This window comes from Astatotilapia calliptera, chromosome 1 (assembly GCF_964374335.1).
Source record: "Astatotilapia calliptera chromosome 1, fAstCal68.1, whole genome shotgun sequence".
NCBI classification, from domain to species: domain Eukaryota; kingdom Metazoa; phylum Chordata; class Actinopteri; order Cichliformes; family Cichlidae; genus Astatotilapia; species Astatotilapia calliptera.
In genome coordinates, this window is record NC_137422.1 from 6,831,543 (window position 1) to 6,975,721 (window position 144,179).

Consider the following 144,179-nt stretch of genomic DNA (forward strand, 5'->3'; position numbering starts at 1 on the left):
ATTACTTGAGCTAAAATCCTTGTGAAACTATCTCACTAAGGTAAACACAGGCACTAGCTTTGTTGTTGTTGCTGTGGATGTCATCGGGTGGGCGACTGGAGCTACTGCTGTGGTCGACTGAAGATGCCTCCTGCTCAGGCTGACTGGCACCGAGGGGCTGCTCACTTCCTGCGGCGTGATGCGGCTCCCTTCTTGCTGCTGCAAGGTGCAAAGTACAAAAAAATCCCCAAGAATCAGATCTGTTCAGTAGGCCTTTATGAATATCACACACATCATGCTAATGTGAAGTTACTGTATGAATACCTGAACAAAGACTATTTTATAAGCAGAGGTTTATTCAAGGGCTACATACAGCCCTATTTGCTAAATGTTTCAGACAAGTAAAACCATTTCCTGATAACCTTTTATTGTACTCCATGTTTTCCCCCTTTCTTTTAGTGTGAAGAGGTAAGAGTATATTCTAAAAATAAAAGGTATTACTGTACAGTATTTACCTTATAAATAAAGTGCCTTGAGGTGACTCTTTTTGTGACTGAAAAATTTTGTGAAACTTAATTGAATTGAAATTTCAAATTCAAAAACACACCATGAACAACAGTCGTCTTGCACTAAATTGAATTTATAATATGCAGAGGGTTAGAAAAAATGACAATAAAATTTCATTTCTTTGTAATTCAAACAGTTTGTTGGGATCTAAAACTGTTGTGCGGCTTCTGCCCATGAATTAAACATGCTTAACACGACTGAAAAGCTTTAAGTCAACAGCGCCCTCTGTTGCTAAAACATGTTTTATGACTACTTTCAAAAAGTAACCAGAAGGCATATGGTTGCATGGATGTAGAAAAGTCTATGGGATGAAGTATATCCTATAAATGTCCTTACAGATGCTGCAGACTTTAAATTTACAGACAAAACCAAATGATGTTGCAAAAGGAACAAGGACGAAGCATAATAAAGCAAAATATAGAGAAAGCGCCTGGCTTGCTATATTAGTTAAATCTGCAAACACATGGTGCACAGGCAGAAACGTATTCTTTTGTCAATTAAGAAAGCTCCATGTCCTTTGAGAGGACAAAATAATAAACTTACTTTATTTAGCATAAAATGAAATGAACTACTTTGTGAGTGTTTTTAATAGATTGAGTCAGGAAAAGGTCAAATCAGTGCAACATTACTACAAAAACAGATTTCTGTCCTTGTATGTCTCAATCACTCTCCTAAGAAGAGGGAATTTAGTAGTATTTAGTTTTGCTGCCTGATGTGGTCTGTTTATGTTCATAACTTACTGTTTCTGCAGTTCATCAATACGGTTCCTGAGAGAAACAACCTGAAAGACATCATCATTAGATACTTAGAAAACCTGTATGTTTGAACACTGAAATGCTACTTGTTGTTGTTGTGGTAGCACAAGTGACACCAGACAGGAAATGATGAGAATGATCTCAAAAGAGGTATTAATCGGATGTGAAAATATCTGACCCTACCTTCAGGTGAAAAAGACAAACCAGGACATTTGGCAACCAATACATATATTTCTTTACCAACCTCATATCTTTGCCTCTTAAGCTTCTCACAGTGGTCGTATTTTATTGCCTCAAGGTTGTGCAGCCATTCCCACAGCTCTTTTGCCTTTTCCCTAGCAAACACAAACCAAGGATTCAGTCTTATGGCTAAAGCAATAAAAAAAAAAAAAGCAGTTTTCATCTTTACCAAACAGAGTAAGAATTTTTCACTTAGCTTTTTTGTCAATACTAAAGAAGTGCCACGTGAAAATTCACCACAAGCTGCTCTATTTTTGACATAATGGTAAAGAAAAACTATTCTGAATTTAAAAAAAAAATTGAATCCATCTTCTTTTGTTTGTTTTTTTCAAGCATTTTAAACATTCAAATACTGCATCCTCAGTAAGAGGCTGCGAGAACAGCAGGGGGACTCAACTGAACGATGACATAAAAAGACACATAAGGAAAAGGGGAAGTGGGATGGAAGTGGGTTGCAAAGTTGCTTGCAGTGCTAAACAACTGTGGGCAGACTAGAAAAGCCTAAATAGCAAGGCCTGTATGCAGGGCTCTATAGTGCGACCAATTTGGTTGCAAATGCGACCACATTTTTCAATGGTGCAACTAAAATAAGTCTTAGGTCACACTGGTGTGACCAACTGTTCAGTAAAAAAAAAAAAAGTCTCCGCAACTCTGAAAGTCTCCGTGTGGTCAACAACAGACACACATTATGCCCCTATCGTGGTCTAAACCAATCAGAGATAGCCAAGGGCGGGACCTCTCTGATTGGCCGTGGTCCAGATAGTCTTGTAGTCTTTCGCGTGTACGTTTGAAAGTGCAGGGCAGGCGGATAGAAAGAGGTGAGTAGCTTGAATAAAGTGATATCGATTCAATCCTGAATCGACTTCTAAATATAAATATATTTTGGGGCTAAAAGCTGACAGCTCACTGATTCTGAAGCGTTCGTGGGTCCGCGCTTTGTGTTTACTCTTTTTTGTGCTAGATTCTGAGCTGCAGGTTTTGTCTCTCTCCAACCAAAATTCACTAAACCAGCAGCAAAAAAAGATCCAAACTATGCTTCACATTTGATAAATGTTCCCTCTGACTTTCGCTGTTTGCTTCGACCACGCTTCCAATCACACTTCAAGCACAGCTCTCTCTCTCTCTCTCTCTCTCTCTTTCTCTCTCTCAGTGTACTTTAAGAACAGTTTCCCATCTAAAAATCTGTCTTCTGCATTATTCATTTGCTTATTACCCACCAGTCTACCATTGTTTACAGCGCTGTTGGCCGCTGTCTTTTTTTTTTTTTTTTTACTTAAATGTCCTCAGACAAGAAAGCCTAATTTCTGAATATTGCAGAATATTTTTAAGGTTATCTGCTATAAAAAGCCAGGCCAGGAAAATTGCCTTCATGTTTTTCTGTGTTTTATTCTCAGTTACTTTGACACAAAGGCATCTGCTGTGATGTTCACAATTCTGATGAAGTCTCACATGTATCAGTACTGATAAATGACCAGAATTATAATATTTCTGACTGTCTGAAGCAAAATTGATTCGAATCAAATTGGGACCTTGTGAATCGGAATTGAATGGATTATAGAAATCAGTGATGATACCCAGCCCTAGTGAGTACCCTTGGCCCGACAGAAGTGGATGTAGTGGATGAAAAATTTGGGTGCGTCTAACTTTTGAGCTGATACGCCTAAGAAAAGAAGTTAGGCACACCAGTGCAACCGTGGCAAAAAGTTAGTCTAGAGCACTGCCTGCATGAGATTTGGATGTCCAGAAGCCTTTGTGGGTGGGCACTGTGATCTGATTGAGTTTTGGCTGAGCTTGACTTTGTGTGTGTCACAGCAAGGCAGTGACTATTTTTAGAACCATGTTCATTTACCATTTTGGGTTGAGTTTCTGGGAGAATTTTAAGATAATCTTTTGACAAGTTATTGCTTTTAACAGTGCCTGATTGCATTGTATGTATGATTGTAAAGATACGATACTGTTTTTATAAAACTTCTCTGAAAGTCAAGAAAACATGAGAATTGTAAGACATTTGCCTTAATTTTTGAATATAAATCTTTACTCAAAATGTGCACTTGTTATATAGCATATAAAGAGCTCAGTTAGTTGTAATCTGTGAAATATTTCATGGTAATCATTCATAACAATAATGGATTGGATTTATATAGCGCTTTTCATGGCACCCAAAGCGCTTTACAATGCCACTATTCATTCACACACTGGTGGAGGCAAGCTACGGTTGTAGCCACAGCTGCCCTGGAGCAGACTGACAGAAGCAAGGCCATCACCAGTAGGGTAAAGTGTCTTGCCCAAGGACACAACGACCAGGACAGAGAGGCCGGGGAATGAACCGGCGACCTTCCGGTTACAGATGCGCTTCCCAACCCCCCTGAGCCACGGTCGCCTCACATTCATCTTCTTCATGTTGAGTCAGCTGCTGTTCCAATCTATCTGTTGCTAATACATTTTAAAAGAACAAATTATTGTAGGATCTACTGTTGTTGTGATGTGGAGCTATATCAAAGAAATTGAATTGAATTGAAAAGAACAGTGAAAATGAAATCAAATATCTTCTGTGGGTTTCCTTCATTTGTTCCCCTTTTTGTTACCTCAGCTTGTCATCACTGAGATTATCGACTTTCAGGGGTTTGCATCTCTCTGCAAGAACCTTCTTCTTCTTTTCTCTTTCAGTCTGCTTCTTGCCTCTTCTCTGTTCAATCTAGAGAAACATCACACACAATTAAAACTGTAAGTCTGCACAATTATTTAGCTGGCTGCTTTGTGTGAAGCTGTAGCAAAGATCTGAAACTTAATAAGTGAAACACATGGTACCCTCTGCAGGTGGCTGCTTAAGCCCGATCCCATGTTTGTCAGTGCTATCTTCTTCTTGGCATCATCATCAGCCTTTCTCTGAGCGTCGGCCTCCTCCTTTCTCATCCGCTCAGCCTGCAGAATGAATTTTAAAATTTGATTATTACAGAGCAAAAGGGAAAAAAAACAGCTTTTCTGTTCATACTGAGTTTGTCCAAAGGATTTTTGAAATTCCTGAATGAAATTACGGCTGCAGTGAGATATGCAGCATATTTGAAAATCTGAATAAGTAGCAATCAGTGTGTCACTACTCTTTTTTTCATCTGTATCCTTGCCTGCTGCTGAAGATTAACCAAACTACTGGAATCATTAATTACTTGAGAGAGTGACCAAACTGTTAAAAGAGATTTGTATTTTGTTCTGATTCACACCAGATCAAAAAGAGACAGTTTTATGCGTACCTCCCGCCTGGCCTGCCGCTCTTTATCTTGCTCAGCGCGAATCCTCTGCTGCTCAGCTCGCTCAGCACGACGCTTCTCCTGAAAACACAAATCAAGATACTTGATGGTCCTGCAATGCTTATTGACAGAAAAATACCATTACATATTCTGGGTTCATTCTGTAATAAATAATTGGGATGCAATCTCACAATTCTCTCCTTGAGAGCTATGAGTTCCTCTTCTTCCTTCTTCCTGCACTCAAAGTGAGCATCGATCAGTGACTGCAGCTCTACAAGATCTTTGTTTTGACGTTTCTTTTGGATATCCTGTAAGACAAGAACGGCATGAGGCTGCCTTCATAAACATGTACTAGCTGTGATCATACATGACACAGCTGATTGCTAGCCCAACACTATTAGAGAACCGTAAGTTAGTAGCAACAGACCCTTATAAATTCAAATTATATACATGGCAGATTACACTGTGTAATAATTGGAAGGTTGCTGGCCAATTGCTGGCTGCTCCAGTCTGCATCTAATACATTCATCAGATATTGAGCACGCGCTATGAGGTTAGATAGAAAAGAAAAAAAGGAAAACAGTGAGTGAATGGGTATGAATAAGTGAATGAGACATGTTGTATGAAGCGCTTAAATAGAGTAGAAAAGCGCGATATAAGAACCAGTACATCTACTCAAATTGTGGGGGATGGCCCATTGGTCACACACAGAGTCACTGCAGGTGGAGCAAGGCCCATGGGAAAAAATATGGACTCAAACCTGAGTAATTATAATTTTTGTTTATATTAAAAAAATAAAACTCTACTTGAGCTATTAAACTGACTTTTACTTTAGAAAAAACAAACCTGGTTCTTTAAAATGGATTCTTCTTTTTGTACAATGATCAAAAGTGTTGAGGTCTGGTTTTTAGTTTTGAAGTGAGACAAGGACTTAAGTTCAGCTTTATGTATAATCCTTTTCTGGCTTCATTTTAACATTTTAACAAGTCAGCTTACATCAAAATCCACTTTCTCGCCATCTGGGATCTTCGGAGCAGTGGGCCTGTAAAATAAAGTATGAGAGGTATAAACAAATAAGGTAATTTATAGTATATAAATGTACAGATGCTAGCTATGCAAAAGCCTCAGGTTCAAACAATAGTGCATACTTACTTAAACTTTGGCTTCTCTTCTGGGTTTTTGGCACAGAAAGAAAAACAAAAACACAACAGGGACAGGAGAGAGATTGAAATATTAGACATATAAATGTAGAGAGAGTGTAGTGTCTAAAGTGCTGGTTAATTAGGGAAGAAGATCCAAGTGGACAAGCTGAGTTATTTCTGAGGCTGCAGGTTGTTTCACACCTCCAGTAGATCATTGTATAAGAGTGAGTTTTAATTGTCCAATACTTTCCATTAACAGTGACCCAATTACTGTGCATTAGCTTCTGATTTAAGTAGCCTAATGTAATTACACAGCATGAATTGTGGGAAATTTACACAGTGAGTTCATATGTAGCTGTTAAGAGTAAAGGCTAGAAAATTACTCTGTGCATGAAGAGATATTCAATAACAAATAAATTACAATTTTGTCATTTATGCATTATGTAAGATTATGTAAGAAAGAATTAGGATTAGTAGTAAAATATTTTACAGTCCCCTTATATTTCTGAGGTTTTTATAGAGGAAAAAAAAGTAAGAATCTACAATATGATCAAATCTGTATTGCTTATATGACACCATTATTTATTTTTAAAAGTATGACAGAGCGTCACAGGTTATATTACATTCCACAGGCCTAAACTAAGAAACAAGAATGTTGATTTGATGTAGCATTTGCTGGTAAGCCCATCGGTGCACAGGAACGAGGCCACTGTAGTGTGTTACCTTACTTTTCTGTTATTTTTTTGTGCATTAGTGTGTAAATCAAAACAATATGATTTAAAAAGTGCAAATCAGGATCAGTATGCGGTGTCATAAATCAACACATAGAAACCTTTTATAGTTACATTTACTGAACATACAGTACATCAGTGCACACTTGTCACAACGAGGGACTTTGTATTTGTAACTGTTACTGTTAATCTTTTTTGTGGTAAAGACATAACTGGGATTGGGATGTGTGTGATTAGCATTTTATTTTCTTGCAGGAACCTACTATAAAAAAATTAAATAGAGACGGACAACATGGGGAGGGAAAAAACAGGCAAAGCAACATGGACTCAGCAGGAAATGCAAACTACCATCTTGATCTCCCTCCTCCCCTGGCAGGACACAATCATGCAAAAAAGAGAAGAAGCACAGATGAGTGGTGCAGCCCGTAACCATGACTCAGTATTAATGAATCCTTCAACCCGTTCCTCCAGGTCACATTGGTCACCTGATGCACAGACTAAACCGAATTGATTAATTCTGCCTTTCTCTTCAAGAAAGATCAGAAAAACAATTATACATGTGTGAAAGGTCCCCAGCCAACAGGAAAACAAAGAACAGGTTCAATGAGAAGAACAGAGAAGAATTCAATTCTACATACCTTCTTCTTCATAGGCCTCTGCATGCAGCAAGCATCCAAAGCAAGAGCAGAACAGAAACCATTAGTGATTGGACTGGGCAGCCTGTTCCTGTCCTCTTCATGGTGCGCAGCTTATAAAGCACATTTACAATATTGGGGTGTTTATATTCATACTGTAGGCAGCAGCAGCCACTGCATAAGTCCCATATCATGGCATGCATTCATTCTAGATTAACGTCGCAAGCACCTGTTGTTTTAAGTTTTATTTTGATAGGCAGCTGACTCCATATCAAATCTTGGATATCGAATGTTCATGTTAACTGAGTTTTAAGAAAAGCTTTCAACACTAAAGAAATAAATCGTTATTATTTGAAAACCTTTGTAAATCTGTCTGAGAATGATTGCAGTCAGTTATGCAGACACTAAGAAAGTTGCATATTCAATCTATGGATTACCAGAAGGATGATGCAACTACTTGAAAATGGTTAAATTGAAAGTTGCCATACTATTTTTACTCAACTGTGCCTGGGCCATGAAGCTGAACAAAAAATTATTAAATTGAAGCAGTACAGCAAGAGTTCATTAGTTCAACAATAGTACACCAAAGCAAGGGACTTCTGCAGTGACTCTGTAATGAAAGATTCTAAATTTATTCGAGGGCTTGACAATATGTTTTTGCACCATAATACCCCAATGTAAATGCTACAGAGCAATTTGCTGGTCTCACTCCACATATACACACAGAAAAAAAGAAAGCTGGACTGAAGAAAGGAAAAGAAATTGCAAATTGCTTTTACAGGCTAAAATTTCCCATCATCCTTTATGATTTGGTCTTACAGAGTGACACGAGTTTGCCAAAATGCAAAATACTGGAGAAGGTTATAAAAACAAAATGAGACACTAAATGGATAGAAGACCATAGATGACCAAGGGAAACCAATTCATGTAAAAGCAGTGAATGTTCTTGTCCTCTCTTTCAAGATTTATATGCACAGCTCATATTCCAAACACACAGCAATATTGCTTAACCAGGACAATGAAAAATGGTTTTACTGTGTCTCTTCTAACACTGATGATGATGCAATTATAACTAGACATTTTAGAGAGCAAAATCTACATGTTTTCTGCAGTGCACTCCCAAAAGCGGTATCTACAACAAAAGGCCCTTTAGCATATGTCACTAGAAAAAGACTAAAGTGGAAAATGTATTGATATGTAAATGACAGCATTCATAAACTCAAGATTTTTCAGTATGCCAGTGCAACTTTTGTTGTTCTGTTTTTGAATGATAACATTTTGTAAAGTACATGACTGTGACCAGTATCCCATAGTGATATGTTACCTAGATTATAAGAAATCGTATAATCTAAGGATAGCACCAGAAAAGCACCAGTAAACTACACCTAAATTTGAATTGCTGATACTGCCTGGGAACCTTCCAAGAACTAAAACATATTCTGACCCTTTGTGTTTTCACCTAAGTCTAAACCCTGCAAACATGTTTAAATGTATACATATGGTTATATTTAAGAAAACAAAAGAGTCAAACACATCTCACATTTGGAGGAGATATACTGTTACTAGCTATGTTGTGGCTAATTTGACAATGGGTAACTAGACAATGGATAAACTTGGGTAAGCTAATTCTGGTTTTCGAAAGATTTAAAAACCTGTTCTGCATTAAAAACATCCATTAATTTGATCTACGTATCTTCAGACCCTCTTATTTTCAAACAGGGCAGTTATGAAGAGAAGGCAACACCAGTGGAAAGGGCTAAATGGAAGCTAAAGTGGAACTAGATTAGTCAACTGCCAAAATATCGAACCCAACAAGGCACCTGAGTCTTTTATCATCTGATTAAAGGTGAAGTGTGGTTTGTTAGTCTTGTCTTGACATAACTGAGATCAGTGCTCCAGAGTATGTAAAAATCACATATGTAGTCTGGAGATGAGATATTATCAGTTTGTTCTGAAGGAATTTGAAATGTCTGTGTGAATGGAAAGTAAAAAAACAAAAAAACTTTAGGATGATTGGTGTTTCTGTTTTTTCACCGTTACAGTGTAAAAATAAACTGCATATTTACTTTGAAAATAATGAGTTAAGAACAACTTACTGAGCATTCAGAATTCATACCACAAAATCTAGCTGGTGCATAATAATCCACAAGTGGATTTTTTTTTTGGACATTTTAGTTATTTGTTATGTGTTTCATCCTGTCTTCCTCCCATCACATCTGGTCATGTCCCTAGGCCTGGTTGTGTTTGAGGTTTCTTCCTATTAAAAGGGAGTTTTTCTTTCCCACAGTCGCCAAGTGGCGTTGTTTGATTGATGGGGTTTGCTCTGTATTGTTCAGTCAATAAAAATGAACTGAATATTTCCAAATATAAAATCAAAAACTTTAGTCATAGTGTTTGTCCTTTTGACTTGTCAGGTAGGATATTATTTGCAGTGTGTGGATGGTTACAGGACTGACTGTCCTATGGTTTAAAGTGCTGGATGTCCTGCAGAAAAAAGGTGACGGGACTGCCCATGCCACATACCTTCCTCCTCATGAACCACCTGCTGCACCACCTCTGGCTCTGGTTCTGGTTCAGGCTCTACCTCTGCTTCTGCTTCTACCTGGGCCTCCGCCTCAGGGGCTACTTCTACTTCTACTACCTCCTCCTGGGCTACGGGCACACAGCATGCACCAAACCACCGGGGAGAGGGAGGATGTCGGAAAAGGCCGTTAATGAAGACCATAGACATGACAGAGCCATTAGAAACCAAAAGTGAGAGAGTACTTTAGTTACAGAGAGGATAGTTGAGCGAACAAGGAACAGTGCTGCTGGAGAACAAAGAGAGAGAGAAACAGATGATGATGAAAAATAGTCAGTTGACCTTTCACACAGAAGCCATATCGAACTGTTGATGTATAACTGAATGTATAACTGAAGAACAAACATTCTGGCTCACAAAGATCATTTTAGGTTATCGATGTAAAAACCTATAGGCTATCAGATGATAACTGAGCTCATGTTTAGAACACCATGTTTTGCAATCTAATATTGACAAAATGTTAGATATTAATGAATTATTACTATTCTGACATTTCTGAAATATTTTAAAAGACACTGTCATGGCATTTTCAAAAAAAAGAAAAACTGGTGTTTTACACTTGTTTTACATTATAGTTCCAATACTGTAGATTATCATGACATTATCAGTGTTAATGATAACACCCCTTTAGTTTTATTCAGGAACAATTTAAGCTTGTCTACACATGCTAATATACCTGAGCATGATAAACCCTAGGAACATGTTTACTGCCTACAAAATGTTTCACAAATGTATTGTAGGGAAACTATGATCAATGAAAATAATGTTAGCATAACTTAATAAAATGTTTATTAAGTTAAGGTAACATTGCTAAACTAGTTTTTAGCTCTATCTTGTTAGTTAGCTAGAAACTAACCCGTCCAAAAGATTTTCACAGATATCATAACATCCTATTATTAAATATCCCTTTGAGCACCACCCGATTTGCTTGTGATATTTGGATGAATAACTAAGCATTATGGTTTTCATCCAAGCAGTTTGCTACATCAGCTGTTCAAAAAATAGCTGTTGTGTGAATTAGGTCAATGACGGAGGTACTGACATTAACAGATGACCATGTAAACAAGTCACATGTCGAGAAAAATGTAGATAGCCGGATGCTAAAAAACATTTTTTCTTCCATGTGAGTAAAAACTTCACTCCGCCAGAGAAGTCACCCTTAACTTGGAAGTATTTGATTGAGAGCTAGATGTTAGTTATGCTGCAGTAACAAAATAAAGATAAATAAATATGGATTAATGAATGAATAAATAAATTAATAAATCAATAATATGCTGTATTTTTATTCCAAGTACTCCCAGATTATGAGTTTCTTTTTTTCTTCTACACTGTACATACATGAGAGAAGGTTCAGATGTAATAGCATTGTCACCCCAAATATTTCTAATATAACTAGAATAAAAAGTGGAAGGTTAATTTTGCAGATCCTAAATCCTGTTGGAATCCTAATTTCATCTATACATATGTTAGTATATAGTAATTTGGTGCCAACATCAAACACTTCAAATTAAGGGTAAAACAAACACTCAACAATTAGTACAGTGGATAAAGGTTGTGATGTCTGGCCGATCAGTTGTCTTTACCTTCCTCTTCTTCAGTTATTGAAAAAAAAAAAATATGGTGGGACAAACAAACAACATTGTGTCATTTCATAATCACATTTAAATTTGAATTTGATCAAGAATCAGTCATAGGGGAAATGTTTAATTTGTATTTTAAATGGCAAAATGCAATATAATAAAGGCTTATGACATTATTCCCAGTGTAGCTTGGGACAAAAGGAAAGCAAGTGTCTCTGTGAAATCTATTTTCACTTTCAAGTTCAGTATATGTGTGGCAGGTGAAAAATAAAAGTAGCATATTCTATTAATGTTGTAACTGAAATATTTTGCTGTTTTCTATAAAATGTATTTATTCAATGTGTACAGTATACCAATGGATATAACAGAGGAATGTACACAATCAAGCATTGAGGCTCTAAAATGAGATTTTACCTCATCCGAAAGACTTCAAACAAAACAGTGCACTTACATGGGTAGCACACCTGCTAAGTTTGAAGTAGATCAGATGATCACTTAAGTAAAGTAAGTGAAGAACAGACAAACACACCGGCAGACGAACAGAGACTCCATGATTTATTAGCTAGATGAAAATGAACCAAACTGTGTGGTTGTCACTTACCCTCGATATTGTCCCTGAAACATGAAAAACACATCTTTCAAATATCAAACAAAAAATGTTTTTTTTTTTTTTTGATAAAGAGTGAGTTTAAAAAAGAAGAAGCATGCGTCATTATTGGTGGGCACTTACACTTCCTCAGTGTCAGACATAGTGACAGCAGACTTTACACCTGAGGAGAAAGACAAAGAGTGAGGTACAGCAGTGGGATTGTGCCAGTACAACAAAGTAAACCTGGGATTCAATTCATGGGAACATGAGAAAACAAGCCAAAATGTATATTTTACTTTCCAGGTAAATTTTGTTCGTATTCAGGAACTATGGAAAAACATCTCTGCATTTGCAGTGACATAGAGGCTTTGTCCACACTAGCCTGGATAGATTTGAAAACGGCGTTTTCATCTGAAAACGCTCCGCGTCCACACTAGCGTCTTCAGTCGTTTTCACAGAGTTGTGCGTCGTCATTGAAACAGCCGAAAATGCTTGGGTTCTAGTACTGTGCATGCATGAAACGCAAGAAGATTCGACCTGCCTTATTTCTGTCTGCTGCTTATTTACTTTCCGGCTCTTTGAAACGTTGCAGCGAGTTTGTTAAATGGACTAACAACAAGGTGGAGTTGTTGCTCCACCTTGTACAAAGTTGCAAGTACAAAGTTGCAAAAGCGAGTGAAAGTTAAAGAATTTGAAGAAAAGCTATCTGGAGCATGTACAGACTGATATTAATCTTCAATAGGGCTGTCAAATTTGAGAGCAAACAAAACAACTGCTGTATAATTCCCTCCGCTATCTTAGTTTAATTGGTCACATGACGGCATCATATGACTAACATGCATCATCGTTTTATAAAGTCTCCGTTTTCACTGTCCACACTGCGACGCGAAAGCACCGTTTTCAAATGTATGTGTTTTTGAGAGCCTTTTCAAAACGTTGTGTTTTCCATGAGCGTCTCAGTGTGGATGGGAGGCCAAAATGGAGAGCAAAGGATGCGTTTTCAAACAGAAATACATTAGGACGTAGCCTCAGTTTGAGAATAACTGAGGTTATTCACTATTTTTGGAATTCTTCTATCTAATCTGTGACAGTTGTTCCTGTGCCTGCTTATAAGGTGAGAAAGCAGTCACATAGTGTATCTGTCCTTACTGTAGCATTTCCACACCTAATCCAGGGCTGTTTACTCAGCTGTTTGGAAGGTGTTATCCTCTTTGCAAGTTTGTGTTGATGTGTGAGAATTCAGTCCGCAAACACAGAAGATTGTCATCAGCACTTATCATATAAGCCAACCAAGCCATGGGGTAGGGTGTTGGAACTCCAAGCCAGTGTATTCCTAGTGTCTGTCCCAAGTCTGGATAAATTGCTGCCAGAGGGTTGCATCTGGAAGGGTATCCAGCCTAAAATGTTGGCCAAATCAAATCCATGGATCATGAAAAATGAGATCTCCATGCTGGAATTGGTTTCCAGGTAAACAATGACCGCCTGTGGTGCTATTGGGAAACAGGGTGCCAGTGGAAAGTTTGCTACTGTTGGCTGAAGACAAAAGAAGAGGAAATGGAGGAGTTATGCTTGGAAGCATCAAGAGAGAAGAAAAAGCAGGAGCGGCAAGGTGAGAGGGACTTCAAACGTAGACTATGGCTGGTAAAGGGAGAGAGGTGCCTGATATGATGGTGAGAAGTAAGCTAGATATATTGTGTGTGCAAGGAAGGGAAGTAAGGGCAAGAGCAATCAAAGGGCTCTTCTGCTATGGTTTAAATAGGAAGTGAAATGAAGCAGAAGACGAGTTTAAGCATTGCAGAGAGGAAAAGTACGGTGGCCCCTAGAAATAAAGCACGTACAAAGTCCAAAACACATGCAAACTCCGAAGCACATACAAACTGCAAAGCACGTACAAATTCCGAAGCACGTGCAAACTCCAAAACACATGCAAACTCCAAAACACAACGGAACTGCTCTTGGACGCTAGGGGCAGTGCTGAGCTCGATTTGCAAAATAAATGGCAAGTTTGTTGCAAACACATGGAGTTGGATACCAGCGGAAAACACCTGCAAGGATAGAACAACCACACTCATATATATTCAAATAATTTAAAAAAAAAAAAAAAGTTCATTTACCTGTTACTACCACACACCAAATCCGGTCGTTGGTACTTCCTGGCTTGCGTAGCCACTAGGTACGAAAAACTCAACACTGCCTCTAGTGTCCTGGAGCACTTCCGTTATGTTTTGGAGTTTTCGGAATTTGCACGTGTTTTGGAGTTTGTACATGCTTTAGAATTTGTACGTGCTTTGGAATTTGTAAGTATTTTGGAGTTCGCATGTGTTTTGGAGTTTGTAAGTGTTTTGGAGTTTTGTAGGTGTTTTGGAGTTTGTACGTGCTTTGGAAATTGTACGTGCTTTGGAATTTTTAAGTGTTTTGGAATTTGTAAGCGTTTTGGAGTTTGTATGTGCCACCGTAGAAAAGCATCAGACAAGATCACAAATTTGAAGGTGAAAATCGAAGGCATGACATGGAATATAAATGTGCGTATACACCACACATTGGATGTCAATTAATTAAAAGAGAAAGAGGAATTTGAAATGAGTTGAAATAAGTGGTATCTGTGCAGGACATGTATGAGGATCGAGACAGAGTAGTGAGGTTTGTGGTAGGAGTGACACCAGAGCTCTGGTCTCAGCCCCTTTTTGGGACCAGGTTTAAGAGAGTCTGGAGAGAAGAGAAATGAAAGATACAAGATAGAATACATGTGTGTGAATGAGAGAGAGCGAGATGGGCAGAAAGGTGAAAATGCAAGGAGCAGAGATAATGAAGGTAGATGATACCTGGGGTCAAGATTAGAAATCAGTACATCAGAGGTACAACTCAAGTTGATGGTTTGTAGATCTCTAATCTCCTGCAAGGCAGGACAAAAAGAGGAACGCCTCAGATAAAATTTATGGATGCAGTTTAAGACCACATGCAGAGTGTCGGTGTGACAGAAGAGGATGAAAAGTAGGCAGTACTGTACCGACCCCTAAAAGAAGTAGCCAAAAGAGGAAGAAGATGCTTGTAATATGAGCCATCTTTAGCTTAAAGATCATTAAAGGCTTGTTTTGACCTGTCTAGGATGTACGACACCTCTCACCCTATGACAGCTGGGATAGGCTTCAGCTCCCTCATGAGCCTACTGCAATATACTAGACACTACACATTAGCTCACTAAAAAGAGAGCAGTAAATCATCACTGTTTCACTTCACTTTTGAAGCCCCATTTTTGGATTGTTTTTAAAACAAGCAGTAACCCGACTTAGTTGATTTTACATTATAACAATCTGAAACTCTAAAATGGCAAAGGGTGTATGTGCATCTTAAACCAATCCACTTAAATCCACAGGCTAGATATTTATTTTATTCTCCTGATCTGTGAGGACATAAAAAAATTAACTTCACCTCCTCTGCAGAGATAGAGCAGAGGCAGAAATCCTTTAGCAGCTGGACAAATTGAATAAAAGTGAGTGCATCATAGTGAAAATGAAAAGTATGACAAATCAGTCAAATCAGATGCTAAAAAAATGGGCTAAACAACTTCAAGCAAATGTCTTCAACAAATATGTTTATGTGCTTTAAGAGTTCGAAAAGCATGACAAACAAAATCTAATGAACCCCACTGTGAAAACCTTCTTTTAGTCCCTTTTGCAATGCTGAGTTCCAAACAACTTCCCCATGGTTAAACGTACAAGGATAAGCTCTGTTGGAGGACTGCTACCTCTCTACATAGTCTATATTCAACTATATCATATTTGATATATAAAAAGTGTCTTTGGATGACTCTTTCACACTTAGTGTGGGCACAGCTGCAGAGGACCCAGAGGATTAGCTCTGGATCCTATTTCTACCCATCAGCTGAGGAACAGTGTCCAAATAGCTTCTTTAATCCCTCGACTCCGTCCAGCGGGAGGATCCTTTCCAGTTAAACAGCCAATCTCCAGCCACCTCCGACAAATGAGCTCTTTGATCGACTTACAGCTGACAGCAGTCTCACCTCTGTGTGTCCAGCATTCATACAGCACATACCTACATTTCAGCGCTCTGTATATTTAGTGGATGGCGACTTCATTTCTTCAGTATGAGAACACTGAATGCTGAGAAGTCTTTCTGAGTCTTTCTGAAACTAAAACTTGGCGCTGAAACTGAAAGACTGACATAACAGGTGAGACGGCGGAGGAAAGTCGCATCCTGAGCCAATCATACTCAGATTTAGATTGAAATACCAACTTGATAGGAATATATAGACACATCACATCAGTCTGGGTGAGAGAAGATAGGTAGGTAGAAGATCAAACCTCTGTGTCTCCAAGATGAAACACCTGTTTGCAGTGCTTCTAAGAGTACAAAGGATATGGCATAATGACAATGATCTAAGATTAAAGAGCTACCAAGGCAAAATGCTTGATTAAATGCAGAAATCTAACAATAAGCATCTTCTCATCTACAACCTGAAACACAATGCTAAACTGGTGTACATGTGAGCATCTCTTCAAAAATCTTAATGTGTACATATTTGTGTGAATTTGTAAGTGGAATCAATGAAAATAAAAATAAATACCTGCTTGATGTTATGAGGCTCAGAGAATCTGCATATCTTTGTGGTTAGACCCCCTGATAAGCTCTAGGCTTATGTCCATTGCTCATTTGAAAGCCTCTCCAAACCACCATCACAGTATTATCCTGGAGTTACATTCATATCAGACATTTCAGAAGGACTAACTTCACATCTGAAGCCATGCTTCATCTCGATTGCAGCAGGTATGTTATTTGGGAATGACTGTAAATGTAACATAGATTAGATACTTAAAGTTGGAGTATCAAGTCCCTTCGCGTCTTCACAGTATGCAGTTTCTTGTACAACAAGCTGCTTAAACGTACTAAGTACAGCTGTCAGATTGCTTGAATGCATTTCTCCTTCATTGCAAATGATGATCAGCTTTAGAAAGCACATACATTTTGTTTCCAGCTTTCATCTTACATAGAAAATTTTTTAAGTGAACTTCCCAATCAAATTAGCCCAAGAAATTGGACTCCAGCTCTTGATATGGACTATAAACCATCCAACACATAAAGTACACATGCAGTGAACATGTCTATGTCCAAATGCTACTTTGCAGTGTTTGAGGACAAACTGTTATCTGGTGTTTATGACCCTGAGACTTCCTTCTCCGCAAATGTAACAAAACCAAAACCTCCAAAGCAGATATAAAAGAGCAAACAAAATCTCAGAAACCATCTTCAAATGTGAATCAGAAACCATCTTCAAATGTGAATCCAGGCTCTCGAGTGTCTCTTGTCATCTTACCTCAGAGATGAAGAGAAACTCCTCAGACGATGGAGATGAAGGTCTGTAAGGAACTGCAGGCTCCGCTCAGAGAATAAGTCCTTGTGTTATAGTATGTGATACTTGAGCCCATCAGGCCCTTATTGGCTGTGGGATGAGAACGAGGTGTGTGTGTAGCATATATGTTTATGTGTGGAGAAGGTGGGGAGGGTGTGGGGGGCCTGCAGCTATGACCCTGGAGAAGGAGATGGGTGAAATACTATGGATGGAAGAGGAGGGCTCAGGTTTTGGAAAGGAGCAGCTGAGAAGCTTCTGTTGCTAAATTTACAGTGATAGAAGGCTGAGTGTGGGGCTTACACATAAGCTTGGCATCCAGACAATGGAGAGAAAGTGTGTGTGTATGTGAGTGTATGCGTCAGCCGCTTCATCAGCCAGTCAGTAAAACAGTCAGTCAGAGTGAAAGAACAATAATAGAAGCGGGCTGCACACTGAATGCCCGCTGACAATCTGTCAGTTTTCTGTGATTTAAGGAACAATAAAAAAGACAATACTATGTCCTGCAGAACAAGCCTTTAATAAAACGAATAAACCTTTGAAAAACAGTTCATCAAATAGATTCAACAGACAAGATTTAAGGCTTTGTTGCCTGTTTTTGATAGTCATGGTAGTGTTGTTACTCCAGTTGTATAAACAAATACATACCATTGCATAAGGGTGGTTTTCTGTGGGGGCGTGGTGAACCATGGATGTATAAAGAGAACTGGATAGTGTGCCATTGCACTGTGCTTTGCAGCCAATGTTTCCAACAGCTCAATGGTGCTATAACAGTAAAGAAAAACCCCAACAACTATTAACTCTAAGTCTTTTATTTTCATCCATCCATGTTCTTAAACTTGTCCAATTCAGGGTCACAGGGGGGGTGGAGCCTATACCACCTGTCACAGGGCTGTACCTCATCAGTCTAACACACAGAGACAGACAACCATTCATGGCCTATTTGAAATTCACTAAGTAACCGAACATGCATGTCTTTGGACTGTGGGAGGAAGCCAGAGTACTCAGAGAGAATTCATGCAGACACGGGGAGAGCATTTGCAAACCCCACACAGAAAAGTCTCAGGCGGCTGGTGGATTCAAACCCGGGCCCCTTTGAGGTGACAGTGCTATCCTGCATCACTACTGTGCCTCTCCTCTCTCTGGCTTTCTACTCTTCATATTGTAATTATTTTTTCCAAGCTGGACTATGTGTGTAAGAACTTTATTTGCCACTCAGGCTGAATAAATTATACAAAATGTACTTAATTTTGACTATTTGAATTTTACTTTTACTCTATCAGTCATCTGTACTGTACTTTGCCAGTATGCTTGTTTCACTGAAAAATATGGACATGATTTTTTTTCAGTTGGTATCCCCAAAACTGTTAATGTCTATTTTCGACTCTAGATCCAGTCTGACACAGACACTCTCAGACCACCTCCTCAGGCTCTTGTGTGGGGACATTCCAAAGCCAGATATGCTCATAATGTCAGCATGTCCTGGGTCTTTCCGGACCAGTTGAACAAGCTCAAAACATATCACCTAGGAACCATCCTAGTAGAATGCCGGATACCCTTAGCTAATCATCACTAATTGACCATGAGAGTGATAAACAGGTACATTGTGGAGTAACTAAAAAGCAGTAGGGGCATTATTTATGCTTGAATGATTCATAGGATCATTCAAGCACAAATGTTTGTTTCATAAAGTGCTTAAGCGGTTTATGAAACAAACAAACAAATCAAGGAGTGGACTGAAAATGAATAAACAACCAGCTGATGTCCAAAGAAAACTTTGAAAGAAATTCAAAAAGCCTGAAAAATTACTTTATAAAAATAGAAATAGGAAAGAAAAAAAACATGGTTTAAATGGACTCATGAATTTATCTTACCACTTATCCTGTACACAGTGTGCTGCCCGATTAGCTGCTTCTCAAGATATTAATAAATTCTGTTAGGATTCATTAAGGCCTCCAAGGAAGAAAGCCCTAATCCACACTGACAAATATAAATACATGAGTACCAGCAGAGTAATGAAGAGAAGTCTCACCATACCATACCATACCACCTTTATTTATAAAGCACTTTAAAATAAAACCAGGGTTCACAAAGTGCTGTACATATATAAACAGAAAATAACATCAAATATGTTAAAAACAGGGGATTATAAAAAATAGAAATAATCTCTTAAAAAGTGCCAAAGACCTCAGCAAATAAATATGTTTTAAGAAGAGTTTCAAACTCACACAATAAAGTGTGTTAGATTAATCCAGCTGAGATGTAACAAAGGCATGGATTACCGTCTCAAAAAGTTATTTTGGCTAACTGCCTCAAATGAAAAAAGCTAGTTCTTACAACAGTTCTGACCTGGCTTTCAAGTTTAGGATCTGCATCTATTTTAACTCCCAGATTAGCAGTGACCAGTTTAACATAATGTGCCAAGGAACCAAATCCACCAAAAACCATCACTTCTGTTTTTTGCTCATTAAAATGTAAAAAGTTCAGCGTAAAACCATGACCTAAGCTCTTCTGAATCATTATGGTCGAGCTGCATTAGTGAATAAATGACTGGATTTAACTGGTCAGCTGAAAGTCAGAAGTAGCCATGAACATGCTATTGATTATTAAGCATGGCTAAATGATGACAAATGCTGATAATTCAGCAGACTTCAGTGCTTTGCTTGAGCAAATACCGTTGCAGGAGATATAAGTCTTTAACCTCTCCCTGAGGCAGTCACGTCCCTCAAAACATCCACCATCATTCCCATTCCTAAGAAATAAGTGGTCTCCTGTCTGAATGACTACAATCTTGTTGCACTGACATCCGTCATCATGAAGTGCCTCGAGCGGCTAGTCAAAGGTCACATCTGCTCCTCCCTCCCCGACACAATTCAATTCAATTCAATTCAATTCAATTTTATTTATATAGCGCCAAATCACAACAAAGGTCGCATCATGGCGCTTCATAGATACAGAGAAAAACCCAACAATCATATGACCCCCTATGAGCAAGCACTTTGGCGACAGTGGGAAGGAAAAACTCCCTTTTAACAGGAAGAAACCATCTGCTGTGACCGGTTGGGGTGAGAGAAGGAAGACAGGATAAAGACATGCTGTGGAAGAGAGACAGAGGTTAATAACAGATATGATTCAATGCAGAGAGGTCTGTTAACACACATAGTGAGTGAGAAAGGTGACTGGAAAGGAAAAACGCATCATGGGAATCCCTGGCAGCCCACGTCTATTGCAGCATAACTTAGGGTGGATTCAGGGTCACCTGGTCCAGCCCTAACTATATGCTTTAGCAAAAGGAAAGTTTGAAACCTAATCTTAAAAGTAGAGATAGTGTCTGTCTCCCGAATCCAAACTGGAAGCTGGTTCCACAGAAGAGGGGCCTGAAAACTGAAGGCTCTGCTTCTAGGAACAACAAGTAGGCCTGCAGTGCGAGAGCGAAGTGCTCTAATAGGGTGATATGGTACTACAAGGTCATTAAGATAAGATGGGGCCTGATTATTTAAGACCTTGTATGTGAGGAGCAGGATTTTGAATTCAATTCTGGATTTAACAGGAAGCCAATGAAGGGAAGCCAAAACAGGAGAAATCTGCTCTCTCTTTCTAGTCCCTGTCAGGACTCTTGCTGCAGCATTTTGGATTAGCTGAAGGCTTTTCAGTGAGTTTTTTGGACATCCTGATAATAATGAATTACAGTAGTCCAGCCTGGAAGTAATAAATGCATGAGCTAGTTTTTCAGCGTCACTCTGAGACAGGATACTTCTAACTTTAGAGATGTTGCACAAATGGAAGAAAGCAGTCTTACATATTTGTTTAATATGTGCGTTGAAGGACATATCCTGGTCAAAAATGACTCCAAGGTTCCTCACAGTGTTACTGGAGGCCAAGGTAATACCATCCAGAGTAAAAATCTGCTTAGATACCATATTTCTAGGCTTTTCAGGGCCGAGTACAATAACCTCAGTTTTATCTGAATTAAGAAGCAGACAGTTAGCGGCCATCCAAGTCTTTATGTCTTTAAGACATTCCTGCAATTTAACTAATTGGTGTGTGTTATCTGGCTTCATGGACAGCTAGAGCTGGGTGTCATCTGCATTGCAGTGAACATTTATGCTATGTCTTCTAATGATGCTGCCTAGGGGAAGCATGTATAGTGTAAACAGAATTGGTCCTAGCACTGAACCCTGTGGAACTCCATAATTAACCTCAGTGTGTGAAGAGGACTCTCCATTTACATGAACAAACTGGAGTCTATTAGATAGATATGATACAAACCACTGCAGTGCAGTACCTGTAATACCTACAGCATGTTCTAATCGCTCTAATAGGATATTATGGTCGACAGTATCAAGCGCTGCACTGAGGTCTAGCAGGACAAGCACAGAGATGAGTCCACTGTCAGAAGCCATAAGAAGATCATTTGTAACCTTTATTAAAGCTGTTTCTGTGCTGTGATGAGCTCTGAAACCGACTGAAACTCTTCAAATAAGCCATTCCTCTGCAGATGACCTGTTAGCTGTTTGACAACTACTCTTTCAAGGATTTTTGATATGAAAGGAAGGTTGGAGATTGGCCTATAATTAGCTAAGACTGCTGGGTCTAGAGATGGCTTTTTGAGTAAAGGCTTAACTACAGCCAGCTTGAAGGCCTGTGGTACATAGCCGATTATTAGAGATAGGTTGATCATATTTAAGATCGAAGAATTAATTAATGGCAGGACTTCTTTGAGCAGTTTTGTAGGAATGGGGTCTTAAAGACACGTTGATGGTTTGGAGGAAGTAATTATTGAAGTTAACTCAGAAAGATCAATTGGAGAAAAAGAGTCTAACTTAACATCAATGGTACTAAGAGTAGCTGTAGATAATATTACATCTGTAGGATGATTATTGGTAATTTTTTCTCTAATGATAAAAATTTTATTTGTGAAGAAGTTCATGAAGTCATTACTAGTTAACGTTAAAGGGATGGTTGGCTCGATAGAGCTCTGACTGTTTGTCAGCCTGGCTACAGTGCTGAAGAGAAACCTGAGGTTGTTCTTATTTTCTTCAATCAGTGACGAATAGTAAGATGTTTGGCTTTGCGGAGGGCTTTCTTATAAAGCAGCAAACTATTTCTCCAGGCTAAATGATGATCCTCTAAATTTGTGACACGCCATTTCCTCTCCAGCTTATGAGTCATCTGCTTTAGGCTACGTGTTTGAGAATTATACCACGGAGTCAGGTACTTCTGATTTGAGACCTTAGTTTTCACAGGAGCTACAGTATCCAGAGTTGTACGTAGTGAGGAGGTAAAATTATTAACAAGATAATCGACCTCTGTTGGGGTAGCGTTCAGAGCTGCTCTGCTCTATGTTGGTACAGGTCATTGAAGATGATAACAGTGGGTGGATTATATTCCTAAACTTAGTTACAGCACTTTCAGAAAGACATCTACTTTGATAAAGTCTACTCTCCACTGCTGTGTAATCAATTATTGTAAATGTAAATGTTATCAGGAAATGATCAGACAGGAGAGGGTTTTCAGAAAACACTGTTAAATGTTCAGTTTCTATGCCATATGTTAAAACAAGATCTAGAGTGTGATTAAAGTGGTGGGTGGGTTCTTTTACATTTTGAGAGAAGCCAATTGAGTCTAATAACAGATTAAATGCCATGTTGAGGCTGTCATTTTTAGCATCTACATGGATGTTAAAATCACCCACAATAATTATTTTATCTGAGCTGAGCACTAAATTAGATATAAAGTCTGAGAAATCAGACAGAAACTCTGTGTAAGGCCCAGGTGATAGATGATAACAAGTAAGACTGGTTTCTGAGTTTTACAGCTGGGGTGGACAATGTTAAGCATCAGGCTTTCAAATGAATTAAAAGTCTGTCTTGGTCTTTCGTTAATTAATAGGCTGGTGTGAAAAATTGCTGCCACACCGCCCCCTCGGCCTGTGCGTCGAGATTTCTGGTAGTTAGAATGACTCGGGGTGTTGATTCATTTAAACGAACATAATCATCCTGCTGCAACCAGGTTTCTGTAAGGCAGAGTAAATCGATTTGTTGATCAATTATTAAGTCATGTACTAACAGAGACTTGGAGGAGAGAGAACTAATATTTAATAATCCACATTTCACTGTTTTACTCTTTGGTTCAGATGTGGATACTGTATTGTTCTTTCTTTGTGATCGTTTATGTTTAAGTTGTTTATTAAACCAAGGGTGATAGAGCTTTTGCTACTGTGGCCGCCAGACTGTGGAATTCTCTTCCTCAGAACTTAAGATCTGCAGACTCAGTGATTACTTTTAAAAAACAGCTAAAAACACATCTTTTTAAAATTGCGTTTTGTTAACTTTTGACTGTTTTTTTTTTATACCTTGTGAAGCACTTTGTGATCTTTTATCTAGAAATGTGCTATATAAATAAAATTTTACTTACTTACTTACTTATTGCTGGTTTTTAGTTTGTTTTTCGTCTTTTTGGGAGCTCCTGCTACCCCCCCAAAAACCCATCTCCATAGAGATGGGTTTTTGGGGGGGTAGCAGGAGGAGAGAAACTGCAGAGAGGCTTGTAAGACTGCAACTCTGCTTCCTGGTCCCAACTCGGGATAGTCATATTTTGGGGGGTTTAATAAATTTGTCCATATTTCTAGAAATGAGAGCTGGCAATGCACAGCACCCTCACTCACCTGGAAAAAGGGAATACATATGCAAGAATGCTCTTCATCGACTACAGCTCGGCATTTAACACTATAATCCCCTCAAAACTTGCCATGAAGCTCGTCGACCTTGGGCTAGGAACACACCAATCTGCAGATGGATTCTAAACTTCCTCACAAACAGGCCCCAGGTGGTGAGAGTTGGTAAGCACACCTCCTCATCACTCATCCTAAACACAGGAACACCACACGGTTGAGGAAGTTTGGCAACACTAACATCGCCTCAAATTTCTACAGGTGTGCAGTTGAGAGCTTGCTGATGAGCTGCATTACAGTTTGGTATGGAAGCTGCTCTGCTAGCAGCCGTAAATCACTACAGGGGTGGTGAAGGCAGCAGAGCACATCACTGGCACGAGACTTCCTGCCATTCAGGACATTTATCTTCAATGATGCCTCCGCAAAGCACACAGCATCATCAAGGACCACAGCCACTCAGCATATAAGCTCTTCTCCTTGTTACCATCTGGCAGACGTTACAAGAGTCTGTCTGCTTGGACTACAAGACTTAAAAACAGTTTCTACCATCAAGCCATACAACACCTCAACCACAACACTTAAACACACACAACACACTCCACAGAATGCACTCAGACGCTACCCTGCAGCTTTACAAGTAAACTGTAAAATCTGCACTGGTCACTTCACTTTATTGGTATTTATATTAGGAAAAAAATGTGCAATACTGTACTAACTGCCACTAAAGAAAATTGTACTGTTCAGTCTGTACTGCTGCTCATTCCTGCCACTGTGCAATATTCCATGTGCCCCCCCACCCCCCACATTCCTATTTAAGATTTTCTTTATTTAATCACTAGTGTGTACATATATTTATATATACATACAGTGGGGCAAAAAAGTATTTAGTCAGCCACCGATTGTGCAAGTTCCCCCACTTAAAATGATGACAGAGGTCAGTAATTTGCACCAGAGGTACACTTCAACTGTGAGAGACAGAATGTGAAAAAAAAAATCCATGAATCCACATGGTAGGATTTGTAAAGAATTTATTCGTAAATTAGGGTGGAAAATAAGTATTTGGTCACCTCAAACAAGGAAAATCTCTGGCTCTCACAGACCTGTAACGTCTTCTGTAAGAAGCTTTTCTGTCCCCCACTCGTTACCTGTATGAATGGCACCTGTTTGAACTCATCATCTGTATAAAAGACACCTGTCCACAGCCTCAAACAGTCAGACTCCAAACTCCGCCATGGCCAAGACCAAAGAGCTTTCGAAGGACACCAGGAAAAGTATTGTAGACCTGCACCAGACTGGGAAGAGTGAATCTACAATAGGCAAGCAGCTTGGTGTGAAAAAATCAACTGTGGGAGCAATCATCAGAAAATGGAAGACACACTGATAATCTCCCTCGATCTGGGGCTCCACGCAAGATCTCATCCCGTGGGGTCAAAATGATCATGAGAACGGTGAGCAAAGATCCCAGAACCACACGGGGGGACCTGGTGAATGACCTGCAGAGAGCTGGGACCAAAGTAACAAAGGTCACCATCAGTAACACACTACAACGGCAGGGAATCAAATCCCGCAGTGCCAGACGTGTTCCGCTGCTGAAGCCAGTGCATGTCCAGGCCCGTCTGAAGTTTGCCAGAGAGCACATGGATGATACAGCAGAGGATTGGGAGAATGTCATGTGGTCAGATGAAACCAAAGTAGAACTTTTTGGTATAAACTCAACTCGTCGTGTTTGGAGGAAGAAGAATACTGAGTTGCATCCCAAGAACACCATACCTACTGTGAAGCATGGGGGTGGAAACATCATGCTATGGGGCTGTTTTTCTGCCAAGGGGACAGGACGACTGATCCGTGTTAAGGACAGAATGAATGGGGCCATGTATCGTGAGATTTTGAGCCAAAACCTCCTTCCATCAGTGAGAACTTTGAAGATGAAACGAGGCTGGGTCTTCCAACATGACAATGATCCAAAACACACCGCCACACGGCAACAAAGGAGTGGCTCCGTAAGAAGCATTTGAAAGTCCTGGAGTGGCCTAGCCAGTCTCCAGACCTCAACCCCATAGAAAATCTGTGGCGGGAGTTGAAAGTCCATGTTGCTCGGCGACAGCCCCAAAACATCACTGCTCTCGAGAAGATCTGCATGGAGGAATGGGCCAAAATACCAGCTACTGTGTGTGCAAACCTGGTAAAGACCTATAGTAAATGTTTGACCTCTGTTATTGCCAACAAAGGTTATGTTACAAAGTATTGAGTTGTATTTTTGTTATTGACCAAATACTTATTTTCCACCCTGATTTACGAATAAATTCTTTACAAATCCTACCATGTGGATTCATGGATTTTTTTTTCACATTCTGTCTCTCACAGTTGAAGTGTACCTCTGGTGCAAATTACTGACCTCTGTCATCATTTTAAGTGGGGGAACTTGCACAATCGGTGGCTGACTAAATACTTTTTTGCCCCACTGTATATAGCTGCTTCCACCAGTGTGTGAATGTGAGAGTGAATGAATAGTGGCATTGTAAAGCGCTTTCGGTGCCTTGAAAAGCGCTATATAAATCCAATCCATTATTATTATTATTATTATTAGGGGTGCAACGATACTCGTATCGATATTGAACCGTTCGATACAGTGCTTTCGGTTCGGTACGCATATGTATCGAACAATATAAAATTTGTAATTTATTTGATCAACTTTCCTTCTGACGATGCTGTCTGTGTTGAGCGCTCAGTGAATCTGCGTTCGACTACTCCGCCTAGGCTGCACTGTCAAGGGCAGATCCACTGAGCGTTCAACACAGACAGCATTGTCAGAAGGAAGAGCACAGGGCAAGCTAGCGAGACAGAAGTTAAGCTCTCCTTGCAACATGGACCTCCCCCCCAATTATTTTGGTTTTCATGTGACGTATGACCCTGAAGGTAAGCGTGTCATGGACTAAAGTAAAACAGTATGTTCAATTACATGGGTGGGAACTAGTGTGTTAGCGCAGTTAGCTCGTTAACGTGTTGGCCGTCTAGCCCCATGCACGGGGCGATCAGGGGTAGCTCGTTAACGGAGATTTGCCGTGTTGTGGCGTTAACGTCATTTCAATGAGATTAACGCTGACAGCACTAGTGGGAACACAACGAATATGACTGCACATTTACGCCGACATCATCCTAGTGCAAAGACAAGTGGAAGCAGACAAAAACAACAAGCATGCATGCTACAGACTTTACCCGAGTCGTTTAGACAGCCGTTAGCACATGATTCTCCTTATGGGGACCTGATATGTTTAATATTGTGGCAAGCTCAGACAAGGAGGAGACGGAGGTGTCGTTTGGTCTTGCTTCCCGTGAGATAGCCAGGGAGCACAGCCGTTTATTAACATCTGCAGAAGAACACTGCCGCTAGCTAACTGCTCAGCGCCGCAACCGCACAGCAGCAACAACAACAACAACAACACACAGGGCGCCCTCTGACCCCGGAAGGACACACCGTCGCAGCGAGAGGGCGTCACCCGTCACTATGGCAACATAAACAAAACATAACTGTACAAACAGAACCCCAAAAAGCCCTGAACCGCTACAATATGCTGCTTAGAATATAGCCCAGAAGAAGCGTATAGTATTTCTTTTATTTTGGAAAGAGCCATTTCTCTGTAATAAACTCTCTTTTCCAAAGATGAGTGATTCCTCAATCAGATACAGGGCTCGCAAAATCGCTAGCCCGACGTCCCGGGGCTAGCGATTTTTCCAGTTGGGCTATCAAAATCTATCTTTGCCCTGCCCGTCGGGCTATTGTAGGAAGGAAAAATATATGTCAATGCTTTTGTATTCTTTCGGAAATGTAGCTGGGTAATTACAGTATGTCATTGGCATCGGTGAGCCACTGTCAATATGTGACATATTGAAATCGCGTTTGAATTTACGCTTGTTTTTTGCTTTCACTTTGCAATCGCGCGAACTGTGTATAGAGAGCGACAGTACTGATTGGTGAGTGATGATAATTTGCGCACCATTTCCTCTGACATCGTCTTATCAATCGTTAGCTTACTATGCAAACATGACAAGTGAAATCTCCCGCAGCTTAAACATATGAGAGATTGATCGCGCAGAGAATCGCTGACCGTTATGTGTGTGTGTGTAAAAGCAGCAGGATATATATTTTAGTTCTGCTGAGCCAAATGAGACAGGTCAGGGTGAAGAAGTGACAGCCAAAGAAAAGCTTACCACAAAACGGAAAAGTTATGACAAATCAGACTATAAGGCAAAAAGAAAGTGCAGCTTTATGCTTTCATGGACAAAAGAATTTCTGTGGCTGCAATATGACGAGCTATATAACCGGGGCTGCACATAAGTGGTCCGCAGGTGCGCATTCGCTGTCAAAATAAAAAAAAACGCGCACAAGATATGAAGTTGCAACGCGTGTTTGCATACATACGATTTTCTGGAGGAGGACAGACATTTGTTTAGAACTCTTAAAGATGTCGAAGAAGCAAGCTCCTTTAAGCAATTACTTTGGTGTTCCTCCACCTCCAAACAAATGTCAGAAGGAGTCCGAACCACAAAAGAAGCACGTATTCTCGGAAAAGTGGTTGCAGGAGGTGAGCTGGCTTCAAACAAATGATGAACGCACAGAGATGTGGTGCAGAATGTGCCGTGAAAATCCCGCTCTAGCAGACAAAAACAGTGCTTTTTATATGGACGCAAATGTGCGTTGCAACTTCTTATCTGGTGCGCGTCTTTTATTTTGACAGCGAATGCGCACATGCGGACCACTTATGTGCACCCGTGTAAATAACATAATGTTCTGCCGGGTGTGTTGTTGGTTTTCTCTCGATTTCTGAGTCGACAAGCGCCTTTGTTACTGGGACCAGTCATTTTAAGAAAGGCCCCCATTAGAACCCATGAGAAATGCAAGAAATGCATTATTGCTCAGTCTGCAATATCTTTCCCAGAACAAACACCAATTGCAAATAACATACTAAAAATAAACCTGAAAAATCTGTTTAGAACAGCATACTATGTTGCAAATAGTGGCAAAATTTAGCAGTCTTTGCAAACTTCAAAAAGCAAATGGCCTAGATCTTGGTTCCACTTGTCTCTTACCCGTGACTTCAGTGGAAATTTCAAATTCAGGATCTGACACAGACTGATTCATGTCCTACACAGTTCTTACAAGTTCATAGAAATTTCTGTTCAATTAGAACCAAGTATTTGAGTTGATGATTGTAATTTTTATACAATGTTGTAATTTGTTTTTCAACAATTTTTTAATTAATGTTTTGTTTCCTTTACAATATTATACTTTAATGTATAATATTGTAAAGGAAACAAAACTTCAATCAAAAAATTGCTCTCTTTTTTATTCGGGCTAATTACATTTATTTTGGGCTACCAAAAACTGAAGAGTCCCTGCCAGAAGGGCTACCAGGGATTTTGAAATTTTGAGAGCCCTGAGATATATATATATATATATATATTTTAATTAGTTTTGTTTCAGCAACATTAAATTTAAAAACTGTACTTTTGAGTTAACATATATATTTATAATTTTAATAAAAGACAAATTAAAAAGGCATGAACATTTTTTTTGTATCGAAAAAATATCGAACCGTGACACCAAAGTATCGAACCGAACTGGTTCGATACACAAAATTCACGGTTCGGTTCGGTTCGATACTTTGGTGTCACGGTTTGATATTTTTTCGATACAAAAAAAATGTTCATGCCTTTTATTATAAATATATATTTTAACTCAAAAGTACAGTTTTTAAATTTAACCCTAACCCTTGTGCGTGTTTTTTATTTTGACAGCGAATGCGCACCTGCGGACCACTTATGTGCAGCCCTGGTTATTTAGCTCGTCATATTGCAGCCACAGAAATTATTTTGTCCATGAAACCATAAAGCTGCACTTTCTTTTTGCCTTATAGTCTGATTTGTCATAACTTCTCCGTTTTGTGGTAAGCTTTTCTTTGGCTGTCACTTCTTCACCCTGACCTATCTTATTTGGCTCAGAAGAAATGAAATATATATCCTGCTGCTTTTACACACGCACTCACATAAGCTCAACGATTCTCTGCACGATCAACCTCTCACGTGTTTAAGCTTGCTGCGGGAGATTTCACTTGTCATGTTTGCATAGTAAGCTAACGATTAATAAGACGATGTCAGAGGAATTGGTGCACAAATTATCATCACTCACAGATCAGTGCTGTCGCTCTCTATACACAGTTCGCGCGATTGCAAAGTGAAAGCAAAAAAACAAGCGCAAATTCAAATGCGATTTCAATATGTCACATATTGACAGTGGCTCACCGATGCCAATGACATAATTACCCAGCTACATTTCTGAAAGAATGCAAAAGCATTGACATATATTTTTCCTTCCTACAATAGCCCGACGGGCAGGGAAGAGATAGATTTTGGTAGCCCGACTGAAAAAAATCGCTAGCCCCAGGACGTCGGGCTAGCGATTTTGCAAGCCCTGTATCTGATTGAGGAATCACTCATCTTTGGAAAAGAGAGTTTATTACAGAGAAATGTGTCTTTCCAAAATAAAAGCTATACTATCCGCTTCTTCTGGGCTATATTCTCAGCAGCATAAGGAGAATCATGTGCTAACAGCTGTCTAAATGACTCGGCTAAAGTTAGTAGCATGCTTGTTGTTTTTGTCTTTGCACTAGGATGATGTCGGCGTAAATGTGCAGTCATATTCGTTGTGTTCCCACTAGTGATTTCAGGTTAATCTCGTTGAAATGACCTTAACGCCACAACACGGCAAATCTCCGTTAACGAGCTACCGCCGATCGCCCCGTGCATGGGGCTAGACGGCCAACACGTTAACGAGCTAACTGCGCTAACACACTAGCTCCCACCCATGTAATTGAGCATTGCACGGCACATCCAACATACTGTTTTACTTTAGTCCATGACTCGCTTACCTTCAGGGTCATACGTCACATGAAAACCAAAATAATTCCAAACGCCAGATCTGAATGGGGGAGGTCCATGTTGCAAGGAGAGCTTAACTTCTGTCTTGCTAGCTTGCCCTGCGCTCTTCCTTCTGACTATGCTGTCTGTGTTGAGCGCTCAGTGGATCTGCGCTGGACAGTGCAGCCTAGGCGGAGTAGTCGAACGCAGATTCACTGAGCGCTCAACACAGACAGCATCGTCAGAAGGAAAGTTGATAAAATAAATTACAAATGTTGTATTGTTCGATACATATGCGTACCAAACCGAAAGCACTGTATCGAACGGTTCAATATCGATACGAATATCGTTGCACCCCTAATATATATATATATATATATATATATATATATATATATATATATATATATATATATATATATATATATATATATATATATGTATTTCCCGTAGTGCTGCATTAACATCATCTAGCAGACCTTCTGAGGGTACTTCACGTAATCTTGGTAACTGGCTACGGGGGATCCAGGTTTCAAGCTTGGCCATGATCCTATTTTTCAGGTCAGTTCCTCTCGCACTCAACGATCCTTCTCCTATCGCACTTGGGGCTATGTACCCAATCTCGGGTGGGGGTGATGATATCGCCCCCCTGACCTGGCGTCCTGACTCCTCCTTGCCGTAGCATTTGTGTTGTACCTCGTCAATCTCTAGCTGTGAGAGCAGTCCCTTCTTTCGAATGTTGGAACACTGAGCTACTAGTTGTTTCGCTGTCATTGTGGATGTTGGGTATCGAAGAATCCATAGGTCCCTCATCCTATTCATGTAGCCCCTTCCGCCGGGGTTACTTGCGTAGTAGCATTCCAACAACGCTCTGTTTTCGTCTCTTGCCCACCGATGCCTTCTTGTTCCAGTAGCCCACTTTTCGTCAGGGTGCCCTGGTTCCTCAACACCTGACGCGGACCTTGTTGACTTCCAGATACAGACGGACAAAATGGTGGTGGCTAACCAACCATAGTGGTGGTAGACAAACAGAAGAAGACGGCCGTAGTGATCGATGTAGCGGTTCCGAATGACAGCAATATCAGGAAGAAGGAACACGAGAAGCTGGAGAAATACCAAGGGCTCAGAGAAGAGCTCGAGAGGATGTGGAGGGTGAAGGTAACGGTGGTCCCTGTGGTAATCGGAGCACTAGGTGCGGTGACTCCCAAGCTAGGCGAGTGGCTCCAGCAGATCCCGGGAACAACATCGGAGATCTCTGTCCAGAAGAGCGCAGTCCTGGGAACAGCTAAGATACTGCGCAGGACCCTCAAGCTCCCAGGCCTCTGGTAGAGGACCCGAGCTTGAAGGATAAACCGCCCGCAGGGGCGTGCTGGGTGTTTTTATGTATATATATATATATATATATATATATATATATATATATGTATATATGTATATATGTATATATATATATATATATATATATATATATATATATATATATATATATATATATATTTAGTCTGTGAACTGTGACTATTTTATTAATATTTTGCTCTTTACTATTTTGTTCTACTGTACCATTCTGCTGAGTGACTGTCTTCTGCTCATCAAATACATTTCATTGCAATGTTGACCCAGTGCTAACTTGCATATGACAAATAAAACTTAAAACTGAAGTGTTAAACATATTGTAACGTGCGGTGGAGATGAAGCCAGCCGCCTACAGCCAGATGCCGGACATTTATTAAAGGACTTTCTCTGCACAAAGCATGAACTGTTTTTATTGGAAAATTACAAGACCAAGCAATATGAAAAAAGTGTACTTAAACAGTGTGGCCTTAATCTATCGCAGAGGTGTGCAGGTGGATAGCGAATGAGCAACAGCTTTTGACTTTCCAAAAGTACTCATTTATTTACAATATCAAAAATAAAAGTGCTACCTCTACCACACATTACACGAGAGCACACACGGGAGCATCCATTACAGGAGGAGTGCGAAGAAGAACAAAAAGGGGATGACACACCAGTCATGAGACAGGAGGCGCCACCATGTGGTGATACACTGCATTACAATAGCAACTATTACATAGTCCCCCTGGTGAGAAAAAGGCTGTCCTCAGCCGTACACAGCTGAAAAAGCACACACCGCACCTAACAGTACCCTATACATAGAGGTTACAGCTAAGATTGGTGCACACACACAGGGCAAAAGACCATTTAAAAATGAAATTGGTGAAAATAAGACGAATATGTACAGTGGAAAATCAGTTTCCTTAGATTTTTCACTTTTTTTTTTTAAGTAAATGCCAAGAATGAATCTTAACACACTAAAGAGCCATAAAACTGGATTAAGTAGAGCAAACAGAAACATCTTGACTCAAAATAGCAATGCAACAAGACAGCATCAAACAGGTTTAACCAAAACATTTCACTTCAGATCAAGCCTGGTTGTGTGAAAATCATTAGTCCATCTTTTGTTGCTCCAGCCAGACGTAACTCTGGGGCAACGTCTGGCCGTGAAATTATAATGTCCACCAGCAGCTGGGTGCTGGACAGATCTGGGTGAAAGACTGTCTGAAACAGCTCCCACACCAGAAGAAGAGTCAATGTCCGGTAAATCAAAGGGGAATGGCTCAGAGTCAATGTCAGTGTCTGCAGGGCGGCCAGGGTGGGTCTGAGAGTCAGAGTTCAGATCCCCTGCGGTCTCTCTCCCAGCAGGTGATGAAACAAAATGTTCTTTGGAAATGAGAGAGTCCCAGGTATGGAACGGTTGCATGTTCACAACATGATAAACACCTGCATCCACACCGGAGTCCACCCAAGTGAGCTTGTAATTAACATCACTGAGTCTCTGAGATACACACAATGGTCCCTGAAACAGTGGTGCAACTTTAGCAGTAAAGTTAGACTGAGCATCTGACCTGGGGTGCCTCTTAACTCTCAAAAGGTCACCAACACGAAACGTGGCATGTCGATGTCTCAAGTCATAGTAATGTTTTTGTCTGTCATGGCTATAGTCCAGAGCTGCTTTGGCGTGGTCATGAGCTTCCTGCAGGGAGGCTCTCAGAGTCTCAGGGTAAGGCACACCCAGTTCATCAACACCTGCTGTAGAAGGCTGAGTGATAAGGTCAAGCGGGGTGTCTAACTCACGACCATAAAGCATCATGGCAGGAGTCATACCTGTCCTGTCATGGGGGGCGGTACGCAGAGCAAAGCAAATCTGAGGGAGAAACTTGTCCCATGATGTGTGCTTATCACCTACATAAGCGCGGATTGCAGTTTTCAGAGTCCGGTTGACCTGTTCAGTAGCATTTGTCTGAGGGTGATATGCCGTAGTGAGTCTGTGCACCGAGCCTAAGGCAGAAACAACATGTTCAAAAAGCTCACTCACAAAAGGAGACCCTCTGTCAGAAATCACGTAAGTGGGTGTACCATGTCTAGCAAAAATGTCAGTGACGAATTTACCAGCTGCTACCTGAGATGTAGCTTCTTTGACAGTGCTGGCTTCAACCCATTTAGTCAACAAACACGATCAAATAAGCATTACCAGTGGGGGTGCGGGGAAGTGGCCCAACAAAATCCACACCCACATACTCCCAGGGTTTCTGGGGGACAATGGGAACCATAAGACCAGCTGCTTTTTTCTGACTTGGCTTGGTGAGTTGGCACACTGAGCATGAAATCACATAGCGTTTCACATCAGCTGCCATTTTGGGCCAGAAAAACCTAAAACGCAGTCTAGCCAATGTCACACCCAAGTGACCTGCTGTGGAGTGGTCGCGGTAGTAGTCCAGCAAGGTGCCTCTCATGGAAGTAGGGGCAAATAGTTTCAGCTCTTTCAAAGGGTGCAAAGGACATGTGGACTTGGGTTCTCTGTAATACAAAAGAGAGTCATACACAACATACTGTAACAAGGTGGCACTGTCCGAGCTGTTCAGAGAGTCTGCTTCAATGTCTCTGAGGAGTGGACCTGTGACATGATCGTCTAACTGCAGCTGTCTCAATTGTGAACGGTCAGCCAGAATGACGGGGGGCAGAGTACGAATGTCCAGGCTGCCCATAACAGCATGATCTGGTAAAAGATCAGTCGGCCTGTCACAGGTCAGAGGCAAAGGGTTGCGTGACAGTGCGTCGGAAACTTTGTTTTGTGCACCCGGTTTGTGCACTATTGTGAAATCAAAGTCCTGCAAGCGAAATGACCAGCGGGCGAGTCGGCCCGTTGGGTTTTGACGAGACATGAGCCACCTGAGACTGTTGTGGTCAGTGAAGATAGTAACATGAACACCTTCAACATATGGGCGGAAGTGTTCCAGGGCCCATATCACAGCAAGGCACTCCTTCTCTGAAGTGCAGTAGGGTAGTTCAGCTTTGTGAAGGGAGCGACTAGCAAAAGCCACAACATACTCACGACCCTTGTCATTCTTTTGCATCAACACTGCCCCAAGACCCATGTCACATGCATCAGCGTGAATGGAAAAGGGGGGGTTGAGGTCTGGGAATGACAGGATCGGGGCTGATGTGACATGGTCCTTCAAAGTGTCCATGGCCCTTCGACAGCTGTCATCCCAGTGGAAAGCATTGTCCTTTCTGGTGATGGCGTGAAGAGGTTCAGCATGGCAGGCATAATTCTGAATGAAGCGCCGATAATAGCCAGTCAAGCCAAGGAACTGACCGACGTGTTTCACCGAGGTTGGGGTTACAAACTCCTTAACCGCCTTTACTTTGTCTGGATCGAGCTTAACACCTGATGATGTGATGCGGTACCCGAGAAAGGTGAATTCATCGAGGCAGAATTGGCACTTTTTGAGCTTTAATGACAAGCCAGCAGCCTAGAGTCTGCCCAGCACCTCCTCAAGATCCACCAAGTGCTGTTCAAAGGTAGGTGAGGCGATAACAATGTCATCCAGGTAGACTGCGCATGTTTTGTAAATGAAGCCAGCAAGCACAGAGTTCATGAGTCTCTGAAAAGTTGCAGGTGCGTTGCAGAGCACAAAAGGCAGCACCCGAAACTGAAAGAGACCCCAGTGAGAGATGAAGGCAGTTTTAGGCTTCGAGTCCTCTGCTACCGCAACCTGCCAATAGCCTTGCGCTAAGTCCAATGTCGAGACAAACTTTCCCCGTGCCAGAAAGTCCAAAGACTCATCTACACGAGGCAGGGGATAAGAGTCTTTTCAGGTAACTTGGTTGAGCCCTCGAAAGTCCACACAAAACCTTGGTTCCGCGGCAGCTCTATTTACAATGACTACAGGAGCTGCCCAAGGGCATGTGGAAGGTTCAATGATGTTGTCCTTCAACATTTGTTGCACTTGTTTGTCAATCACACGTTTCTTAGCAGGTGATGTGCGGTAGGGTGGGAGATTGACAGGTGTTGCATTGCCAGTCTCTATGGCGTGCTCAGTGAGAGCCGTTCGACCAAGTTGACCATCAAACAAGGAGCTAAACTTGCTGAGCAGATTGAGTAAAGCATCCTTGTTGTTCTCTGAGAGACTTGCTTCAGACAGTTTGGCTGTTAAGTCTGAGCGAATCAAGTCCAAAGACATCAGTGTTCCAGGTGAATGTGAGTAATCATTTTGAAGGTCCTCTTCATTGTCTGCGAGTGGGCAGGGGATGTCCTCAATGTAGACTGTTCTAGTGGGAATGTGAATAGAAACAGAAGCTCTTGCCATAAAATCCATTCCCAGAATGAAAGGAGAGGACAAATCTGGTATTATTGCAAAACGCTGGTAAAGGTTTTTGTTCATGAATCCAATATTGAGCCAAATAGCACCGTCAGGGATACAGGGCGCATTATTGGCGAGGTTAACTGCAGGACAATTCCACTCACTTGTTTTTCTAGGGTAAGAGTCATTTACTTGAATGAGATCTGTTCGTACAGCTGAGAGGGAAGCACCCGTGTCGAGGGTAGCATCCACAGATGAAGCATTGAAGTTCACTTTCGTTCTTAGTGGGGTATTCCAGTGGACTTGTGAAAAATTGTCTTCCAAGTATCCAAGACTGTGTCCACCCTGTAGTGAATCGGGCGTGTGAGGCTCCGTTAGTAACTGGGGGAAGGTTGGCCTCTGTGAAATGTCCTCCCCTCCTGTAGTTTCCTGACTGCCTGTATTGTGGCTGGAATGTGGTGCTGCTTAATTCCACCTTTTCATGGCCAGGGTCAGATGGGCCAGGTACCAGCAATGGCTGGACTGGGCCATGCCTAGCGGTGTTTGAGGCTCGTTGTGGCAAATGAGGTTGGGTGTTACAGTTTGGGCAGGTGCGTGTAGTGAACCCTGGCTGAGAGCATTTGAAGCAGTAAGGTTCAGGCTTATAGTTGTCTTTGCCACATAAAGCAGGCTGTGGTCTTTGTGGTCACTGAGTGAAGCTCATGAACACGTAGCAGCAGGTCCATTACAGAAGTGACATTAGCACCATACAGGGCAACTCTGTATTTTTCAAGAGCATGTTTACTAATTAGGTCGATTCTGTCTTTTTCAGGTGGAGGACTCTTCAGTTTGTCAAACTCACTCAACATGTGAGCAACAAAGGTTGGGAGCGGTTCGTCCTGAGCCTGAACATGATCCAAAATTCCTCTCAGGATGTGTTCTTGGTTGTCGGAGGGCAGAAAAACTGTCTTAAACAGTTGACAGAATTGAGCCCATGATGTGATGTGGGAGCTCAATGCCTTGAACCATTTCCCGGGCTCTTTTGCAAGAAAGTGTGGCAGTTCGTTTAGCAATTGCCCATCGGTTAGGTTCAATGAGGCTTTGTATGTGCCAACTGCATTTAACCAGTCCTCAGGTTGCACTTTGCCGTCCCCAGCATACACAGGAGGCTCCAGTTTGACGTGATGTAAAGCTGCCGCAATTACTCTGGAAGTGCTGCTGAGCTCAAGTGAGTGAGATGGGAGGAAAGGATTTGTAGGTTGAAATGGGTTGCTGGCCAGGAATGGATTGGTACTGTTGGTGGGTTCAGTTTTGTCCCTCGCAGGAACATGAGGTATCGATGTGGCCATTGGGAAAACAGGAGACTGTGGGACAGCAGGAGGGGGAGAATTCCCCGTTGTGAGTTGGTCCCACTGCTTTAGTAAACTCTGCTGTATGTTCAGTGAGTCACGTGAACAATCACTAAGCTTATTCACTTCAGTTCTTAACTCCACCACTTGTTGGCTAAGGCTAGGAGTCACATTTTCAACTATCTGGCACATAGGTAACGAGGTAAGTTCCATGTCTGAGTCAGAGTCGTCTGGGTAGTGTGCCATTGCGATTTCAAAAAAAAATTAAGCCGCTCCAGGGCACAGCGCAGTTATTGATGTAGCAGTAAAAGAGTCAGTTAGGTCAGACTAGAAAGACAAAACTGCAAAAATGCGTTCAAGATTAAATTTAGAAAAACCACAAATAAAATTTCGCCCAACAACTGAAATTAGACTGGAGTGATCAGAACCATGTTATTACAATAGCGTGGAAGTGGAGTGGGTAGGGGTGAGCTGCCGTTTCTTTTGATCACCCATTTTCTCCTGTTTTGAATTAGTTAAGGAGGTTAGACTCTGTCTTTATTTTTGACTTTGTTTTGGTAAGGTCAGGGGTGCAAGATTTGTGTAGATTTGTTTTTGTTTATTATTTTGGCCTTGGCTCACCCTGAAGTGTTGACACTCCCGTTTTGTTGTTCCTCTTTTTTTTCACTTTGTAAATAAATCACATTATAAAGAACGGATTTGTTTCCTGTGGCTGCTTGGGTCTTGTAATATTTGCAATGCAGTGAATTGCCGAATATCCCCACCCCATCTTTTAAAACTGAGTGATAGTTAGTTATTAATTTCAGGTATCAGAGCTCAGTATTCAACAACCAGCATCCCAGCACAGTTTCACATAAATAAGTATATTGACAATACTATCTCATAGTTGCTACACTGTGCGGCACAATACTGCCTCTGGTGGTAAATTCTATATCTATACTTTCAGAGGCAAAAAAGATTGTCATACTAATTTATTAATCACAACTTTATGATTGAGTCGCTAACCATATCATTATAGTGGACAACTAATTAGCCAGGTAACCATGCATGTTTTTTCTGTATTGCATGGCTGTGATGTAAACAACAATTAAATGTGGGTTACAAACCAGTGACCCCAGTCCAGCTGATGTCCACCCGGATGACTAAGTTGCTGTAAATAAAAGTTACCACCTTTCTTCAGGTAGAGGTGGCCTTCAGCTGCCTGTAGGGGCGGCACCTCCGCCATCTCAGGTGGCATGGAAACCCCCCCATCTGCCATTGCAACACACACTGCAGGAAACATTTTTATTTTTGGAGTAGCCACGGCCACTGTAGCTTGCTCCCCAAGGCTCAAATTCACTTCAGGACGGGACGGCCCTGTGGCACCCTGAGCTGGGATTAACAAGCAGAGAGCAGTTGGTCCTGACAGCCACTCACTGAAGGTAAACCAGTCAAACTCAGTGTCTGTTTGATTGACAAGCTGGTGGTTCTTTAACATATTCCTGGGATTTGATAGCAACAAGTGCACGATGTGAAATCTTAAACGCATGATGCATATCAGACATAATATCCGTGAGAAGGAAAGCTTGCAATGCAAAGTTTAAAATGAACTTTTCAGCAGTTTTGTGCTATGACAGCAAAAATCAAAGCACGAACCAGTTTTCAATCAAAACTGTGCAACAACAGATTTATTCTTGTCTAAATTAATTCTTCAATTATTTTCTTACACAAAAATGTTGTTTGCTTTGCAGTTTGACCAATAAAACACAAACAACATCTACCTAACACTTAACACTTCAGGTAAGTGTTTCGAATATGTGCAGCACTCTGATAACAATTGTCATGCTCGGCCTCCATTTTGCCTAATTGAGCTCTTTAAAGATTGAGGTCATGACACAGTTTGAATGCAAGCAGCTAATCTTATACTTTCCTCTTTTGAGTTGCTGCTCTGGAGACCTCCCACGTCCAACCCCAGAGCCTTAAAAGGGGGTCTTCTTGAGTGTCAGCTGGCCTTCTTGTCACTGTGACAGCAGGAGTCACTTTGACAACAGGGGTTCATGATAAACATTTGCAGAAGACCTTCCAAATATCCAAGGGTGTTAAAATTTGAAGGTGGGGCAGAAGATTTCACAGAAGATTTGCTACAATTAATGTATTTAAAGGAAATCAAGCTCATGTAAGGGCTAAACGTCTGATGCTTTCTTCGGACCAAACTGGTGCAAGCAGGACAATAAAAATTTAAGAAAAATCATCACTTCGAAACATGAGGCTAAGCTCACACTGGGAGCAACTCAGAGGATTTGGCCCTGGGATTAATTTCCAGCAGACTGAGGCTGTTTCAGTGAGTGCAGGACAGCAGGCAGCAGGTGCTCGGTGTCAGGATGTTTGCTCTTATTTCCCTAAGACTAAAATTAGAGTGCAGACATTTTCTGCAGCCACCCAAAGATACTCCAGAGTTCAGGAGGAAAGGGAACGATTCAGCTCATACTCAGCAGCACAGACTGCTTGAGTCCACAACAAAACAACATTATATCCAACTGAAACTAAGCCGGTTTCAAGCCGGAGTTCAACTTTGTAGAGTAATTCTCTTTCATTTGCGTCTTAAATTTGCTTCTTTTATAGGTATGTCTGATAATCATGGTTTTAGGCTTTGACCTCTAATTCTGTTTGGTAAGGTGTGGCTTAGACAGTATAGTAGATAATCCGTGAAATGCTGTATTTGTAGATCTATCCTCAGTTGTTCTCTTTGTGCCAAAGTTTCCTATGCTGAACCTAAAGTTGCCCCTGATGGCTCCTGTTGCCATTGTTGTGTGAATGACTGTATGAACAAACACATTGTAAAACACTCTATACAAGCACAAATGCTAAAAAGTTGTTATGTAGGTGAGGACACTTTACCATTTGTGCCATCAGTGGTTGATCATTTTCAGCCGAGTTTACTCCCTCTCACTTTTTAAAACTTTGGTCATGGACTCAAAGCTACCACCCCTCTCCTCAACATGAATCTGGTCACCCTCCTGTATGTGTCAGTGAGCTTCCTTGGGTTTACTTTTATTTGGTACAGAGGCCATTTTTAAATCCTGCAGTCTTCTTGAGACACTATTTTTAGTAGCAGTTTGTCATCCTTTCAAAGCAGTCTTGCCTTAAGGAAGGACTTTACATGCCTTTCTATTTCAAATAGTGACACTTCTTGTAACTGTGCAGCATCTTCAGGACCCAATTAAAAGTTATGAAACCTGCTAATGAGCCTGCTGTCATATGAGCTCATAGTTTCCCAAACCTAGCTGAAAACTTGGCCTGGAGCCCATCCGCAGAGGTTAAATCAGTAAATCTAGCATGCAGATGAATTCTGGGCACACAGCAAAAGATTTTAAGTGCACCTAAGCAGCAAATCAATGAATGCAAAAGAAGAAAATTATAAACAGATAAAATACCATAATCAATCATCAGCACTCAGTGTAACTGAATTTATTTATCTGTAGTCAAAGATGTATTAAGTTCCATCAGATATCATTCACAGAAAAATATAGTATAAACAGAGATAGGACCTACTTTTTGCTTCACTACATTTTGCAATATTACAACAAAGTGCCACAAGAAACAGAAAATTTAAGTACTTTCCCCAACCTAAAGGCAGAAATACAGAGAATTGTCAAGTGATAGTGGCATTGTACTTTCAAAATCCAACATGCGTTTTACAAATCTTCATAGAAGTGGCCAACTGTGAAGGAAAAAACAAACAAACATTATTAGCATTTACACTTGTAGAATGAATTACCTTTATCAAACACCTATTATCTCTAATTAATGAAGATAGGTTGCTCATAATATTTCTGGCACTTCATGTGTACATTTTGTGTCAACTTTGTTGTGGAACAAAAACAACATTTGCAGCTGTGCAGCGACTGAGATTATCATGCATTGCAACATCTCATAAAAAAAAACAAAAAAAGCTGCTCTGAAGACTTAATAGTCTATTTCTTAAGCCTTAAAAGGGAATTCCAAAACCTTTTTCATCATCAGTGTGTTTAGCAATGGTGATGTCTAACATCATCACAAAAGTATTTGTTTGATGTTTTTATAGAGTTAATTTCTTTTTTGAGGAAATGTTGTCTTTGTCTAATTACAAATATTGACTAAGCAAACTAGTCTTAGTCAGAACTCTTCTTTTGCATTATTTAGACTAATCCATCATCTCTCACTGACGTATGTCACCTGTTTTGTAGTGTGAAATGCTGATGGAAATCAACTACAGCAACGGGCTGGAGTCTGACCTTTCCCAGCCATATCCTCCGCCCTTATTGCCAAAGCCGGGAAAAGACAACGCAAGACTTCAGAAACTCAAGAAGAAGAGAGCCAAGAAAAAAGGCAGCCTCACACAGACGCCAATCCCCTTTCGCTCCTGTTTGTCGCCTGTCAACGAAGCAAGCACAGACCTCGAACACAGCGACCAGTCTAGCCCACCAAAGACACCAGATTCAGTCTACATTGCTGATTCATCTGTTTTTGGTTTTCCCTTTGGTTCCCTTTATAGTTACTCTCCATCTGCATTCCCTCATTCTCAGAGTATCTCGTATGGCCAAACTGGTGGCTTCCCTCCTCAGCCCCTTGCAGCTCAGATCAGGACAGTAGACGAGCAGGTAGCTCCGCTGTATGAGTGCTCCTCTTTCTTATTTGACGATGCTACTCCTTTTACAATGCCACCTTTGAGTCCACCAGCCCTCTTGCCACCCGATAAGCCTAAAACGTCACTTCTTTCTTCTACTGTCAATGTAAACATGACACAAAATTCCCATGGGTCAGCCACAACAGTCCCTCCAGTCACTATGTTGCAGTCCAGCCCTAAAATATCAACTCATGGCTTGACCCTCTCCCCAGCTGCCACCCACTATGGCCCAGACCTGGCACCTCCTCAAGCTGCAGAACAACCTTCTGTTCCAGTGCTGAGATCAATTTACAACAGTCACACACAACCTTTTATTTCGAGCCAGAGGGAGAACGATACTGGTTCAAAGGACAACCCTCAGAGCCAGATATCGTCTTGGACCGCCAGACCTACCAGTAATAGCCACTTTGTTCCAAGCCACATGTCTCCTGAAGTAACCGCCTCAAAAATATCACTTGTTGAAGCAGTGAAAGAGCCAAAGCCTGAAGTCACACAAACTAGGATTTATACATCAAAGGCAACATTTTATGAAATTTCTAAACCTTCCTCCATCCAAGACCTCACAGCAATACATTCAGCTTACCATGGTGCACAATTATCTGCCACATTCAAGGAGAAAACAGCTGTGTCAGTGGTGAAAACAGAGGAGAACACATCATTTTCTAGGACACAGCATGGAAGACCCAAGACTCCCTCTTGCATGCCAAATCGAGTATCCACACCCATTTTTGAAATATCAAAACCTAACCCGCTTTTATTTGCCGCAAGTCCTGCATTCAGCTCTTCTGAAGATATGCAAGTACCTGCTCTCCCCAAGGAGGCTCCAAGACACAATTCAGTGATTCACACTAGTGCTATAAGTAAACCCCCAGCTGCCACAGAAGAACAAAGGCAGACTCATAATAATAACATGTCTGCTTTCAAGCAAGCCAGCAATTACAAAGAGGTAGACATTCATACCCAGAGGAGTTCTATAAATTTAAGTGTTGGCAGTTCAGAGCTGTGCCATAGAGAGAAAATGACTGTACCTAACATCCCCATGGTCAAACCAACACCAACAGGACTTGTCACTCCAAAACAAAATGCAGGACACTTTTCTGGAAATGAAGCTTTGTCTTTGCCAAAGATTCCATCATTTCTTTACGTGCCAAAGACTCCTAACCCTACACCAGTGACATCAGTCCAAATACCACCGTGTTCCAGCCCAGTGTCCACCACCTATCGCCCTCCTGTCATCGAGGCACGCAAGTCTTTGACATCACTGCTGGAGAGTCAAATGTCATTAGCAAATTCAAAGCCCAAATCACGATCTACATATTATGGGCTGACTCCAGCTGAATATGCTGCCTATGGTGGAATTAGGACTATCACATCACATCACAGCCATGTATCCCCGAGGAATAATGAAAGCTTTGCCGATAAACTACACTCGGATGTATGCATAGATGGCTCAGATATCTCAAAGCCAGAAAAACAGCTCAATGGACATGAGGTTCTGCCCTCTTCAGTTCACAGTTTACAACCTGTGTCATCATCAAACAATTCTGAACATGCAGCTGAACAGATTATATCTTGTAGGAAAGATGTCTTTGAGGAAAATTGGTCTGAAGCTCACAGTAATGGAATGCAATCACTTAAAACATCTAACGTGGACACAGTAAAACCTGAGATTCCCCTTGGCTTGGCACAGAAAACAATACAACAATCCCCAAGTGATGTATCCACACCAAAAGCCTCATACTCTGAGGCTCCAATACCAATACCTAAAGCAGGTGAGGTACTCACACAAAGTGTGGCACAGTTTTCTGTAGAGGCAGCACTAAAATGCCTCACTGATAACAATGGTTTGTCAAGTTCTTCCTCAGCCTTAACTAAAATACATCTAAATGCAGAAACACACCCTGAAGCAAAACTGGTACATTTTATAGAAAATGGTTACAAGCCCAATAAAACACCTCCAGTTTCACAGACTAATAAAAGAGACCAGTCAGGAAAAACAGAGCTAGGCCCAGTCCAAACTTACGAAACTGCTGGTGGAGTCAGTTTGCCAAATGTCCAAATCAATGCCAAGCCCGAGAAAAACCTGTCCGACTGTGAAAACCCATTAGTTCAATCTCCTCCCACACAGACAGAGTCCAAATTCTCAGAAAGCGACATAATTAATGATGAGTTCAACTCAGGAATGCAGCAGTCCAACAAAATGTTGATTAAAATACCTGCCGAAGCCACACTACACAAACAAAGGGAAGATGTCAAAAAGCAAACTAAAGTGTCCACTAAGACAAACATTGGGAACATTATGCCTTTAATGGCCGAATGCATCCCTGATATATCAATCAGTGAGCCCACTTTTTTAAATATGCACCCTAAGAAGACAGTTATCACAGCCCCAAGATCTGTGGTATCCTATGGGCCTGTCACAGCATCTGTATGTTCTGCCGAGTATAGTATCTACACACAACCTGTAGCTGACCAAAGACCCAAATTTATACAACCACCCAAAGCAGAAATGCAGGTTTATACACATAATCAACCAGTTGAAAATAAGAGCTGTCTGCCCATGTTATCAAATATGTCTGTAAATACAGAACCAAACCCTCCTGCCCTACATACCGCCATAATTCAGTCACCCAAGATTTCAAACAAAAACCCTTTAAAATCAGACTCATTCAATGTGCCAGCAAAAGAGCCTCAAAAGCTTACAAATATTAGCAAAAATATAAACACACAGACTATAGAATCCAGTAATCAAAGTAATGTTGTTCAAGGGATACGTTTTTACACAAACTCTAGCAGAGTAATTGCTCAACAAGCAACTGAAATCGTTCTTAATACTAAAGATGGAGTAATATCAAGCCAAGCAAATACAGAACCCAAACTGACAAATTATATTAATACTGATGCTAACAGAGACAAAAACTCAGCAGTTGACAAAGTACATCCACAGGCCATCACTGAGAGAGAAGGTTTATTAACTGATAATATGGCAATAGAATGTCTTTCCACTACAATTTCCAAAACAGAAAACATGCAAGAAAATTGTGAGTTTGAAACAAAACAAGCTGCTCCTAGTCTTTCAAAAGGGACCACAGCGGTTAGCATACCCTTAAATGAAAACAAACTAGCCAGCAAACCAAATGCAAACTCTTTCACAGATGCAGTTCCACCAAGATTATTAAGAAATCTGGAGGCAATTCAACTGGAAAAGACACAGTCAAACAATTTCCAGAACAGCAATACTCAGTTTATTCCTCCTGCTGAAACCAAAGTCCCCAACAGGCTTAACATGGAAACTGCCCTGCCAATAACGGCAGATGCAGCAGTGAGTGGTAATCCAATATTTAATGCTTCACAAGCTGGTAAGCAAACATTGCCTCCTAGCCCTACAATGAGGCATATGATACCAAAAGGCCCTCAGATGAAAAATGACAGATCTGAGAGTCTATCTTCAATAAAGCCAGTCATGAATACTTCTCTTTGTGGCTCTGTTGATGGTAACCAGTTTGGCAAATCATCTGACACACCTGAACAACAAATTGCTACTAGAAACCATGTGAATAAACAAGTCTCTTCCAGCGAGCCAGTTATAAGCAATAAATCTTCAGCAACTCCACCTAGAAAACTGAAAAACTCTGAAATATCTATGGATACAACAACTTCCCTTTGTACTGTTCATACTGCACCATATTGCGCATCTATGGAGCAGCAAACTACACAACTGGCAAGATCTAGTCAAATTATTGGAAATAATGCTCAGACTGTGAATTCAGTGGGCTCTCAGACTCTACTGAAACAACTTAGTTCTGCCACTGAAACAAACAAATCAATAGAAACGAACATGTGTGTTGTAAATTCTCCTATAATCTCTTATGGTGCTTCAAATAAACAGCCTGCTACAAATTTTCAATGGTTCAATGAAGCCACCAGTAATTTAAAAGTCCCGCATAGCCCCAATACAGCAACTAAACCTTCCCCTCTACCAGAGAGAAGAGTGTGTAATACACCTAAACAATCATGTACTCCTACCATACCCCTGTCCCCTCAAAGCTCTGTGACGTTAAACCATGTGACAGAAATAAACCCCTCTACTACCATAATGAACGATCAGATAAACCCTCCAATTACAGCTTTTCAAAATAATACACCTACTAGAACCACCGAGCCATTTGCTATCTTAGAGAATACCTCAAAAACAGAAATAAAACCCCTTAGAACTAATAATACTTCAGCCACTGAGGTAAAAATAAACTCCCCAATTCAACACAATAAAATTTCAGCTCAAGATGTAAAACTCCCCCAACTAAGCACTGACGCTAGTATTCTCACCCATCACAGCTATTCTTCGCTGCTTAGTGGACCTAGAGCAGAAGCAAAACCTCCCATTAAGCAGGTCGGTCTTGGGTCTCCAAGACAGTCATCAGATGTACAAATAGAATCCTCAAAGTGTCCCCAGTATGTGGCTCAGGTTAGCTCACCAACTATTAGTGTTCATTCTATGACAGAGCAACTTGTAGAGAGCATTTCCCCCACAAATCCAGCAACAGATACTGTCATGAAACCACCCATGATTAAAGCCGATGTGATTGATTCTGCCACTCCTGCCTCTCTGCCTCAGGCCTCAATCTCAGTAAAAGCTCCATCCCCAAACAGAGGAACGTCACCGCTATCTCAGCAAAAAACTGGACTCAAAGGCAAGGATGTTCTCAAGTCCAAACCAGCTGCACCAACAGGAACCCCGATAGTCGAAGCCTCCACGAAGTCAGTGACATCAACTGCATCTTCAATTGCTGACAAGAAGCCTGTTGCAGCAGAAAAATCTCCTTCATCCAGTGAGCAGAAAGCAGCCCAGAAGCCAAAAGGCCTTAAGAGTAAGCTTAGTGGTTGGACACGACTGAAGAAGCACATGGTCGTTGAGCCAGAGGAACCCCAGTTTCCAGAGCCAGAGGCTAAACCTCAGGTTAATTCCAGTGGCAGCAATAAGAAAATAGAACAAATTGATAACAAGTTGACAGCAGACCAACATGATCAGGAGGTAGCTACGAACAAAGAAGGTCCTAAAGCACTGAAGATGTGGGATGCACTCCTCTTTCAGATGTTCTCCACTAAAGAGCGAATTATGCACCAGATCAACGCCAACAAGACTGATTCAGACAAGAAAAAGTCTGCTAAAGATAATCAGGCAGAGGTTCCTTCATTTGTCAATCGTCTCCCAATTTTACTGTACAGCCCTCGATTTGACGCCAGGAAGCTGAAAGAAGCAGTGGAGAAGCCACTCACAAAAATAGCAGCAGTGTTTGAAAGGGGGCTGATAAAACGGAAATCTCAGGAGGAAGAACGGAAGGACTTCAACAGAACAGCCAAAGGATTTGGTTCAACAAAAGCTGCAGATATGTAATGATGGAAATGATAATGATTTGAAAATTATATATCAAATCGCTAATTCATAACTCAATAGACAGAACACTGAAAGTGATTTGAAAAAAACAAACAAAAACAAAACATTGGCTGACTATTCTTGGAAAGGTGATGAAGGCTGCAAAATGACAGCAACGCTGCAACAAGTGTTTGACCCAAGGCTGGAACTTTGTCATTGCCGTGGTGTAGTTTAAAGTATAAAGGTAAAGAAAGTAATGAAAAAGTAAAGAAAAAAAGAAAAGAAATCCCTGCTACACAATAGATGTTTTCAAGTACTCTTAGTGGTGAAGAAGTGCAGGTTTACTTGACCAAAAAAGTAAACTTGACAAAATAAAACATAACGCAAAAAGGAGGAAAAATATTAAAGAAACACATTATAAAGTCTAAATCTACTTGCTTAAATTTTTCTTTTTTCATTTGATCGTGGGCTAGTTGGGAGTTTTAAATGCTTTTATTGTAGACTGTAGATTTGTTTGTTTTATTTGTAATGCTTGACCTTTTTCTATTTTTCTAAACAATTTAAAGCTTCTAGTATTCATTGCTGGCAGGCAGTTTATCTGTGTAATAAAAAGGGCTTTGACATTCCTGCAACAACAGGGCAGATGGATTTTGAAAGAAGGCACACTTCCTGAGACAAATGAAGATTCAACGTGTGGTCAGAATAAATGTAGGTTTCTGTAAGTCAGATATTGATGAGAAAAAAGTGTTGGTTTTCAAGCAAGGCAGGAAACAACAATCAGTGTATAGGTTGGCATACTGCAGAGGTGGGCATTAATGAAAAAATATTGTCTTAACTACAGGAGCAATGTTTATGGTTTTAGCCATGCTAGCAACTTTAGGACGTGGATAGACCATTCTTCCAATGGTACGGTGGTCTGTTGGGTGTTCTTGACCTAATATCTTCACCTTCTACGTAAAGAAGCAATATATTTTGTACTGATATCAATGCCCCTGTTAGAACACAACCAAATTATCGTTGTTTTTATCTGCCACAAATAGTCATGGTCAAGTCTGGGACTTCATTAGGTCCAAACTTTAGTTTGTCCAGTTCTCAGATACCAAAGTACCATACATAATGGCTTATTAATTAACAATAGCATGCTAGCATGCGAACACACTAGACTAAAATGATTATGGCTGTTAAGTGTTATGCCTGGTAAACTTGTGCTAGCTTTGTCACAATGTTATCAAAGCGTAAACACTGTTGTGCCTCAGTGCAGTCTGAGAGAGCTGCTAGCATGGCTCAAAACTTTTTTCTTTTTAATATCTTAATCATATATTGCTCAGGCTGGGGGCATCCCAGAATCAAATCCCTTTTCCATCACTCTTAATTCATAATGGTAAAGATTAGCTCCTCCATCAGCAAAGTCAGTTACACCAACAGTTGCCTCAATGTGCTTTCTATTGTAAGGTAAAAAAAAACCCTACAATAATACAACAATACAAAATGATACCTATGAAAGTAGATATTTTCCTGTATGAGCATGTTGGAGAATGATAGTTTCCACCAAACAATGATGATATGATAAACTATCTTCATCTAGTTTGATAGTTAAAACAACATGAACTGTTTTATTGGTGAGGATTAGTTTTCTGCATTGTTACAAATTGTTAAGGGCTTCTGACTAAATTGCAGGAAGGATGTATATATATAACCACTGGTAAATGATGATGACAGTAAATATGGCTGATGTAGGAAGACAAACTGAAGGAAAATGAGTGAAGAGTAGATTTGTGATATTTCACGTGTCTGTCTATAGGATTGTGCTGGACGGGATGCTGTTTTGTTTAAATCTTTCTCTTACATTACTGGGATTCAACATCTGTTTAGTTTGGGTTTTTTTCTGAGATCACCATTGTGATGTGGAATTTCTTCATTGAAGGGACTTAAATCACGTAATCTAAAAACAGACCCATTTATTATGCTGATGCTTAATATATCTTTGTGTGATTTTTAAAAATATATAAAGTTTTGTGAAACTGTTGGATTTTTCTTTTTTTTTCCCTTCTCTGAGGAAATACTGTGAAAGTTCCAAGTGGCGGCACATCAGAGAGGATAGCTCATTAGAATGTTCCACTGTTATACTTATTATTTTCAGCCCCTCCAAAGTCTTAACATTTGACTTCCCCGTTTGGTCAAAAACAGGGAAAGATCTTTTTTTTTTCTGATGGCAGTTTCCTGATGATGACAGTTTTGATGAAAAAAAATGCAAACAGGTAAAAATAGAGAAAATGTGACAGACTAATATAACACATTAGTTCACATTTGATGGTCAAGTGATTAATTCTGGAAATGGGCTAAAAAAAAGTTTCAGTGTGCATTTGAGCAAAAGCAACAAATCTTTTATTTGTTACTCAGACAATTGGGTTTAAGTAATTTAATTTCCAAATTTGAGTGTAAATATTGTTCAAGACTGAACCAATTTTAATTCTAACTTACATTTAAGATTCATACAGTAAAACCTTTAGCCAGTATTTCACATTTTAAAGTAAAAGTAAGGCTTTGGTATGTGGAAAAGCCATGGTTAAACTAACTGTAAAAGTACTTCCTCCCATTGCTCAAAAATTAAGCTAGATTATTTTCCATCAATATTCCACACATAGATTGTCTCATTTGAGCCCCGCCCACAATGTTATGACTTAGGGCTGGGCGATATGACCCAAAATTCATATCTCGATATATTTTAGCTGGATGGCGATATAAGATATATATCTCGATATTTTTTTTTAAGCCATAAAGTAAGAACAAAAAGAGAGTTCTTAGTCAAAGCTGTTTCCCAGATGTCACACAGGCACTTTTATTAACATACAGCACAGATGTACATGAAAAATTACTCAAAATTAAATTATGAGCATTCATTAAATAATAATGCTCCATAAATAAAAGAAAACAAGGTTGTTTTTGTGCTAAACAAAGAGCTCACAATTGTGCAGTCAAAATGTAAACTAAAAGACGCTGAGCGTAATAACAAAGACAGACAGATTTCACAGCTGCTCTGTTCCCAAGTTTTACTGTGTGACTGATAGCCTGGAGTTTGAAATCCGCTTCATAACCACGTCTCTTACAGGTGCCATTTATGGTCCTTATACACACACAATACGGTAATATTACGTTGATGCACAGTACGTATAACTCCGCGAAGCTCCTCGGTAGCCGTAATGCGCCGACAATCTATCAAGCGGTGCAGCTTACCAAAGTCGTACTCAAACATTTTTGACAGATTGCTGAGCGCCGTGTACCACATAAAATCGGTTCGCGGCCATCAAGCACAACCAGAATTCATACATAAGGCGCGCTATCAACTTTTGAGAGAATGAAAGGATTTTAGGGTTAGCGTGGTTAGCTCGTTAGCGCGGTTAGCTCATTAGCATGTTTAGCTCGTTAACACGTTGACGCCGTCCAGCCCCACGCATGGGGCGATGCGCAGTAACTCGTTAACGGAGATTTGCCGTGTCCGTCTTGTCGCTGCCTGCACGTGAAGCGATGGGGGAGGAGGGGGAGTTGTCTTCAGTGAAGGCGAGGCGGAGTAACGTTGCGTAGAGACAAAAGTGGACGAAAGGGAGGCAAACTTGCGGCTCCACAACTATAATTATAACGTAACATAGACTATATCGATATAAAGGATATTGTCACATCTTATATCTCGTATAAAAATATATCGATATGTTTTAAAAACTCGATATATCGCCCAGCTCTATTATGACTCTATAAGAATATTTAATCACTTTTTCCCTGATCAGCTATCTCTCGATTATTGTGTGTTTTATCGAGCTCTTCATCATTTTCTATTTTGTATTTTATTGAGCTCCTTTTCTTTCTCCTTTTTGCTTGTTTTATTTTTATTTATTTTTATTTTTAACTTTTCCAAGCTATTTGCTGTTTCATAAAATTGTACTGAGCTGGGTCATTTTTGACATTCTGGCTGCTACGACATGACAAGTGTCCAACATTTTCCATTACAATAGTGCATCGTATCTAATGTTAGCATTACTAGTTAAAGGATTCTCTCACCTGACTGGCAGTTTATGTCCTCACTGCATCCGCTGTCAACAGAAACCTTCTCATACTTGCCGTGACCTGTCACCACAAATTTATATCTTTTGCCAGTGGAGCTCTCCTGCAATTCAGTCGATAAAAGAATATTGATCAAGACAAACGTTTAAAAGTTTCTGTTCCGCTATCCTCCATGTGAGCGTGTACCTTTCCTTCTTTCCCAGACGATAACGTGTCTCCAAGGCTCTCCCATAAATTTTTCTTGTTTAAAACACCACCAGGGTTGATTTCCTGAAAACAGGAACAGTAAACAAACCACACTTTGGTATCTCTGTCTGAAAGAGCAACATGTAAAAGCTGCTGATGTTGCCATGAGGGGGCAGACTTTCACTGCCTAGCCTGCAAACCTGAGGCTGATTTACACCAGACAGAAGAGAAAGTGGGAAGCGAAAACTTCAAGTAGAAAAGAACAGAGAATGATGTGGACTGAAAGACTTTAAAGAATAAGAAATAGTAAGAAATTTAGAGAATAGAGGAAAAGCTGAAACTGTATGAAACTGACAATAATAATAAAAATAAAAATAAATAATGATAGGAACGGAATCATAGCTAATTTTAGAGATTTTTGTGAATCTGACAATAAATAAATAAGAACAACAACAAAAAAGACATTTTAAGGTCACAGGATGACGAAAAATCTTAAAAATGGGCTTTTTAAATTATATTGGCATGAAAGACTGCCATGTGGGAATAGCTGAGCACTCTTAATGTCAAGCACTATCAATGTAGAAAAAACAACAATGTGCATAGCAAAGCCTGGCAGTGAAAGCAGATGACACACACATGAAGAGCGGGGCAAAGTTTGATTTGCTCTTTTACCAAATACTCATGACATCATTCCCTTGCAGATGGCAGAATTCAACATTGCTTCTGAAATCAAACTTTTCTTCTTTTAAGGTTCACTATTTTGTACTTTATTTTGTATTCACTTTAAGGATTCACATTATATGAATCTTATTTATTTACTGATTTAGAGAGGTCTGAAGTCTGAGCTTTTGGTTTTATTTATACAAACTACACTGACCTCATGATACTTTGGGTATGTTTAAGTTGAGCATCCACTGCTATAGCAGTATATACAATGACAAAAAATATGAAATATGAAAAAATATGAGCAATGGGGTACCCTTTAAACAAAAGCTGATAGCAGCTGACACCGTGAACAGTGTGATACTTAAAGAGTGTGTTATAAGCAAGAAAATATTCATGTTCAGAGAAACATCCATTAAAGCAGAAGAAGTAGTTTTGTGTAAAAAGCACTAACCACTAGCTTGTTGAATAAGAAGTTTTTCTTTTTGCTGTGTGTGTGGGTTTTTTGTTTTTTTTTAACTGTGACAAAATCTGAACAAAAACATGCTCTTAGAACCATAGAAATCTTCCTGGGAGGATTAATAAACATGGAAGCAGAGGACATCATCCTGACATCCTGGTAAATGTTGACTTTTGAGCCACCCAAACCGACCGTATGAACAGCATGCATTAAAATCGTAAATTAAACTTTTGGTTTTGTATATTTTTAAAGTAGTTGTTGCCTTTCCATTTTTGGTTGGAAAAAGACATAAAGACTGGGCAAAATACCTGTTTAAAAACTGATGTAATCAATTTAATGTAATTCATGTAGAAATAATAATAATAATAATGATATGACTTACGGCTGGTTTGGAGGGGGAGCTAGATCTGCTTCCGTCTTCACTTCCTTTCACCCACTGGTTGATGAGATCAGCAACACCCACTTTTAGAGCATCTGCGTCCTGAGAGGAAAGTGAGAAACATCATGTATTACAGTAATATCAAAATCATTCCCCTAGGAAATCTTCCCTCCTGTTTTCTGTTTAAAATATATTATTTTGGAAATTATTGGAAACATAAAGGAACAACACCCCCCCCCCCCCCCCCCCACACACACACACACACAAGTTATGTTTCCATAAACCTTAGATGCTGTGATCGAGGTGGCATTTTGGTTCCAGGCGTCTCCGGCCTCAAACAGGTTCTTCTTGGATGCAACTGGTTCAGTGGGAGCAGTGAGATCAGTCACTGTCTGGCAGCCTGATCTGCCTTCCTTTGAGGAGAGCTGAGAAAAATAAGATGACAGAAAGAAAAGTAGAAAGGTTTAGGTCAGTTCTGAGAATCTAGTGAGAGAGTCACTGTGTGAGCGAGTAAAGGAGTGCTAGTTTGTAAAGCAACCAAATATTAGTGGAATTTTTTTTGCCTTCATTGTGAAACGATGATACTCTACACATACACAAAAATGAAAACTCATTTGCACAACAGACCAATTTCTTCTACAACACGGGACTCACGACGGGGGACATGGACCCGTACAAAGCGTGCGGAGGGTGGTGAAAGAGGCGAAGCAGCGCTACGGGAGGAAACTAGAGTCACAACTCCAACAGAGTGACTCTAGGAGCCTGTGGCGGGGACTAAGGACAATAACCGACTATAAAGCACCAACAACCGGTATGACGAACGCGGCCGTGACTCTGGCAGACGAGCTGAACACTTTCTATGCTCGCTTCGAGGCTGCAGCTAAGGACTCCAACAATGCTAGTGCTAGCGGCGCTAACGGCTGCAGACAGGAAGATACTGCCAGCACCGGAAACGTGCTCGTCATCTCCAAGCATGAAGTAAGGAGAGCCTTCAAAAGAGTGAACACCAGGAAAGCAGCAGGACCAGACGGCATCCCAGGTCGTATCCTAAGAGACTGCGCATACCAGCTAGCTCCTGTGTTCACTGAGATATTCAACATCTCTTTATCTCAGTCGGCGATCCCCACATGCTTCAAAGAGTCCATCATTGTTCCTGTCCCGAAGAAACCCCACCCTGCTCCTCTCAATGACTATCGCCCTGTAGCCCTCACCTCAGTAGTGATGAAGTGCTTTGAACGCCTGGTCAGAGACTTCATCATTTCTTCACTACCAGACACACTGGACCCACTACAGTTCGCTTACCGTCCAAATCGTTCCACAGACGATGCCATCTCTCATCTCCTCCAAACATCACTCACTCACTTGGACACTAGAAGGGGGAATTATGTTAAAATGCTCTTCATAGACTACAGCTCTGCATTTAACACCATAATTCCCTCCACACTCACCACCAAGCTGGAGCATCTGGGACTCAGCTCATCTATGTGTCAGTGGATCTCCAACTTCCTAACTGGCAGACCACAGGCAGTAAGGATGGGCTCAGCCTCCACCACTCTCAGCACTGGAGCCCCCCAGGGGTGTGTTCTGAGCCCCCTGCTGTACTCTTTGTACACATGACTGTGTGGCCACTACCAGCTCCACCACCATCATCAAGTTTGCTGACGACACCGTCGTGGTGGGCCTGATCTCTGATAACAACGAGACAGCCTACCTGAAGGAGATTAGGAATCTGGAGAACTGGTGCCAGAGGAACAACCTCCTTCTAAACGTCAGTAAGACAAAGGAGCTGATAGTGGACTTCAGCACTAAGCAGGAGAGGAACTACCAGACCCCCGTCATCAACGAGTGCCCAGTGGAGAGAGTGGACAGCTTCAAATACCTCGGAGTTCACATCACGCAGGACCTGTCATGGTCCTGTCACATCAACACCGTGGTGAAAAAGGCCCGACAGCATCTCTACCACCTCAGACGCTTGAGAGACTTCCAACTGCCCTCCAAGGTGCTCAGGAACTTTTACTCGTGCACCATAGAGAGCATCCTGACGAGAAACATCTTAACCTGGTTCGGGAACAGCACCATGCAGGACAGACGAGCTCTACAGAGGGTTGTGCGGTCAGCTGAGCGCACCATCCGCTCCGAGCTCCCTGACTCAATCTACAGCAGGCGGTGCTGGACCAAGGCCAGGAAGATTGTGAAGGACCTCAGCCATCCCAACAACAGACTGTTCTCTCTGTTGAGGTCAGGAAAGCGATTCCGCTCCCTGAAGACCAACACAGAGAGACTGAGGAGGAGCTTCTTCCCGCAGGCGATACGGTCTCTCAATCACACCACCACACAGTACTGACCCACACATATAGTTCTTACACACACACTGGACATTCTGGACATTGTTTTCACTTCATCACTTAAATCACTTGTACAGCTGCTGTTATTGTGTATATATTTATTTATATTTCTTCATACATTCTTATATAGTTCTATATTGTGTATTTTGTTGTACAGTTATTTTATACAGTTATTTTATATATTTTATCTTATTCTTTCCCAGTTAAATTTACCCTTCATTCTAATTTGTGTTGTACAGTTATTTCATTTTTAACCTTAATTTATATTTTATTCCTTCCTAGTTAAATTTACCCTTTTTAATTTTTCATATTTATTTCCTATCTTATTCATAGCCTTTTCCTTTTTTGTTTTCTTTAGGTCACGAGCAGTTGTCCAAGCATTTCACTACATATTGTACTGTGTATGACTGTGTACATGACAAATAAAATTTGAATTCTTGATTTTACATCCTTCACTTTAATACTTTACCTATTATTGCTATACATATATATATATATATATATATATATATATATCCATAGGTCCCTCATCCTATTCATGTAGCCCCTTCCGCCGGGGTTGCGTAGTAGCATTCCAACAACGCCCTGTTTTCGTCTCTTGCCCACCGATGCCTTCTTGTTCCAGTAGCCCACTTTTCGTCAGGGTGCCCTGGTTCCTCAACACCTGACGCGGACCTTGTTGATCCGGGCGACGTCCGAGCCGGCATGCCTTCATATTTATTTGTCTCGCTCATGTCTGCGGTAGGCTCGCTTAGCATAGGGGGTCTAGCCTTAGGACCCTTACTGGATACAGACGCCCCAGGCAGGAATCGAACTTGCGATCCTCTGTTCCAAAGGCGTGTAGTCAATATCAGGAAGAAGGAACACGAGAAGCTGGAGAAATACCAAGGGCTCAGAGAAGAGCTCGAGAGGATGTGGAGGGTGAAGGTAACGGTGGTCCCCGTGGTAATCGGAGCACTAGGTGCGGTGACTCCCAAGATAGGCGAGTGGCTCCAGCAGATCCCGGGAACAACATCGGAGATCTCTGTCCAGAAGAGCGCAGTCCTGGGAACAGCTAAGATACTGCGCAGGACCCTCAAGCTCCCAGGCCTCTGGTAGAGGACCCGAGCTTGAAGGATAAACCGCCCGCAGGGGCGTGCTGGGTGTTTTGTTTTTATTTTTTTATTTTATATATATAGCAATAATGATGTGTGATTCACAAGACAATGTAAACCAGTTTATTTAAAAAATGTTTTTAATGCAATAATTGTTGCCAGTCACAGGCAAATTGAATAGATGTAACTGTTTTTTCTCCACTTTCTTTATGTTTTATTAAACACCATCACCTTTTCGTTAATTTTAGAATTCTTTTTATTTGGATAAATACCCAGAAACACTTTTTCCCTGTGATCAATGATAGCCGTATTTTCAAACGAGCCAAGACCACACCATCTTTTTCACACTCAGGTTAAAATATGTTTATTTTAACAAAGACCTCACAATGTTAAAAAGAAGAACAAGGAAGAACTGCATTTTTACAGGAAGAAACCTCCAGCAGAAGGAAGGAGGATCAGGGAGGGAGGGAGGGATCCTCAGGGAGGATCAACCAACCGCTGCTACTAAAAAAAAAATTATAGCAGTCTAAAGCAGCGGTCCCCAACCTTTTTTGCGCCGCGGACCAGTTTATGCCCGACAATATTTTCACGGACCGGCCTTTAAGATGTCGCGGATAAATACATCAAAATAAATCTAGTACCGGTACCGAAAAAAGAAGATTTATTCATAACACACCTGAAAAGACCCAGGAAAACTGAGTTAACGATAAAAGCGATAACAAAATAACCTGAAAACCGATAAAAACCCTGAAAACCATACATTTCACACCTGAGGCTCAACTCTCGCGGCCCGGTACCAAACGACTCACGGACCGGTACCGGTCCGAGGCCCGGGGGTTGGGAACCGCTGGTCTAAAGTATCCTCTGAGATTTCAAGTGATTAGTCTGCAGAATCTGTTAATGATTACAAAAAATTATCCCACGAATATCCTCTTACTGGTTGAGAAGAAAAACACTCTGCAGTTTTACCTCCAGGGCGTGTGTATATTGTTCCAGTCTCTTGTCGATCTTGGAAACAGGAAGAGGTGGCAGTGTCTTCTTTATGTTGCTGGTGCTTTAGAAGAATGCATAAACAAGTGAATCAGTCATGGCAAAAGTGTAATTCTGTCTGATTTTAGCATGTGGTACAAACTCTTTATGTCCTTCCAGAGGAAAGTTTGGTGTTTCTACGTGTAAATGGTGATGGACATCATATCACACTGAAAGAAAGCTTCCTGCACGTGTTAGATTTTGATCATTCTTGTGTGTGTTTTTTATTGGTAGGCCTACCTTCTCCTCAGAGACTCTGTTCGCTCTGTGATCTGAGGAATGGAAATTTTCTGTTTATTAATTTGCATTTCGCAGATCAACAATTTAAACAGGAGTAAAAAACCAAACAAAAAGGAGACACAAAAACTTCAATGTTCTTTCACAAAGGAAATCAGCTGTCAAATAATATTCTACTAACAATTACATAATTCCTGTCTTCATGACAGTCCAAAACATTACTCTGATAAATTCTCTGTCTTCCTTCTCAAGTCCTCATCTCAGGTCCATACAACAAAGATAGTAAATGTTCCCTCTTCAACCAGGTTCAGTTTAACAGGATAAACCTTGATCCTATAATGTTTCTAATAAGAGTTGTTCAATACTTGACCTGTTAGACCTTTTGCAAAACACTGCAGGCAATTTGTTATCAGAAAACAAAGGTGTTTTATGCCTTGTTTTTACCCTCTGATAGAAATCCTTAACTTTCTGAGGCCAAAGTCATCTTTAACAACTCCCAAACCCAACCCTAACTTTAACCCTAGCCCTAGCCTTATATGTCATTTTTGTTTTTATTGAATTGTTTTTCCAAGTCTTGACTATCAGGGAACAAGGATTATTCTAATTGACACGCATGACTCCTATTTACATTTGTTTAGAAAAACGTCTCTTTTGACATTCTTCAAAATATCGGGTTAGTCATATGTCATGACTTCAGGGGGTTAAGTTACCTAATACTTTTATTACCGAGACAGATTTCACTTTGCAGCTGTAGGTTTTTCCTCTTGTAGCAGGTCAAATTATCAGTAGTTTTGCAGTCTTTCTAATAGCAGTGCTGCCAGATTCTGGGTGTATCAGGGTGTGTTTGCTTGAGTTTGCTTGAGAGTAGGTCTGCTGTTTTTCATCCTGACTCACCTTGAATTTACCATCTGCTGTGATGCGGCTGCTCACTTCATCCTGTAAAGAGACAGAGTAAGCTGAGACACAAATTCCTATAGAAGTCAGTGACACTGCACCAAAAGACACTGCAAAATAAAAAAATATATATCTCTGTGGTTCAGAGTTCATTTTACCCTTTCCCTGTTCTGAACTTTTTAACATCCATCAGGTCACCAAACCACTGAGGGTTAATGTTAGGGTGGTATAAACTTCAAATTTCAAAGAGGTTTTTTTAACCAACAATAACAGGTTTTCTCACCATTTAAAAATCCTACCAATAAAACTGTGTCATGCAGTTCATGGCTGCTCTTTAATCAGTGCAATCAAACCTTAAGTTTGACAAATGACTCTCTTCCATTGCTGCACAATAGGTCAGCTGACACATGCAGGTTACTTACTGGGTAAAACTGTATGAGGAGTTTCTTTTGGGACATCAGGAGGCATTAAAGAGACAATGGGTTTAGACATGATTAATACAATGTAACATAATAATATGAGGTGCCATAAGGAACATTATTACTGAAACGCTCTCTCACACACAACTGAAACGCTCTCACACACACTACTGAAAAACCAAGGCATTTCACTTGAACAGGAAGGTGTTTCAGTTAAACAGGAAGGCATTTCAGTTAAAAAGGAAGGCATTTAAGTTGAACAAGAAGTCATTTCAGTTAAACAGGAAGGCGTTTCAGTTAAACAGGAAGTTGTTTCTTGACAAGGAAACTGAAAAATGTGGTAGATTTCAAACAAACCACTACACAGATGTCTACTCAGCAACCTGCTAGTAGCCTAAGCGAAGCAGCTGCATTACTTAATATATAAGCCTCAGCATAAGTCAAAATTTTGAATAGCAGACACGCATTATCCTGGTTAATTTTTTTTGGCATATGTGCTTTTTGTCTTTTTTAGCAAAGAAAAAAATATCTTAAAATTATTAATAAAACCAGGGAGAGAAGGCTTAGTGTTCCTCCATTTAGCACAATGGATATGATATTTACTCAAAAGTATGATGATGTTAATGATGTCTGAGACACCCAATGCTAGACGATCCATGTAAAAAATTTATGATGTAATTCAAATAGTGGCACGTCATTAATATTTAGGGAAATCCAATTTTTTAAGTTGGACCAAATGCATTGTGTGATAGGGCATAGAAAAAAAAGATGTTCTAGGGTTTCATTTTCATCAGTACAAAAAGAACACTGATCCACCTCAAAGCCAAATCTCTTTTTTTTTGAAATTCTGCCACAGGATTAATTTTGTTTATTACTTTAAAGTGTGTTTCTTTAACTTTAGGTATAGGCTATTTCATAAATTTTTAGTAGGCTTTATCCAGTGTATATGAAATAACTAAATTAGAACCATGCAATGTAACCATTCTGTTGTAACTATGAAATATTTTGTCTTTGAAGAAACTACTAATAAATTTATTATTGCATTTTTATCAAACAGCTGACATTGCCCTAGCAATAAATTTGGGAGCACTGATGAGAAATTATTGTATATTATAACATTTTTAATCAAATGAAGCAGAGGCAGTGGGACCAGTTCACACAATTTGTTATATTCTCTTTGAGAACAGTTTAGACAATATTTTTCTGAAAAGTCTGTGTAACTTAGAATGACACCGTTATCATCCAACAAATCTGTTATGAATATAAGCTTGTTTAAACCAGTCGCTCTCGAAAATTGATTTTTGATTAAGTGTTATTACCCTATGATTTCATAAGGTTTAATTATGGGGAGAAGTTGTGGGTATAACTCATTATCTCAGATTTTAACCATTTAATTCTAAGGGTGCCAACCATAAATTCTAATTCTGGAGTTTTGATACCACCTTTATTGTATTCCTTCACAAGCTGAGATTTTCAATGTAAAGGGTTTTATTCCTCCACAAAAATTCGAAAATAACTGTGTTAGCCTTATTAATGCTTTTAGAGGAGATATATAGAGAATGACAAGGATAAATCAATTTGGAGATGCCTTCAGCTTTAGATAGGATGTTTCTGCCAAAAATAGTGAGGTCTCTGGTTAACCAATGGCTAAGTGATTTCTTCATCTCCATGATACAGTTAGAAATATTAGTGTCTTCTCTGCTAATTGTTTTTTTTTTTTTTTTTTAGATATTATCTACGGAAGCGTAGAGCTGCCACCCAGGCAAAAGAAAAATACAAGTGCATCACGTTATAACGTGAAAAGTTTGTTGTTCTAACAAGATACTTTTCCTGTTTGTACAATATACTTTTCACGTTTGAACAACATAATATCACGTTATTACAATATACATAATTATCACGTTCGTACAATATAAATATCATATTGTACGAACGTGATAATTATATTGTTTGAACAATAACGTTTTCACGTTATAACATATATTTTATTGGTCGAGCATGATATATTGCCGTAAAGATACGGAAGTGTAAAACATAGTGAAGTGGGTGACAGTGCAGATCAGAGTGCGAGAAAATGGCTCGTTTATTGGAATTAATTAAGTTCTATTTTATGCTTGGATTGAGGCATGGGGAGATTTTGCTGTTATTGAGCAGTTTGGACAGTATTGTGATAAGCATGCGGACACTTAGAAGAAACCTAAAACACATGGGACTGTACAGGAGAAAGAATGAGTCCGATCCGATTGAGGTGGCACGATTTCTTATTGATCAACTGGAGGGACATGGGAGGCTCCATGGATACAAACTACACCACCTGAACTGCATTCAGGCAGGTTATGTTGTCACGCAGAGTACTGTGAGACATTTACTGAAATATCTTGACCCTTACGGTGTTGAGCAACGACGCAGAAATCGCCTAATGCGACGCACGCATGTAAATCCTGGACCAAATTTTATGTGGCATGTTGACTCCTATGACAAACTGAAGCCTTTTGGAATCTGTATAAATGGAGCTATTGATGGCTTTTCGAGAGTTATGATTTGGCTTCATGCCTATTCAACAAACAATGATCCCAAAGTCATTGCTGGATATTTCATAGCAGAAGTTGAAAAGAGGATGGGAACACCTGCTAGGATTCGCTCTGATTTGGGAACAGAAAATGTCATAATGGCTGAGATGCAATGATTCTTGCGCTGAACTATGGATCCGAACGTCAGAAACTGTTTTATTACTGGATCCAGCAATCACAATCAGCGTATTGAAGGCTGGTGGGCCTTTCTGAGACGACATCATGCTCAGCACTGGATAAATCGTCTCCAGGAACTAAAAGACCATGACTGCTTTTCTGGATGTTTTTTGGACAAGCAGCTCATATTGTTTACGTGCCTGAATGTCATCGAGGTATGTAACCATGTTTATATTCTTTTAATGAGTCATTGTGTGTGTGTGTGTGTGTGTGTGTGTGTGTGTGTGTGTGTGTGTGTGTGTATGTGTGTGTGTGTGTGTGTGTGTGTGCGTGTGTTAGAGAGAAAGAGAGACACGGAGAGAGAATAAAAAGTTTGCTTTAACACCCACGCACCATCCCTATTATCACTCCGTTCAGGATATGAAAAAAAATGCATATTTCACTGGCCAGAAACATAAAATCGCACTGTCTAAAACAATTCACGTTTAATAATTACTTAAAATTTTCCACAGTATCACGTGTCTACCACTGTTATTCTTGTTGTTGAGTATTTTTGATAAACTCTGTTTTTCCGACTGCTTTTGATTGATTGATTGATTGATCGTACTTTATTCATCCAAGGGAAATTGGGTTAAGGCTGCCAGCCTTGCCAGCGTGTTCTTTTACTGATATGAGATTTTTAAATTTTTAATATTTAATAGGAAGAGCTGCAGCAAGTTGCACATATGTGGAACACCCACATAATACGCAGAAGCAGAAATGCAGTTGCTCCAAGTGGACGTCCGATTCTCATGTACACCATCCCTCATCTCTTTGGAGGACAGGATCATCTGAAAGAGGTTTCTCGGGAGGCAGTGGATGCTTGTAAGAAAGAATGTCAACAGAGAGGAGGACCTTATACCTGTGATGAAACCGTTTTCAGCTTGTGTTGCCTTATAATGTCAGAGAACTTCTTACTTCCACCAAGCACAGCAGATGAATCCATTGAACTGTATTTCTTCCTGAGAGCCTATATACTGAAGGACTTATAAACCTAAATATAATTGGGCTTTGGGAGTTTTTACGCATATATTTTTGGGTACAATGTTTTATTTGTGCAATAAACAATAGAAAAGACATTCATTATTATTTTGTTTGGATTTTCGGTTCAAGATAGTAGCAAGCAAGCATGTCTAAATATATTTAACCAAATCTGCGTACTCCAACCTTTTGGCATTTCCAATTATTTTTTAACTGAATTTCTATTATATCTGATTTCTGTTTTAAGACTGTCGAAAAAACATTTTTTAAACTGCTGATCCTATACATTATTATTCATGAAATATTGTTTTCAATTTTACTGAACACATTGTGCAACTGCTATTCATCCACGAACAGTTTCTTGTAAACTGGTAAATGTACAAATTCTGCATTATGTAATAATTAACAAACAGTGTTAGATGTTAACCTCCCTTTTATTTGTGTTCAAGGAGAAGAAAACACGGACTCTTGATAAACACTACAAAACTTAACTTATGTGCCAATTTTCTGTCTTTTATTCCAGTCAACTATTGCATCAAACACATTGCCTTCCTATTGCCTATGTTCTAAACAAATGACTGGTGGAAAGGTAAAAAAAATATACTTGAAATTAATTAATATTAAGTCTTTTGAATTATTACTAAACAAAACATCCCCTCTATAGCAGACATTTTGTATCCTACAAAACTGCACCACAGACCTGTGGAAAAGGACCTTGACACATGATAAGAACTAATAATAAGCATAGTTCACCTCTTGCTGCTAACCATATGAACTTATTAAACATAATTAGTTAACATTTAAACTAGTAAAACTTTTAAGTATGAAAACTTAAACTGAAATTTACATTTTTCATGGTGGAAACAAATTGATGTTGTCCACAATTTTTGAAAATAAATTCAAATATGAAATAAAACACTTCCCTGAAATTTAAGCTCTTTCTTTTTTTATACAATGATGTGTTCCCTGTTTGTGGGTTTAACAAACTTTAGAGCTTCATAGCCAGTCATTGTTAGTGCAAACCTTTCATTCTTTGGTTTAAACATGATGGACTTTAATCAAGCTATGCTGAACTCATAAGAGCTTTTAGCAGCCAAAACATTGTCCAGTTCATTTCGTAGTTCTGGGTAGGACGTGTATGTCCATGGTAGTTCCAGAAGAGGGCCACATGTGTGTGCCACAGGTCGTCGTGCCAGTCCATCCACAGGCGTGAACAGTACCTCAACCTTGTCAACACAGATGACATCTGACCCAGTAAGAAACCTGAACATCCTTCTGAGCCCTGTATCGTCAAGTCCTCTGATGTACTGGTGCAGAAATCTGAAGCTCTGCTTCTCTGCTTGAGTGGTGGGAGAGACAGTAAGCAACTTCAAAAGCTTTCTCGTTGTTGGCTTTTTATCCTCATACATTTGTAGGGCATCTTGTGGGCTTTGAAAAGCTTCTTTTAGGAAGTAGCTTGCAACTAAGGACATTTTCTCTGCGGCATATGCTGGTTTTTGGATTAATTGTTTGTGTGCGACTTTCAGAAGAAGGCCTTTTAAGTTCTCTTTGGTTGGAAGCACTGATACATCCAGGCGATCCATGAGATCCAGCACTTCATCCCTGTCTTCATCTGTAAGATCTTCTTTTAGTGCCCTTGTTATCAGATCCCTATCTGATTGACTTAGGTAAAAGAGAAGACTTTCAAACAGCAGATCATCTGATACTTGATTCTCACCGAAGATGAGTGCCACTGTGAAAACAGGAGCAAGGCGACAAGGGAAATATCCATGGTCTTGAAATCCCTTCAGTAAAATTCTACCCATGGATTTCCACTCTTCTTCCTTCACACACTCTTCACCAGTGTGTGAATGTGTGCGTGAATGGGTGGATGACTGGATATGTAAAGCGCTTTGGGGTCCTTAGGGACTAGAAAAGCGCTATATAAATACAGGCCATTTACCATTTACCATTTCCTGCCATTTCGGAGACAGTGATGGCACTCTGAACTCCTCTCCTTCAGCTGTGTTGTCCACAAACTCTGACCAAAATGCAGCATACACATCTCTTGATATGCCATCTGCATCAGCTCCTTTTTCATCAATGTAGGTGTATTTTAGAGGGTGTATGAGGAGTGCTGGATCTTTGAACTGGCTGATCATCTCCTCCAGAATAGTAATCCTGTGAAGTTTGATGGTAACACAGACAACATCATATGATCCTGCAGAGCTTATTGCTTCATTGCTTATAGATGTATCTGGACTACTGACTGCTGTGTTTGTTGGAGGAAGTGTAATGGATGTGATGACCAGATCATCTTCCTCAAACTGCAGGAATGGTTCATCTATTACAGTGTCATCAAGTTGACAAGGCAGAGGCTCTCCAAGGTAGGGTCCAATCATTACCTCAGATGTGTCTAATAATACATCTTCATCAGCATTCCTAGATTCTGATGATGAGATCACAACAGTGTGAGAAGCTTCTTAATCTCCTTGATGTGAGTCAGTCAGTTGTGTAACATTGTTTACATGTGTTTTCCCTCTATCATAAACTTCTTCATCATCTTCATCATTGGAAAATCTTCTTGTGCACAAGTAAAATTTCAACATTCCCATTTTAAGTGCTGAATAGAGTTCTCCAACTGTGACATCTTCATCAAATACGGCTTCTTCCTGATAGTCTAATATGTCATGACTGAACACCTCCCATCTTCCAAATTTGCTTTTTCCACTTGGAAAGAAAAGATCTTTTGCATACTGTAATATGTCAGCTTTTTTGGAGTCTTTGGGCACATCAAAGGTCCTTGTTCCTCCTCCTCTGTGCTTTCTCACTTGCTTACCTTCATGGATCCACCCTAACTCAATTTTTCGAGTCTTTTTCTCAGCTCATTTGTTGTTTTTTGCATATGTTCTTTTTCTCTTAGAAACAAATGCCTCCTCATGATCAGATTTCTTCTCATTTTCATTGATTCCCATCTTTTCCTTCAATTTTTCGAGCAATGAGTTTTTTCTTGATTCCTTAGTACTTGCACCACTGTTTTCCAAGCAGAACCGTCTGGCAGCTATCCGGTCACCATATGTTGGGATGTAACAAGACAGGGTCTTGTCATCCATGAAATCAATCACTGTGGCATCAATCTGTAATAACAGAGATATTTATTACTATACAGAAGTACAAGGTATGCCTGCTGCCACACCACATGAGGTACCTCACTAAAAAAATGTATGTACATTTCACATGTGTTTTGATAATTGTCTGTTATTATTTTAGTGGCAGCCATCAATATTTAGCATTTATTCTTTTCCTCTCTCTATGCCAGCAACATTAATGAGATTCTCTAACATGTTATTAATAGAAATATTACAGTATATACAACGCCCACCTTTGAAAAAGTAAATTAGTATTCACGTATCTTTCAGTTGCACAGAGCACAAAGGGTTGAACTCAGTGTTTTTTTTTTAAATTGAAGCCAAATATCAATATAAACACAGTTTAATTCATTTGTTTTTAGATAAACAAGGAAACATTGTGCATCACATAATATAGCGATATATTTAAGAAACCTGGAATCTGCATACGGGTTAAGTAGTAACATGTGGTCATACAACGACCCAGTTTTATACAGCGGGTTAATTTGTTTTACATTCTCCATTCCATATTAAAGATCCACACCAATGCAGCCTACCGTTACGTCCTTACGCAGTCAAAGCGAGAGAAGCGAAAACCGCTGTGGTTGTTAACTAAGCAATATGTCACATTTTTAGACGCTGTAACTTCGTAAAAAGCGAGTTTTACAAGTTTCCCCCTCAAGAGAGCACTTACGTGTTCTTGTAGCATTCGTAAGAGACAGTCCTCAGGTACACCACGATTCCAAAGAAATCTCAGAAGTGGGCTATCAGTGTTTGTGTCCATGTTGAAAGCAGGGCATTCAAAGTTAAGTGCCAGTTCTGAAGAGCGTGAGCTCTCCACAACTACCATGGATTTGGGTTTCCGAATGCAACACGTTTTACGTTCTTACAATAAAAAATGTTATTGTAATGGTATTTTTTTTAACGTTTGTACAATATATGATCACATTCGTACAATATGATATTTATATTGTACGAATGTGATAATTATATTGTACGAACGTGATAATTATGTATATTGTAATAACGTGATATTATGTTGTTCAAACGTGAAAAATATATTGTACAAACAGGAAAAGTATCTTGTTAGAACAATAAACTTTTCACGTTATAACGTGATACACTTGTATTTTTCTTTTGCCTGGGTGGCAGCTCTACGCTTCCATAATTATCAGCACTATATATTTAACTTTAGATTCAACTCTAACCAAAGCTATTGAGGAGTCAGAGCTTGTATGAATTGGTAGTAGTTCACATTTTTTGATACTGAGAGATAAACGAGATGCTTTAGAAAAAATTTAGTTTTCTCTACCACGTATTTATCTTTCAAAAAAATAGATGTATCATCTGCGAAGTGACTTATTTTGAAGTCTTTATTAAAAATTGATATTCCTTGTATGTCTTTAGAATTTTTGATTAATAGTGTTAACAACTGTATATATACCAATATAAAAAGCTTAGGGGAAATAGGACATACTTGCCGAATTCCCTGTTGCACCTTGAATCCATTCCTGGATTCAAGGAAGCTAAAATATTGTTAAGTAATGCGGCTGCTTCACTTAGGCTACAAGCACAGCCATCCCCAACCCCCAGGTCCTGGACCAGTACCGGTCTGTGAGTCGTTTGGTACCAGGTCGCAAGAGTTGAGGCTTGAGTTTGAAATTTATGGTTTTCAGGGTATTTATAGTTTTTTTTTAAATTTTTTATATCGTTTATATTGTTAACTCGGTTTCCCTGGGTCTTTTCCCGTGTGTTATGAATAAATCTTCTTTTTTTGGTAGCGGTACTGGTTTTATTTTATTGTATTTATCCAAGACAACTTAAAGGCCGGTCCGTGAAATTATTGTCGGCCATAAATGAAACGTGGCGCAAAAAAGGTTGGGGACCGCTGTATTAGCAGGACGCTGAGTAGACATCCTTGTAGTGTTTTGAAATATATCGCTTTTTCCATCAGTTTCCTTGTCAGGAAACAACTTCCTGTTCAGCGGAAATGCCTCTGGTTTCAGTGGAGTGTGTGAGTACCTTTCAGTAGTGTGTGTGAGAGCGTTTCAGTAGTGTGTGTGAGAGCATTTCAGTTGTGTGTGTGAGAGCTAAAAATTTCAATAGTGTGTGCGAGAGCGTTTCAGTAGTGTGTGAGAGGTAAAATTTCAGTAGTGTGTGTGAGAGCGTTTCAGTAGTGTGTGTGTGAGAGCGTTTCAGTAGTGTGTGTGAGGTAAAATTTCAGTAGTCTGTGTGAGAGCGTTTCAGTAGTGTGTGTGAGAGGTAAAATTTCAGTAGTGTGTGTGAGAGCGTTTCAGTAATAATGTCCCTTACGGCACCTCATACAATAAGACTTTATCATCAGAAGTTCATTACATTATATCTGAGCAATTAAACATCATCATAGGTAAAAAGTGCTGGGTGCAACTGAAGCTGACCCAGACCGATCCACGTGGTACACACCTGCTTCATTGTTAAAAAATGAAGAAGGAACTAGTCCATCTCAGATGAGTTGCAACATCCTCAAACAGAACCAAGGGAATTTTACAAGAAATTTAATTTTTGAAGGAAACACTTATAAAATCTGTAAAGTAATCAAAATTCACTTGCACATAACATATCACATGAAAACTTTGCATTGAACTTTAGCTTTAGTTGTTTTCTGTATTCTGATTGAACAATATGTCAATGCAGGAACAGTACAATCAATGTTCCCTCTAATTTTCCATGTGTCTGAGTGAACACCAGGGCTGGACTGGGACCAAAAATCGGCCCGGGCATTTTGACTAGAGACCGGCCCACCAGAGGAAAAACCATAAAGCCTTTGAATGAAAACAAATGCTGTTGTCACAGTGATGTACACTGTCTTGTTGGTATATATGTATCAGTCTAATACATCATCCTCCCTATTCTGGTATTCTAAACAGTACCCGAAAGTAGACTGCTTGGTCGAGTTAACCTCCTGAACTATCTACAACCCATGGTGAAAACCTGAAATTAAGACTGAGAAGACTAGAGGGGAGACATGATCATTACTGATTACTGATGACAGATTTAGATATATTTTCATAAACCATTCATTTGCCACATCAATAAACAGCATGGCAGGGCAAAACATTTTTTCTAACATGGCAACCTTTAAAAAGCGATAGGAGATAGAAAGACAGGTGAGAAAGAATAAAACTTAATTGACTTTTTGATGGCATTTTACACACAGTACTGGTACAGTATCTAGAAAATGTGGGTAAATACTGGCATCATATCACTTGGCATCATCACTTGGCTACTTCTGAAGAAATTATGATGGGACCCTAAAAAAAATTACTATGTACCATAATGGATTTCTATACATTTTACATTAGATGAAAACGTTTGTTGTAAGATTGTAAGATTGTAAGATTCAGATTATTATTTTTTTAAAGCGAGACATATACGTATATGTAATCTGATTACTTTTTTCAAGTAACGAGTAAAGTAAAGTTTCTTAACAACTTGCCATATCATTTTTTGATTGGTCGACATGGTACTTTTTTCGACCAATAGGAAAGGGTGCGGGTGTTTTTGGTTTTGTTTTTGCTCACAGGCGGAGAGTGCTTTCGAGCGTTTTTTCTTATAGAACGTTTCTTCCCGCAGTAAATATAAACAACGATAGTATTCAGGAAGAAAACCAAACATTGCACATATTTTTTAATCATAACTCTGGTTTAATGTGGCCTATCAACACAATTTAAAAACTGGTATAAAGTCCACACTTTTTCCGTCAATTGTTCCGTCTGTCCTGCTCACATCTCCAATGGTTGTACACGTTGTCATTAACGTGGCTTCACTCCACATCAGCCACGCCGCTTTGCTAGCTAAAACACCGATGTCGGCACATAAGGACGCTGTCATAGCCTGCCGACGACGTGGATTAGCTGCGTATATACGAATGTGAATCCCATTATTGGCTGGACTATGGGATAAGGTGGCATCGTTCTAATCCCATACGGGAGCAGCCAGTCACTTACTTGTGGTGTAATCTATATTGGTGAATATCATGCGCCACTAGGCGGCAGTACTTACCCTTCTAGACAGGAAGGATGCTATGTGATGGATATAGAGTGAGCTGGAATAAACATGGTGGGATTCCACGTTATCGCCTAAACGAGGAGTTTTATTAAAAGAGCCCAACACAACATGGTGTCAGAAGTGCACTCGCTCTAGGCGGCGAAGAGAGACAGTGGAAAAAATAACCATCAGCTTGGCGAACGGCTAGTGACGAAAATGACGGAGCAAGCAGCAGCGTTACCGGCGACTCCTGGCCCGGTTACGGCAGCTCCACGAGCGGCTACTTTCACCATCAAGCCACCGGAACCGTTCGACTTCGCAAAGCCCCAAGAATGGGAGAAGTGGATCAGACGTTTAGAGCGTTTCAGAATGGCAAGTAATCTGAATGGTTCAACTGATGCTAACCAAGTGAACACATTAGTATACTGCATGGGAGACGAGGCTGACGACGTGCTAAGGGGACTAGACCTAACAGACGGGCAGCGCCAGCAGTACGATGCGGTCAGAAACGCATTTGACAGACATTTTGTCCCCAGAAAGAATGTGATTTATGAAAGAGCAAAGTTTAATAAGCGAGTACAACAGCCAGCGGAAACAGTTGACTCCTTCATAACAGCTCTATATGCTCTCGCCGAAAACTGTGAATATGGTGAACTCCACGATGAACTTTTGAGGGATAGGCTCGTTGTGGGTCTTAAAGATTCATCACTGTCGGAGAGAATGCAGCTCAACAAAGATTTGACGCTAACCAAAGCTATCACAATGGCGAGACAATCTGAGGAAATAAAAAGACAGCAAACTGACCTCAGAGGCGACAGCAGCACAGGCAAAACAGCCATGGATGCCGTGCATGTCAGAAAGTCACAGCCCAATAAATTCAGAAGCAGAGAGCAAACGCAGTTCAAGCCACGAAAACCACAAATAATAAAACAAGAGAATAAAACGTGTTTTAAATGTGGAAAAACACAGATGCACCCGGCAGCACAGTGCCCAGCTAAAAATGCAGAATGCCACAACTGCGGGAAACGTGGACACTATGGGAGAGTTTGTAGGTCTACAGCTGTGCATGTGGTGGCAGCAGTGCTTTAAGTGGGCCGGTACGCGCCGGTACTCAGTACCGCCACTTCTAAATATAGCTCTTGAGAGTACCGCCACCTCTCCATGCGCCCAGAACGTGCTTTTAGCGTACCGGTACTCTCATTTGCACATCTGTTATAATCGTTTGGCTGCGCTGCCGCTTTTCAGAGCGCCCTTCACAAGCACGCTTCCTAATTCGTCCCACCGAGAGCAGAGACTACATTACCAATGTGTTTTACAAGTGAAAAGCGCATGCGTCGCTTTTGCCGTTGTCATGTCAACTCAACGTGGTCCGGAGAGGGTGTGTAAAACGCGCAAACAGCTGCTCGGTTAAAATACAAAAACAATGAACACTTAATATGCTCTCCTGGCTTCAGACTCTGAGTAGTAAAAGAACAAGGTCAGAATCAGAGGACTCGCTGGCTGACACCCCACCAAGCCAGAATGATATCGCTGCAGGTCAGACGCAAGCTAATGAAAGCTGCACTAGTGCCGCAGCCGCGGACGACGGCACTTTTTGCGACGACGAGGACGAGAATGACACCATTTCTACCGATGACAACAGCCGCGTTAGCGAGCATGAGTGGCCAGAATGTTGGTCCCAAGCACAAGTCCGGTATTTCTCCACAAATTACAAGTGGCTGATCAGCAGAAATCAAAAGTTGGGTCGTAGTGTGTGTAGTCAAGTTTGTGCTCGCGTGGACATGCAGCAAGGGCAGAGAGTGTCGCAGGAGTGGAGTGGGTGCTTAATCTCGTCTTTTGGAAGGGACAAGGCTGCACAACAAAACTCACTACGAAAGAAAATAAAAGAGCACAGAGACTCAATTTATCACAAGAAAGCAGTTGAAATAAAAGAGAAGGCAACACAAAATACAATGCAAAAACACAATGAAGATATGAGAAAGGCTGACTACGCTTCAACTTGCAATGTGTTTAGAACAGCTTATAAGATTGGCAAGCATGGGCGTCCCTTTACAGACATGCCAATAGATGTCCAGTTGCAAGTCTTAAATGGTGTCAAGATGGGCAGAGTTTTGCACTCTAATAACTCATGTGCAAATATACTGGATCACATTGCAGCTGAAATGAAAAAGAAGGTAGTCAATGACATAGTGATGAATGAAAGAAAATTGTGTGTGCTCATTGATGAATCCACTACAATAAGTGGAAAGTCTGTGCTTGTCGTGTGCCTGCGGTCAGCTATTTCCAGTGAAAATCCAGACACAATATTTTTTGAACTGATTGAGCTGCAGGGGACCACAGCAAAGGACATCACTGAAGCACTGTTAGGATGTCTTCATAATAATGGCTTTGACCCTCACTACCTACAGGAACATTTGTTGGCATTTGCTTGTGATGGAGCCTCAGTGATGCTTGGGAGGAAAGCAGGAGTTGCTGCGCAGCTTTGTTCCAAATTCCCTTACCTGTTTGTCTGGCATTGTTCCAATCACAGACTGGAACTGGCAGTTTGTGATGTTTTGAAGGAGGTAGGAGGAATCAACCACTTTAAAATATTCTTAGATCAGCTTTACTCCCTCTGCCATGCATCACCAAAAAACCAAAGGGAGTTAACCGAGAGTGCTCACAATGTTGGACAACGTCTCCTTGTGATAGGCCGTGTTTTATCAGTGCGTTGGGTTGCTTCAAGTGAGAGAACAGTGAAAGCAGTAGGGAGAACTACCAAGCTCTGCAGGTACACTTTACAAGTGCTGCTGCTGATACCAGCAGTGACTCAAGAGAGAGAGCAAAATACAAATTATTTTATAATTTATTTTATATACATTTTGTTAAAAATAAATTTCAATACCTTTTTGCACATTTTATTTATGTTCAGTAGCTCTTTCTAGCTCAAGCAAATCCGCAAACTAATAAAATGATTTATTATTTTGTATAAGGTTGTCTGACTGTTGTATATAAAACCCATTCAATAGTTGTTGTTACCTCAGGGGAGGCGGAAAAAAAATAGAGTACCGGCACCTCTTTTGGGCCACTTAAAGCACTGGGTGGCAGACTGTGCAGATGGACTCCTCCTAGGTGAACTGGATTCAGGAGAAGACCCGTGGCTTGCTAACATCTGCGTGAGAGGCAAAAGCATGACCTTCAAATTAGACTCGGGGGCAGATGTCACAGCTATCTCAGAAGAGACATTCAAAGACATTAAGCAGCCAAATGAGCATCTGCAAAAAGCTGAAAAGCCACTGTATGGACCAGGAGGTGCAGCACTGACCATGCTTGGGTCCACAAAGGAGGACATTTCCTACAGTGACAGGAGCACTGCAGAGACAATCTATGTAGTCAGAAATCTGCGTGTAGCTCTCTTAAGCAGGACAGCTTCTGTGAGACTGAAATTAATTGCCCGAATGGACAATGTTGACCTTGAGACAGTGAAGAAAGCGTACCCGAAGCTATGGGATGGGCTCGGGCTTGTTCAAAAACCGTACACGATTAAGCTGAAGCCCGACGCTAAACCTTATTCACTGAAAGTGCCCAGGCGTGTTCCGCTCCCACTACTGGGCAAAGTCAAAGCAGAGCTACAGAGGATGGAACAGTTGGAGGGGCCCACAGACTGGTGTTGCGGCATGGTCGTAGCCCCTAAAAAGGACAAAGAGACAGTCCGCATCTGCGTGGACATGACACCTTTAAATGGGTCGGTGTGCCACGAAAGATATATCCTTCCCTCTTGTCGACCAAACACTAGGCATGCTCACAGGGGCGCAGTATTTCTCCAAGCTCGATGCTAACATGGGCTTTTGGCAAATGCCGCTATCCAAAGAATCTGCTCTCCTCACCATGTTTATCACGCCATTTGGTAGGTACCATTTCAACTGTCTGCCATTTGGTATTTCCAGTGCACCAGAGCATTTCCAAAACATGATGGTGACAGAAGTGGCAGCCGGCCTCGCGGGAGTCGTATGCCACATGGACGACATCCTGGTCTGGGGATCTACGAGAGAGGAGCACGACATGAGACTCCACGCTGTCCTCGACCGTGCAGAGAAGGCAGGCGTCACCCTGAACATGTCAAAATGTGAGTTTGGCAGATGAGCGGTGAAATTCTTAGGATTCATTGTGTCATCTGAAGGCATGAGTCCCGACCCTGACAAAACTAGCGCGGTGCAGAAGATGAAAGAGCCAAGCACTGTGAGTGAGCTTAGGAGCTTCTTAGGAATGGTGAACCAGCTGGGGAAATTCATCCCAAACCTTTCTGAGAAAGACAAACCACTGAGAGACTTGCTTTCAACTAAAAACATGTGGTACTGGGGGCATGAGCAACAAAACGCCTTTAACAGTTTAAAACAAGAACTGTCATCTGCACCAGTGCTACAGCTCTACAACTCAAACAAACCCCAGAAGATCTCAGCAGATGCCTCTTCATACGGGTTGGGGGCAGTCTTACTACAGAAAGACAATGATGTGTGGTCACCTGTCGCGTATGCCTCGCGATCATTGACAGCCACAGAGCAGCGCTACGCTCAGCTGGAAAAAGAAGCGCTAGCGCTCACCTGGGCCAGCGAAAGATTCAGTGACTTTATTCTAGGGCTACACTTTGAGCTTGAGACCGACCATAAGCCACTAGTGAGCCTACTCGGAGGACAAGCCCTGGATTTGCTTCCACCACGGATACAGAGATTCCGCATGCGCCTGATGAGGTATTCTTACACTATAAGGCACATTCCAGGCAAAAGCCTCACCACAGCCGACACGCTGTCACGGTTGCCGTTGGCAGGCAACGTGATTCCCAGAGACAATGACCTTATGGAGGACACTGATATCTACGTTGACACAGTGCTGGAGGGCCTTCCTACTAGCAGCAAATACCTTTCAGATCTCCGTGAGCAGCTGCAGTCTGACAGCGTCTGTTCGCAAGTCATGAAGTACTGTGCAGAGGGCTGGCCGGACAGGAACCAGCTGCAGGGAGTGGTGAAGCACTACTGGTCTGAAAGAGCAGTTTTGAGTGTACACAATGGACTACTACTGAGAGGTACAAGGTTGGTCATACCTGCAAACATGCGAAACGCAGTTCTGGACAAAATACACGAGGGACACCAAGGAGTAGTCAAGTGTAGAGAACGTGCGTGACAAGCAGTGTGGTGGCCAGGCCTGAGTAACCAGATCGGTGAACTTGTCCTTAAGTTCAGGCTGTGCATTCAGGAGAGAGTTAATGTGAGGGAACCTCTTATGCCCACACGTTTACCTGAGAGGCCATGGCAGAACTTAGGAGCTGATCTGTTCACACTAAAAGACAAAAACTATCTGTTAGTAGTGGATTACTTCTCGAGATATGTCAAGATTGCTCAACTCAGTCCAACTCGTTCAGCCAATGTGATTGTGCATTTAAAGTCAATATTTGCACGCCATGGAATCCCTGAAGTATTGCTCACCGATAATGGGCCACAATTTGCATGTCAAGAAATGAGAGACTTTGCAAAGGACTACTGTTTTGAGCATGTCACCAGTAGTCCCAGATACCCGCAGAGCAACGGCGAAGCGGAGAGAGGCGTCCAGACCGTCAAGAATCTCCTCAAAAAGGCTAGCGATCCATACAAGGCGTTGCTGGCATACAGAACAACAGCACTGGCAAATGGCTACAGCCCGGCTCAACTTCTCATGGGGCGCAGGCTTCGTACTACCTTGCCAATGCTTCCTGAAACCTTACAGTCCTGTCTGCCTGATTTTCAGCAGGTTAGTTGTTCGGAGAGAGAGAAACGGCTGAGACAAACCGAAAGTTTTAACAAGAGACATAGAACGAGAGAACTGGATAAATTGGTGCCAGGACAACCAGTCTGGATCACGGATGCAAGAGCACAGGGCACAGTGACAGCAGTCCACCCGACTCCACGATCGTACGTCATCAGTGGGCCCCAAGGGACAATTAGAAGAAACCGCAGTCATCTTGTGCCGATCCCGCAAACAGAGGCTCAAACCGAAGCCACACAGATCCAAGCTACTCCTACAGAGAAAGTTTCTGAGCCAAGCGCACCCCATACACCAGGTGTGGTTAGAACCCGGTCTGGTAGGGAGGTGATTAAACCCAAAAGACTTGATCTGTGAAGCTGATTGTTTGAAAACGGAAAAGTGTGTTTCAAATGCTGAGTTGTGGTTTTGAGGGTAGCATGTTGAAAAGAAAAAAATGTGTTTATTCTGTTACAGGTTGAAAAGAAAAAAAGTGTTTATTCTGTTACGGGTGGAAAAGAAAAGAGAAAGTGATTATTCTGTTACAGGAGGATAATAGAAAGTGTTTATGACAATACTGACTTTATGTTTCCTGAAATGTTGGGGTATGCCTGTATTGAAAAAAACTATATGCAGTTATGTTTTGTTTGAAGAACAAAAGAATGTACCAGTCTGACTTCAGTAAGGGGGATGTGGTGTAATCTATATTGGTGAATATCATGCGCCACTAGGCGGCAGTACTTACCCTTCTAGACAGGAAGGATGCTATGTGATGGATATAGAGTGAGCTGGAATAAACATGGTGGGGTTCCACATTATTGCCTAAACGAGGAGTTTTATTAAAAGAGCCCAACACAACATTACTGACTAGCACTGCAAAACAGAATTGTTAAAGTTTTAATTTTAATTTCACTTCAGGTTAGATTTTTTTTTTTGTGCGCAGAGACCATGCCAGCAGTGCGCAATTGCGCACGTGCGCAGCTTAGAGGGAACATTGAGTACAATACATCAAATTTTGTACCGGAGCATAGTAGATGTTACCTTTTCTGTAAGGAGGTTTACACTAGACACCATATGATTATGGAGACCCAGTAAATACCAAAAGAAGTCCTACAGATCACCCTCGGTTTTACAAGTTACCTTGAATGTTGGACTCATGGGACCGTAGCAGTTTAATGACTCTTCGCCTTCACTGCTGTTGCAGAGAGAAATGGCAGAGCTTCTGTTTTCCAGCTCGCTCCACTGGTCTCTGCTGTCTGTCAGTCGCTAGGAAAAAAAAAAGAAAAACAGAACATTTGTATTTGATAGACAGATGTGCAGTAAAAGTACTTTCTGTCCTTAATTTGTGTACACTGAAGGCAAGGTAAATATATGCCTCAAAGCAGTATAAAGCACATATTTGCATTGTTTCTTTTCGAGTTTAAGATGATTTAAATTAATAAGCTTTCTTATTTCTTCAAGGCACATTAGTATCCACTTCACCCTTGGGTGGGGAAAAGTAAAATAAAACCAGATGTTGCTAGTTTTGGTATCGCAGCCTTTGTACATTATGGCAGAAAATTTTCCTAAGAGGATCAAGGTTTGTTTCCATAAAGCACAAACCACAATTGTAACAAATAACTACCCCCCATCAAAGACACAATGACAGCATCTTAAACAATAACACTCCAGACATAAGCTGTCGTAGGATTAATGGTACAACAATATACCTCTCTGAAAGTGTAGCTGGCGTTTGGTACTTTTAGAGTGCACCCCTTTCAAATGTTGGCGGGGCTGGGTGTTGATGCATAATTTTGACACTTTTCCCCAATATCGCCCAATTTTAAAGTGTGAAACTTTTAAAACTTGTTTTCACTGTTCGCTCAAACTGCATTAGTTGGTGGCAAAAGCCTAATGAATACCTAGCCCACTGCTGGTGATAAAAACTGGAATTTCCACAGCGCCTTACATCATTGGTGCTTCATTTTGACACCCTCTAAGCCAAAGCAGCATTCTTTCACTTTATTGCTTCAGATCTGGAGCCAAATTCTATGAAATTGGAGTTGTTTAAAAAGCTTGCGTGTACTTCATGAAACACTTTTTATGAAACACTAGGGGAAACAGGACATTTTTCTGGAGCTATGTCAGTAAAGTACTGACATAGCTGCTTTGTAGATGTCTGAATAACAAAATGAAATGCCTAAATCCCAACTTCTTAACATGTGAAACTGTTGGACACATTTGACAAATTGTGTGAGAGATTGAATCATGGAGGCAAAACTGAAGTTAGTTTGTCCTTGATGTTATTATCTCATGAAGATTTCATGAGATTCATTGTTTTTATGTGCACACGATGGATTATAAATGACATAGCCAAATATAAAATTTCAAAATTGTTTCCAGAAGAGTGTAATTCTAGTTGATTTGGAACCTGTGTGCTTGCTGCATGACATCTATGTCAACAGTGTTTTATTGAAAATGGATCTTCAGTCTGCCTTTATTGATAGACTCACAAACCTCCTGACATTTTCTGAGGTAGCATTTTGCAAATCTTACATGAAAGTATGATCTTATTCTCAAGATTGCTCTACATTGATCTTATTGTGCAAAAAGGACAGTTACCTAAGTAAATTTAAATATATATATTTTAAATATATTTTATATGTAATATATAATAAATATATTTTTAATTAATTCTCTCTATATATAATATATATACATGTGTGTGTGTGTGTGTGTGTGTGTGTGTGTGTGTGTGTGTGTGTGTGTGTGTGTGTGTGTGTGTGTAAATCCATAGATTTCCTTACAATCTGTACAAAGCAAACCTTGTTTTGCAGTGTTCTTTCTTCTTCATTGTCCTCCCTCGCCTCATTCTTGTCATCCCTGTGTCGCCACACCCTTATGTGGTGGAGGTCTTCCTTCACTTCATGTGTGAAGTCCACCTCTTCCTCCTGTTCATCATCTCTTGGAGTCTGTCTGCTTTCTGTCGGCCTCCTCTCTTTCTGCAGAGTTGGCTGCACCTCTTCTTCTTCTCTCTCCTGCTCATGCTTGTTATTCTCATTCTTCTCCTCCTGTTCCTTTTGCACCTCCACCTCCCCCTTCACCCTGCAGGCTTCTTCACTGTGGAAAAGACAATTACATTGAACTGACCAAAATGTTGTGATCCAGACACATTACCACAAGTAAAAACCTTGGGGAAAACAACAAAGAAAAAAACTCTACATAACCTACACAAATGACTGCATTTCAAAATGTAAAATCACTTAAGTACTGTACTTGAGCAAAATGAGCAGGGTGTAGTAGAGGCTGACAGTCATACTGTATGATTTCACCTCACATGATATCATCTTTCCCTAACGTTTTCTTAAAAATATAGCAATTATGTTACATTTTACAACTGCAGGAAAAAAGAAAAGAAAATGTTGAAGAAAAGTAAAAAAAAACATATTACTTTTCCTAAAACATCTGCCTGGCTTCCTACAGAAACTACGCAACACTTTTTAAAAGCAGGCATTTGCAAAATATCACCACCAAAATATAATTTTGTATTATTGCAACAAGATAACCCACAATTTTCATGACTGTGACTTATTTATTTTCCTATATTTTCATCAAATAAAGTTTTATTTCATTCCTTTTGTTAAGCAAGCTCACTTCTAATTCTTTTTTCATTATTATTATTTAATTATTTTGTCAACCCAAATACAATATAGCAACATGCTATGTTATATTTTATTTGTAGCTTTTTGTGTTTAAGAATTAGAGAAGATGAGTAATGCTGTGTGTCTATTACCTAGATTGGGCACAGCAAGACATTAAAAAAAAAGAACAAGGAAAAAAAAACTAACAGTGAGTAGGGAGCATATCGTGGCTTCATTGTTCCTGCTGCCAAATACGATGTCATATCTGCTGGCCGGCAGGTTGTGTGCTGCAACCTTGTGTCGTGTGCCAAGAAGACCGATGAGCTGTAAGATGTCCTGACTTCCTTTTTGTCATTCGAGGTCTATAAGAAGTCAAATGCAGAGAAGGGAACACAACATCTTTAATAAATTAATGCTATATACCAAGAGTGTGCAAAAGATGTTTACATCAGACCATGCATTTTTTCTTAGCATTGCAATAATTATTTATTAGAATTATTTACTGTTTCCCCACATAAACCCCTAGGTTACAAGTTATGATTAAAAATCACTACAGGTAATAATAAACATACTTAAATTCCTCCTGTGCTTGCAGAGCAATTTCCCTAACAATCATTATGTAGAGCATTATTAGTGTAAATGATTGGGCAACCAAAGTGCAGATTTGGGAACCATAACAGAGTGTAGATATGAATGTCATGGTAATTTGAGCTTTTAATGATTTCCTTGAACTTTTTCCACTTTACAAAGCATTTAAGCATTTAATGACTTCACTAAACAAGAATTGGTGCACAAGTTCTACAAAGGGTCAAAGGTATACAGACGAGATCAAATAATTATATACCCCCACTATTTTTTGGTTAAATCTCCCTCAATAACTCACATCTTGCCGGGGTGGTTTTAGAAGTCATTAGATCCAAGTGGTTGTCATACTTCTTGCTATATATTTGTCTCAATATTTAAACTCTACCAGGGCCTGGCAGAACTGGTAGAGCTCATTTAAAATTGTTGATTTCTTGGCACTGATCTGGCTTTTAAAACAAACTTTCAATACGGTTGAGCTCAGAGCTTTGAGTGGGCAATTTCAGCAGCTTAATGTAACCCAGTTCCTAAAATCATCTCAAACAAAAGAGAAGAAAAAGCAAAACATTTAATGTTCATTGTTTCTGTTCTTACTGTCCTTGTTTAATGAAAGTGAAACGAGATCAAAATATTTATTTAAACATACACTCAACAAAAATATAAACGCAACACCTTTGTTACTGCTCCCATTCCCCATGGGATGGACGTAGAGACCTAAAATTCATTCCAGATACACAATATAACCATCCCTCCCAAACAGTGGTCACAAATCAGTCCAAATGTGTGGTAGTGGGCACATCTGCTATATTGAGATAATCCATCCCACCTCACAGGTGTGCCACATCAGAATGCTGATCTGACATCATGAGTAGTGCACAGGTGTACCTCAGACTGCCCACAACAAAAGGCCACCCTGGAATGTGCAGTTTTTTGCGCTATTGGGGGTCTGGGGACCCAGAACCGGTCAGTATCTGGTGTGACCACCATTTGCCTCATGCAGTGCAACACATCGTCGCATGGAGTCTATCAGATTGTCAATTGTGGCCTGTGGAATGTTGGTCCACTCCACTTCAATGGCTGTGCGAGGTTGTTGGATATTCGTAGGAACTGGTACACGCTGTCGTATACGCCGGTCAAGCACATCCCGAACATGCTCAATGGGTGACATGTCCGGTGAGTATGCTGGCCATGCAAGAACTGGGACATTCTCAGCTGCCATCTGCCCTGAACAATGTGAACCATGATTCATCCGTGAAGCGCACACCTCTCCAACGTGCCCGACGCCATCGAATGTGAGCATTTGCCCACACAAGTCTGTTACGGCGACGAGCTGGAGTCAGGTCAAGACCCCGATGAGGACGACGTGCATGCAGTTGAGCGTCCCTGAGACGGTTTCTGACAGTTTGTGCAGAAATTGTTTGGTTGTGCAAACCAATTGTTCCAGCAGCTGTCTGGGTGGCTGGTCTCAGACGATCTTGGAGGTGAACCTGCTGGATGTGGAGGTCCTGGGCTGGTGTGGTTACACGAGGTCTGCGGTTGTTAGGCCGGTTGGATGTGCTGCCATATTCTCTGAAACGCCTGTGGAGACGGCTTATGGTTGAGAAATGAACATTCAATGCACGGGCGACAGATCTGGTTGACATTCCTGCTGTCAGCATGCCAATTGCACGCTCCCTCATTGCTTGTGGCATCTGTGGCATTTTGCTGTGAGACAAAACTGCACATTCCAGGGTGGCCTTTTGTTGTGGGCAGTCTGAGGTACACCTGTGCACTACTCATGATGTCAGATCAACATCCTGATGTGGCACACCTGTGAGGTGGGATGGATTATCTCAATATAGCAGATGTGCCCACTACCACACATTTGGACTGATTTGTGACCACTGTTTGGGAGGGATGGTTATATTGTGTATCTGGAATGAATTTTAGGTCTCTACGTCCATCCCATGGGGAATGGGAGCAGTAACAAAGGTGTTGCGTTTATATTTTTGTTGAGTGTAGATGGGACGCAGATTATATATGATATGCTCTGGTCAAACAAGGGTTAAGTTTTCTCAGAGGGTTGATGAGCTCTGATGAGAGCCTATTGTTTTACTCCACTCCTCGCATGTCAGCCAATCGGTGAAGCTCTAGGCAGCTCTTGTCCCTCCTTAGTACCAGCTCCCAAGTTTTCACTCTCTTGATCGTAAAGCCGAACAGAGCAGGCGGACTAAAACTTTGTTATCGGGCAGAGCGAAACCGGAAGGTTTACTGAGCTGTGGCTTCACGTAAACGCTGAGCATCCACTCGACGGCGATCAGGTTTTTATATGGGACGAATCCAAAGACCAGGTCAGCGATTCCAGAACCCAGAGTGTTCCACTGTTCACTGAATGGCGAGCCAACCCAAGATCCTAGGAGACGATATACATATACATGCACACTCATTTGCACATTGATGGACTACAATCCTCTACTGTACAAGTACTACGGTAGGACAGACAATCACACACACACTCCTTGTCGGACGAATTCTATTGGAATACACCCGTTTGTCATGGGCCCCACCGGTACCATTTGGACTTAAAAAAAGACTAATTCTTTTACTTGTGCACAATTTTATTTTATTCTATTTTTTTTGCTACTTTGGGGGAAATTTTTATACTTGACATTCTGTTAAAACCTGTTGAAATACTGTGTTGTTTACAAATTTATTTTACAAGGCTTAACATCACTAAAGTACTTTTGAAGCCACACAACTGTGTTTGTCTGGTTTCTCTGCCATTCGTGTACCAGAGCTCTAAGAGTCGTTCTTAATCTTCTGATGCTAGCCCAAATTACTTATTACCTTGGTAATTATCCATTGGTACTTTATATAACTCCACGTGCTACAAAAGTGGCGAGCCAGCCAGGAGCTCTTTGGTGCATGAATATCAGCAGTGAAACCTCCTTAAAGTGTGTATTTTCATTTAAACATCTTTTGCTATTGCCACAAGATGGATTTTGTATTGAGCTCAGGTATCAAAGTCCCCAATGCAGTAATTGTTAGTGGTATACTCAATTCATCGGATGATGAAGAGGTTCTTGACTTTTTGAAGCAGTATGGTACCTTTAGAGCCGTCCCAGTTGTAGACTCCAAACTCCGAATTTTTCAAAAATCTGATCGTTGAGTACCGAAGTGGTAACTCCATTGATGCCTTAACTGATCTTTTGCCATGAAGTTGAAGGGAAGCCCAGTGTAAAATACCATGTAAGAGCTCTCTCCAGCGTTTACACTGCCACCGGACGTTTACACCGGACGTTAGATCGTTCAGCGGTTTCTCAATACTTGAGTAGCCTTTAGGAACTGGGTTACACCCTCCCCTGGGTTACACCCTCCCCTCTTGAATTCATGCAAGTCCCTTTGCATGCCTACTGCGAACTGCATCATCTAAGAACAATAATTCCACTTTAGCATTTAAAGATTCAATGAAAGCTGTGGTTAAGCCCTGAAATAATGATTTGACCACAGTGACAAGGGGATTTCCCAATTCAGGGTAGTCTAGCCTTTCTGGTGGCTGGCAACTTCTTTCAGATCGTCGGACAGGAATTTCTTTGCTTGTTTGTTCATCTCTCTCCTTGTTTACTGTTTCTCTGTCAAATATCAAGTCCCCTCCTTCCTCATCACTCCCTAACATGTCTGGGGGAAGTAGGATTTGTTCATCCCTCATGTCAGGGCAATCCGTAGAAGGTAAGTCTTTTTCCTTTTCAGATTCATCATTTCCAGGTAAGTCTCTTTCCGTTTCAGGTAAGTCTTCTTCATATGAGGCTTCTCTATAACTTGTGATCTGATTGTCATAAGGTTGGTTGTGGTCAGCATGACTGGCTGGAACAACATCGGATATGGTGCACAAGCTGGAGTATTACCAGCCAACTTGTCTTGATCTGCAGTCACATTATCTTGACCAAGACTTGATTTATGAGTCAGCAGAACATCTCGCTTGACAATGTACGCCGAGTCATTTGGCACTGATCTATCTGCAAACCAGTGGATTGAAACAGTATCATCCTCGTCCGAGGGGTGATCTGCTCTTTCATTGTCTTTGTGAGTGGTCTGTTGCGTTCTGGGCCTTTTCTTTGGTTTTGGTTCTTCAGGTTTCACTTCCTTGGCTGCAGAGAGGAACCCACAAGGGAGTAAGAGGTCTCTGTGTAGGGTGCGTAAGGGGCCATCCCCGCCCTCTGGTATAACGGTGTAGACGGGGAGGTCTCCAGCTCGTTTCACCACCACGTAGACGGTCTGCTCCCATTTATCGGCGAGTTTGTGCTTCCCTCGAATGCATATGTTCCTGACAAGGCTGGACTGGGACAAAAAATCGGCCCGGGCATTTTGACTAGAGACCGGCCCACCAGGATAAAGATTGAAAATGTGACGTCATTCAGGGGTAAAACCGCAAAGGATTCTGGGAACTTGTGGCAAGAGGTACTAGCGCACGCAGGCTTTCAATTGAGCTCAGTTACACAGCGATAATAAGAAACCCAAAAAATGGCAAGAAGCTGTTGTATTATTAACTGCAATAGCCGGTCGCATGACAGCCACGGGAAGCCGACGGGTAAAGAGATCGTTTTTTTTTTTTTATCGGATTACGTCCTTGAAGAGAAATTTTTTTAAGCCATGTTTCCGAAGTAAGAGCCGACGGATGGTCTGGATATGCCAAATATAATGTCTCAGAACACTCCAGCTCACATGTTAGTCTGCTCCAAGCATTCCCACAAAGGTCAGAGTTTTGTAGTAGTTAATACGTCATTTTTCTTAACATAATTGGTGATATAGGTTACAAGCAAGTCTGGCGCTGAACAGAAATTGTCGCGCTATGCTATTTATTGTGCATAAATAGTGAATTGTCCTGACACAATATTGCGTTTCGCTTCTGTTGTTACCATGGTACATTGACAAAAACATATACTTTTATTCACAGGATAAAACAGTTGTTTTGTATCACTAATTGTCCAGTACGATTACAGCATACAATATTATTGTCACTGCTACATTTCTGTAATGCTACCAGAAATTATTTCCACTGCTAATTAATTACGGTTGAGCTCAAAGGTTATATTAATAAACGGTTAACGAATGTGTATTTATGACGACGATTTGTGAGACTGGTAAACTTACCTTTGTTCGTACGATGGTCTTTCGTTCTACACGGTGCATTTCAAGGTCCTGCACCCATCCGTCGGTAAACTGTACCTGGGCTTGTTGCAGTGACCTGAAGTTACTAAACTTCATGAGTGTATGCACTCACTCCAAGAAAAACAAGAAGGTATTGAAACCGGAGAATGAATGTTTTGCGGTGCTGCAAATGCTTGCATTTGATGCGGTACTTGGATTGTTTTGCCACGAGTTCCTGGCATGCAATGTGCGAAAATCACGTGATTGCTAAACAAGGGGGCGGGTGCATCCGGCCTCCTCGGCTGTAATTGGTCCAGCCCAGAGTCGATCATGACCAATTGGCCAATCCAACACCTTTCATTATATATACCCTGAAAAAAAACAAAAAATCCATCGGCCCATAAAAACAAAAAATCGCCAGCGGCCCACTGGGCAAATGCCCGGTATGCCCGATGGCCAGTCCAGCTATGATTCCTGACCAGCACTCGGTCCCCAATTTCCAAGGTAGATGTGGTCACATGTTTGTCAAATCTGGTTTTGTTCATTTCGGCTACCTTTGCAGCACTCCGTGTAGCTATTTTATAGCTCTCCTCGAGATGGAATTTGAGGTCCTTAACATATTGGAAGTGTGACTTTTTTCATTGTTCTCTCACAGGTAAACCAAATGCTAAGTCGACAGGCAACCGTGGCTGACGCCCAAACATCAGCTCATACGGTGTGAATCCAGTCACCTCGTTCTTGGTATGCATGAACTAAAGGCTTTACAAAATCCTTCCAACGTGACTTGTCTTTGTTCTCCAGAGTTCCAAGCATACTTAAGAGTGTTCGGTTAAAACGCTCCACCGGGTTGCCCCTGGGGTGGTACGGCGTAGTCCGAATCTTCTGTACGCCTATTACTTCACACAGCCCCTTGATCAGCTGAGACTCAAAATCAGGCCCTTGATCTCTGTATAATTTTTCAGGAATGCCATAGTGTACTATGAAATGGTCCCACAGACACTTTGCGACAGTCTGAGCTTTTTGGTTCGATGTTGGGATAGCGACTGCATATTTAGTAAAATGATCTGTGATGACAAGAACATCTTTCACATTACTGCTGTCTGGTTCAATGGATAGGAAATCCATGCAGACTAACTCAAGGGGTCTTGATATTCACCAAAGGTGCAGCCTTCTCAGGTAACGTTTTCCTGCGCACACACCTGTGGTAGGTCTTTATCTTTTTCTCCACATCTGAGGACATTCTCGGCCAATAGAACCTTGCTCTGACCAGATCGAGTGTGCACTCTATTCCCATATGACCCATGTTGTCATGTAGGCTTGTCAACACAGACTCTCGCAGGTCTTCAGGTAAGACCAACTGATAATGTTTACTACCACCTTCATGGCGTGTTCTGTAGAGAATGTCATTGCACAGCTCGAACCTGTTCAACTCTCTCAGCAATAGGACTACGTCTGGAAGTTCTTTCCTCAATGTGGGAGGGGGTTTCTTCCCACTCTCCATCTGGGTGATAATATGTCTGATGCACCGATCAGATCTCTGGCTGTCTCTGAGATCTGCCTGTGAGAGTTTGGGAATGACTTATAGGCCTCCCAACGTCTCTTCGTGCTCAAAACTGTCAGGTACAGCATCTTCAGAAATGGCAAGACTTTTGACAAGGGATATACCTGCATCATCACCCAAAGCTTCAGAGGTGGTTGAATGATAAACAAACTGTTTCTCACAGATAGCATGAACAACATCCTGATGGACTGAGTCAATATTGTCTGGATCTGACAGATGTTATTTTGCGAACTCTCTTTTTGAGATGTAAGGTCATCAGGTAGCTTGCCATGAGGACGACGCGAGAGTCCATCGGCATCTCCATTTTGTTTTCCAGAACGATACTGGAGTCTGAAATTGAATGTAGAGAGGGCCGCCAACCACCTGTAGCTGGTTGCATCGAGTTTTGCTGAGGTGAGGATGTAGGTCAGAGGGTTTGAAACTGTGACAACGGTGAACTGATTGCCATAGAGGTAGTCACTCAGCTTCTCTGTTACAGCCCACTTTAAAGTCAAAAACTCGAGCTTATGTGCTGGATAGCGGGACTCACTACACGATGAACCTCAACTCGCGTAGGCGATAACCCACAGCTGTCCCTCCTGCTCCTGGTATAAGGCTGCTCCAAGGCCCCTAGTGCTCGCATCTGTATGAAGGATGTAAGGCAGCTTTGGGTCAGCAAAGGCCAGGACTGGAGGCGATGTTAGCTTGTCAATGATAGCCTCAAATGCTTTCTGGCATGCAGGGGTCCACTGTCCGTAAAACGGCTCCTTTGGATCATGATACTGATTACTCCTCCCTTTTGATTTGCAATGCTTCCTCAGTGGTGGATAACCGGACACTTTGGGAAGGTCTGGGTTAGCCGATGATGAGCCGGAACCATGGAGGAGCGCTAATGGACTTCAGCTTGGGTTGAAGCCCTCCAGCGCTTCCCAGGAAGATGATGACATGCTGGACATCGGCCTGGACATCCATGGTTTGTCGGAGGATGAGCAGGAGAGCTCATTGTCTGCCCAGTGTGCCGCTACTGCTGCACCGGTTGGCCACGATGACGCCTCTCTTTTTTCCCTTTTTCACCGTGCTGCTGAGAAGCTGCAGACCGATTTTTCCTCCGAACGGAGCCCGCAATGGCCAAAATCCCTCAGGCCGGCACTGTGCCATGAGCTCCGTCACTATGCTCCAGACATGCCAGGCGATGTGCCTGGCGGAGCTCGGATCTCTGGTTCCTGATGACAGCCCGCTGGCACCTTTTCTTAACAAGGTCAGAGTCGCCACGGATTACATCCTCCGTGCATCCTGCTGTGCAGCGCTCTCCCTGGGCTTCAACAGTAGTGGCACAGAGGTGTGGCTGACCCTCTCTGACGTCCTGGATATGGACAGGGTTTTATATCTGTGTCTGCGGCTGGGTTATTCGGACATTTAAGCTCTGCGCGACATCATCCCCTGACGTCAGGCGAGGCCCAAGCCTGCAGCTACCCCTCACAGGCCCGCCACTCCTTTGCCGACTGGCAAGAGACCAGCACCTACTGCCGCAGTGGGTGTGCTGCCAGCAGGAGCACATCCTCCAGTCCGAGCTCCACGCCAATCGGTCTGGAGCCCCCGGTGGAACCCAACGCCCAGAAGGAAGAAGCCTCAGCCCTCCTAGCTGTGGTTCCGAGTGGAGAAGGGGTCCAGCAGCAGGAAGACGCTACTTTAACCCCTCTGTTGCCGCCCAAAAGGTGCCACTTAAGTTCTCTCCAAGCACAAACCCCCTGCACACAAAATGCCTCAGGTTGTAACTCCCTGTTCAGGTGTGTTAAATGTTCAGGTGACCACATTAAGTGTCGCCGCTGTTTTTCATTGTTGTACCAATGGCCAGACATGCTCCTGTATGCATTTCCCCCCAGTGGAAATGATATCTCCAGTTCTAGAGACAGTGTGTCGGCAGTCTCTCTCTCTGATTCTAGTGGCCCCTTGGTGTCCACAAGGTCATGGTATGAAGAGATAATCAGCCTGCTAGCAGCAGCGAGTCCTTGGCAGATTCCAATCCGCAGGGACCTCCTCGCTCAGGCAGGAGGAGAAGTGGTTCATCCACGCCTGTGGCGTGATCTGTGCACCTTCATGCTTACCTCCTGAGAGGTCAAACTTGATTGCTAAGGTTCTGCCACCTAGTAGCAACAATTCAGAGCGCTAGGGCCCCATCTACTAGAGGCTTGTATGCTTACAAATGGCGAGCCTTCGAGCAATGGTGCCAGGACCGCCACACTCTCCCATTTCAGTGCTCTATCCTTCCTGTTGTGTTCAGGTCAAATTTGACCGATTTACAGCTTAAAGCACTCATAAATATTGTGTTTTACATCCGATTGCCTCAAGGCCTTATGCATCCTCCACACCATGCACTAGAACATTTCACAGTGATTATCGCCTCTTTTGTTGAATTTTGAGTGTTTGATTACATCTGTGGTGTTCCCGGTCAAAGGTGATCGCCATAGGAAATGAATGGGAATCCCACTGAATAGTCCACTGAACGACCCATTGAGTGGGCCACTGAACGACACCCACTGAACAACACCACAGAATGGGTCTCTAAACGACCCATTGAATGGGCTGCTGAACGACACCCATTGAATGACCCACTGAATTGGCCACTGAACAGGTGGGTGGAGCGCCTACCAGTTATGTTATGACTGAGAACCTTCACAGACATACCAGCTATGTACAATGCAGGCCCTGAGGTGACAGTTGATGAGCACCTGGTACCTTTCAGAGGTTGCTGTTTCTTCAAGGTGTACATTCCAACAAACCAGGAAAAAAAGAATAAAGATCTGGGTAGCAGATCTTTATACACACACACACACACACACACACACACACACACACACACACACACACACACACACACACACACACACACACACACACACACACACACACACACACACACACGGCTTCTGTATTTTGCTTCTGTATTTTGTAATACATTTTCAGTGCGTATTTGTATTTTCAATGCAGTTATTTTATGTCTAATTCTATTTATTCATGTTAAACACTACTTTGAGACATTGTTCAGAGCTAAAGAAGGTTGAGTAAATTAATAAAAATAACCGAAGGGCTATTGTGGATGTTTTGACATTCCTGCAGGAGCTGCTCAATAAGGGCCTTTCATTTTCAACAATTACGGTTTATTTAGCACCTATATCTGCTTGTCATGTTGGCTTTGACAGGCTGACACCAGGTGCACATCCCCTTGCTATACATTTTCTGAAAGGGGTTCGCTGGCTGAGAGCCATGCTTAAGTCCAGTGTCCCTGCTTGGGACTTGTCTTTGGTGCTGTTTAAACCCATTGAATCTGTGGATATGAAATTTCTTTCAAATAAGACTCCATTCCTTCTTGCTTTGGCTTCGGCAAAGCGGGTGGGTGTCCTCATGTGCTGTCTGTGCATCCCTCCTGCACATAGTTCTCTCCTGATGGCCACAAAGTCATAATGCGTCCAAATGCTGCCTATTTTCCCAAGATCATGCCTGCATTTTATAGCTCAATGGAGTTTGAGGTGCTGAGCTTTTGCTCCCCTCCTTTGGCATCTGAGGAGCAGAGGAAGATGCATTCTCTTTGTCCAGTGCGTGTGCTACACACCTACATTGAGCGCGCTTAGAATGTGCATTTGTGTGACCAGCTGTTTTTCTGCTTCGCTAATCCAACTAAAGGTAGAGCTCTGTCTAAACAGAGGCTGTCCCACAGGATTATAGAAGCTATCTCACTGGTGTACAGCACCAAAGGCCTTGCTTTGCCCCACTTACAGTGGGGCAAAAAAGTATTTAGTTAGCCACCGATTGTGCAAGTTCCCCCACCTAAAATGATGACAGAGGTCAGTAATTTGCACCAGAGGTACACTTCAACTGTGAGAGACAGAATGTGAAAGAAAAATCCATGAATCCACATGGTAGGATTTGTAAAGAATTTATTCGTAAATCAGGGTGGAAAATAAGTATTTGGTCAATAACAAAAATACAACTCAATACTTTGTAACATAACCTTTGTTGGCAATAACAGAGGTCAAACGTTTACTATAGGTCTTTACCAGGTTTGCACACACAGTAGCTGGTATTTTGGCCCATTCCTCCATGCAGATCTTCTCGAGAGCAGTGATGTTTTGGAGCTGTCGCCGAGCAACACGGACTTTCAACTCCCGCCACAGATTTTCTATGGGGTTGAGGTCTGGAGACTGGCTAGGCCACTCCAGGACTTTCAAATGCTTCTTACGGAGCCACTCCTTTGTTGCCCGGGCCGTGTGTTTTGGATCATTGTCATGTTGGAAGACCCAGCCTCGTTTCATCTTCAAAGTTCTCACTGATGGAAGGAGGTTTTGGCTCAAAATCTCACGATACATGGCCCCATTCATTCTGTCCTTAACACGGATCAGTCGTCCTGTCCCCTTGGCAGAAAAACAGCCCCATAGCATGATGTTTCCATCCCCATGCTTCACAGTAGGTATGGTGTTCTTGGGATGCAACTCAGTATTCTTCTTCCTCCAAACACGACGAGTTGAGTTTATACCAAAAAGTTCTACTTTGGTTTCATCTGACCACATGACATTCTCCCAATCCTCTGCTGTATCATCCATGTGCTCTCTGGCAAACTTCAGACGGGCCTGGACATGCACTGGCTTCAGCAGCGGAACACGTCTGGCACTGCGGGATTTGATTCCCTGCCGTTGTAGTGTGTTACTGATGGTGACCTTTGTTACTTTGGTCCTAGCTCTCTGCAGGTCATTCACCAGGTCCCCCCGTGTGGTTCTGGGATCTTTGCTCACCGTTCTCATGATCATTTTGACCCCACGGGATGAGATCTTGCGTGGAGCCCCAGATCGAGGGAGATTATCAGTGTGTCTTCCATTTTCTGATGATTGCTCCCACAGTTGATTTTTTCACACCAAGCTGCTTGCCTATTGTAGATTCACTCTTCCCAGTCTGGTGCAGGTCTACAATACTTTTCCTGGTGTCCTTCGAAAGCTCTTTGGTCTTGGCCATGGCGGAGTTTGGAGTCTGACTGTTTGAGGCTGTGGACAGGTGTCTTTTATACAGATGATGAGTTCAAACAGGTGCCATTCATACAGGTAACGAGTGGGGGACAGAAAAGCTTCTTACAGAAGACGTTACAGGTCTGTGAGAGCCAGAGATTTTCCTTGTTTGAGGTGATCAAATACTTATTTTCCACCCTGATTTACCAATAAATTCTTTACAAATCCTACCATGTGAATTCATGGATTTTTTTTTCACATTCTGTCTCTCACAGTTGAAGTGTACCTCTGGTGCAAATTACTGACCTCTGTCATCATTTTAAGTGGGGGAACTTGCACAATCGGTGGCGAGGTGGACCCACTGAGCATTTTGGCTCGGTGAAGAGCGGCTATTGAACTGAGGGATGACTGTGATGACAGCGGTTATATGTGCAGGTGGGCTGTATCCCAATTCAGGATCTGCAGCCTTAAAGTACGCGGCCTCAACAATCCTCAAGGGCCACGTACTTAAAGACCGCTAAGGCCGGAAGTGCGAGGCTTGTGAAATGGGACGGTCCAGCCTCCGTTGCGCTGCCCAGGTTGCCTAGCAACCATAATACTAACAGCTGGAAACGTTTCATACAGCATTGTTTGACAGAATTGAAGGAGAAAATCTTTTGTTCATTTGTTTTTTTGTTTCTACATGAGCTTTGATCATTCTTTGTAAGATTAAGGTCAGCTATTGAACGGCGTATATTTTAAAGTACAGGCTTTAAAACCAAGTTAGTACAAACGTCACTAATGTCACATAACTTTGCCGACATGTGGCCAACAGTAATGTTTTAATGTTCTTCGTTATTAAACATTTGCACATAAATAAGTGACATAATATTCAGTACTTACTTAAAGTTTACTCTTCGGGCGCCCCTCATCCGCAGTTTTTTTTCGGCAAAATTATCCACACCCACCGCCGCGCTATGCATTCTGGGATATGTTGGGCCACGAAGTCTACACCGCCACGTCCTTAAAATTCAGGGAAATGAAGGACGCATTTGAGGGCCGCATTTTGAGCATCCTTCGAATTGGGACAGCCTTCGTCGCGTCGCTGTGACGTAATCGGCCTTAAAATGCGGCCTTTAAGGCTGCAGTCCTGAATTGGGATACAGCCCTCATCTGCCTTAAAGACGTGAATAAAGGTTTCTTCAGCCAGGACATGCGAGGGCGTGATATCCCTTACTTATGTGTTGTACCTCGTTCCTCTCCTTCAGGGAACAGAAGTTATAGACATAACTATTCGTTTCAAGTCTTTAGGTTTTGTCACTGTGCCTCCCCTGTATTACACGTTTCATGTCTAGTCTCCCTTGTCTTCATGTTTGTTTATCGCCTGTGTCTGTTTTGTGTCAGTTATGTTCCCATGTCTGATTCTTCCCCAGTCCCTGTGTCAAAGTGTGTGGCTCATGTTTCCTGTTTTATTTTGATAGTCCCTTGAGATGTGTTCAGAGTGTTCTGTTTTGCTTCCTCCCTGTCTCATTGTGTCAGATGAGTTCCAGCTATGTTTCCCTCCTGATTCTCATCCCCTCATTATCCTTTGTGTATTTAGCCCTCTGTCTTCCTTTGCCTGTTGTTGGACTGTCTGCCCTTTGTTTCCTAGTCCCATGTTTTTCTTGTTCCAGGTAATTTCGATCCATGTACTTAGTGTTTAGTTAGTTGAATATTAGTCTTCCTTTGCTTTGTTTGCATTTCATGCAGCCAGAAATAAAGGCTCACTTTTTGTTAATATTAAATTGTGTCTTGGTAGTCTGAATTTGGGTCTACTCTCTCTCTACACTCTTCACCGTCTGCCACTGCAGACATGACAATTTGAGCCTATATGAATGCTTCAACACTATGCACGCAATTCTTGTTTTTAAAGTCATTAAAGGCGTACGCTGTATAATCATTCCACTCTGAAAAAAATAACAAAATGACATGGCAATCATGCCCATGATGAGTGTATGTAAACATCTTACTACAACTGTAAACCAGAACTCTTGTGTCTGAATGAACCTCAGATCACTATAGTGAGGTAAATCTGCACTGAAGATGTAGGTTTAACACTATGTTAGTATGCCATTGAAGGTACAAATCTATTTGACCTTCACTGGAGCTTCTGTTGAAGTGTCCTGGGTCCTACTCCTTGGTTCTAGTCCTCCTGCCTCCTCCTGTCCCTCTTCATCCACCTGATGTTGGTCACTCTGAGGGTTTGGTGGTGATGCTGAAGGTCTCTGCTCCTTTGCCCTGCAGCCATTCTGCATCTCTTGCTCATTACGGGTTTCTAGCCTGTGGCTCCAGTCACTGAAACCTTCATCTTCATCCAGGCCCACGGAGCAACTGGGCTTCAGCTCCTCATCTGACCTAAGAATAGAGCACAGAAAATGTATCACTTACCTGATCTCAGAAACCGAAGCCTTGGCCTTGGGTGCAGTGTTTTTAGTCATGTAGTCTTTGACATGTAGTCTTTGACTGTGTTAGGGAGATTTGGACATTTTCACAGTACTCATAAGTAATTGGTCCTTTAAACAGAGGAAGGAGAAGTATCACATGCCTTTATGGGAAAGCCTGAAAGTCTCACAACATAGTATAACCAAAAACAATGTGTAAATAATTGTCAGAAAATAGCTTTAATACTTAATTTATGTATTGTAATTTAACCATGTTTTCATTATTGCTAATCTTAATGACATTCATAGTCCATATGGCAGACATCCAGGTTTATAATATCACTACAATAATCACTATCAGTGGTGCAAAAGGTCAATGTGAAGTTAGGCAGAAGATGGAAAATAACTAATCAGTAAATCTGGCAAAAATGGTCAGAATCTTACTAACTTTAATAAAATAAAATCTTGACAGCAGACATGGAGTTCAGGACCCAATCTGATCATTTGAAATTTTCTGACTCTGTGTGTGAGAGCTCACCTGTCTGAGGTGTAGAAAGGTAGAGCTTTTAATCTACTATCCTGAGTGAGCCCATCCCAGTCAAGAGAAGAATAGTTATCAATAATTAATACGGTTTTCTCTCACATTGGGAACACCCTTACACAAGTTTAAATGATTCCCTCTTATGATTACACCCCCTCCACGACTTGAAGTCTTATGCACAACATCTGATGACCTGTATGTACCAACCATGCTGAACTGATTTTTTTTTCCAAACTGACCACATAAGGTAGGAAAATATAAAAGGAAAGCCAGTCAGTTTTCTTATTTTCAGTTAATTCTGCTATTCACATTTTCAGAACTTGATAGTCAAGTTTAGATTCTGTTTAGTTAAATTTGTTAGGCAGCAAGTGAGCTTGCTTCGGAGCAAACAAAGAAAATATATTCATGGGGGCAAAACTGTTGAAAGATGGCTGGCAGGTGGCATATGGGATCTTAGGTTTCAAGCTCCATGGAAACAGAGACAATAACTGTGGAAACACCAAACAGAGGCACTGCTGCCTCCAGTTTCAGAAAACCTCAAGTCAGCAAACCAACCTTATAAGCAGCAACAGATTAAAAGCTACTGATGTCTCTAAATAACTCCAAGTAGAATTTGTTTTTACACAAATGTTTCTCTTAAAAAAAGCCATTTTCAGATTGTCCCTTGCTAGAGCAGGAGGCACTGGATGTCCTTTGGCAGAATGTCTTACACTGGATCTTCTTCCTGATGCAAACTCAGAGGGGATTTGTGTCTCTCACTGGAATCAAACTGTCACCCTCATACTTGCCAAGCATATGTGTTAACCATTACACCACTGGAAATTCCAGAGTACCCTAGATTTCTCTATAAAGGTTCATATTATATTCAGCATTTCAGATTTTAGCAACTGGAATTCTATTTAGATTCATCTAATTCAAATCTTGTCCTTTTAGCAATCTATAATAACAGGTGTCTCACAAACTAATTATATGTGACTGGGTGGTAGTTAAGGCAATGGGTCAGGAAAAGAACTTACAGTTGTTAATACAGACATTTTCTGATAAGAGGATGAGTGAGTTGTGCAGTTTTTGCTGAGTATCATAAACTCAAGCGATGGGAATATTTCCTCCAGAGATTCCCTTTCTGACATCTGCCCATACAACCGGAAGCTGATGGTGCAGCAGCTTTTTCAGCTCCTTTACCTGCAGCATCACTGGGCTAGGTAACTGGGCTGAATGTACTGATGACACCAACACACGCTTTTCCACAACAATCAGCACAGACAGGCTGAGCTGTAAACATGAAGAGCAGCCCGTCTTCAGTGTTTGCTGTAAATGCAATGGTTGGGTTAGTGAGAGAAACCAAGCCTTGTTGGAACAGATAGTATCAGCTGAGAAGTCTTGCTAGAAAGCAATCCAAGCAAATTAAATATTCTTCTTGGTTGTCTTATTGGTGTACTAATCCCAGCTTCACTTGATTAACATTCCTAAGTTTTATAAACTGCTGCATAAAGACTAAACATGCATGCAACTCATTAGAAGAGTCTTTAACTTGGACATTTTGCAAAGTTTGTGATGTGAATTCTTGTTGTTTTAAGTTTATCAATTTATTACTGTGAAGTATTCACAGAGCACAAGCTGTCCTTGTGTTTAATGAAAGTACAGCCTCTCTAAGCAATAAAACATATTTTTTAAAAGTGATGTAAGTGGATGGATGGATACATATCCTTTTACAGCTCTGTAACATTTCTTTGGGTGGAAGACTATAAAAAACTCAGCTTAAGCCTAAGATAAAAGGTTATTTGTTATGTGACGAGAAAAATTACATACTTTTATATTTTCTGTTTCTAGACAGACTTGTTGATATTTACGTAGCAAAAGCTGTAAGAAGCTGAATAAGAAGCTGGAGGCCTGACAAACAATGTGTGCTACAACATTACTTACTCTGTGTTTTGTGTGTAGTGGTTCTGTTGGGTGGGCTCGAGCCAGGACGGGCTCTTCTCTCCTCTCTGCTTTTCCCTGGCCCTTCTCCTTCTCTCCCGCTCAATCTCTTCAGCATCCTCCTGGCTCCGCTGTGCTGTCACCCTGCAGTTCGCACAAATATCATTACACTTACAGGACACACAGTGTATACTGCAAATGCAATGTTATACATTTTAGAAAAGACCTTTTAAGAGGCTATATGTAGCTTATCCAGCCCTTACTGGATAAGCGCAAGGACATGGATGGATGGATATATTAACTCTAAATGGAAATCAATTCTTCATTAATTTTTACATACATACATACATACATTTCCAAAAAAGTGTATTTGAAAAAAAAAGCCATAAGTAGTTGTAAAATTCTTCTCATAGTTTTCATGTAATTACTGTTGGTGGACTTTTAAGCTGTTGAAGAGATGGTAAAGTTGGCTTCCCCTCAGTGTGTGCCCATGTAACTGCCCAAGGCTCCCCAACCTTCCAGATTTGCTACATTGTTCTGAGTTTGTGGACACCTACTGTGAATATTAGAACAACATGTGATTATTTAGAAGGTTACTCTGCCAGGAAATATGCTGCTCTGAAAGCCAGTGTTTTGATTCAGTATTTCCATGAGAGCGCTGATGTTGAGCAATAATGCCTGCATTGCTCCAACTCATCCCAAAGCTGTTGAATTGAAATGAGGTTGGGGCTCTGTGGATGCTCTTAGAACTCGGGGAAAAAAATCTTTTGGGAACTTGCTTTGTACACAGGGTGCTACAAAGATGTCACTGAACTAAAATTTCCTTTAATTTAGTCTAAGAGGCCAAACCCAGGATGATATAGTGAGGATTGAAAGTTGTAAGAAATGAAAAACTGAACTGACCTTATTAGCATCGAGCAGCCACGCTGGCACCCAGATCTATGTTATGCACATTTGCTATTTATCTGGTACAATGTTGAAATGAACCTATGGAAAAGTCTATGCATGATGAGTTTTTCACACATAATTTAAAATTCACTGGAAAGAACGAGTTCTTTCCCATCAAAAGCGCATTAGTTCATTTGCCCGATTGGTTTTAGCTTCCAGTGGGTGTGACCTGATAACAATAACTCCTTTTATTGTCCAAGAACATCTGGTGGAGTTTGAGCCAGCTGCCATGCTTTTTCACTTAATTTCAATCTCGAGAGAAAAACAGAGAGAAGGAGAGTGAGGAGGTGGAGGAGGAGGTCAAGATATGGAGGAGAAGGACAGAGAGAGACCTTAATGCTCCATCTTGTCATACAACTCGAGGTCTGGATAAAGTCTTGTCTGGAAATTGGAATGAGCAAAACCTCAGAAATATTTATTCATCTGATTGGCTGGGAGTTTGACATCACCTAAATCTCTGGACTTTCTATTGTGTACAGAAAGGGTCTTTGGAGTGTGATGTCATTGTTTTGAAGGAAAATGTCAGCTCATTACAATTTGGATACAGTTTTAACAGCCACAATGGCAGTGAATTCATCACTTTAATTGCTTCTGTTTGGAAACATAACAACATTGTTGCATATTCTTTATTTCTGGCATGCAACAAGAGACGTTGGGCTTAAAATAAACACCCTGGAAGCATTAAAAAAAAAAAAAGACAATAAATGATTAAGTTTTAGCACTGTGTGTAAACATTCAACTATTCAGCTTTGATTTCTTTCTCTGGAATGGGATGGTAATGCTAATGTCCATGTTGTAGTATAGTATACACATCATTACATGATTAGCTTGATGAATGATACATATCACCTATATATCACATCGAATTTATTCCACACTAACTTGTTTTGGAAATTGTTAGTCTGTGATCAATCTGTTTGAACCGTATGCATTGGTAGAAAACTGCACCAAAGAAAAAAAGCATCAAAATAAATGATGGGTGTAAGTTTAATAGTGAGGTAGTCGATTCAACGCTATGTTAAAATATGACTACATAACATTAAATATCACATTTACATCCTGGTGCAAATAATTGGTTTCGTTTGTTTGTCAGATTTTTATTATTATTTTTTTTAAAAAGGGATATTATCTAGTTTATGGATTTAGTTTGCTATTAAAGCTAGCATTAGCTGCTAACTTATCATTCTTGACTCTTGTCCACATATAATCACTGCTGGCCCATGCCAGCAGTCAAAAAGCTTCAAAATACATTACTTTATTTTTAGTGTCTCATTTTGAAATATTTTTTTCTGACGTTTCATAAAACTGTACAAGAACAGCAGGAAAAAAGAAAGGCAAAAGTGTGATCTTGTTGGTTCTAACTGAAGGAATACATAAAACATGCAGAAAATTTGCCAGTGCAATGCAATGCAAAAGGCTTAAATATAAATCAGCTCATCTGTGGATAAAATCTTTGTGAAAGTTTTTAATAAGCAACTGAAGAAAATCTCATTGCTTAAGACTTTTAGTGAGGACGCTGACCATAAGTTCTAAGTCAAACATGCTGTGGTTGTTATGTGGGAAAGTGACCTACATAAGATTGTACTCACTAGAGATGTAGTAGGAGTCATGTTGTCAAGTCTGTCTTAAGTTTGCTGTAATCTGATTTGATGTGTGACAGGGCTGTTTTGGCTTCGCAGTCAGGCTATGGGGAGAGAGAGAGTGGGTGGTGATGGGTCAATTGGAGATCAGGTTTGATTGTCTGGACCTCATCACTACTGCATGAAATGTAACAAGGGGAAGAAGCATGAAATCTTTATATGTCCATATGTGTTGGCTATTTGCTCGCTGATGTTTGATGTTTCTGTTGGTGTCTTTTGGAGCATTTTGAATGAAATTATCTGACAAATAATATGACCTATTGTGAGGTACAATGCACTCAGAAACTAAAGTATTTTTGATTGGATGTTGCTTATAACTAATTAGCACCTATGCGGTTTTTGAATACACGATGGCAACAAGCTAACTAGCATTTTCTGACAACTGTTAACCTCTCATCCAGATTTGTTACATAAACTTCTGGCTCCAAAAACAAAAATGGCAGCTGAACTGCTAACCTGAACAGATTAAACATGTAGGAGTCTAGAACTCTTCTCCAGAAGAAGTCACTAAATGAAGTGACCTAATGTTTCTCACACTGGAAACGCAACATCCAGAAGAACAGAGTCAACTTTTTGAGTGGGCTATGCAAATGTTTTGGAGCCTTTTGGAAAATGATAGCCTGTTATCTATTTAGCATAATTTGTTGCCTCAAGGACAGCCTACCTGCTTCCTAACACACACACTTTTTGCTTATCTAAAAGCTATGTTTAGGAAGTGGTATAAAAAACTGTGTCAGGTTAAATTTCAGAATTAGTTGATCATGCTTGCTGAATTATTATTTCTGTGCAAAGGCAAATGTAGTCTTATCAATTCCTGTTAAAATTTAAATTAACGCATGAAATAATTGCAATTTTACATATGTTGGCCAAACTGTAAATATAGTACTCTCACATAGTCTTTAATTTTTATGGTTTGTGATGTGATCTAAAATTAGATGACATCCCACTGACACTATGTCCTTAAGTAATTGCTTCCTTTGAGTAAATAATAATTATGTACCTCTCTGGAAGTTGATTAGGCAGTATTGCGGCTGTATAAACTGCATATTTGTGTGGTGAGGTTTATAGAGTCACATCACTTTGTTTAAGGTGAGTTGAACTTTATGGTTTCTGTCAAATGTTAATACTGGCAAATGTCATGCCTTTGTACTTATTTGAGCACTCAAAGTATTTTCTTACTAGAAATCTCATTCACCAATCACACACATTCATACGGTGCTTTATAACATTCACGCACACACATAGTCCCATATGGTCCACTGGGGTAACTGTTGGGGCAACTGTTGTTGGAGGATACTGGCGGAGTCAGGGATGGATTCACCAATGTTTTGACTGGTGGATGACCTACACAATCAATCCATGCAATGTGTGGTATAACATCAGCAGCACTTAATCTATGCACACAAAACAGTGGACAAAGAACTGACCAACAGCTGGCTTGTCTGCTGACTTGTTGCATTCTACACGACTGCTTTTAGATGCAATAACAAATCAGTCTGGCAGTGTGAAACTGTTTGTGTGATCTGCCAAAAAGCACAGTTTTGTATTGTTGCATTTTCTTCACATGCTCAGACAATGTATTGTCTCTGCAGAGTGGTCTGAACTACACGGTATCCTTGGGGTCTGCTGGGGTATTTAACACAATGTTAATAACCATAAAATTACAGAGGATGTCTGTCTGATTAGCATAATTTTTTCCACCATTTACACAATGAGGCAATGCAGGCCTGCAGAACAGGATTTTCTTTGTGTGTGTGTGTGCCTGTATGTGTGTACGTAGTAGAGCAGGAGGGGGTTCAGGAGTCAGCCAGATGATGTCATAGACATTAAGAAAGTTGCAGCTATAAAGGAAGCCACTGAACTCAGCCTAATGTCATTTTGAGTATAGTCACATAGCTGTGACTATACTCATGGAGGAAACAAGAAATACAAGAAATACAGAGACAATGATTGTATCACTGATTCAGGGTCCTGTGCCTATTAGAGGTGAAAAATTAGAGCAGATTGCTGTAAATGGCCAAATTAGGCAAATAGAGAACAGAAAGCAACAAATGGCTGGTTGAATTAAAAATCATTGTGATGATAAAAGTAACTTAAATTGAGCAATTACCTCCATTGTTTTAAAGGAGGAGCTGCAGAAACTGTTTAGAACTCATTTTACAAACTTCTATTTAATTCTTGGTAACTTGTCAGGTCATGCTCCAAAACAGTGGTTAACAACTAGTCAGCAGAAGACACTTCTTTACGTTTTCTTTAGAAAAATACTTATTTTTTGTCTTATTTTGTTTAACACTAAAACTACTAAACTATACATTTAAATTTCTCCGTTACCACATTTCTGGTTTAGAAGTATACACAATTTCAGTAGGATGTGAAATACGATTCAGATAAATGTGGTGCAAACTGGTTGCAATAAACCTAAACAGGGGTGAGGTGACATGTAAGTACAAAACAGAGATACTGGACTGCTTTGTTATAAGCTTTTCACTCACATCATTTGAAAAAACAGTCACAGCTTCATGTTATTTGCCAAGTACTCCATTGTAATGCTGAAGTCATGAGGATGAAATGTCTTGATTTTCAAAAAACCCACATCACCCATCTTCAAGGACATAATTTAAACCATGAGACCTGCATGCATACAATTGCATATTAAAGATAAAGTAGAAAGGACTAAGTTGAAATCGAAACATAAAAAAGCCATGCTGCTTTTCTGCTGTAATCAGTTCATCTCTTCATTTTTACAGTTTTTCAATTTGTACATTACAGCCAATATAGATGACGCTTGGTTACAAACAATATGGTCATATGATCATAATATAAGATGTATTACAAATATTGCACGTTCAAAAATGTATCTTGCTTCAAAGTATGGCTGATCGAAATTTTAGCTGTACTCATAGGTTTTTAATATCTGCTAGATATGCACTTATCTTAAGTTTATCGCTAGCATTTAAATATGCATTTGCATTCTTCTACTGTTTTGGCTGATGTGTCATTATGTATCTACTCATTTTATTGTGCAGGTGAAGAATCTGTGACCAAAAAACATTTCCCACTGACCTGATGAGGTTCTGCAGAAGCTGCCTGCTGGAGCTTCTTCTTCTGATGGAGTCTGACATGGTGAACTGGGCCGCTCCTGGTCGTGGTCCTGGATTCAGTCCTGCTTCTGAGTTTGGTGTACTCTTAGACCTTCTTTACAGCTTTTTTCTTTTATCTTACTAGCTCAAGTGGGCCTCTCTCTATTTCTGTCTCCCCCCTCCCCTCTCTTTCTGGTCTCAGGTCTCTCCTCCCCCCATGTGGTTTTCATTGAGGCACTTTAACCCCCTCCACCTCCTCTTGCCCTAACAAATGTCATGTGACTTTCCCAAGGGGGAAAGTGAGATGATATCATAGCACTGAACTGGTAACAATACTATATGCATGTAACTCTGTGTTTTCTTTCATTTAATTATTACTTATATTCATTTAGTAACACTTCAGACTGTTAATAATGCACAAATTTATACTTCCTATGTTGTTTTCTAATGAAAAAGTACATTTTCTTTACATTACCTGAGAATATTCAAACACTCGTTACCAGTCAATATCTCTCATTCAAAATCCACAGAGCCTGAGCTGCTAAGTCATTTATGTCAGCCCCTGCAAGTGAAACAGACTAAAAAGCACTGGTATCACACTTTTTAACAGATTCCTTCAGCATGTGCTCTAAAGGTTAAAGGTCATGTTGACTTTTGGTAATTGATGAGCTGTCACTTTTCTGTTCTCTTTCATGTAGCACAGCAAAAACAACTGGAAATGTCTCTGTGATCTTTAGTGCTCACAGTCCTGCCTGGAACTGCTTAACACCAGTGAGAGTAGCTCAGTCAGAGCTCGGAACTTATCAGTTTTAAGGAAGTTTGTGTATATTTTGGATTTGATAAGATTGAATTGTTGTTTTATTTATCAATTACATTTTAAGTTCTCAGTTTAAATGCAGTATATAAAAATATATGTGAGTTAAGAATTTGCTAGGGACTACAATGATGTTTTTGCACCACTGGCACTGCTGGCTGTCATGTCTAATCTCTCATTGGTAGAAAGCATAGACAGGAGGGTAGGGCTGTCAAAGTAATCTTAGTTCAAAGGTCAAAGTCTCAAAAAAAATAAAATAAAAAAATAAAAAAGCAAAACAAAAACCTTCCCTGACTTGTAACAAAAAGAAGCATAAGTGCATACTGAAAATGTTCATGTTTAATGGATGATTAGGAGGGCCATTACAAAACCAGCTGTTGTAAATCAAAGCAACACATCAACGTCACTGCTTGGCTTTCACTGAGTTTTCTCAAAGCAACCCTTACCACTCGACAGCTAAGGATTTATCTGGACAGTGATTTTCTATTCAGTTCAGTTTAGTTCCGAAATTACAACAACAGTCACCTAAAGGCACTTTATAGTATAGGTAGTTCATACAATAAGGGAGTGAGGGAGACAGAACAACAGATATGCTGTGGAAGAGAGCCAGAGATTAATAGTAACTAAGTGCAAAGTGGTGTGTAAACACATAGTGATAAAAATCTGAGTGAAGAAGAAACACTTAATGTATCATGGGAAGTCTCCAGCAGCCTTAAACCTATTGTAGCTTAACTAAGGGAGGAATCAAGATCCCCTGATCCAGAACTAACTATATAGTTTGTCAAGAAGGAAAGTTTTAGGCCAAATCTTAAAAGTAGAGAAGGTGTCTGTCTCTGGAATCCTAACTGGAAATCCCAACTTTGCCTCCAATTGTACTTTTATATACCCTTGGAGCCAAGTAAACCAGTCTGAGAGTGAAGTGAAACATATACTATTTGAATGAAATGGGAATATGAGGTCTTTAAGATAATGTGGGGCCTGATTATTCATGAGCTTGTATGTGATGGGAAGGATTTTAAATCCAATTCAGATTTAACAGGGAGAGGCCAGTATTGGCGGACTATGCTCTCTGTTTCTAGACTCTGTCAATACTCTTGCTCTAGCTGAAGGCTTTTCAGTGACCTTTAGAACAACCTGAAAATAAAATAATAAATTACAATAGTTAAGCATAGAAGTAATAAATGTATGAACTAGTTTTTCAGTATCATTCTGAGACAGGACAATTTTACCAATATTTTTGTTTGTTTGTTTAATATGGGCACTGAAGAACATGTCCTGGTCAAAAATAACTCAATTCCTTACAGTGTTACTGCAGGTCAAGATAACCAGGATAAATATTTGATTAGACACTATGTTTCTAAGATTTTTGGGTACAAGAACCTCAGTTTTATCTGAATTCACAAGCAGGAAATTAGAGGTCATCCAGGTCTTTATGTAATCAAGACATTTCAGCAGTTTAACGAACTGGCATGTGTCATCTGGCTTCATGGAAAGATACAGCTGTGTATCATTTGGGCAGCAATGAAAATGTATACTATACTAAAAGCCACTGAGTGATACTGCACAGGGGAAGCATGCATAATATAAATTGAATTAGAATTAGACCTAGCACAGATCCCTGTAGAACTCCATAATCAACCTTAGTGTATGAATAAGAATCCCCATTTACATGAACAAATTGGACCCTATTAGATAGAAATGATTCAAAGCTCTACAGCCCAATACAAATAATATGTACAATGTGTTCTAATCTCTGTAATGAAACATTGTGGTCAATAGTATAAAACGCTGGTCTATGAGAATAATCACAGAGATGAGTTCACTGTCAGCAAACATTAGTAGGTCATTAGTAACTGTCATAAGCGCTGTTTCTGTAATGAATTTTTAATCCTGACTGAAATTCTGCAAAGAAACCATTCCTCTGCAGACAGCCACTTTGCTGTTTTACAACTAAATGGTAAATGGTAAATGGCCTGCATTTGTATAGCGCTTTTCTAATCCCTAAGGACCCCAAAGCGCTTCACACTACATTCAGTTATTCACCCATTCACACACACATTCACACACTGGCGATGGCAAACTACTCTTTCAAGATTTTTTTTAACTAGAGAAAGTTTAGAGATTGGTCTGTCAATTGCTTAAATTTGAAGCACATGAATAAGGCAATCTGAATCACCATTCGAATTTGAAATAACTAATGTGGCTTTTCACAATTTATTTATTTTTTTTAACAAATGTATGTCTTTTAGTGGACATCATAATTCTGCCACCACATTTGCTGTAGTGGAAGTCTGTAGATTATGAAACTGATTCATAATAAGCCATCCATCCATCCTCTTCTTCTTATATGTTTCAGCGTCTCGGGGCAGATGGAACCTATTCCAGCTACAGATCTATTTTTACCAACTTGAGGTAAAATGCATCCTGATACAAAACAAAGTCAAAAATTGTGTCCCTGACCTAGACCCTTTGGTTGGGTGGTTTTGGACTGTGAGACTGATAGACCTGCTGTGTGTAAAAACAAACAAACAAATGGTTGTGGACTACCATTTCAAAACTTCAAAGCAACAGATTTAAAAATAATGCAAGACCTGGAAGGATTAAGGTGTAAGAATACTGAACTACTTTTTCCTATAATGGGACTTGGTGCTTTTTAATTACATTTCTGAAAGTAAAATGAATAGTATGATAATAGGAAAGAGCTGGATAAGAATAATAAACACACTAGATAAGTGAGATGAAATAAGTAAAACTTCAACTCAGAGATAAAGCTCTTTCTGGCATTGAGAAACTGTAGAACAGCTTGAGAATGAGGCTGAAGAACTAATGAGTTGGTTGGATCTGGTTACTATTCTGCAGGTTTATTAATAAGATATGGCAGCTTAGAACATGAGCTGCTGGTGGAGGGGGCATGATAACCTTAGTCACATCCCCAGTGTCAGAGCATTGGGGCCCGATAACACACTGCTTGTTTGTTTGCTTGATGTTTTGTCCTAAATTAGACTTTTTTAATGCCTCGATTAAAGTTGCTGTTCTGCTCCTCTGCACGGAGGAGACTTTTAGACTTTTAAACGCTCTCTGTCTATCATTCCAACAACACAGATGTGCATTAGGTCACCCAGGCATTTCCAGCCAGCACTCATTTACACACACACACACACACACACACACACACACACACACACACACACACACACACACACAGTTTCTTACTTGCCCGCCCCCTGAATCCCGTAGGAGCTTGAAACACTCACAAACACTCCACAGAACCGTTACCACAGCAACACTCCCACAGCACTTAACTCAGCCTAACTCTTGTACGACTCAGTATGAGGTTGATGGTGGTGGACAGAGACACCACCCCGACCGCCAGCTTCGACACTGTTTCCAGTATTTCCCCAAAGGAAGAGTTTTAGTTTTAGAGCAGTAAAACCCAACACATGCAGTGCTGCTACAGTAACTGTGTACTTCAAGCTTTCTTCATGGCAATCATCATTTCTTTAAACAGTTGATTAGTCTCACTTAAAGCTTTAAATTCCATTGTATTTTTCAGAGTTAGACTAAAGTAACAAAGTTAGCATCCCTTGTATTTTCATGAAACTAAACCCTGTCTTTATTGTCATATTCCTTCAACAGTCATTCACTGTATTTCATGACTATCCTTTTACGTAGTGATCTTACACTGAATAAAAATTGCCTTCACACAGACTACAGGATTTACAGGATTTATAGGATTCTAAGATAATGCTTTGAATTTTAGCTTAAATATGTATCAGCATAACATAGATGTATTTACTGTTAATGTATTGCAGACATTAGCTTGTGCTGAGACTTCACATTTAAAAAAAAAAAAAGGTGACAAACCTCAGGGTAGCTTTTATTGTGGAACCACTACCAAGCCAGGAGGAGGTGATAACAAGGTTAGTCTGAAAATATTGTGTGATACTCTGTTGGCACACCATTCTTTCTTAGAAAAGTGCAATGGAACAAGAAGAACCCTAATAATGTCGTCATCACTGTGGCGTAATTCAATCAAGGCAGGGGAGCTTAGTTGCCCTAAAGTGGGATCAATTTAGATGTGTAGCTTTCTTTTTATTTAACTAAACAGACAAGAATGATTTAGGATTTTCTCCCCATGTTTTTCCTTTGTGATTAAATTAGTCAAAGCATAATGTGGCTTGTGTCTTTAAACACACAACCCATGCACACACTGTAATGAAGTAATCCCTTGTTAGGTCAGTAGATGCCGCTACGGTACCATTATGGATCCACGATAAATTTGCTTACATATTCTCAAAGTTGTTCTTAGGGCAAGTGATAAGTGCTACTGGTTAAGCTAGTAGCATAAACAAATTCTGAGAGTAGACAAAGATAAGATGCTAAATGCACTAATGACACAAAAGGTGAAATTTTTTGAAAGATTTGAGTCCTGTTAGATCTGACTTGAAGCTACCACAGCGTTTCATTAAAAGATCATCATACCAACAGTCAGACATGGTGATTATAGCATGCTAGGGCTCCTTTGTAATTGATGTAACCATGAATTCTGCTCCTTGCCAGAACATCCTGAAAGAGAAAGATCAACTGTCAGTTCATGCCCTGAAACTCAAGCACGCTTGGGTTTTTCAAAAGGACAATAGGAATCATTTGGCATGACCTTGCTCAAAAACCCTGCAATGTGTTTCAGTTAAAACAGTCCTGAAAAGAATAGGGGGCCAGAATTCCTCCACAGTGCACCTTTAAAGTCATTATAGGGGAAATATAAAAATTTCATACTCTGAGCTACCCATTAGGAGACACTGAAAGACGAAAGAAAGTGGCATATTGAAAGCAATGCCTGCATGTAAAAAAAACGGTGTGTGTGTGTGTGTGTGTGGCTGTGTCTTATAGAGGATTTGTTCCAGTTAGAATAGTGCTATTTTTCTGACCACTTTCAAGCATTTGCATTTGGTTCATGGTGGAATTAAACAAAGTGAAATACAGATTTATTTTGTTGGTGTTTGTTTTAGCTTTTTAACAGTTCTTCAAACATCACCAAACAATCTGAGAATTTCCGTCTGAGTTTTGCCTTAAGGTTGCAGCTCAGTCCTCAACTACTGGCCCCAACTCCTCATCAGTCTTTCACACTGCAGTAAACGTTGCCAGCTGCCCCATAAAGACGCCGTCACGAGCAGGAAACCAGCCACTGCTGGTCTGATCCAGACAGATGAGGGAATGGATTCAAGGTGAGTGACATCAACAAGAAGCATTCAACAGTTAATCCAAGAAAGTCTGATGTTACTCCAGCTTGTCAGAGATGAAAGAAAAAAAAAGGCATCTCAAGAATAAGTCTTTGTTCCAGAGTAATGATAGAATAAGGCATTCAAAAAATTTGCCACAGGGAGAGAGTGGAAAATAAGAACTCATCTGCAGGGCAACCTTCAGATACCTTACAGGGTAGAAAAAGGCAGCTTAGTTTAAAAGGCATTGATTTAGAAAGGTTTGCATTCAATTTAAAACACCCCTCCCCAACCACCCACTCATACACACACTCTCTCTCTCACACACACACACTGCTATTCCCCTCATCTCTCATCAACCTAAAATATTGGCCAAGAAACCAGATCATAGCTCTGTGATCTGGTTTCTTTTAGACATGAACCCTAACAATAAAATGTTTCTGATTTATTTCAACCTGTTGTATTTCTCACTGATCAGGTTTTTCTTTCTCTTTGGCCACAAGTAGTGGCAGAAAACAGTAAGAGTTGTAATTTATGGGGGCAATCCATGTGCTGAATTTTAGAAAACTGATTATTATTTAAAGTGTACTTAAATATTTGCTTTTAATATCACTCTTTCTTTTAGTATTATTAAAAGCAATTTGAACCCATTGTTACAACCCCCTCTGCTAGGCGACAGGTGGGGAGAAACATACACAAGCCCTCTCACGAAATCAGAGAAAATAAGGGGTTTTATTGCAAACGTTAAACTGAAAACTGATGGGGCTGTTCAACAGACCACCGGGCAAACAATTAATACACAAAGAAAAGAACAGGCAAGAATAAAAGCTAAGGGTTAACTAAGGTGAGCCAGCAAACACAAGACTCTAATAAAACTAAGGTCAGCTGTATATCAGGGTTTACAAACACAGTTCAAATGCTAGGCAGACGAGGGAGACACTGCATGTTCACTTCAGAGCAGCAGTTCCCCGCAGTGTGAAGAATCTTCAGCCTTTTTATACTCACAGGTGTAGACAATCAGCCAGTCAGTTGGTCTTGGAGTGTCATGGGATCTCCAGGCAGGCAATCGTCCGCATGGTCTGGCACACTTTGATCTTCATAAAAGAAGGATGGCACAGGACTCCCAGCAGCCAGTCATCCACGAGTCCTAGCACACTTGGATTTGCATAAACAAAAGGGTGGTCTCACTTCCTCCAAGGCCCAGGGCCGTAACACCCCTCCCCTTAAAATAAAAGACTACGTTTTGTATACACAGATTTCAATATTCGTGACAGACAACAAAACAAGTCATACTCACAACCGGGAGAGACCATCAGCTCGTACATTTTCTGATCCTTTTATATGCCGAATCTCCAAGTTGTACTCTTGCAGCAGCAAGGCCCATCGCATGAGTCGTTGATTGTGGTTAAACATTCGGGCAAGAAATACAAGTGGATTATGATCAGTGTACACTACAACAGGTAATGTGCCAGACCCCAAGTACACATGGAAGTGCTGAAGAACTAGCAACAAGGCCAATGTCTCCTTTTCAATGACAGAGTAATTTACCTAATGCTTGTTAAACTTGCGGGAGAAGTAACAAATGGGATGGTCCAATCCCTGCAAGTCTTCTTGCAATAATACTGCCCCAGCCCCAACAGCACTGGCATCAACCTCTAACTTGAATGGACGCGTCAAGTCGTGTGCAGTTAACACAGGAGTGTGGCATAGGAGGGCTTTTGCACTTTCAAAGGCATTCACCAGGCACTAGGAAATCAACCTTAGGACTCAGTAGGTTGGTTAACGGCTGGACTACGGAGGAGATTCACCAACCTCTGGAACATTGCAGGTGCATTACACATCCCAAATGCCATGACAGTGTACTATAGTGATGTGTCGGTCGCAAACGAAACGGCTCTTAGAGACGGATCTTTGACATGAACGACGCGAGCCGTGGGTTTTTTATTTTTCTTTCTCTCACCCTCTCTCTCGCACTTTTTTCATCCATGCATTCTCAATCATCCAGGAAAGTAAATCTCCAAAAAGTTGATTCTGTTCATCTGGATGTAGCGTTTTGTGGGAGAGACGTTTTGTCACTCATCCAAGTGACTTCTTCAGTCTCAACAGACTGCAGGTTTCCCCAATCTTATAAACAGTACATTTGTATAATGACTGAAACCAGCCCACTGAGGGAACAATGAGCTGGGAGGTCAGTGGTCTTTGACAGTGGTTGTTGATCAATGGCCATGAGAATTTGCATAATTAAGATTAAGGAACTGACCTCCCAGCTCATTGTTCCTTCAGTGGGCTGGTTTCAGTCATTATGCACCTTCACAGACATTATGCAAATGTACTGTTTATAAGAGTGATGTTTTGGGGCTGTCGCCGAGCAACACGGACTTTCAACTCCCGCCACAGATTTTCTAAAGAAACATAATTTACTAGACATGTGCCTGTAAACAGAAGAGAATTCAGATGATCTGATGGTTAGTAGTGTTTGCTTTAAAACACATGCATGGATGTAAAGAATGTAACTACTGCTACCACAAACAAAACCCGGGATATTGTGTGTTAAGAGAAGTTACACCAGCAATGTCTAAATTAAAGCATTATGGCTGACTGTAAAATAACAGAACACAGAATAACAATATACGCAAGTGACAAATGGCAAATGAATTCTGTCCTAGCCACTTTGTCACAGGCCTCAGCTAAAAACAGTGGCCCTGGTGAAATGTGGATGGTATTGGCCAGCACCACAGGCCCTGGTGTGGTGATGATGGAATCACAGGAAGCACTGTCCCTGGTGTAATGTGGATGGCCCCAGCCAACAACACTGGCCCTGGTGAAATGTGGATGGTATTGGTCAGCACCACACACCCTGGTGTAATGTGAATAGCCTTAGCCAACACCACTGGCCCTGGTGAATTGTGCATGATATTGGTCAGCACCACAGGCCCAGGTGTATTGTGGATGGCATCAGCAAGTAGCACAGGCCCTGGTGTGGTGATGATGGCCGCACAAGAAGAACTGTCACTGGTGTAATGTGGATGTCCTCATCCAACAGTACAGGCCCTGGTGTGGTGAAGATGGCCTCACAGGAAGCACTGTGCCTGGTGTAAAGTGTATGGCCTAACCCAACAACAGTGGCCCTGGTGAAATGTGGATGGTATTGGCCAGCACCACAGGCCCTGGTGTAATGTGGATGGCCTAATCCAGCACCACAGGCCCCTGTGTTTTGTGGATGTCATCAGGCAGAAACACAACCCCTGGTGAAATGTGGATGGTTTCGGACAACACCACAGGCCGTCGTGTAATGTGGATGGCCCCTGACAGTAACACAGGCAGTGGTGTGGTGAAGATGGCCTCACAGGAAGCACTGTCCCTGGTGTAATGTGGATGGTAGAAGCCAACAACAGTGGCCCTGGTGAAATGTGGATGGTATTGGTCAGCACCACACACCCTGGTGTAATGTGGATGGCATCAACGAGCAACAGAGGCCCTGGTCGGGTGAAGATGGCCTCACAGGAAACACTGTCCGTGGTGTAATATTACTGGAGCACCTGGAACACAGGAACACCTATGCACGGCTCCTCTTTGTAGACTACAGCTCGGCTTTTAATACCATCCGGCCATATAAACTCCGTCCCAAACTCCACCAACTGGGACTTAACTCCTCTCTGTGCAACTGGATTGTGGACTTCCTCACTAATCGCAGACAGAGTGTCAGAGTGGGTAAGAACACCTCTTCCACCCTTGTGGTCAACACCGGTGCCCCTCAGGGGTGTGTCCTGAGCCCTCTGCTATACACTCTCTTCACCCATGACTGTATTTCCTCCTGCGCGTCCAATCCCATTGTTAAGTTTGCCGATGACACCACAGTGCTCGGACTTATATCCAACAACGATGAGACAAACTACAGGACAGAGGTGCAACAACTAGAGTCATGGTGCCACGACAATAACTTGGTCTTAAACACCAAAAAGACCAAGGAGATCATTGTAGATTTCCGGAGGAAGGGTCATAACAACCATCTGCCTCTCTTCATCGGCAGTGAGGCGGTGGAGAGGGTGAGCAGTTTTAAATTCTTGGGGGTAACTGTGACCGAGGACCTGTCCTGGGGCAACCATATCACCTCAGTTGCACGGAAAGCCCAACAGCGCCTCTACTACCTGAGGAGACTGCGGAGCGCACACATTCCCAGATCTCTGATGTTGAACTTCTACAACTGTGCCATCAGCAGCGTTCTGACGTATGGATTTCTAGTGTGGTTCCCCAGCTGCACCAAGGCCGATCAGCAAGCACTCCAGCGGGTGGTGAAAGAAGCTGGCAGAATTATTGGAATAAGTCTGCCAGAGATTAGTAATATCTTCCCCACTCGCTGTCTGAGACGGGTGCACAGTATTCTGCGGGACCAACATCACCCTGCGCGCCACCTTTTCCACCTGCTGCCCTCAGGGAGAAGGTACAGGTCTATACAGGCCAGAACATCCAGACTGGCCAACAGCCTGTATCCACAGGCTGTGAGGCTCCTGAACTCTCTGCCCCCCTCTCACGGACAATAACCATATCCAACTTCTTAATAGCACTGAACTTACTTGTCAGGTTCTCATGTTTACTTGTCATGTTCTCATGTTGTTGCTAAGGATTGTCTTATTGCACTGGAGTCACACTGGGTTAAATTTTTACACTTGGGTTTTAAGGGGTATTTATTATTTTCTTCATTATTTTATTTACGGGTTGTACGGAAGCCCCAAATGCAATTTCATTGTTCTCTGACAATGACAATAAATGAATAAATACTAAATACTAATACTAATATGGATGGTAGAAGCCAACAACAGTTGCCCTGGTGAAATGTGGATGGTATTGGCCAGCACCAAAGGCCCTGGTGTAATGTGGATGGCCTCAGCCAACAGTACAGGCCCTGGTGTGGTGAATATGGCCTCACAGGGAGCACTGTCCCTGGTGCAATGTGGATGGCGTCTGCCAGCAACACAGGCAGTGGTGTGGTGAAGATGGCTTCACAGGGAGCACTGGCCCTGGTGTAATGTGGATGGCATCAGCCAGTAGCACAGGCCTTTGTATGTTGTGGATGGGATCAGCCACCAACACAGGCCCTGGTGAAATGTAGTTGGCCTCAGCCATGACAACAGGCCCTGGTGAAATGTAAATGTCCTCAGGCAGTGGCAGAGGCCCTGTTGTAATGTGGATGGCCTCATCTAACAACACTGTCCCTGGTGAAATATGGATGGTATTGGACAGCACCACACACCCTGGTGTAATGTGAATGGCCATAGCCAACACTACTTGATCTGGTGAAATGTGCATGAAATGGTTCAGCACCACAGGCCCAGGTGTAATGTGAATGTCCTCAACCAACACCACTGGCCCTGGTGTAATGTGAATGGCATCAGCCAAAAGCACAGGCCCTGGTAAAATGTGGATGGTATCAGCCAGCAGCACAGGCCCTGGTGTGGTGAATATGGCCTCGCAGGGAGCATTGGCCCTGTTGCAATGTGGATGACCTCAGCCAACAACACTGGCCCTGGTGAAATGTGGATCGAATCATCCACTAACACAAACCCTGGTGAAATGTGGTTGTTTTCGGCCAACAACACAGGCCCTTGGGTAATTTGGATGGCTAGCAGCACAGGCCCTGGTCTGGTGAAGATGGCCTCACAGGAAGGACTGTCCCTGGTGTAATGTGGATGGCGTCAGCAAACAACACTGGTCTTGGAAAAATGTCGATGGTATTTGCCAGCACCACAGGCCCTGCTGTAATGTAGATGGCATCAGCCAGTAGAACAGGCCCTTGAGTATTGTGAATGGCATCAGCCAGCAACACAGGCCCTTGGGTAATATGGAAGGCAAGCAGCACAGGCCCTTGTGTAATGTGAATGTCCTCAGCCATGACCACAGGCCGTGATGAAATGTAGTTGGCCTCAGCCATGACCACAGGCCCTGGTGAAATGTAAATGTCCTGAGCCAGTAGCACAGGCCCTGTTATAATGTGGATGGCCTCATCTAACAACTCTGTCGCTGGTGAAATATGGATGGTATTGGTCAGCACCACACACCCTGGTGAAATGTGCATGATATCGGTCAGCACCACAGGCCCAGGTGTAATCTGGATGGCATCAACGAGCAGCAGAGGCCCTGGTGTGGTGAAGATGGCCTGACAGGAAGCACTGTCCCTTGTGTAATGTGTATGGCCTTTGCCAAAAAAAGTGGCCCTGGTGAAATGTGGATTATATTGGCCAGCACCACAGGCCCTGGTGTAATGTGAATATCCTCAGCACGTATTCAAGGCCCTTGTGTTTTGTGGAACGCATCAGCCAGCAACACATTCCCTGGTGAAATGTGGATGGCCTCATCCAGCACAACAGGCCCTGGTTTGGTGATGATTGCCACACAGGAAGAACTGTACCTGGTGTAATGTGATTGGCCTCATCCAACAGTACAGGCCCTGGTGTGGTGAAGATGGCCTCATAGGAAGCACAGGCCTTGGTGTAATGTGAATGGCCTAGGACAGCAGCCAGGCCCTGGTGAAATGTAGATGGCCTCAGCCGGCAACATGCGCTCTGGTGAAAGGTAGTCTGCCTCAGCCAGTAGCACAGGCCCTGTTGTGGTGAAGATGGCCTCGCAGGGAGCATTGGCCCTGTTGCAATGTGGATGACCTCAGCCAACAACACTGGCCCTGGTGAAATGTGGATCGAATCATCCACTAACACAAACCCTGGTGAAATGTGGTTGTTTTCGGCCAACAACACAGGCCCTTGGGTAATTTGGATGGCTAGCAGCACAGGCCCTGGTCTGGTGAAGATGGCCTCACAGGAATCACTGGCCCTGGTGTATTTTCGATGGCATCAGAAAGCAGCACAGACCCTGGTCTAGTGAAGATGGCCTCACAGAAATCACTGGCCCTGGTGTATTGTGGATGGCATCAGCCATCAACACAGGCCCTAGTGAAATATAGGTGGCCTCAGCCAGCAGCACAGGCCCTACTGCAATGTGAATGGCCTCAGCCAGTAACACAGTCCCTGGTGAAATGTTAATGTCCTCATCCAACCCCATAGCCCCGGTGCAATGTGGATGGGCTCAGACAGCAGCACAGGACCTGGTGTAATGTGGATGGCATAATCTAACAACACTGGCCCTTGTGAAATATGGATGGTATTGGTAAAGCACCACACACCCTGGTGTAATGTGGATGGCCTTAGCTTACACCACTGGCCCTGGTGTAATGTGCATGATATCGGCCAGCATCACAGGCCCTAATGTGGATGGCATCAACGAGCATCAAAGGCCCTGGTGGGGTAAAGATGGCCTCACAGGAAGCACAGGCCCTGGTGTAATGTGGATGGTAGAAGCCGGCATCACAGTCTCTGGTGTAATATTGATGGCCTAAGCCAACAACAGTGGCCCTGGTGAAATGTGGATGGTGGTGGCCAGCACCAGAGGCCCTGGTGTAATTTGAATGGCTTAGGCCACCAGCACAGGCCCTCGTGTGGTGAAGATGGCCTCACAGGAAGGACTGTCCCTGGTGTAATGTGGATGGCGTCAGCAAACAACACTGGTCTTGGAAAAATGTCGATGGTATTTGCCAGCACCACAGGCCCTGCTGTAATGTAGATGGCATCAGCCAGTAGAACAGGCCCTTGAGTATTGTGAATGGCATCAGCCAGCAACACAGGCCCTTGGGTAATATGGAAGGCAAGCAGCACAGGCCCTTGTGTAATGTGAATGTCCTCAGCCATGACCACAGGCCGTGATGAAATGTAGTTGGCCTCAGCCATGACCACAGGCCCTGGTGAAATGTAAATGTCCTGAGCCAGTAGCACAGGCCCTGTTATAATGTGGATGGCCTCATCTAACAACTCTGTCGCTGGTGAAATATGGATGGTATTGGTCAGCACCACACACCCTGGTGAAATGTGCATGATATCGGTCAGCACCACAGGCCCAGGTGTAATCTGGATGGCATCAACGAGCAGCAGAGGCCCTGGTGTGGTGAAGATGGCCTGACAGGAAGCACTGTCCCTTGTGTAATGTGTATGGCCTTTGCCAAAAAAAGTGGCCCTGGTGAAATGTGGATTATATTGGCCAGCACCACAGGCCCTGGTGTAATGTGAATATCCTCAGCACGTATTCAAGGCCCTTGTGTTTTGTGGAACGCATCAGCCAGCAACACATTCCCTGGTGAAATGTGGATGGCCTCATCCAGCACAACAGGCCCTGGTTTGGTGATGATTGCCACACAGGAAGAACTGTACCTGGTGTAATGTGATTGGCCTCATCCAACAGTACAGGCCCTGGTGTGGTGAAGATGGCCTCATAGGAAGCACAGGCCTTGGTGTAATGTGAATGGCCTAGGACAGCAGCCAGGCCCTGGTGAAATGTAGATGGCCTCAGCCGGCAACATGCGCTCTGGTGAAAGGTAGTCTGCCTCAGCCAGTAGCACAGGCCCTGTTGTGGTGAAGATGGCCTCGCAGGGAGCATTGGCCCTGTTGCAATGTGGATGACCTCAGCCAACAACACTGGCCCTGGTGAAATGTGGATCGAATCATCCACTAACACAAACCCTGGTGAAATGTGGTTGTTTTCGGCCAACAACACAGGCCCTTGGGTAATTTGGATGGCTAGCAGCACAGGCCCTGGTCTGGTGAAGATGGCCTCACAGGAATCACTGGCCCTGGTGTATTTTCGATGGCATCAGAAAGCAGCACAGACCCTGGTCTAGTGAAGATGGCCTCACAGAAATCACTGGCCCTGGTGTATTGTGGATGGCATCAGCCATCAACACAGGCCCTAGTGAAATATAGGTGGCCTCAGCCAGCAGCACAGGCCCTACTGCAATGTGAATGGCCTCAGCCAGTAACACAGTCCCTGGTGAAATGTTAATGTCCTCATCCAACCCCATAGCCCCGGTGCAATGTGGATGGGCTCAGACAGCAGCACAGGACCTGGTGTAATGTGGATGGCATAATCTAACAACACTGGCCCTTGTGAAATATGGATGGTATTGGTAAAGCACCACACACCCTGGTGTAATGTGGATGGCCTTAGCTTACACCACTGGCCCTGGTGTAATGTGCATGATATCGGCCAGCATCACAGGCCCTAATGTGGATGGCATCAACGAGCATCAAAGGCCCTGGTGGGGTAAAGATGGCCTCACAGGAAGCACAGGCCCTGGTGTAATGTGGATGGTAGAAGCCGGCATCACAGTCTCTGGTGTAATATTGATGGCCTAAGCCAACAACAGTGGCCCTGGTGAAATGTGGATGGTGGTGGCCAGCACCAGAGGCCCTGGTGTAATTTGAATGGCTTAGGCCACCAGCACAGGCCCTCGTGTGGTGAAGATGGCCTCACAGGAAGGACTGTCCCTGGTGTAATGTGGATGGCGTCAGCAAACAACACTGGTCTTGGAAAAATGTCGATGGTATTTGCCAGCACCACAGGCCCTGCTGTAATGTAGATGGCATCAGCCAGTAGAACAGGCCCTTGAGTATTGTGAATGGCATCAGCCAGCAACACAGGCCCTTGGGTAATATGGAAGGCAAGCAGCACAGGCCCTTGTGTAATGTGAATGTCCTCAGCCATGACCACAGGCCGTGATGAAATGTAGTTGGCCTCAGCCATGACCACAGGCCCTGGTGAAATGTAAATGTCCTGAGCCAGTAGCACAGGCCCTGTTATAATGTGGATGGCCTCATCTAACAAATCTGTCGCTGGTGAAATATGGATGGTATTGGTCAGCACCACACACCCTGGTGAAATGTGCATGATATCGGTCAGCACCACAGGCCCAGGTGTAATCTGGATGGCATCAACGAGCAGCAGAGGCCCTGGTGTGGTGAAGATGGCCTGACAGGAAGCACTGTCCCTTGTGTAATGTGTATGGCCTTTGCCAAAAAAAGTGGCCCTGGTGAAATGTGGATTATATTGGCCAGCACCACAGGCCCTGGTGTAATGTGAATATCCTCAGCACGTATTCAAGGCCCTTGTGTTTTGTGGAACGCATCAGCCAGCAACACATTCCCTGGTGAAATGTGGATGGCCTCATCCAGCACAACAGGCCCTGGTTTGGTGATGATTGCCACACAGGAAGAACTGTACCTGGTGTAATGTGATTGGCCTCATCCAACAGTACAGGCCCTGGTGTGGTGAAGATGGCCTCATAGGAAGCACAGGCCTTGGTGTAATGTGAATGGCCTCAGACAGCAGCCAGGCCCTGGTGAAATGTAGATGGCCTCAGCCGGCAACATGCGCTCTGGTGAAAGGTAGTCTGCCTCAGCCAGTAGCACAGGCCCTGTTGTGGTGAAGATGGCCTCACAGGAAGCACTGTCCCTGGTGTAATGTGTATTTCCTCAGCCAACAACACTGGCCCTCTTTAAATGTGGATGTTATTGGCCAACACCACAGGCATTGGCGTAATGTGTATGTCCTCAGCAAACACCACTGGCCCTGGTGTAATGGGGATGGCATCAGCCAGTAGCAAAGGCCCTTGTGTATTGTGGATCGCATCAGCCAGCAAGACAAGCCCTGGTGAAATGTGGATGGTTTGGGCCTGCACCACAGGCCATGGTTTAATGTGGATGGCATCAACGGGCCTGTGGTGCTTGCCAATACCATCCACATTACAGCAGGGCCTGTGCTACTCGTTGATACCAACCACATTTCACCAGGGCTTGTTTTGCTGTCTGATGCGATCCACAATACACAAGAGCCAGTGCTTCTGGCTGAGGACATTCACATTACACCAGGGCCTGTGGTGCTGGCCAATACCATCCACATTTCACTAGGGCCACTGCTGTTGGCTTAGGCCATACACTTTACACCAGGGACACTGCTTCCTGTGAGGCGATCTTCACCACACCAGGGACTGTGCTACTCGATGATACCATCCACATTTCACCAGGGATTGTGTTGCCGGCTGATGCGTTCCAGAAAACACAAGGGCTTTTACTACTGGCTTCACCACAACAGGGCCTGTGCCACTGGCTGAGGCAGACTACCTTTCACCAGAGCGCATGTTACCGGCTGATGGCCAATACCATCCACATTACACCAGGGCCTTTGGTGGTGGCCAATACCATCCACATTTCACCAGGCCCTTTGGTGCTGTCCTAAACCATCCACATTTCACCAGGGCTTCTGTTGCTGGCTGATGACATCCACAACACAGAAGGGCCTGTGATACTGGCTGATGCCATTGACATTACACCAGGGCCAGTGGTGTTGGCTCCACATTACACAACGTCCTTTGGTGCTGGCCAATACCATCCACATTTCACCAGGGCCAGTGTTGTTGGCTCAGGCCATACACATTACACAAGGGACAGTGCTTCCTGTGAGGCCATCTTCACCACACAAGGGTCTGTGATTTTGGCTGAGGCGATCCACATTACATCACGGCCTGTGATCCCGTCTTCTACCATCCACATTACACCAGGGGCAGTGATTGCCGTGTGGCCATCTTCACCCCACCAGGGCCTCTGCTGCTCGTTAATGCCATCCACATTACACCTGGGCCTCTGGTGCTGACCGATATCATGCACATTTCACCAGGGCCAGTGGTGTTGGCTAAGGCCATTCACATTACACCAGGGCCTGTGGTGCTGGCCAATACGATCCACATTTCACCAGGGCCAGTGTTGTTGGATGAGGCCATTCACATTACACCAGGGCCTGTGGTGCTGGCCAATACCATCCACATTACACCAGGGACAGTGATGTTGGCTGAGGACATTCAAATTACACCAGGGCCTGTGGTGCTGGCCAATACCATCCACATTTCACCAGGGCCAGTGTTGTTGGATGAGGCCATCCAAATTACACCAGGGACAGTGCTTCCTGTGAGGCCATTATCACCACACCAGGGCCTGTGGTGCTGGCTGATACCATCCGCATTACACAGGGGTCAGTGCTGCTATCCTTCCACATTACCCAAGGGCCTGTATTGCTGCACGAAACCATCCACATTTCACAAGTGCCAGTGGTGTTGCTGGCTGATAACATTCACAATACTCAAGGGCCTGTGCTACTGGCTGATGCCATCTACATTAAACCAGGGCCTGTGGTGCTGGCCAATAACACCGACATTTCACCAGGGCCAGTGTTGTTTTCCTGAAACATCCACATTACATCAGGGCAATTGGTCCTTGCCGATGTCATCCACATTTCACCAGGGCCAGTGGTGTTGGCTAAGGTCATCCACATTACACATAGGCCTGTGGTGCTTGCCATTACAATCCACATTTCACCTTGGCCAGTGTTGGTAGATGAGGACATACACATTACACCAGGGACAGTGCTTCCTGTGAGGCCATCTTCACCACAACAGGGCCTGTGCTACTGGCTGAGGCAGACTACCTTTCACCAGAGCGCATGTTGCCAGCTGAGGCCATCTACATTTCACCAGGGCCTGGCTGCTGTCTGAGGCCGTCCACATTACACCATGGCCTGTGCTTCCTCTGAGGACATCTTCACCACACCAGGGCCTGTACTGTTGGTTGAGGCCATCCACATTACACCAGGTACATTTCTTCCTGTGTGGCAATCATCACCAAACCAGGGCCTGTTGTGCTGGATGACGCCATCCACATTTCACCAGGGATTGTGTTGCTGGCTGATGCGTTCCACAAACCACAAGGGCCTTTACTACTGGCTGAAGATATTCACATTCCACCAGGGCCTGTGGTGGTGGCCAATACAATCCACATTTCACCAGGGCCACTGTTGTTGGCTGAGGCCATCCACATTTCAAGAAGCACAAGGGACAGTGTTTCCTGTGAGGCCATCTTCACCACACCAGGGCCTCTGCTGCTCGTTGATGCGATCCACATTACACCTGGGCCTGTGGTGCTGACCGATATCATGCACATTTCACCAGGGTGTGTGGTGCTGACCAATACCATCCATATTTCACCAGCGACAGAGTTGTTAGATGAGTCCATCCACATTACACCAGGGCCTGTGCTACTGGCTGAGGACATTCACATTACACCAGGGCCTGTGGTGCTGGCCAATACCATCCACATTACACCAGAGCCAGTGTTGTTGGATGAGGCCATTCACGTTACACAAGGGCCTGTGGTGCTAGCCAATACCATCCACATTACACATTACGCTGAGGCCATACACTTTACATTAGGGACAGTGCTTCCTGTAAGGCCATCATCAGCACACCAGGGCCTGTGGTGCTGGATGATGCCATCAACATTACACCAGGGCCTGTGCTACTCGTTGATGCCATCCACATTACACCAGGGCCTTTGGTGCTGGCCAATACCATCCACATTTCAACAGGGCCAGTGTTGTTGGCTGAGGCCATCCACATTACACCACTGCCAGTGCTTCCTGTAATGCCATCATCACCAAACCAGGGTCTGTGGTGCTTGCTAAGGCCATCCACATTACACCAGGGCCAGTGCTACTCGTTGATACCAACCACATTTCACCAGGGCTTGTTTTGCTGGCTGAGGCGATCCACAGTACACAAGGGCCTGTGCCACTGGCTGGGGTCATTCACATTACAACATGGCCTGTTGTGCTGGCCAATACCATCCACACTTCACCAGGGCCACTGTTGTTGGCTGAGGCCCTACACTTTACATCACGGACACTGCTTCCTGTGAGGCCATCTTCACCACACCAGGACCTTTACTTTTGGCTGAGGCCATCCACATTACACCAGGGCCTTTGGTGCTGGCCAATACCATCCACATTTCACCAGAACCTTTGGTGCTGTCCTAAACCATCCACATTTCACCAGGGCTTGTGTTGCTGGCTGATGACACCCACAACACAGAAGGGCCTGTGATACTGGCTGATGCCATCCACATTACACCAGGGCCAGTGGTGTTGGCTGAGGCCATCCACATTTCACCAGGGATTGTGTTGCTGTCTTGGCGAGTGAGGTGAGCCGTGTGGAGGAAATGAAGGAGGATCCAAATGCAGGCAGTCGTGAAGGTGTAAAGGTGGTTTATTGAACATGAAAGTAAATACAAACGGCAAATGGAGCTAGAACTAAACTATACAGGGATCAACTAAACATTTCACCAGGGATTGTGTTGCCGGCTGATGCGTTCCACAAAACACAAGGGCCTTTACTACTGGCTGAGGATATTCACATTCCACCAGGGCCTGTGGTGCAGGCCAATACCATCCACATTTCACCAGGGCCATTGTTGTTGGCTGAGGCCATACACATTACACAAGGGACAGTGCTTCCTGTGAGGCCATCTTCACCACACCAGGGCCTCTGCTGCTCGTTGATGCCATCCACATTACAGCTGGGCCAGTGGTGCTGACCGATATCATGCACATTTCACCAGGGTGTGTGGTGCTGACATATACCATCCATATTTCACCAGCGAAAGAGTTGTTAGATGAGGCCATCCAGATTACACCAGGGCCTGTGCTACTGGCTGAGGACATTCACATTACACCAGGGCCTGTGGTTCTGGCCAATACCATCCACAGTACACCAGAGCCAGTGTTGTTGGATGAGGCCATTCACGTTACACAAGGGCCTGTGGTGCTAGCCAATACCATCCACATTACACATTACGCTGAGGCCATACACTTTACATCAGGTACAGTGCTTCCTGTAAGGCCATCATCAGCACACCAGGGCCTGTGGTGCTGGATGATGCCATCCACAGTACACAAGGGCCTGTTCTACTGGCTGGGGACATTCACATTACAACATGGCCTGTTGTGCTGGCCAATACCATCCACACTTCCCCAGGGCCACTGTTGTTGGCTGAGGCCCTACACTTTACATCACGGACAGTGCTTCCTGTGAGGCCATCTTCACCACACCAGGACCTTTACTTTTGGCTGAGGCCATCCACATTACACCAGGGCCTTTGGTGCTGGCCAATACCATCCACATTTCACCAGGCCCTTTGGTGCTGTCCTAAACCATCCACATTTCACCAGGGCTTGTGTTGCTGGCTGATGACATCCACAACACAGAAGGGCCTCTGATACTGGCTGATGCCATCCACATTACACCAGGGCCAGTGGTGTTGGCTGAGGCCATCCACATTACACAGCGTCCTTTGGTGCTGGCCAATACCATCTACATTACACCAGGGCCAGTGTTGTTGGATGAGGCCATCCGCATTACACCAGGGACAGTGCTTCCTGTCAGGCCATCATCACCACACCAGGGCATGTGGTGCTGGATGATGCCATCAACATTACACGAGGGCCCGTGCTACTCGTTGATGCCATCCAGATTTCACCAGGGCCAGTGTTGTTGGCTCAGGCCATCCACCTTACACCAATGCCAGTGCTTCCTGTGATGCCATCATTACCAAACCAGGGCCTGAGGCCATCCACATTACACCAGGGCCTGTGCTACTCCTTGATACCAACGACATTTCACCAGGGCTTGTGTTGCTGGCTGAGCGATCCACAATACAGAAGGGCCTGTGCTTCAGGCTGAGGACATTCACATTACACCAGGGCCTGTGGTGCTGGCCAATATGGTCTGGTGTCCTGGTGCAGCCACAACAACCTGGTGCTGAATGCCCAGAAGACAGTGGAGATTATTGTGGACTTCAGGAAGCACACAGCCCCACTCCCCCCCATCATCCTGACTGACACCCCCATCACCTCTGTGGACTCATTCCGCTTCCTGGGTACCACCATCACCCAGGACCTGAAGTGGGAGCCCACCATCACCTCCGTCATCAAGAAAGCCCAGCAGAGGATGTACTTCCTGAGGCAGCTGAAGAAATTCAACCTGCCAACACGGACGATGACGCAGTTCTACACTGCAATCATCGAGTCCATCCTCACCTCCTCCATCACCGTGTGGTACGCTGGAGCCACTATCAGGGACAAACAGAGACTGCAGCGTGTTGTGCGCTCTGCTGAGAAGGTGATTGGCTGCAGACTCCCATCTCTGCAGGACCTGTACACCTCCAGGACATTGCGGCGTGCAGCTCGGATCTCAGCTGACCCTTCTCACCATGGACACAGTCTGTTTGACCTGCTCCCCTCAGGCAGGAGGCTCCGGTCCATTCGCACCAGAACCTCTCGCCATAAGAACAGTTTCTTCCCCTCTGCTGTTGGACACATGAACAATAACCATATGACTGTTCCCGCCACTAACACATGACCCTACGCTGTGTCACTGCATCATTCCATGTTTGGCACTGATCACCACCTGCACTCATGTATATATCTTTCTACGTAGCACTCTTAATTCTTATTCTCATGTATATATCTCATGTATATCTCATGCATATATCTTTCTACGTAGCACTTTTAATTCTTATTCTTACTTTTATTTTTTTCATGTCTATTTAAGCGCAACTTATGACACTATGTTTGCACTGAAGCACCGCAGCAATTTCCTGATGTTGTAAACCTGCTCAACATTTGGCAATAAACCCCTTTCTGATTCTGATTCTGATTCTGATTCTGATATAGTCCACATTTCACCAAGGCCACTGAGGCCATACACATTACACAAGGGACAGTGCTTCCTGTCCCTGTAATGTGTATGGCTGTGTATGGCTGAGGCCATACACATTACACAAGGGACAGTGCTTCCTGTGAGGCCATCTTCACCACACAAGGGCCTGTGCTTTTGGCTGAGGCAGACTACATTTCACCAGGGCCTGGCTGCTGTCTGAAGCCATCCACATTACACCATGGCCTGTGCTTCCTGTGAGGCCATCTTCACCACACCAGGGCCTGTACTGTTGGATGAGGCCATCCTCATTACACCAGGTACAGTTCTTCCTGTGTGGCAATCATCACCAAACCAGGGCCTGTGGTGCTGGATGAGGCCATCCACATTTCACCAGGGATTGTGTTGCTGTCTTGGCGAGTGAGGTGAGCCGTGTGGAGGAAATGAAGGAGGATCCAAATGCAGGCAGTCGTGAAGGTGTAAATGTGGTTTATTGAACATGAAAGTCAATACAAACGGCAAATGGAGCTAGAACTAAACTATACAGGGATCAACTGAACATTTCACCAGGGATTGTGTTGCCGGCTGATGCGTTCCACAAAACACAAGGGCCTTTACTACTGGCTGAGGATATTCACATTACACCAGGGCCTGTGGTGCAGGCCAATACCATCCACATTTCACCAGGGCCATTGTTGTTGGCTGAGGCCATACACATTACACAAGGGACAGTGCTTCCTGTAAGGCCATCATCACCACACCAGGGCCTGTGGTGCTCGATGATGCCATCAACATTACACCAGGGCCTGTGCTACTCGTTGATGCCATCCACATTACACCAGGGCCTTTGGTGCTGGCCAATACCATCCATATTTCACCAGGGCCACTGTTGTTGGCTTAGGCCATACACTTTACACCAGGGACACTGCTTCCTGTGAGGCGATCTTCACCACACCAGGGACTGTACTGTTGGATGAGGCCATCCACATTACACCAGGGATTGTGCTACTCGATGATACCATCCACATTTCACCAGGGCCAGTGTTGCCGGCTGATGCGTTCCAGAAAACACAAGGGCCTTTACTACTGGCTTCACCACAACAGGGCATCTACCACTGGCTGAGGCAGACTACCTTTCACCAGAGCGCATGTTGCCGGCTGAGGCCATCTACATTTCACCAGGGCCTGGCTGCTGTCCTAGGCCATTCACATTACACCAAGGCCTGTGCTTCCTGTGAGGCCATCTTCACCACACCAGGGCCTGTACTGTTGGATGAGGCCATCCACATTACACCAGGTACAGTTCTTCCTGTGTGGCAATCATCACCAAACCAGGGCCTGTGGTGCTGGATGAGGCCATCCACATTTCACCAGGGATTGTGTTGCTGGCTGATGCGTTCCACAAAACACAAGGGCCTTTACTACTGGCTGAGGATATTCACATTACACCAGGGCCTGTGGTGCTTGCCAATATAATCCACATTTCACCAGGGCCACTGTTTTTGGCAAAGGCCATACACATTACGCAAGGGACAGTGCTTCCTGTGAGGCCATCTTCACCACACCAGGGCCTCTGCTGCTCGTTGATGCCATCCAGATTACACCTGGGCCTGTGGTGCTGACCGATATCATGCACATTTCACCAGGGTGTGTGGTGCTGACCAATCCCATCCATATTTCACCAGCGACAGAGTTGTTAGATGAGGCCATCAAGTTACACCAGGGCCTGTGCTACTGGCTGAGGACATTTACATTTCACCAGGGCCTGTGGTCATGGCTGAGGCCAACTACATTTCATCAGGGCCTGTGGTCATGGCTGAGGACATTCACATTACACCAGGGCCTTTGGTGCTAGCCAATACCATCCACATTACACTAGGGCCAATGTTGTTGGCTGAGGCCATCCGCATTACACAGTGCTTCCTGTGAGGCCATCATCACCACACCAGGGCCTGTGGTGCTGGCTGATACCATCCACATTACACAAGGGCCTGTGCTGCTAGCCGTCTATATTAACCAAGGGCCTGTGTTGCTGCTTGATGCCATTCACAATACTCAAGGGCCTGTTCTACTGGCTGATGCCATCTACATTACAGCAGGGCCTGTTCTACTGGCTGATTCCATCTACATTACAGCAGGGCCTGTGGTGCTGGGCAATACCATCGACATTTTACCAAGGGCCTTTGCTTCCTGTGAGGCCATCTTTACCCCACCAGGGCCTTTGATGCTCATTGATGCCATCCACATTAGGGCCTGTGATGCTGGCCGATATCATGCACATTACACCAGGGACAGTGGTGTAAGCTAAGGCCATCCACATTACACCACGGTGTGTGTTGCTAACCATACCATCCATATTTCACAAGGGCCAGTGTTGTTAGATTATGCCATCCACATTACACCAGGTCCTGTGCTGCTGACTGAGGCCATCCACATTGCACCGGGGCCATGGGGTTGGATGAGGACATTAACATTACACCAGGGACTGTGTTACTGCAGATAAAAACTAATTACAGGCTGTTATTTGTGTATCGGTTCTTGCATTGACGGAGTGAGCGATGTATGCTGGGTAATGGCACAGCTAGCGATTGGGTGAATTTATTGCACCGGTTTTATAAACTGTTCTACAATCCTTTTGATATTTGGAAATCTGTCGATCATTCTGCTACAGCTGTAAGATATCTTCTCCAACTCCTCTGAATACATGCAGTCATTTTACCGTCTGCTTTGGCTAATCACGCTCTTACGTATTAAATTAAATTAAATGCCTAATAAAAAAGCTGTTCTTTTTTATTAGGCAAAAACATTTTCGGCAAAAAAACATTATGCAAAAACATTTTCGGCAAAAAAACATTATGCAAAAACATTTTCGGTGCTGTTAAGGAATTCACAGCGACTCACTTGTTTATTTTTGAGAAAGTTTATTTTTTTATCATATCAGATGAGCGGCAGTGACGTCAACGTACTCGATCGTACCACAGGTAAGTGCGAATCTGAATCTGTAGATTTTTTAAAATTATTTTTCTTATTTAAAACCAAAAAGAAAACCCCGAAACAGTGAGCTCACAAAGCTGCTTTTAGCAGTTCCATGGGTTAAGATTAGCAATTTCGTGGAACAGCGAATGACTTAACATTTAATAGCATATATGTTACCACACCACATGTGCTGTAAGTTAGCTAAATTCATTTCTGTTAGCCAATCAAGTTAAGCTTATCATATATCATCATCCAGGGTACAGTGATAGAGAAGTGTGTGCTGACGTTTGCTGTTGTTGCCACTTTGTAAAGTTTGAGGGTTCTAATAAGGGTCAGTGTTGCCAGATTGGGTTGATGCTGAAATTGAAGATAGACGTTATCTATCAATCTAGCTCTCTCTTTATGGCTCTCTCTCTCATTCTGGCTCTCTCTCTCTCTCTCTCTCTCTCTCTCTCTCTCTCTCTCTCTCGATTTTAAACTTAATAACAGCATTACATAATCATTAAATAGCAGACCGATCATCTATGCTGCAAATGAAATACAAATGGACACTAAACAGGGTTTATCTAAATCGTTACAATAGGGTTTAATGTATATATTTATTTATAAGGTGCTTCTGAATTCTGAATACTTTTTTTTTTTCTAAACAGGTTCTTCATCAATCAGCCTATTATTGATTGATTCCTTCCTACATCTGCTTTTTGAAAAACTCCTAAAGGCACTTTTAAGAGCCACGTCAGTCTGTTTGTATCTGTTCTTACTGCTGTCCTTATTGGTCTGTCTCTCTGTTTCTATCCGCATTTCTGTCTCTTTAACTCTTCAGCTTTTTTCTTGTTGTCAGTGTGCTGGTTAACCTATAATTTGCCTTTTGTCTGTCTGCTGCCTTTTCTGTCTGTAATTATTCTTTGTTTCAACATGACACGCCCCAAATTCAGGCCCTGTACATTTTGCCAGACTCCCAATCAGGCAAGCAGAAGAACCTGCTATGTCTGCTTCGGAAGTCTGTCCAGCAAAAAGAAGCTAAAAGAAAAAGTAGAATCATTGGATAGCCAGTGAGCAGAAGTTGTCTTGAAAAACAGAAATGTTTGCCGGATAATTGATTCTGCCCGTATTGCAGTAAGTAAAAATTTTTTTGTTTCATATATTATCATTAAGTTGTTATAAGATGTTGCTGGCACATTAACACAGCTCATCATATGTGCTTTTGAGAACATGCAACAATATTTTATCTACATTTTGCTAAAGACAAACAATTACTTTAACTGTAATACATCAGTGGTGGCTGTATGTATTCATATCAGTATGAATGTGTAAATGGCCTGTATTTGTATAGCGCTTTACTTAGTCCCTAAGGAACCCAAAGCACTTTACACTACATTCAGTCATCCACTCATTCACACACTGGTGATGGCAGCTACATTGTAGCCACAGCCACCCTGGGGCGCACTGACAGAGGCGAGGCTGCCAGACACTGGCGGCACCGGGCCCTCTGACCACCACCAGTAGGCAACGGGTGAAGTGTCTTGCCCAAGGACACAACGACCGAGACTGTCCAAGCCGGGGCTCGAACCGGCAACCTTCCGATTACAAAACGAACTGCCAACTCTTGAGCCACGATCGCTGTGTGTGAATGCTTAAATGGAAACTTCTAAGAAGCTGGTGTGAATATGGGTTAATATTGCATGTTGTATAAAGCACTTTTAGTGCTCCACGAGAAAACGCTATATAAGAGTCATTTCGTTTACCATTTAACAACAGGCTGTGTTTGACTAATTTGTGCCAACTATTTTTTTTATTAATTTCAGGTGCAGAAACTTGAGTCTATAGGCTACAAGCCCATTTTATTCATTGGTAAAAAAGACAAGAATTCACATAAGTGGGTAGCAGATGTTATTACCCATTTGGACCCCACTTCTACTACAAGAAATTTCCTGGAGAAGATGCAGAGGGCTTATGAATTTATACTGTCTAAGGGTAAGAGTGAAGTCTGTTGCATACTTTCAGTCCAGTTAATTAATGCTAATTTATATAGCAACTTTTCACAACAAGTCGTCTCAACTTGCTTTCACAATCAGAATACTTCATTAATCTTTAAGCAAATTGTGTAAGTATATTTTAAGGTCATTAAATAACCATTGAAGGATATGTTATCAAAGGCTTCGTTCACACTGCAGGTCTTAATGCTCAATTCAGATTTTTTTGTCTGCTCGTTCACACTACAAATAAAATGTGACAGCAAACGCGCTCTAGTGTGAACGCCCAAAGCGGCCGCATGCGCAAAAGAAGACGTCACACACATTGCGCTCTGTTTAGACCCAGACCAAACAGTATTTTTTGACTGATGGCCCTTATTATAAAGACTTGTTTGAGACTTTATGTTTCCCAATTTTGCTTTAAGTTATTTTGTTATTTACATATGGCCTAATAATGATCCTTATTGCTGTTTTAGAGAGGAGCGGTGCTTCAAAGGGTAGTTTCAGACTTCTGTCAGAATCTGCAAATAAAATGTTCACGTTTCTCCAACGTTGTCTTACCAACAGTTTAGCTGGATGGCCAGGAAGCGTTCATGATGTCTTCTGTGGTGCTTCTCTGGCGCTGATAATTGGCGTCTGTCTTGTGTCAGTGACGTGGAAGATCGATTTAATGTGACAGGACCGTTCAAACAGCAGTCGCTTTCTAAAATATCAGCTATGTATCGGATTCAGTAACACATACGAACGTGACCCAAATTGGATTTGAAAATATCGGATTTGTGCCGTTCACACTGTCAGACCATGATCGGATATGGGTCGCAGAGGGTCAAAAAAATCGGATTTGCTGCGCTTTCGCCTGCAGTGTGAACATAGCCAAAGTGTAGTTCCTGCTAAATATAAGGCCTTTTTTGAAAAATATTTTTATGAAAGTAAATATGTTTTATAGGAACCTCCACACCAGTGCACCCCAATACCCCCACAGAACAGTAGCTTGTGCAGTCCAAGAATGCCACCAAGGAGCATTGTGCCGACAAACAGACCCACATCAAAGAACACACAGAGATCCCCAGTGAAGAACAGGCAGAGACCCTGATCAACAAGCAAGCAGAGAGCCTCGCCAAGGAGCAGCCTGAGATGACCACCCAGGAACATCAATCTTCTAGGCTCCTCGAGGAGCACCCAAAGAGCCTGTCAGACGAGCAGACAGAGACTGTTTTTGTTCTCAATCTTGTTCCTTTATCTCCTTCTTCTGTTCCATGCTCCCAGTCTTTCCAAAAAAAGAAGAGAGACAGAAGCACCTCACAAACAACCTCTCCCACCTCTCCACCACCTTTTAAACCCGCAGACCAGCCATCTCTGCAGTCTCTTCATCCACCTGCTAGCCACGCGATCTCCCAGTCCTTAAGTGAGGGTGGCCAACATGAAAATAAGAAGAGAAAGAGTAAGTATTGCTTTGCATGTTATGTCTTGAGATTTTTAAGTTTCTTACCCAAAAATGATACATATGTTGTCCTAGAGAACTAACAAACCATTGCAAAGTATTATTCACTAGTTATTTAGCTGCATTTTGGTGTACACTATAAAAAGACTATAATTAAATATGGTCAATCCCTTACTTTAGTTAAGAGGACTTTGTAATTCAACTTGATTGGATTGAGAAAACTAAAACGCACTTTGAGAGAACATTTTAGTTTCTCTCAACAAATAGTGTATGCATTTATATAAACAAGGTCTGGTGGCACTCAATTGCAAAATGAAGGGTGAATTTTTTTGTTAATTTGTTGGTCCTAAGTGAAACTAAGTTTTTACACAGAATTGATTCACAATTTATGGTATGTACTTTAAAAAAAAAACTCAACTGAGGTGGGTTCACTTTTTGACCCCAGAGGACAAATGGAGTATGGCAATCAGGAGGATATTACAGATTTTCACTTGTTGAGTGAAAACTCATATTTGATTTCTTGTGTATACAGAGTCTTATGTTTTTTTTAAATGTAATTTTTCATTTCTTAGGCTGTCGAAGATGTAGTAGGCAGAAGGTGTTCCAGTTTGAAGAAGTCACTGAGAGCAGGATAAATGAGGTAATACTTAAAATGTTTTAATTTGCTTTTCAGTAGACTTTTTACAGTAAGCCTATCTCAAGTTGTTTTCATCCATGCACTACAGCCATGAACTGTGCTACATGGGTAAATTCAAATGTACTTTTGAGATTAGTGAAGGGAAATGATTAATGGAATTACATTAAAAGATTGTATTGTATTTCATGTGTTTGTTCTTAAACAATTCTGCAAAATTAATCACAGACATTGAATACTGCTACATCTTGCTACAAAAACCTACATGGCTAACATAGAAATGACTGTATATGAGGAAGGATCATATTTTTTTCTGTGTAAGCCTATATCCTCAGTTGTTCTTGTTGAATCAGGATCATAGAAAGCACAATTTATAGATCCTGATATATGCTGACCAGCCCTGTCTCACTATAAATAGTAGATAATCATGTGTAGTTTGAAGTGTTTAAATGGACACAATTCAAACAATTCATAATGGGATGATGTTAAGAGATTTTCTACATTATACACTATAACCAAATCTCTATAATACAATATAATCAAGTAGGCCTTATATTCTAACCAAGTGTGCCTTATATTTAGTGTGTTCATATATTTTCACATAACCAAGCCTATTGTTGAAGAATCAGCTAACCAAGTTTATTGTTAAAGAGAACATAATGCATTCCTTACTTAAGTGTCTGAAATGTTTGAAATGTTTTGACAGCATGATATAATGATGCATTCTTTCCTATAATGTCTGTGATGTCAGATAAAGCATGATATACTTCTGTATTTTTATCCCAGTGTGTGAAAGATCAGATAAGTTGATTTAATGCTTAACCTCTCGTCAACATCTGTTAAAAGAGGAAGTACTATGTAACCCATTTTTGCCTTATAAATAAAGCAGCGAGCCTGTGCTCGGTGTGGTGTCTTCTCAGAGAGACATTCACCCGTGCGCACGTTTTCTAATTACTCTCTGAGTTGGTCTGCAGTTGTCTCATTTCTCTTACTTGTGTTTTGAACAAATGTCTAAACCCCTGACATTTAATTGGTCCTTCGTAGCCGGAGAACTGACTGTTATTTTTAACGTCTAGTTTTCCACAGCGGTCTTCATCGGATCCTGACGTCGTGACGCCTGCGCTGGAAAAGAGTCTGTGCACAGCAAAAGAAAAACCGGGAGCGTGGAATTCGACCTCCGGTCAGCGTCTTATACAGGCCCCACGGCGCCAGGACCAGATGAACCGGACCCAAAAAACGCAGCGCCACAGTAAGGTGAATATGAAACACTGCATTCCATCAAGCGTTAAAATACGTTGATATTGAGATTTTCCTTTAAAATAGTGTAAGCCTGGTGAGCGCCGACAGATCCCATAGTCCAGAGAGGGACTTAAGGAGACAACAGGCAAGAGCGATAATCTAGAAATCGCTATTAAAAGTTCCGGTTGCTCTGGGTAGCAGCTGTAACGGAACGAGTTCCGGTCACTCTAGGAGTGGCTGCAACGGAACAGGTTGAAGGTTACATGAAATAGGCCTATGGAAAATCTCAATAAAAATTATAAAAACGCGCTTTGTTTGTGTTGAAATAGAGGAGTGAGTTGTTTTTACGACCCAATAAGCGGTCGAACCACTTCTCAAACTGTTTTCCTGTGTACACTCACGTATTGGTTAAAGTGGAAAAAGGGTTGTGCGTCATCACGTAAAATCAATAACCGCTCACTCGAATAGCAAGTGAGTAGAAGGCTGTTATTGAAAACCCATTCTCACTTTTGCATGCCAAAGAAGGTGTCACAGTTCTGACGTAATCAGTTCAAAATGGGTAATTCTAAAACTAAAGTAAAATTAACAGCAGATGAAGAAAAGCTTGAAAGAAACTGTCAAAATGCAGGAAAAGTCAGTGCAAATAGGTGGAGAAATCCACATAAAATTTATTGTCCAGCCTGGCAAGGCAAATGCAATCAAGAGTCAATAACTGCTTTAAAAGCTGCTTTGCAAAAAGAACTATTTGAGGAAAAAAGTCAACAGAAAAAAGCAAAACGTGTAGCAGAATGGCGACTTTTCAAAGCATGGGAAGCAGAAAATGATAAACGCAGTGCTAAACGTGCCCAAAAACAAGAAAATAAAGATAAACAGAGAGCTGCAGGAGAGGAAAAAAACCCCCCTCCTTATGCACCTTCCTCTCAGCCCACACACACAGCAGCAGCAGCAGCAGCTGCACCAACCCCTGCGTCACCGCTTCCTGTAATCTCTCCTCACAACCCTTTTGCTCCAGATCCCTATGCTGAGGCAAAACATCAGCTTAATTTTATGACTAAACATAATCACTACAAAAAAGAAGGAACTGTAGGTCAGTTTCCAATGGTTGCCTTATCAAATCCTAGGTATGGGCAACCCAGTGGGCCCGTAGACGCCCAAGGAATCATACCAATAGATGGAGAACCTCTGATATACGCATTCAGACCCTGGTCCCATAAGGACAGAGAGAATGTGCTAAAAGATGTCCCACCCCTTAATGAAGGTTTTCAACAGTGGCGACATGCAGTAGAGTTGATTCGTAGAGGTTGGGGTTTGAATGGTCATGAGATGCTCCAAGTTCTTCAAGATTTATTAGGTTTACGTTTTCCTAGAGTTAGAGGAGCCTACACAGGAAACGACCAAAACGGTGATGTCCTAGGGCCAGATACTCCTCAGTTAGATCAACAAATGAATGACTTGTACGGCAGAATAGAAATCAATTTAGCCCCAAGGCCAGATTATGGAAAAATAGGAGAGTGCAAACAAAAGGAAGGAGAGACAGCATCAGACTATCTGGATCGCTTACGTCCTGTTTTCGGGCAAAATTCAGGACTGAATTACGATCCAAATCCACAGTCTGCTTTTCAACAACAATTAAAAAATGCCTTCCTGAATGGCCTAATGCCCAAAATAAAAACACACGTAGACAAACACTGGGTGACACAAAACACAGGCACTCTGCCTGACGCCCTGCAATATGCTGAGCATGCAGTTAAAGTGCATAAACAGAAAGAAAAAACAGAAGGAGTTTTTATGATTGACCCAGAGACAGGCTTCATAGCTTTCTCAGGACAACAAAAACTAGTCCTACAACACCTGTATGTAACACAGAGTGGCAATGCAGTATGCTCAGTGTTGCAGACAGATGCAGTGCAACGCATAAATAAAATGTTGAACCCTCATGTCTCTGTCGCATGCAACGACCAAACACCTTGGTCTGAGTTAGGCACAGTGCTGAGAAATGTAGAAATGGACAGATATGACAAAACAGAGTGTGAGGGCTGGCAAAAAGGCCGTAGAACAGGGTGCATGAGACTCACGCTGTGTTGGCCGGTGACAGCCACACCGGCTACACATTTAGCCACAACAGAGCAAGACGAATGACAAGTGTTAACAGTTGAAACACATCCTGAACTAGAAAAGCTACCACAAACATTATGGTCTCAAGGACCCACAGACGTAGGCCTAATAAAAGAAGCAGATCCAGTAGTGGTGAAAACTACAACCACATATAGGCCTGTGAAACCACAATATCCTTTGAGTGCAGAGGCGAGAGAAGGAATTGGACCAGTCATAGCAGATATGCAAAAAGCAGGTATTCTCGTGAAAACTAATGAAGCCACGTGTAATACACCAATTTTTCCAGTAAAAAAGGCTAATACAGGAAAATATCGCCTAGTTCATGATCTAAGAGCAATAAACGAGGTAACAGAGCAAATACCTCCGGTGGTTGCAAATCCACACACAATTTTAAATCAAATAACGCCGAAAGAACAGTGGTTCTCTGTAATAGACTTGTCCAATGCTTTCTTCTCTGTGCCTCTACACCCTGACTCACAGAAGCTATTCGGATTCACCTTTAACAATCAAAAGTATACTTATACAAGGTTGCCTCAAGGATTCCAGAATAGCCCCACTCTTTATGCTGAGGCTTTGAGAAAATCAATGTCATCTTGCTCCCTTCCTGCTCCAGGGCAATTTCTGTTGTATGTAGATGATATATTGATTACAGGCCATACACAGGATGAGTGCAAAACAAACACACTGACAGTTTTGCAACATCTCGCAGAGCAAGGCCATAAGGTATCACAGCATAAATTGCAGTTGTGGAGCCAGGAAGTGACATACCTTGGCCACAAACTAACAGGACAAGGCAGACAGCTGTTAGACAGCAGAAAAGTAGCTGTACAAAATGCTCCAAAGCCAATTACTAAACAACAAATGATGAGTTATTTAGGTCTGTGCAATTTCTGTAGATGCTGGATTCCAGAGTATGCACTGCTGGCCCAGCCACTACAGAACCTCATTTATGGTAAAGACCTAGCATTAAAAGACAAAATACAATGGACCCCAGATGCAGAAAAAGCTTTTGTTGATTTAAAAATAGCATTGCAGACATGTACCGTCTTAGCTTTACCTGACTATGAAAGACAGTTCATTCTCCATGTTGATGGTGCAGGAGGGTACATGAAAGCAGTGTTAACTCAAGCTTTTGGAGAAAAACAACGCCCATTAGCTTTCTACTCATGCAAACTTGACTCTGTAGCTGCTGGATTACCTACCTGTGTTCAGGCGTGCGCAGCAGCAGCAGAGGCAGTTAAAAAATGTGCAGACATTGTTTTGGGACATAAGTTGATCATTAAAGTCCCACATGCTGTGACCTCTATTTTGCTCCAAGCAAATCTCTCTTTCCTCACACATGCCAGACAACTTTCTTATGTGGGGATTTTACTTTCGCAATCACATATCACAATAGAGAAGTGTGGCCAGCTAAACCCAAGCACACTTTTGCCGACCCCTCTGGATGGAGAACAACATTGTTGCATTAAAAAATTAGAGGAAGACACAAAGCCTCGCAATGATATACACAGTTCCCCCCAGAGCAGTTTCAGTAATGTTTTTGTGGACGGCTCAGCGTCAAAAGATATTTACGGTAGAAATTGTGTGGGTTACGCGGTCACAACTGTTGATGAAGTGGTAGAGGCAAAAGCTCTCAGTTCCTCAAACTCTGCTCAAAGCGCAGAATTGACCGCAGTCATCAGAGCATGTACACTGTACAAAGGTCAAAGTGTCAATATACACACAGACAGCCAATATGTCTATTCAGCAGTTCATCATTTTGCAAAAATATGGCATAACAGAGGAATGACAACGTCCTCAGGCAACCCAGTTCAACATGCAAACCTTCTAAAAAAGCTATTAGAAGTAATAACGTTGCCAAAAGAATTAGCACTATGCAAATGTGCAGCTCATCAAAAGGATGACACAGAAATAACAAGAGGAAATAATTTTGCTGACAAAGCAGCCAAAGCAGCTGCAGAAAAACACATTGATGTTTTAACAACAGAAACCATAGATTTAATACCATTAGAAATACTAGCAGATGCACAGAAAACAGCATCGCTGAGTGAACAAAAATCTTGGTTGAAAGATGGAGCAGAATTAAAAGACAATCTCATGATGTGTAATGGCAAACCAGTACTTCCGAAAAATTTGCATAAAACTGCTGCATTAGTGACACATGGCAGAACGCATGTGTCAACGGGTGGAATGGTTTCTATACTCAATAAACAGTTCTATACAAAAAATTTTGAAAGTTCAGCAAAAGAGTTTATTAGAACATGCATGATTTGCCAAAAACACAATGCTCAAGGTAATTTACGACCAAAGCGAGGCCGGTTCCCTAAACCGCCACACCCATTCCATACTATCCACATGGATTTTATAGAACTAAATGAATCTCAATCCTCCAAGTATGCACTTGTGATAATAGATGTATTTTCCAAGTGGCCAGAAATATACCCAGTGAAAAAAAGCAGATGCAATCTCAGTAGCAAAATGTTTGTGCAACCATTTCATTCCAACATATGGCATTCCGTCTCTGATAAGATCAGACAATGGCACACATTTTGTAAATGAAGTGATAAGTAAAGTTTCTGAAGCTCTAGGCTTCAGCATAAAACATCATTGTTCTTATCATCCACAAAGTGCAGGATTAGTCGAGAGAACTAACGGCACAATTAAACAAAGATTGAGAAAATGTATGGAAGAAACTAAAAAACCATGGCCTGAATGTCTAAGCTTAGTAAAGTTATGGATGAGAATAACTCAAGGAGCAGGTGGTCTAACGCCATTTGAAGTTGTACATGGCAGACCCTTCCCTCTCCCCATAACTAGTGAGCCAATTAATAAATCTATTGCAGAAACAACAATGGCAGAATGGATGACAAAACTGTTTGTAAATAAAGAAGTGATTTTAAACAATCAACTGCCGAGTGATCTATCTCCAGTCTCTTGCAGGTTGAACCCCGGTGATTGGATTCTGATTAAAGTCCTCCAGCGGAAAAACTGGAGTGCTCCGAGGTGGGAGGGTCCCCATCAGGTGCTGCTTACTACACCAACAGCTTGTAAAATCGCTGAAAGACCTTCTTGGATCCATCAAAGTCACGTGAAGAAAGTGTTTGCACCACAATAAGACGCCGGTTCCCCCGACTCTCAAGTGATCCCCTGGTGAAGGGAAGGGCTGATTGGGTATACCCCGCCCTTTACCTTCTCGCCAGTGGTCTCCTCACTTGGAGCTCAGGTGTGCCTGGTCGCCCTGAAGAACAAACACATAATAAAGAGTGACCCATCCCACCAAAGAGAGGAACCAATGACAACACCGGGGACGCCTAGAATGCAGAGAGCCAGCATGATGAATCTAGAAGAAGAAGAGCCACCAGCCCCAGCCCCAAAGCTGCTATGCTTAAGTGCTTGTCACTTTCAACGGAAACGGTTCATGTGCCGCCTGATCTGTCTGGTGGCCGGTGTCATCTTAGGGGTGATGCTCCTCTGGCTGATACCTGGAAGAGCCCGCAGGAATAACACCAACTATTCCCCGTCTCAAGAGGTGGACCCATGACAACTCCCATCTAACTGAGATGACCCAAGATCACATTCACCCTTGGATGAACAATGCCTGGTACCGATACCTACACAACACCATAGATGAAAAAGAATGTTATGTCTGTTCTCACATGCCTTCAACTTCAGTCTACCCCACCATATATGGTCGCAAAATGGACAGTCACGTGCAAAGTGAATGTGCAGCAAGTTTCGCCAGCATTGGAAGACAACACTTTACAATCGGCATGACAGCTTCACTCCTAGGTGCAAAAGGCCTGAAGAAGGATGGAATCTGTGACGACAAATTCTGGGTAGATATGACAGTAAAAAACAGAAATGCTTCTGTCCCTTTCCCTGTTTTTATGACCCATACAGAGACATGGCATCCTCTGTGCTTCTACCAAGCGTCAGCGCAAGGACGCCACCCTCTGGGCCATACCGACAACTGCAACACAACCTATGGAGGAGTAGGGTATGGGACAGTCAACCTAAATCAACAGGTAAATGGCACCTATTGGGTACAAGGTATGGCATGGCTGTGCGGACAGCGTGCGTACTTTATGTTGCCACCCAACTGGTCAGGATGCTGTGCACCTATCTTCATTTCAGATCACACTTTTAAGATATCTGTGTACAACAAGACCAGAGTTAGGCGTCATATAGAAATCAAGCCTCATGATTCAATCCTTGGAACAGACGTGCCAGAGGAATTCAAACTCTGGAATACCGGCGACAAGGTAATGCACGCTCTGTTGCCCTGGACAGGAGTAGGAAAACACGCACTACGAATTGAGACCTTAGACTATCGCTTTGGACTGTTTTTGAATGCTTCCAGCCGCATTGACAAATCACAGAATGAAGAAATTGATGCAATCCGCATCACTGTCATGCAACACCGAGTAGCTTTGGACCTTATTCTTGCAGAGAAAGGAGGTCTTTGCGTACTGTTCAACAAGACATGTTGTACTTACATACCTGACAACATACACTCATTAAACATGACAAATGCTTTGAATGTTCTGAGACAACTAAGAGACGCTCAGCAACAGGACTACGTAACCGATGAGCATGGCTGGTGGGACTGGTTGCTGAGCGGCTCCTGGAAATCTTTGCTGATTAAAGGCCTGTTGGCCCTATGTACTGTGATGTTTCTATTTTGCATTTTTGCTGCTTGCATTATCCCTTGTCTGAGACGCATGGTGATGAGTATGTTTAATCGTACTTTAGGAAATTTTGTTTTGATCCAGAGAGATATGGAGGATCCCTTTCGCCAGTATGATATGCTAACTAGAGAGACCAGAGAAGAGAATGTCTATGATAATCTTAATCTTAACAGAGCTGATGTTTAGATACTTCACTGAATGATATGCAAGTTGAAAATGTGATTTAACAAGTGACTATGCATTGATATTGAACATGTGAAATATATTAACAACAGGAGGGAAATGTTAAGAGATTTTCTACATTATACACTATAACCAAATCTCTATAATACAATATAATCAAGTAGGCCTTATATTCTAACCAAGTGTGCCTTATATTTAGTGTGTTCATATATTTTCACATAACCAAGCCTATTGTTGAAGAATCAGCTAACCAAGTTTATTGTTAAAGAGAACATAATGCATTCCTTACTTAAGTGTCTGAAATGTTTGAAATGTTTTGACAGCATGATATAATGATGCATTCTTTCCTATAATGTCTGTGATGTCAGATAAAGCATGATATACTTCTGTATTTTTATCCCAGTGTGTGAAAGATCAGATAAGTTGATTTAATGCTTAACCTCTCGTCAACATCTGTTAAAAGAGGAAGTACTATGTAACCCATTTTTGCCTTATAAATAAAGCAGCGAGCCTGTGCTCGGTGTGGTGTCTTCTCAGAGAGACATTCACCCGTGCGCACGTTTTCTAATTACTCTCTGAGTTGGTCTGCAGTTGTCTCATTTCTCTTACTTGTGTTTTGAACAAATGTCTAAACCCCTGACAGATGATATTGATTATGTCAGTGTATGATGTATCAAGTACGTCAAACTTTCCGAAGAAAAGAACATAGCCAGAGTCAAAAACAGATAGACGCAGTTAACTAAACCTGTGATCAAAATAATTTTTTGTGAATGCCACAATTGGATACATGCTTTTCAAAATCCTATTATTTTTTTTTTTTATAAACAGAAATGCCTTACATACACATACCTACACATCTATCAAAGTGTGTTTACATGGGTCTGTGTGTGTCTCAGGTGTGCACACTGGATTACACACAAGCTTTATGAAGACACCTATCCATTAACCATGTTATTTAACGATTGCCTCTCTGATTCCTTCTGTCTAGGGGAACACAGAAGTAAAAGTGCGTTGGTTGCCTTGCTCTGTTTGGTAAGAAGCTCTTGATATTTCATTCTCTGAGAATGTTCTGTTTCCATCTATTACCTTTTTGGAGCACAAATGAAAATGGAAAACCAGGTGTTTTGTCACGTCTTACTTCTCGCTTTTTTTCTTATCCTATCTCAATTATTTAATCAATTAAGGATTATTGCAAAGTTTTTTGCCATCTTTGTCGAATCATAAAATAACAAATTTAATAAGAAATATATTTGAAACTGTTCAGAAAACACACGTAGTGTCTCACTTAGATGCAAAAGTACTGGGAATAATTCCAGCTGGACTGTGCTGGGGCCATAAGAGCACTCACATTAATTGTAAGAAATATATAAAAGCTATCAGGATTTTGACAAAGTGGAGAGAATTTGTCCATGTCTTACACAGATTTATGTGTGCCAAAGGATAAATCGCCTAAGCAGTGGAGGGAGTATTCAGATTCTGAACTTTCCAAAGAAGTACTAATATCACACTGTGAAAGCTTTCAGTTGTTTTGCATACTGTATTTCTAGCATTACAATTGTGTGACAGCAATGAATCTCTACAAATTAAAGAGTAAACAACAGCCTTTATAATAATCCAAAAGAAACTAATTATCACATTTGAACAATTTTTATTTTCACTTCACAGAAAGGATATTATGAACTGTTCAACTGAAAAACAATAACTAAGTCTTTCATATGTGTCGAGTGTAACTGTACAGTAGTGTTTTGTTTGTAATCCATCTAAATTACAAATAGTGTAGCAGAAGTTGAAAATATCCATAAAAATGACAATTTGCATTTTGGTACAGTACTTAAGGAAATGTCTTTATCATGTTCCACCTCTGGTGTTAAACATAAAAAGCACGAAGTAATCCCCAACACGATATTAATGTTTTTGGTGTTGTTTCTTTCAATAATTATATTTTCCAGTGGGAAAATCTGGGATGACACGTGGGAGCCAGCCAGTGAATTTCAACACCACTTTGCCATGCCAGATGTGCCACCTCCTTCAGCCACTGAGGAAGTCTTTTTATGATGTTGTGATGTTTGTTTTTCCATGTTACAAACAAGTAAGATATAATGTCTGAAAACTGAAGTTGTGTACTGTCTACAAGGAACACTTTCAGAAATATGTGGAACCAAAGGTCCATACATCCAGATGTCACATTGATCTTCTCTGTTCACAGACTGGATATGTTCATTTTCAGCAGTTTGATTGTTTAGAAATGTTAGACAAATATTTATACTTGTTAAAATGCATTGTGTTACGTAAAAAAAGACTTTATATTATGTTGTTAACTACAATAGTAGTTCTGTGTTCTTAACTTGAATGTTTTTGTACAGCATTTATATTTGCTACATTCTTTAAAAAGTGAGTGTAGGCTGTTATAATTGTTACAGTGAATATGACCCACAGCTAGCAACTCAATCCATAAAACCCATCAGTCTGTTTCCCTTTGTTTCTCATATGAAGTTGTTATTGTAAACAGGTGTTCTGTTTAGTTTAAAGTATGAAGGCTGGTGAAATTGTACTGAGTACTGTCAATGAAAAGTAAAATAAAAAATCAAAGGTCTATTGAGATATGAGAACTTGTAGTACTGTTTGATGTTGAGACTGAAAGTTTCCATTACTAGTAGTATCAACTTTCATAATTTTCTTAGATGCTCAACATTGACTTGGCCTTGATCCACCTACACTGTTATATAACTTCATTCTCTATGCAAATATTATTTTTTCTGCTTTGCACATATAATGTATACATAGAACACAGAAAATGTCAAATTGCACTACCAGTAATCATTTCAAGTGTGATGTCCCCACAAATAATAAGCATGTTAGATTATGTACACATATTTTCAAATTAAAATCAACATTGAATGTGGCTTTGTCCCATTACCACTGACAACATTCTTTTGAGTATTTTAACTACATTGATTATTAGAGGTTTAAGTCAACCCTCTGAGCTCTAACAGCACTTAACCCTGTATATTGGGACTATGTCGTTTTTGGCTTTAGAATATTACTAACAAATATTGGCCGTCATAGGAGAAAGAGAATTAAGCTGTTTCTGTAGAGAGATACGACCTGAACTACTATTTAGGGTTAGGGGCCAGTACAATAGCAAAACTGCTTAAAGAGATTGGAGCCAGAGGACAGGTGCTGCTGCAGGTTATAAGAAAATTAGCTAACACTGCTGAGTGGGCCAATCACTGGCTGTGGTTAAAGAGGGCTGAGATCACTTGGGCAGTCAGCTATCCGCAACACACATGCCCAGAATTGATCAAACTGTGGTGGAGCTACCTAAGCAGGGGGCATCAAAAGGGTAGAAAACATAACACTATAATTTGTACTGTGATAGACCTGAAGCCTTGTTGACTGATACAGCTGTTTCAGGGCTCCTGGGGCTGTGCAGTTAACCTCATGGTAGTGAAACATAAGGCAGGAATGAAAAAACGTTTTGCTTCTACCCTCAGCTCTTTTTCCTGTTTGTGGGAGGCAGTGGAGATGTAGAGGGTACAGCCCGATCTGGGCGCGGAGGTATGGGATGCCAGATCACATGCCCCAGTTCCGGCTCTCCTCTCTCCTATGTTATCTCTTTTCTCTTTCACCTTTTCTATCTCTTTAAGAAGTGAGGCTCTTTAAGCACTAAAGACCTAAATAGTACTTATCGTTTTGCAGTGAAGTGATAGAAGAAAATAAATTGTAGAAAACTAAATAGGAAAAAGTAGAAGA

General features: G+C 41.9%; 3 protein-coding genes and 1 pseudogene across 9 annotated transcripts in view; 1 reads left to right on the plus strand and 3 right to left on the minus strand.

Annotated features, from left to right (window-relative positions):
* Positions 1 to 17,689, minus strand: part of tnnt3b (troponin T type 3b (skeletal, fast)) — a 17,748-nt gene extending 59 nt beyond the window's left edge. Inside the window, exons 1-15 of one of the 4 annotated variants that reach the window (XM_026154990.2) lie at positions 17,377 to 17,689; positions 12,186 to 12,225; positions 12,057 to 12,070; positions 9,818 to 9,946; positions 7,298 to 7,315; positions 7,008 to 7,028; positions 5,939 to 5,957; positions 5,783 to 5,828; positions 4,978 to 5,094; positions 4,790 to 4,867; positions 4,350 to 4,463; positions 4,127 to 4,236; positions 1,546 to 1,636; positions 1,287 to 1,327; positions 1 to 198 (exon numbers count right to left, since the gene is read on the minus strand). The exon at positions 1 to 198 is cut by the window's left edge and continues 59 nt beyond it. In XM_026154990.2, coding sequence (XP_026010775.1) covers positions 162 to 198; positions 1,287 to 1,327; positions 1,546 to 1,636; positions 4,127 to 4,236; positions 4,350 to 4,463; positions 4,790 to 4,867; positions 4,978 to 5,094; positions 5,783 to 5,828; positions 5,939 to 5,957; positions 7,008 to 7,028; positions 7,298 to 7,315; positions 9,818 to 9,946; positions 12,057 to 12,070; positions 12,186 to 12,205 — 855 coding nt within the window. In that variant the 5' untranslated portion in view covers positions 12,206 to 12,225; positions 17,377 to 17,689 and the 3' untranslated portion in view covers positions 1 to 161. The remainder of the gene's footprint in view (positions 199 to 1,286; positions 1,328 to 1,545; positions 1,637 to 4,126; positions 4,237 to 4,349; positions 4,464 to 4,789; positions 4,868 to 4,977; positions 5,095 to 5,782; positions 5,829 to 5,938; positions 5,958 to 7,007; positions 7,029 to 7,297; positions 7,316 to 9,817; positions 9,947 to 12,056; positions 12,071 to 12,185; positions 12,226 to 17,376) is intronic. The other 3 variants (XM_080303388.1, XM_080303412.1, XM_080303436.1) reach the window with 3 other exon arrangements.
* Positions 17,690 to 41,399: 23,710 nt separating this feature from the next.
* lsp1b (lymphocyte specific protein 1 b) lies at positions 41,400 to 103,300 on the minus strand. Of its 3 annotated transcripts, XM_026155610.2 has the most exons (15): positions 102,714 to 103,300; positions 97,066 to 97,206; positions 94,317 to 94,575; positions 80,167 to 80,321; positions 79,144 to 79,438; positions 77,480 to 77,605; positions 59,752 to 59,775; positions 59,330 to 59,371; positions 58,439 to 58,470; positions 58,139 to 58,223; positions 54,015 to 54,155; positions 53,734 to 53,832; positions 52,229 to 52,312; positions 52,040 to 52,145; positions 41,400 to 41,667 (listed from the first exon to the last, which is right to left on the minus strand). In XM_026155610.2, exons 1-15 carry the CDS (start codon positions 102,770 to 102,772, stop codon positions 41,642 to 41,644), a joined length of 1,674 nt encoding a protein of 557 aa, XP_026011395.1. In that variant the 5' UTR covers positions 102,773 to 103,300; the 3' UTR covers positions 41,400 to 41,641. The 3 variants fall into 3 exon arrangements, with proteins under 3 accessions (XP_026011395.1, XP_026011474.1, XP_080159736.1); XM_026155689.2 differs by lacking the exon at positions 59,752 to 59,775; XM_080303610.1 differs by lacking the exons at positions 58,139 to 58,223; positions 58,439 to 58,470; positions 59,330 to 59,371; positions 59,752 to 59,775.
* LOC145429839 (uncharacterized) lies at positions 47,160 to 49,101 on the minus strand (annotated as a pseudogene).
* A 27,772-nt stretch (positions 103,301 to 131,072) lies between the features above and the next one.
* Positions 131,073 to 143,025, plus strand: LOC145429222 (uncharacterized). 2 transcript variants are annotated; one of them, XM_080302465.1, is made up of 4 exons: positions 131,073 to 131,567; positions 132,140 to 132,207; positions 141,415 to 141,458; positions 142,376 to 143,025. In XM_080302465.1, the coding sequence occupies exons 1-4, from the start codon at positions 131,261 to 131,263 to the stop codon at positions 142,479 to 142,481; spliced, it is 525 nt and encodes a 174-aa protein (XP_080158591.1). In that variant the 5' UTR covers positions 131,073 to 131,260; the 3' UTR covers positions 142,482 to 143,025. The 2 variants fall into 2 exon arrangements, 1 of the variants encoding a protein (XP_080158591.1); XR_013909461.1 differs by lacking the exons at positions 131,073 to 131,567; positions 132,140 to 132,207 and adding an exon at positions 139,398 to 139,580.
* Positions 143,026 to 144,179: the final 1,154 nt, after the last annotated feature.

Bases quoted from the DNA above. Each gene is read 5' to 3' on its own strand.
- lsp1b (XM_026155610.2), bottom strand. From the start codon at position 102,772: ATGTCAGACTCCATCAGAAGAAGAAGCTCCAGCAGGCAGCTTCTGCAG. The intron at 59,776-77,479 runs GTAACTTGTAAA...ATGTCCCAAAAG, and splicing joins CCATGAGTCCAACATTCAAG to AAACTCCTCATACAGTTTTA. The intron at 54,156-58,138 runs GTAAAACTGCAG...TATTTTTCTCAG, and splicing joins AATATACACACGCCCTGGAG to CTCTCCTCAAAGGAAGGCAG.
- LOC145429222 (XM_080302465.1), top strand. From the start codon at position 131,261: ATGACCACCCAGGAACATCAATCTTCTAGGCTCCTCGAGGAGCACCCA. The intron at 131,568-132,139 runs GTAAGTATTGCT...TTCATTTCTTAG, and splicing joins TGAAAATAAGAAGAGAAAGA to GCTGTCGAAGATGTAGTAGG. The intron at 132,208-141,414 runs GTAATACTTAAA...CCTTCTGTCTAG, and splicing joins CTGAGAGCAGGATAAATGAG to GGGAACACAGAAGTAAAAGT.